This window comes from Sebastes fasciatus, chromosome 6 (assembly GCF_043250625.1).
Source record: "Sebastes fasciatus isolate fSebFas1 chromosome 6, fSebFas1.pri, whole genome shotgun sequence".
Lineage (NCBI taxonomy): Eukaryota > Metazoa > Chordata > Actinopteri > Perciformes > Sebastidae > Sebastes > Sebastes fasciatus.
In genome coordinates this window covers 16591276-16735454 of record NC_133800.1, presented here as the reverse complement: position 1 = coordinate 16735454, position 144179 = coordinate 16591276, and the positions used below count along the sequence as shown (strand labels likewise).

The 144179-nt window shown below is 40.6% G+C and overlaps 6 protein-coding genes across 12 annotated transcripts in view; 3 read left to right on the top strand and 3 right to left on the bottom strand.

The window, feature by feature from the left end:
* The first annotated feature begins 153 nt into the window (after window positions 1-153).
* sart3 (spliceosome associated factor 3, U4/U6 recycling protein) lies at window positions 154-9686 on the top strand. Its single transcript, XM_074637999.1, has 19 exons — window positions 154-451; window positions 2358-2484; window positions 2576-2680; window positions 2771-2955; window positions 3244-3349; window positions 3867-3991; window positions 4103-4258; window positions 5440-5578; window positions 5736-5843; window positions 5957-6034; window positions 6122-6180; window positions 6611-6720; window positions 6827-6939; window positions 7276-7352; window positions 7439-7610; window positions 7712-8169; window positions 8597-8749; window positions 8898-9079; window positions 9187-9686. Exons 1-19 carry the CDS (start codon window positions 182-184, stop codon window positions 9377-9379), a joined length of 2916 nt encoding a protein of 971 aa, XP_074494100.1. The 5' UTR covers window positions 154-181; the 3' UTR covers window positions 9380-9686.
* Window positions 9687-11462: 1776 nt separating this feature from the next.
* ficd (FIC domain protein adenylyltransferase) lies at window positions 11463-15376 on the bottom strand. Its single transcript, XM_074638000.1, has 2 exons — window positions 14879-15376; window positions 11463-13127 (listed from the first exon to the last, which is right to left on the bottom strand). The coding sequence occupies exons 1-2, from the start codon at window positions 15150-15152 to the stop codon at window positions 12046-12048; spliced, it is 1356 nt and encodes a 451-aa protein (XP_074494101.1). The 5' UTR covers window positions 15153-15376; the 3' UTR covers window positions 11463-12045.
* Window positions 15377-38768: 23392 nt separating this feature from the next.
* Window positions 38769-41208, top strand: cmklr1 (chemokine-like receptor 1). Of its 3 annotated transcripts, none has more exons than XM_074637994.1 (2): window positions 38769-38823; window positions 38960-41208. In XM_074637994.1, the coding sequence occupies exon 2, from the start codon at window positions 38962-38964 to the stop codon at window positions 40024-40026; it is 1065 nt and encodes a 354-aa protein (XP_074494095.1). In that variant the 5' UTR covers window positions 38769-38823; window positions 38960-38961; the 3' UTR covers window positions 40027-41208. The 3 variants fall into 3 exon arrangements, with proteins under 3 accessions (XP_074494095.1, XP_074494096.1, XP_074494094.1); XM_074637995.1 differs by having other exon boundaries at window positions 38774-38836; XM_074637993.1 differs by lacking the exon at window positions 38769-38823 and having other exon boundaries at window positions 38953-41208.
* Window positions 41209-42917: 1709 nt separating this feature from the next.
* On the bottom strand, window positions 42918-84977 carry wscd2 (WSC domain containing 2). The gene is made up of 9 exons (XM_074637992.1): window positions 84460-84977; window positions 61187-62109; window positions 56922-57036; window positions 53392-53576; window positions 50048-50169; window positions 49792-49966; window positions 48106-48270; window positions 47803-48003; window positions 42918-44714 (listed from the first exon to the last, which is right to left on the bottom strand). Exons 2-9 carry the CDS (start codon window positions 61575-61577, stop codon window positions 44362-44364), a joined length of 1707 nt encoding a protein of 568 aa, XP_074494093.1. The 5' UTR covers window positions 61578-62109; window positions 84460-84977; the 3' UTR covers window positions 42918-44361.
* A 14585-nt stretch (window positions 84978-99562) lies between these two features.
* LOC141769177 (sodium- and chloride-dependent GABA transporter ine) lies at window positions 99563-125683 on the bottom strand. Of its 3 annotated transcripts, none has more exons than XM_074637990.1 (13): window positions 125013-125683; window positions 122808-122942; window positions 118041-118251; window positions 116723-116855; window positions 115901-116035; window positions 114688-114791; window positions 113812-113936; window positions 110865-110977; window positions 109375-109515; window positions 109149-109248; window positions 108270-108370; window positions 108014-108181; window positions 99563-100730 (listed from the first exon to the last, which is right to left on the bottom strand). In XM_074637990.1, the coding sequence occupies exons 1-13, from the start codon at window positions 125212-125214 to the stop codon at window positions 100698-100700; spliced, it is 1701 nt and encodes a 566-aa protein (XP_074494091.1). In that variant the 5' UTR covers window positions 125215-125683; the 3' UTR covers window positions 99563-100697. The 3 variants fall into 3 exon arrangements, with proteins under 3 accessions (XP_074494091.1, XP_074494090.1, XP_074494092.1); XM_074637989.1 differs by lacking the exon at window positions 99563-100730 and adding an exon at window positions 103236-106635 and having other exon boundaries at window positions 125013-125681; XM_074637991.1 differs by lacking the exons at window positions 99563-100730; window positions 125013-125683 and adding exons at window positions 103236-106635; window positions 120447-120566 and having other exon boundaries at window positions 122808-122948.
* Window positions 125684-128432: 2749 nt separating this feature from the next.
* Window positions 128433-144179, top strand: part of limk2 (LIM domain kinase 2) — a 31125-nt gene continuing 15378 nt past the window's right edge. Inside the window, exons 1-3 of one of the 3 annotated variants that reach the window (XM_074637986.1) lie at window positions 128433-128662; window positions 138210-138356; window positions 138603-138702. In XM_074637986.1, the coding sequence (XP_074494087.1) occupies window positions 128626-128662; window positions 138210-138356; window positions 138603-138702 (284 nt within the window). In that variant the 5' untranslated portion in view covers window positions 128433-128625. Of the gene's footprint in view, window positions 128663-137719; window positions 138357-138602; window positions 138703-144179 lie in introns of those variants that run through there. The other 2 variants (XM_074637987.1, XM_074637988.1) reach the window with 2 other exon arrangements.

Below are 144179 nucleotides of genomic sequence, written 5' to 3'. Positions count from 1 at the left end.
GTGTAGTTTTTTTGGAGTCTTGTCTGAACAGCGTAGCCACACGCGAGCGCGCATATGCGAGGGCGCATGGGACACCGATCCGGTACATTTATATGTGTAAAAAGTTACAAACAGTCCCTTTAAGTAAAGGGAGAGAAAAAAACGAGCCGGCTCTTATCGTTCACCTAAAAGAGCCGGCTCAATGAACCGACTCGTTCGAACAGACACATCACTAGCTGTTACCAGGCAGACGAGCCTTTCCAACATGGCAGCGCCAAACAGCAACGCAGAGCAAACGCAGTTGCAAGAGATGGAGGAGGAAGATGCTGGGATGGAGGAGAGGGATATGGAATCGGACGAAGAACAAGAGGAGGAGGAGGGCATGAGAGTAGAAAACTCAGACGACGAAGAGGACGATTCGTCGGAGGACGAGAAGGAAAATGAAGCGGAGATCCAGCGACTGGAGGAGCAGGTAGAGAACCTCACTCACCAGCTAGCCGAGGAGCTAATGAGAATGAATGGAGGGGAAACACAGTCAGATACTACCAACTAGTAGCTTTAAAATCACGAGCAGCTCTGTCCTGTTTTTAATACAAACTACAAATATGCTAATGTCAGCTGCTGTTATCCAAAATCCAAAACAATTAACCTAAATAGGCGCGTTTGATACGACGTCACTCAGATAGCTGTCGTGATTAGCTCACATGCTAATCTGTGATGCTAATGGCTGTTGTCACACGCGCCTTTTTTTTTACTATACATGTCCGGGTGGACAGCTTCCAGTGTAGCTGAGGTAGAAAGTACATGTGCAAAGATAAAGTACATAAGTCCTAACTTTATTGTGTGCCTGGTGTCGCGCTTGAGGTGTTTAATCTGTTATATTGATAACATATCATAAATGAATCTGTTGCAGTGATACATGCTGTAGTCTGTGCTTCCACTATAACAGCAGAGAGAAACCAAGTTTATAACAATACTGCAGCATTAGCTACTTATGTTACACTCAATTTATGTGTATGTAGACTACTTACACACCACAAAAGTGACAATAACCTGATATTTTCAGGTGGAATTTCATTCATTCATTCTCACTGTGCAATATCATTTTCCACTTGTGCAATTTTCTTAATAGTCTGTTTATTGTCAATACTGTATATACTGCTCCTATTTTTATACTTCCTTCTATTTAAATTGTTCATATTTTGTTACACTTTGTTTAGCGCTTTTTTTGTTTTACTGCGTTAGCTGATGCATCTTGTTTTTTGCACTATCCCCTTTGCTGCATAACACTGCAAATTAACCCACTGGGGACTAATAAAGGATTATCTTATTTTATCTTTAATCTGTTGTATTGATAACGGTTTTCATAAGTGAATCTGTTGCAGTGATACAGTAAATGCTGTAGTCTGTGCTTCCTCTATAACACCCGAGAGAAACCAAGTTTATAACATTACTGCAGCATTAGCTACTTATGTTACACTCAATTTATTAGGTACACATGTCTAAAACTAATGCAGTACAACAGGCCCTGCAAGAAATACCACCTTCATGAAGGTTATACTTGTCTTAAATAGATGTTGATAACTTTATAGTCATTTTGGAGGCTGAAGTTTGTGGTGCTGTTGAATTATATTGTGTTATACTATTCTGAGAAGTGTCTACCCTCACTAGAATTAATATACTCAAAACACCTCAGTGTAATGCACACTATAACCTCCAAAATAATCATAAAGTTGAATCAACACCTTTCTGAAATGAAGTTAGAATTTATTAGATTGCATTAGATTTAGTGACAGCTAGGTACAGCTACCTGAGTGTCAACGTACTGTATATATTGTATCATCTTGTTTGAGTGGCATTGTGTAAATTATTAAACATGTTAGATAGAGTTGCAACGATTAATCGATCAGTTGTCAACTATTAAATTAATTGCCAACTATTTTGATAGTCGATTTATCGGTTTGAGTAATTTTTTAAGAAAGAAAAAGTCACATTTTCAGATTTCAGCTTCTTAAATCTGAATATTTTCTGGTTTCTTTAGTCCTCTATGACAGTAAACTAAACATCTTTGAGTTGTGGACAAAACAAGACATTTGAGTACGTCATCTTGGGCTTTGGGAAACACCGATTGACATTTTTCACCTATTTCTGGCATTTTATAGACCAAACAACTAATCGATTAATCGACAATGAAAATAATCGTTAGTTGCAGCCCTAATGTTAGATTGATAATGTCATGATTTAATCTGTGTGACATTAATGAGACGTTTTCTTTGGCAGTGGTACTAAATCAACTGCTATAAACTACAGAAGAAGCATGAGTTAATTAAGATGTGTTTAATTGTATTGTTCAACGTCTCATCTCTGTGATTTTTCAGCTGTCAATCAATGCTTTCGACTACAACTGCCATGTGGATCTCATCAAACTGCTGAAGCAGGAGGGAGAACTTTCCCGTCTGCGAAAGGCAAGGCAGAAGATGAGTGAGCTTTTCCCACTCACTGAAGGTTGGTGCATGTCTAATACAGTTTTGGTATCAGCTGACAGCAGCTCTGATCATTATTTGCAACTGAAACCACATTTTGTTGAACCCTGCAGAGATCTGGCTAGACTGGCTCAAGGATGAGATCCGTCTGTCTGAGGAGGAGCCAAACCGGGAGAAAGTATACGAACTTTTTGAGAAAGCTATAAACGACTATATCTGTGAGTGCATCCCACCCTTCTTAACTGCCTTTGATTTCACATTCAGTTATTTCATGATGTTAACATTTAATTCTGTGTCTTTATACTCAGGTCCAGATATCTGGCTTGAATATGCTCAGTATTCAATTGGAGGCATGGGCTCACCAGGTGGGATGGACAAGGTGAGATCCATCTTTGAGAGAGCGGTGACAGCTGTGGGGGTTCACATGACCAAGGGACAGACGGTGTGGGAGGCGTACAGAGAGTTTGAGAACGTTATTCTGTCCACAGTACAGGTTTGTGTTTGCATCACTACGATCTTATCAATGGTCAGACGTATGCTCCGATTTTGTTGCCATTTTCAAATTTGCTTTCAAATTTCAAACACACAGTGTAGTATAGTTGCAGGTGATATCAATCTGTCTCCGTCAGGTTAATATTGTGTGCTTTTGGATGATAATCCACTCATTTAACTCAGAATAAATGCATATACTTTAAATGCTCCGTTTTAATCCCTGTCATGTTCGACTAAATGGGCCTTTGCTAAATTTTGACTCCATTTTCTCCGCTGTGATTCGTCCCAGCCTCCCCCTGGCAGGATTCCCAGCCAAGAGGAGCAAGGGCTGCTGAATACTCAGCTTGAGCGTATCCATACACTGTTTCGCCGCCAGCTGGCCGTTCCCTTAATGGGTAAGCACGACGCCTCTTCTGTCCAGACGGGCTGCTGTAAAACGGGCAGGATTCGTGTTGTGAGGGCCGTATGTCCAAAAAATCTGAAAACTGTGAATTACCCCATTTAGAAAGATAAAGCTGCCTTGTGGGATAACTTAAGTGTTGCACGGTTTGGAAATGTCGTACAGAATTAGAAAGAACTCCTCTTCAGGCCCTGACCATGCTTTGCAGAAGTGGGCGAGAGATAGCCAGATGGTCTAGTATTGTGCTGTTTATTTCTGTCCCAGCTGAATGGAGACCAGAGGCATTTCTGTAATGTTTTAAACCTTTCTTATCTGAACATCTCACATGTTCCTATTCACTAAAGTATGAGACCGAGATTAAGCATTTTTGCAAATTGACACATTCCTGCAACACACAAACTTAAAACGTCTACTTCTCAATGTTACTCCTTTACATTTTGTAAATACTGTCTTTGGTGTATGTATCTTTATTGATAATGTTGAAAAAATGTCTTTAAACTGTTGTTTTGTAGACATGGAAGCCACCTATGCAGAGTATGAGGAGTGGTCTGAACATGGCGTGGCTGAGACGGTCATACATCTGTACAAAAAGGCTTTGCAGCAGCTGGCAAAGTGCAAACCTTTTGAAGAGTCACTGGTAACTGACTTGCTTTGATAATTCTGACAGTTACAGTTCTCCCTTTTATGTGTAAATAATGTGCATCATTTTTGCAATGCATAACATCTGCATGCTGTTGTGTTGCTGCAGATAGTAGCAGAGCCTCCTAAGCTTGCAGAGTATCAGTCCTACATCGACTTCGAACTAAAGGAGGGCGACCCGGCGCGGATCCAGATAACCTATGAGCGGACCCTGGCGGAGAACTGCCTGGTACCAGACATGTGGGCTAAATACGCCACCTATCTTGTGAGTGTTGGTCAGCTTTTGGAATGCTTCGTTAAGGGCTCCCAATGTTTACTGAGTAGGGTTTGGACTCTTTCACATGGCATTACTTCCCAGTCTGACTGCTCTTATTCAGCGCCTAAAACTTGCCAACTGCATCGTCTGCCAGCAAAGACTAAACAGCTATGATCAAATTATTGCACTGAGGTTATCTTGATAAATTACAGCCAGTGATTTTCTCCAACAGCTCTTCTTGAAATGGATTCATGGGTCTTTTAATTTTTGTAATGCAGTTTCTGACATTTTAAACTCTAAACTTGGACAATAACCAGTGATACATCAGGTTGATCATTATTTTTACTCATCTGAAAAGAGGTTCTCATCTTTATTCTTGTAGATTTGTTAAAGTAGCCATGTCTTGTATGGAGAAAGTTTTTTTCAAGGTAGTGGTTAAAGATTCCCATTTGATATTTAAATGTGATTCTGTATGACTCCTATTGCAGTGTTTATGGTGGGATGTCAAAATGTGGTTGCTTATAAAAGTGACTCTTTAAATCTTTCAGCTTGTTTAAGATTATCAGGGTTCCCACGAGTCCTGGAAAACAGTTGACCAATTTTCCAGTTTTGGAAAACACATGGAAAGATTAGAGAAAAATCCTGGAAGATTATTTCAACATTCTTCTATTTTCCGTTAGCTGAGAATGAACTACCAGGCTATCTATCAGAGCTCCTCAAAAACGGATAACATCGCATCTGAAAGGGCTAAGTTATGTTCAGGATCATCAAATCAAATGGTAGTTTATGGATGAGAGTGTGGCTACTCAAGTCGCATCACATGGCAGCATGACATGACATGACATGACATGACATGACATGACATGACATGACATGACATGACATGACATTACAACTTAAGTGGTCGAAAGTCCTTCAAATGTAAATATTAGTAACTGCTGGCTGATTTTTATTATTCTATTATTCTATGATTGATCTGTCAGAACTTCTAAGCACATAAGAGATGATTTCATAGAGAAGTTATAGTCATAGACTTTTAAATCAGACTTCCACAAAGAGGAATCTATTAGTGTATGGTGCGATCCCTGTCTGTCATACCAGCTATCATCACTGAAAATGATCTCTAGAGATAAAAAGGGGGAACCCTGATTTTTTTTAACCATTTAGTTGGTTCTCTCCGGACTCTGCAGGATCGTCAGCTGAAGATCAAAGACATGGTTCTCTCCTCTCACGAGCGTGCAGTCAGGAACTGCCCCTGGACTATGGGTCTGTGGAAGAGCTACCTGCTAGCTCTGGAGAGGCATGGAGCCGACCACCAGACTGTCTCAGGTAACATCTAGAGCGCAGCAAGGAGCTTTTCGGATGACGACTCTGTCGCTGTTTTCATGCAGTTGTGTGTTTCTTATGGGGAAATATCCCAGACCCTTATTCTGGTATATTGGAACTTGCTTGGCCATTTCATGTAGTGTGTTTCTCTTCCTCACAGATCTTTTTGAAAAGGCGCTGAATGCAGGTTTCATTCAAGCGACGGATTATGTGGAAATTTGGCAGGCATACCTCGACTACCTGAGGAGACGTGTGGATTTCAGCAAAGGTGAGAGCAGTTGTGTGTGACACAGAATTTGTCTTTGTGTTTGGAAACTATTGAGTTCACTCATTGTTCCCTTACTGATATTATTTCCTTTTTTTTTGTTTTTGTTTTTACAGAATCAAGTAAAGAGTTGGAGGAGCTACGAGGAGCTTTCTCTCGCTCTCTAGACTACATGAAACAGGATGTTGAAGAAAGTAGGTGGATTTTAGTCCGACTGAGATTTATTTTTGTGGCGTTCTTGGTTTGGTTTTCATATAATTCATTGTATTGTGTCTTTGTAGGATTTGGTGAAAGTGGAGATCCTTCTTGTATCATCATGCAGATCTGGGCAAGGATAGAGGTGAGCAGTGTTACCATGACAACCATTTTCAAGAGTTGAATTTCTGTGATGTTGAATTGTGTTTAATCTTTAATTTGTGTGTTATTTTGACCTATTTAATTTATGATTGTCTTGTCTATGGAATCAGAGGACAAAGGCCAAGAGTCTGCATTTTAAAACTAGTAATAGCTCAAGTGCGTACAACTACTCAATGATATACAAATGACCTTGAAGCATAATGAGGTTAAGGCCCATTGAGACACATGGTAAAGGACTACAGCTACTAAACTATGGCAGCACTTTTCTCAAAATGTGACAGTTTTATTTGAATCATACTATGAAATATAATCTTTATGTGAGTGTTTGAAGTTACCTCACTTTCACATGTATAATATTGAAACTGTCTACACAAATGAACATCTCATCATTTTTGTTTTTTCCTCCCCAACAGGCTCTCCACTGCAAGAACATCCAAAAAGCCAGAGAGCTGTGGGACAGTATCATGACAAAAGGGAACGCTAAATATGCCAACATGTGGCTGGAGTACTATAACCTTGAAAGGTGTGTTCATCAATGTCTGAGTGGGGAGAAGATGTTAATTGAAGAAGTGCTCATACCTTTTTAACCAAAACTTGTATATGATTTTTTTTTTCAACTTTATCCGTAGGTCTTATGGAGACCCTGTTCACTGTCGGAAAGCTCTCCACAGAGCAGTTCAGTGCACCTCAGACTACCCTGAGCATGTGAGTGAAGTCCTGCTCACATTTGAGAGGGTCGAAGGTGAGTCCCAATGTAAAAATCTAACATCAACGTCAATCGATTAAAATATTTAATCATGATTAATCACGTTGTCCATTTTTTACCTGTTCAAAATGTATCTTAAAGGGAGATTTGTCATGTGTTTAATACTCTTATCAACATGGTAGTGGACAAATATGCTGCTTTATGCAAACATATGTATATATTTATTATTGGAAATCAATTAACAACACAAAGCAATGACAAATATTGTCCAGAAACCCTCAGAGGTACTGCATGTAGCAAAAAAATATGCTCAAATCATAACATGTCAAACCCAAATTACAGCGTGTCTGTATTTTTCTTCCTCACCTCCAGGTTCTCTGGAGGACTGGGACGTGGCAGTGCAGAAGACAGAGACCCGACTGAACCGGATTAATGAGCAGCGAGCGAAGGCAGGAGCACATATCAGCATTGCACTGGACAGGTGTATCATTAAGCTGCTTTTGGCTAATGTTACCATGTTGTGCCCATCTGTTAGGTGGCTGTGAAAGAAGCCAACCTGGCTCGCCAAGAGGACGAGAGAGGTGATCAGCGGCGGAGGGCCAAGGTAGACAAGAAGGCTCAGAAGAAGGGCCAGAAGGGAACTCGAGCTGGGGAGAAGAGGAAAGCCAAGCAGGATGATTATCATGATGAGTGGAACGATAACTCCGGTAAATACAGATAATTAGTATGATAAACCTTTGTTTGTTTTGAAGCAAAACTATGCTTTAGAAATTCTGTGTTTATTCATATTTATTTCCCTCTGTAACAGAACAAGCTCCTAAAAGGCAAAGAGGAAACGGGGACCAAACTGCAGAGGAGTACATGGAGACCGAGACGGGACTGTTTGGGAGGAACGCTCCCCCTGGCTATAAGCCTGCTGCTCACGGCAATAAAAGAGCCCAGCACGGAGCAGCGGCCGCTGCCCAGAAGCAGAACGACGAAAAGCCAGAGCTTCGCAACGATAACAGCAGCGTATTCATCAGCAACCTGGCGTACACCCTGGAGGAGCCAGAGGCGAAGCTCAGGACGCTGTTTGAGACCTGTGGTCCCATCGAACAGGTTCGCCCCGTATTCAGCAACAAAGGGACCTTCAAAGGCTACTGCTATGTACAGTTTGAATCCACAGTGTCTGTCGCTGAAGCCCTGAAGCTGGACAGACGGGAGGTGGAGGGCAGGCCCATGTTTGTGTCACCTTGTGTAGACAAAAACAAAAATCCTGACTTTAAGGTAAATATGAACACAAGAAAACAAGTTTGTTTTTTATTATAACCAGAGTATCTGCAAGTCTTAAAAATCATTGGGGGAAAAAAAGGAGTTAAAATGTATTATATAATCTTAAAATATATTCTATGCTCTAAATAAATTAATGATTCTTAATTGGTTAATCCATCGATCCATTTTATGTCACTTATCCAGGTCCAGGTCGCATTAATGTAATTGGGAGATACTGAAAAAAATGTGATATAAATAATCAGTAATTCTAGGTCATACTGTCTCTACTGGTTTTCCATCACACTTTGGACCGCATGACTGTAAAATTGGTGTTAAATTGAATTCTGTGGTATTAAAAATGTATTAATTCTAACTTGGTGAACCTGCAGAAACCCTGATAACGTGCAGTGCAAGTGACCACTTCCCATCAATGTCCCCGTAGATATTTAAATACAACACAACCATTGAGAAACAGAAGATCTTCATCTCTGGGCTGCCGTTCTCGTGCAATAAAGAGCAACTGGAGGAAATCTGCAAAAGTCATGGCACCATCAAAGACATTCGTCTGGTCACGTATCGCTCAGGAAAACCCAAGGTGAGGCATAAAGAGGAGGATGGTGTCCAGATGTTTGGCTCAAAATAGTCCTCCTGATTAAGCTAATGATTACCACCTTTGACTGTACAGATGCTGAGCAAAGTCAGCTGTTGATGTATTAACCCTCTGTTGCTGTGTGGCTCTGCAGGGTCTGGCATATGTTGAGTTTGCAGATGAAGCCCAGGCTTCTCAGGCAGTTCTGAAATTGGACGGCATGGTTGTAGAGGACAACACAATCGCTGTTGCAATAAGTAACCCTCCTCGCAGAAATATGGATAAACCCGGTTCCAACAGGCTCATGGCAGACATGCCTCGCCAGGTGTTTGGATCGTAAGTTTGCTGATTTCTCTTTCATGCCAGCTGAAATGTTCTGAAAGTCTGCCATTCTCTGCTCTGTAACTGAACACAAACAAAACTGTTTTTTTTTATATTCCCAGGAGAGGAAGAGGACGCACTCAGCTCTCATTACTTCCTCGTTCCCTGCACCGACAGAGTGGGACCGTAAGCAAAGCCGAGAATGGAACAGCGGCTGAGCAGGTGCCAGCGACAGACAGCGCATCAGTGAACGCAGCCGGAGAGACGAAACCTTTGTCAAATTCAGACTTTGCCAGAATGCTTCTCAGCAAGTGAGAAGATGAGCGAGAGAATTACGACCGCCTTCACACTGAAAGCCATCTTGTGTCCTTAACAAGTTATTGTTGGTGATTTTCCTGTAATTGGTTACCCGGTTTCCCTTTAATCTCAGTCTTGTCATCATCCGTTCTGCGAGATTTGCCTTAACCGCCAAGCTCCTGCCCTCCATCGGAAAGCCTTTTCAACCAATACTTTTCACCAGTGTGACAGATCGTTTCGGTGTGTTTGAAGGTGGCTGGCCGGCTATTTTATAAAAGAGAAGTGTATCATATTTGTGTGTAAATATACTGTATCTAAAATTGTACGCCTCATGTTGCAAAGCGTCTTCTTTTGTTGTGTAATGTGAAGGGGATCTGAGAGAAACATATGGGAGAGTATTTTTTTTAAATATTCAAAACAGACAAACTTGTGAATGTTGTTTAAAAAGGTTATATGCAAAAGTTCAGACGTGGTGTAATATAGATGGTGTGTGTGTGTACAGAAGTTGGATGTGTTGCAGTGATGAAAAGATGTAGTCTCCAGATATTTTTAGGAAACCTTTTTGTTGTGTAACTTATTTTTACCTCTGCGGACTAAGTTAACAAGGATAGTAATTACTTTTTCTGACTGTATAGTACAATTAATTCATTATTTCTACATAATACCATCTGGGAGTTACCATCTGCTTCAAATCGCTATCATGATGCTATGGAGCCTACTGAGGGTCCGGTATTAGTTAACTGGCTTTATCTTGGCCTGAGGACATGTTATTACAATATGAAAACTGTCCTCATATCATGTCTGCTAATGCTTGATATCAGTTATAGTATTTAGTACAGAACTGCGCTAAGTTTACTTTCTGTTTTCATACATCACTGTTAATGTGAGCTGTCTGTTCAGGGTGAAAACATCCATCGTCATTTCTATTGTTTTTCAGTCTGATTTATTTGCTGCGGGCTGACTGAGAGAGTCGGAAGGAAATGAACCATATTCCCTTCACCTTGTGAAACTCAAAAATGATGCTGAAGAAATTTAGTGTCTGCTTGCGTCAGTCTATGCCGCAGCAATCGACTCTAATCTCTTTTGATAATTGTTCTAGTCGATTTCCAGTGTCTCAGATGTGAGAATTGTTTTCCTCCCTCCTTACATTTTGTTAAATAGAATATATTTGGGTTTTAGACTTTTGATAGGACAAAATACATTTGATGACTTCACCTTAGGCTCTAGGAAATTGTGATGGGCATTTTTCACAGTTTACTCAAGGTTTGTAGACTAAACAATTAAGAAATTAATTGGCAGATTAATCAATAATAAATAAGTTACTTGCAGACCTGCAAGAGTCCATTGATATAAGAGGAGATGTGAATTAGTCAAACGTGTTGAAAAGAGTTAAGATATAACCATAAATGCTAGAAAGTACTCTGTTGTGTGTACACTGTGAAAGTGAATCCTTAGAACGTTATAAACTGAACCGAAGTACAGTTTTATAAATGTGATTTGGACCTGGTTTTCTTTGTAATAGTTAATTTCACCCTCTCAATGAACTGAGCCACACTTGGCTGACAGCTCCTGAGGTAGAGTAAAGAGGCTCTTTCTGTCATCTACACATTATTTAGGTCTGCAGCTCCTTCGACACAAGAGAAGAGAATCTATGCAGTTTTTCCATTTCTGTTTTCCCGTGTAAGAAGTCAACCAGTTGTCTTGTTTGGATATTAACAATTATGTGTCTACATAATGTTCACTAATTTCAAAAAGGTCACCATAGTTTGTAACAAATATAAATAAGTTTTCAAAACAGATGGAATACAAGCTATATGGATTGCTCTCACCACAGTGGCCTAATCTAAAAAATATATATCTAAATATGTTGGTCTCTAAAGTCACCTTCTGTTTTATGTCCAATACTAAAAGGTGGTATGTGTGCATTGCTGTTGTTTTGTATAAGTTCTATAGTCACTGTTTTGAATTTGGTATAGAGGTAAATAATAAATGGCTTTTTTTTGGTGTTCAACCACAGTATTTATTTACCTGCTTGTTTCATTTTCTACCCTTGTGTTTTGGGGTCCTGTAAAACAAAACAGAAAAAGTCATGTCATGTATATTTTTTTCTGGTCTAAAACTTGTTTTAATAAAGTCATGTAAATCATCTTTGATCCCAGTATGACACTCAACGCTTTGTTCATTCTAAAACTAAGCTAATGAAAGTAAATAGAACACTTATTTTAAAACTAAAATAAATAATCAAATACACGAAAGTGCTTTAAAGTGTAATGAGACATCACCTTTATCCCAAAGTTAATTAACTAAATGTTCCCACACACGCTAAACATCCGCCGCACTAAAGCATCTCAAGTCAAATGACATGATGAGAAAGATTTCTTTCCTCCTCACATCATCAGTAGTCAATCTTCTGATTGTATTCTGATGGTAATAGAAATTAATTAACACTCCTATGGGGATATGGTTACAAACTAAAAGTGAGAAATGGGTTTCTTTTCATTGAAAGAAAAACCTAAACACCAAAATCTGATTTCAATTCAACATCCTGCACCAGTTTCAATGAATGCAGCCATTCTAGGACCCAAACTGAAGCATGGGGGGCTATGAGGTGGGATGAGGCAATTCAACACATTATATGATGGATTGTTATTTGAGAGCTTTTAGATTCTCCTCCCGTCTCCAACTCAGTTATGAATCGGGATGGTCTGTTTGCAGTCGAGGCAGACGTGGTCTTGGCTGGCTCCCGGCAGCCCCACGGCGTGCTCTGTTGTAGAAATCAACAATGTGTCCAATGTCATCTCTGTACATCTGGCTATGAAGCGAATGAAGGGCCGTACGTCGCCCTCGTTGGCCGTGTCTAGAGCTCCATAATACTCAGCCCTTTGTTCTTTGCGAATGGTGATCGGCGGGTATCGCGCTTGCATGAGCCCCAGGTTCATGAGCAGCCGTGATGTGCGTCCGTTACCGTCCACAAATGGGTGCACGTACACAAGTTTGTAGTGGGCGAGAGCGGCGTACTCCACAGGGTGCAACTGCAGGGCCTCCTCAGAGTTGAGCCACTGAACCAGCTCCTGCATGTGTCTCTGCAGGTCCTGAGGGTGCGGGGGGATGTGGTGGCCAACAAACACCTGGCTGGTGCGCAGCCTCCCGCCCTCCACGGGGTCCACGTAGCCGAGCACCCGCCGGTGAATCTCCAGGATGTCACTGACAGTCATGGTTCCCGTCCTGGACAACAGCGTGGTGTTGATGTACTTCATGGCCGCATCCACGCCGATGGCCTCGTTCTGCTCCTGCAGGCTCTTCCCAGCGACGGCGTAACGCGTCTCAATGATGTGACGGATCTCAGACAGGGTGAGCGTGCTGCCTTCAATGGCCACCGTGTGGTAGATGTGGTGGTAGTAGGTTTCCTCCATCACCCGGCGGAGTGCAGAGTTGCCTTTAGGGATGGACATGAGCCGGCGCACTTTACTGTCAATGATGCTGAAGTAACGCTGGTCAATCTCTTCCACCAGGGGAAGAGTTCGGTCCCGGCTGACCAGAGCTCTCTCATTACACGGCGATATGGCCAAGGCCTTGCAGTAGAGGTGGTCTGCCTGGACGACATCCTTCTCCTCCTCAAGAATTGTCCCCAGCTCCGTTAGGGCATCCACAAAGTCTGGATTCATGCTGAGTGCATGTACCAGCAGCTTGTGAGCCTTCTCCCTTTTCCCCAGTTTCCTCATCTCCACAGCCAGCTGCAGAGCTGCTTTGGCCTCCAGCACCATCTCTGCAATCAGAACACGAAGGACAGAGTCAACTCCAACACATGTGAAACAGTATAGAGGTTATAATACAGCAACTGAGCCGGGCACTATTGAAAATAAATATCATGATATCCAGGACCTCATTCCAGTAGTGATCATTATATATATATAAAAATCAACTGTATTTCACACTGAATAACAATTATTTTGGTCAATTCTCAAAGTCAAAATACTGGACATTAAGGGAAATCCTCATGCTGTACTAGACATCTAATCTTGTCTTAAACATATGGTATAGAGTTAAGATAAGATGAACCTTTATTAATCCCCCGGAGGGAGATTCAGGTGTTAAAGCAGCAACATCAGCAAACAGAGTGAAACACAGGAGAGGTAAAGGTATACACAAATTATAAAAACAATAATAGAGATAGAAAAGATAGAGTGAATGGGTGAATATAGTGTGTGCAGTCCGTCAATAAATAAATGTAGTATGTACATATGTGCAGTCTATAAAGTGGTATATAGGATGTATAGTGTAAAGTAAGTGTAAAGTGCGGCAGTGGTTAGAGTCCACGATGGTTGCAGATAGTGCAGCGTGTTTACAGTTCTTAAAGTCCTCATAGTTCTCATGTGGGGGTCAATTCTCAAAGTCAAAATACTGGACATTAAGGGAAATACTCATGCTGTACTAGACATCTAATCTTGTCTCTAACATATGGTTTACATTTAAGATAAGATAAGATAAGATGAACCTGTATTAATCCCCTGGAGGGAAATTCAGGTGTCAAAGCAGCAACATCAGTAAACAGAGTGAAACACAGGAGAGGTAAAAGGTATACAAAAACTATAAAAACAATAATAGAGATACAAAAGAAACACAGTGAATGGGTGAACAAAGTGTGTACAGTCCATCAATAAATAACCCTCCTGTTGTCTTCGGGTCAAATTTGAGACTTTTTCAAACTTCATTATATCATAAATATGAATGTCTTTCACCTAATTTCCCCCAAATTACATGGATGGTTCCCTTATGGTCTTTGGAAACTGTCATTAAACATTATTTTATATTATAATATTTGTAATATTCTGACTAAACGTTGACATTCACCGGTCTGATAATCCATCTACATTATTCCTCCAATTTTGAGTATAGTCTAAATAATTCATAATTTCTGCATTTTTTCCTAAAAAAATAGGTTTAATTTCGTTTAATTTCATATAAATGAGGTTTATTGACCATGAATTCCAAAAAAAATGTAAAACTTGTGGTAATGAGTTGGAATGAAGTTGGCCAAAAAGGTGTAATACAGAATTGGGTGATAATTTATAATGTATGCTTTAAAAACAGTCAAACCAGACCAAAAGTTGCATGGTCGACGGGAAGACAACAGGAGGGATAAATGTAGTATGTACATATGTGCAGTCTATAGTTGTATATAGGATGTATAGTGTAAAGTAAGTGTTAAGTGCACCAGTGGTTATAGAGTCCAAGATAGTGCATGTTTAAAGGTAGATAGTGCATGTTTAAAGGTAGATAGTGCATGTTTAAAGGTAGATAGTGCATGTTTAAAGGTAGATAGTGCATGTTTAAAGGTAGATAGTGCATGTTTAAAGGTAGATAGTGCATGTTTACAGTTCTTAAAGTCCTCATAGTTCTCCTATGGGGGTCAGCCTTGGTTGTGGAGCCTGATGGCCAGCATGAAGGACTGACCCAGGAGCTTTGTGTTGTGCCGAGTGAACTGTGACTGAGTACACCTGTACTTGTTGTTTGTACCTTTGCTGGGCTTGGACCTGAGAGGCAGCACATCCAGGGCGGTGAACGGGACCGTGAGGCTGGTGGACTGAACAGCTGGAGGCTGCTGGGAGCCCCCCCACAGCTGGCAGCGGAGCTGAGCGAAGCCCTTCAGGGTGGCGCAGCACCGGTCCTCCTCCAGCCCGACCAGAGGCAGCAGGACGGCCACGAGAGAGCCGAGCAGCACACACAGCAGCGGGCCCCATCCTCTGAGGAACCGGCCAGTGCTGTAACGACACACCGGCACCGCAGCCATGACGACGCCCGGTTAGAGCCTCCATCCTCCGGGGATCCGGGTCCCCATGTAGATCTCTATCCACCCGCAGCTAGGAGAGCAGCAGGCCGGCTGACAGGAGCGAGAACACGGACAACATGACGGCTTAGCAGGCTGAATCAACGAGGAGGCGAGGAGGGTCGCTTGTTGTCGGCGTCGTCATTACAGTTTGTGTACAAAATACACATCATCCACTTCCTTGGTTCTGGACGTGTGAACATCGAGGACTGTCATTGGTCAGAGTTATATTGAAGGGCGGCGCTGATTGGCTGAGAACGCAGCAATACAACAGTTGGTTCGTAGCGGTCTCTGATTGGGTGAATCTTAGCACGCACTTAGTGACGTAACAACGTAATGTGATAATGAAGAATGATATCTGGTGTTCAAATATGGAGCAACAAAATCACATGTTATCAAGAGCTCGTTATCCTTAGGACATTTTAAAAGGAAATTATCATCGCATTTAATTCATGATGTCTAATTATCTTTTGATGTTTAGATATATATTTCCTTTTCTTCTGTACTGTTTTTTGTATGTATTTCATTGTTTTTATTTGATTGTTTTCCACTGTTTGGTTAGGGTTTTTCTGCACATTTTGTGTACTTCTTGTTGTTGTTTAACTTTTGTTGTATTTTTTAAATTATGTTAGTTTAGATCTTCCTTTTTTTGTTATTGTTTTTCTCTCCTGGGGTTGGGGGGAGGTCCTTTGTATAAGCCTGTAAGGCTTCTTGACCTCTCCTGACACATTTCTTGTTTTTTTTCATGAATGGATTTTGTGCAGTTCTATATATGTGCAAATAAATAAATAAATAAATAAAATAAAAAAATGTGTACGTACAATGTAATGTGTACGTACAACTGATAGATATTTTTTTGTCATTAAGTTGAGTTTCCATGTTTGTAATGCAATTATACAGCTTGCAATACTTTTTAATTAATTTTCAATTCACTTACCCTATTTATTTCTGTTTCTATGTAATTATTAAAGGGAATGTTTGTAACTTCTTACACGTATAAATCAATCCGGGTCGCTGTTCCAATGCTCGCTCGCGTGTGGCTACGCTGGTCAGACTCAGACTCCAATGCAAACAACACGGAAGCACCAAAACCACAAGGTTATATCTAGTGAAGCCCGTATTGCAAAACACTGTTGGCGGCAGCCGGAGGACGCGGGAGAGTCTCCAAGGCCGCAGTCTCTGCTGTACTCTGCTCCTCTGCTCCTCTGCCTGCTTGCCTTCACTCACAGCTCGCTCCACCTCACGTGCATGTGCACACACTACACACTGCAGAAGAGATAGTAGCTCTGAGAATATCTAGTAAATGTACAGTAGACGTTTGTGCAGAAATAAATGCTGCAGACCAACAGAGGTTTTCCGTGTCTTATGAAGTGACGGGGCTCCTCAGCGAGAAACGTTATCGTCTCCGACCGGGTGCCGGTGTCTTCCCTGTTCCCTCCGGCCGCGGTCGGGAGGCTGAAACAGGAAACGCCAACACTAGGATCAGCACTGATTCATGGAGAGACCTTCGTCTGGTCAGCTAACATTACTGCCAAGCAGGTGAAATATAGAGTGATATTGTGGTTTTAGCTGACGTGTGTCGCCTCACTGTTTTGACTGATGCTCGCTCACATTCACGTAGCGCGTGCACACGGGCAAGCGCGAGCAATAGGACACTGACTTTCGTTGACTTAACGGCCACAGGTGTTGCTGTTGCAACCAATTTCTGATTCTTACAAACAGTTGCTTTAATATTTTTTATTTTCAATTTTCAGTTGACATTTTCTTTAAGTATCCCTACACTGTACATTCATTTTTGTGTTTTTGTTTTGTGATCTGTTTCAATATAGCTTGTTCTTTACCAATCCAATGGTTATGTTTGGGTTATTTGTTTCAGATTGGGCATGTGCCTGAGGTTGTGTTAGTTGCCTTTCAGAGGGAGGTGAGTAATAGTTAATAAGAAGGATTACCGGACAGGTTTTACTCTACCTTACACAGCTGCAACACTTGAGAGCTGGAACAGACTGCTCCAAATTTGTGTCTCTTAGTTTATAATGACTAAATATGTCAGGTTCACAGCTCACTATGTTGGGTTGCTCTCACGATAAACAGACATTTCCAGCACAATTAATATGGAATAAGTGGTGCAAATATGTAGACGGCCTAGTCTGATATTTTGGGGTTAATGGCTAATATTTTCTTTAACCCAGTGGTGGAAGATGTACTCAGAACTTTTACTTAAGTAAACGTGGTAATACCACAGTGTAAAAATACTCTGTTACAAGCAAAAGTCCTGCATTCAAAATCTTACTTGAGTAAAAGTACAAAAGTATTAGAATGAAAATATACTGGTTTTGCCATTTCAAAATCTACCAATCTGAAACTTCTTACAATTCACTGGTCATCACAGGAAGCCTCCCACAATCCCACCTCCCATGACATACAAACAGGGATTCATTGGCTATAGAAAATAAATAGATCTGATTTTATTTGGCCAATCACAATTTTCTTGTCTTTCATTATTAAAGGAAAGGATGAAATCCATATAAGAATAGCGTTATTGTGCCTTCCTGGGAGTGGGAAGTTAAAAAAACAAAGAGTGTTTGATCTACTTTTACACAATTTGCATTAATGAACTGAATGCAAAGTTGTTTTTGCCATGGAATGTTTAATTACTCTATATTCTTATATGATGCTGCTCCAGTTTATAATACAACTGTCCTAACAAACAGAAGAGGGCAGCATTGCTCTGTCACTCCAAACACCACAGCCATAGTACAGCATATACTGTATATCCTCTGAAGACTGCAGCACTCTTGGCCTCAAAATCACTTTCATCAAGATTTCTTCTTATGCAATCCAGTTTGTGAATGCAATAAAAAGGAATCTATGTGTTTATGAAGATGAATGTCTTCCTCCTCAGCCTCATGTGCTACATCTTTCTATTCATATTTTGTAATCTTTCAGTTCTATTTATATTCGTCCTTCATGTCATTGGTAATCAGGTTTGTTAGGTTTCATGTATTTTTATTAAAACTTTTATATGCATCATCTATTTATAGTGGAATTGCCTTTATGGCCATTTCCACCAGCTGGGAACAGCCTGTGGTGATGAGGATTGATTCCTGGCTCGGTGCCAGAGCCAACACTGTTAGACTATCTTCAGCAGATGGCAGGCTATGGCTCCAACTAGCTGATATTCACACAAACAGCCTGGAACGCTGCAGCAACACGCTGCATGTCGCCACACACAAAGTTATGAATGAACAACCATGTAGATGATTTTGTGTGGAGTTAGAGATTTAGTAGGTCTGTCTGAAATTTGGGGTTTTGAATTTGTCAAGTCATGTTGCACACTGTAGCTGCTCCCAGTGAGCCGTGGAGCTGTGGAGCCGCACACTAACCTCATTTAGCACCACAGAGTCCCTCTGTGCTGCTCTGACCCATAGCTATTTCACCTTGGAGGATAATGGAGCAGCCACGCTCCAGCTGCATTATTCCTTTACTGTTATTCATGTGCTCTATCACACACCTCTCAAAGCAAAGAGGAGACTGTTGCAGGTTATAGTGGCCAAGAGTATGTCTGCAAGAAAGAAAGAAAGAAAGAAACCTCGTGGGACTATTTAATCAACTTGCTGCCAATGATTAACTGAAGAGGATTGCTGCCTGTGGGATATGGGCTCTGAAATTTTGTGTATCTGTGGCTCAAATCAGACTCAGTGCTGTATAATTTTGCCACTGCACCAAGACACTTTTATTATTACTCTTTGGCTTGGAAGAAGCTTTCAATCCATAATGCATGAAACCAGCAGCTGGTAGCAATGAGGGGAAAAAAATAAAGAAAACAAAGTCTTCACAGGTTTGAATTTCCACTTTTTTTCCCCTATTACAAAAAGGATGAATAGAAAACCAAAAAGTCTTCTAGATCTTCCACTTCCTGAAGACTCCCTTATAAATAAGATTAAACGCTATGTTTATGGTTTAATAACACAAACAAAACCATATGTAGGGCATCAATATATGAGTATGTAGACATGTACATGTATTACTAGTTATTTTAATGATCTAAAACTACAGATAAAGAAAAAGTAATTAAGACACCGCAGAGAGGAGGACACAAACAGTGGACAAGTGCACAAAATGATATAACCTATTAGTATATGAGAACACACCTCATGTCAAAAGACTAATTCAGTCGGACTATTTCAGGTGGACTTTAAACTCTGGCCTCCAGAACCTCACAGAAAGGGTTAGATCATGTATCTTAGATCAGGTATCTTGGGAGCCTACGAAGGCTTCTGGCTTTACTTGGTGTTCAGTGTGGATGTGAGTTTCAGCTTCTTATATTATAGTATCATGCAGAAAATGTGTTTACTAAATTGCCTCATATTACCTGAAGGTAAAATGCAGAAACAGTCATCGGATCTGCCAAAAAACATTAAACCAAATTTAAGTGTTGGCAACAGCCGCCGTGTGTGGAGGTATTTCACCAAAACAGAATCTGCTCAGATGCAAGAAAACAGATGAAAGTTGACTCTTGCATCTGTTTTACTCTCCACAGCTCAGGGCTGCAGGTTTTATGCCTCTTCACATTGTGTGTCGACCTTGAATACAAGCTATACCAGAAGTGCTCTGTGAAGGGGTCAGTAACAGCCGACGTGCAAGGTGTCAGATTACTTGCCGTGAAGCGCCTGTGAAAACAGCCTTATGATGTTTTCTGTGGCTCTGGAGGAGCTTTGTCAAATCTGAGAAGATTACCCTGATGATGTCATGGTGATGTCATCGGGGTTATGTCAGCTTGGGTTTGAAGACTTAAAATTTATAACAGAAAACCTGAGTTACAACTGGCAGTGTAGAGTCTGAAAGACATGGGTGTTTACCAGGCAGGGAGGGACTAATGAGAAGGTGCCCTCTGTTGCATTATGGGAAATGTAGGAGTGTTGTTGGAGTTTAGCCCATAACTACTACTAACTAAAAGTCAGAATATCTTGGCCTCTTCTGCTTCGATTTTGACTATTTATTTGTAGCTCTTAAAGCAGCAGTGGGTAGAAATGCAACAAATATATATTTTTATACAATGGTCATTATATCCTGACAGTAGTGCATGAGACAGATAATCTGAAAATAATCATGTTCCTCTGTGTCCTCCGGTGCTCCTAATGGCATTTGCAAGATTTCACAGACCGGAGGAAAACAACCAATGCGAGGAGGAAATGAATAAAGATCTGTTTTCCTTAAATTGAGGGTTAACAGAATAAATGGACGCTGAACTAGTATGAGACATCAATTCTGTTATCTGTCTGCAGTCCAATTGCTTACACCACAGACGGGCATAAAGGCAATGATATCTTTGCCACTTTTCAGTATGAGGCTGCAGAACAATTGAGTTTCGACTCGGCAAGGACAAATATGACAGAATGGGCGACTGATGAAGGAGAAATGAACTGGCATGAAATGAACGGCCCTCGGGTCATTTTGTGGACTAATTCTATGCCCATCTGGCATATGCTCATATGAGCTAAAACCCCCTCGGCTGTGGAAACAGATAAAACTGAGTCTGCAGTGAAAATCATTGATGAGCGCTAATTCTGTTTTTTGCTGTGTTTATGCAATTAAATGCCTCATGTCACTTTGGGATTATTATCAGAATGGAACAGTGTCATGAAAAGTTAGGCGTCTGTTATCTGTAATGCATTCCTGCGGTATGCTTTTATCTCCCATATCAGTGTTGTTAAGTGACCGTGATGCATGGAACATGAATTACAGGTTTTCTTATTAAACTGTGAAGGGAAAAAAAGTGAATATTTTGCAGAGTATGTAAAGGAATGGGTTGCTAAATGCATCAGCATGATCCTCACACCCGCTGACACGTTAACTTGAAGCACACTCCAGAGATGACCTGTCGCAGACTATTAAAATAACACCCTGTCTTTTCACTACTTGCTGGAACTGTGCTTCAAGAGGAAGAAAATCCATCTGCCCACCTGGAAAAAAAAGCGACCTGTCAGGGCAGGAAATAAATCCCTCTGGCACAGGCTCCTCGCCTCCTCCCCTACCGGCTCCTGCTCCTCTCTCTAGCCTCTGTGGAGCCATCAGCCTGCTCGCCTTTCTGTCTGTGAAGAGGCTTTGTTCTGGGTGACAGAGCTGGGTGTCAGAGATAGAGGATCTTGTTAGACAGTCAGAGGGAGAGGGATGGTGGCTCTCTCTCCACCCTCTGAGTATGGATGGCTCAGAAAGCAGGGATGAGGGGGCCGTTAAAATGGATGGCAGAGTGAAGGAGAGCTGCACTGGGAGCAACAACTGTCCTCGACTGTCAGCATCCAAAACACCTATCTAAAAGGAGGGCTTGCTCCAAAATGCGAGAACCAAACACTCATTGGCAGACTGACAAGAGCTGTTACAAGACGATTTGAGAGGTCAGGACGTCTTTTTTTCTCTGACAGAGGACAGCCTGTCCAGGAGCTCCTCCAGGAAATCAGAAAGAATAAAACACCTGCAACAAAACAACCAGTGTACAGGCTCTAAACTTCCCTGTTTCACAACAACAGTAATCTGATATTTCCTCCATCTCCCTCTTTCCTCCAGTGCATGCTGAGACTCCCCTCTGCTGTCGTCAGAGTAGGTCAGAGGAAAACAAAGAGATGTGGCTGCCTCCCCAGGTGTCAAACGGGTAATGATGTGGCTGCCTCCCCAGGTGTCAAACGGGTAATTACTGGAGCTCTGTCCTTACAAACTGCCACAGTCCACGACACTGTAACAGTGGGACGCCAAAGTTTCCTCTGTCGGCTCTTGAGAAGGGCATGAAACAAATTATGGCCCTTTTAAAAACTTTGCTGTTAATTGGTTTTATTGTTTAATGTTAAATAATCCACATTTGTTGTTACCATGGCTACAGCTACTGTTCTGGGGGTCAATATTAAAATAATCAGTTTTTTTTAACAAGTCTTTGTTTAGCTACAACAATTAATTGATTAATCGATTAATTATTAACTATTAAATTAATTGCCAACTATTGTGATAATTGATTAATCGGTTTGAGTAATTTTTTAAGAAAAAAAAAATCTAAATTCTCTGATTCTAGCTTCTTAAATGTGAATATTTATATGTATATATGTAATATCTTTGATTTGTGGACAAAACAAGACATTTGAGGACGTCATCTTGGGCTTTGGGAAACACTGATTGACATTTTCACCATTTTCTGACATTTTATAGACAAAACAACTATTGATTAATTGAGAAAATAATCGATAGATTAGTCGACAATGAAAATAATCGTTAGGTGCAGCCCTAAATGTTTGCCTTTGCTACACACAGTAAATTAAACTGTTACTTAATAATATCCCCTCTACGCCCTACCCAATAAAATTACAAAACAATTGAGTAAAATATAGATATAATAACAAATGTAATTATTTTGCAATCAACAATGCAACAAAGTTAAATAATACTAATATAGCTTATTTATTTTGTAAAAATAACTTTTGTTGTTAGATTCTTACTTTTCTTTGCATTGGTCATTGGTTGAGGTAGGTGTAACGTCTATTGCTGTCAAAATGTGACACTTTATCAGACTGAATCATCCATATTAGGTAGAATTATGTATTTTGGCATTTTAACTTACAATTAAATCATACATATTTAAATTCTGGAAATAAAAACACTTTGTGTATATTCAGATTTCTTTCTATTATTTTGTTTTCTATACGTGCTTTGCAGATATCTGCAGCCTCTTCCATAAAAAAGACTTGACTAGAATATTAAGTCGACTTCACTTTGCAAGTCAAATCACTGGAATGCAAACTGATAAAAAAAATAATGTCTTGTTCACGCATAATGTTTTTATATAATGTGGCTATTTTTGCATGAGGCTAGTGTGAAAACTGTGTTTTCTGGGTTGCATCTGTCTGTCCTTGACCTTTGGTTCGTAATACATCAATGTCTACTATGACTACTCCAGTGGGGTTTGAGAGTCTCTTACTGGCAACACCATACAGTATATCCAACACAGCCTTCACAATAAGGTTGTCTATTTAAGCTGTTAGTTCTCCGCCCCCGCTCTTCTGCTCACTTCCTTTGTGAACTCTGCTGCAAAACACTTGCTGCTACCGCTCGTGTGTTTCATCTGGGATTTCCTAAAGAAGCTGTCCTAAAGTCTGTCATGTCCGCGAGCTTCATGAAGACTTTGTGCAGGAATATACCCGAGGTAGCTGACTGAATTTACATCTTACAGAGAGTCCATAAAATGCAGCGATACATAAACCAGGAGGATCATGGATAATTAATTTTACTGAATGATTGTGCAGAAGGTAGTGTGGATGGTTTTTCCTCATGACTTCTTGCCTAAAGCCTGGAGATGATTTATTCAGTCCATGCTTCTAGCTGCCTGTCCTCTATCTCATTGTCACAAGGCCCCAAAGGGAGCCATTTCACATAGAAACACCCTTTATGAATGACTGAACAAAAACGATTCGTGTTTGTTTTGGGGGCAATAGAATAGACAGGCAGTTTTTTCTATCTGATCTTTGGTCACGGTGATAGACATGATGTGTTCAACATTTGTCATTGTTGCTTGTTTGTCAGTTGTAGCATACACCTTCAGATTAGAGACCCTGTCTCAATCAGGTCCTTCGGGCTGGTCACCTGCTCGAAGGCCACAGCAGGGCCAACAGATGAGAACATGATCTGTTGGAAAGACAGGAGACAGAAATAATTAGGTCTCCACTGAGGGGCAGTCATTACCAGGGACCTCCCTCAGGCGCTTCTTGCTGTTTCTCCTATTATCTCACTTCCACACTGGCCTGTGCCATTCAGAGAAGGGGGTGTGCAAGCCGCCGGCTTTGTCAAATGTACCAATTCCAGCACTAACGGGCATATTTTACAGCACCCAGCGATGACTCAGCAACTGTGGGCGGCTCATTATTTTCTTCACCCACCAAGAGATGACTGGCTTGTGACTTTGTTTAGTTTCCTTGGTAACATACAGGGGGGAGTACAAAATAAAATTATAGCTCCTTATAACACGATTAAATATAACACAATACTACCGGATGACAATGTTTGCTTATGTGTGCTCGCCGTTAGCTGTTTTGTAACTTGTTTACGAGACTTTTCAAATGCAGGCGGATGATTTTGTGGCAGGGGAAACTAATCACACTGCTCTCACAGCCCCAGTTTGGATTGCTGTTTAATGTGCCTGTCTGCAGCCAACTGTCAGACACACAATACTATAATAATCAGTCATAATGTCTGCATCAAATGTCTGCTGCCACAAATCAATCAGCAATTCTTTCATTGTGCTTTATGGAGTATGATACCAATCAATTGGTCAGTGACATCTAAGTGAACTGTATAATGCTGATTTAATTATGGCAGATGCTATTAGCCCCCAGGTGTCAGTAGCCAACAATACTATTTGCACCCGACCCGGGCACACATTAGATACTGTATGTGTATATGTACTGTGTGTATATTTTTCCTAAACCTAAGTAGTTTTGTTGCCTAAACTTAACCAAACTGAATACTGAAAATAGTAATAATAAAAAACAGAAACTAATAAGTCAACTAAGTGTAAGAAATAAGGTTCTCATGCTACTGAAATCCTAGGCTTCTGGGTCAAATTCCTGAGTTTGACCCATTCATCCAACACAACCTACTCCCTGCATGGCTTTCTGGCAGAAAACCGTTCGACTAGCTTACTACTGTTAAATTAATAGCATATTCAACATGGCAAAAATAAATAATTAATATATTTCAGATAATTACACAGTGGAAGGCAGCATATTGCACAGCATTACAGTCCATTCAGTTCAGGTGTACTGTGTGTCAATAATGGTATGGAGGTGAGGTGAGGTGTGGGGTATTTGTGTCCCTCTTTAACGTCCTTTGCCACCAGTCTTATTGTAGCTGGGAGGAAGCTGTTTTGAAAGCATGTAGTGCTCTGTGAGTGGAGATGCTCTCTGGCCTGTGGTGCCTCTGGTTGTGTCCTGATTCCCTCCACTTGAACAGAGAATGAGCTGGGTGGTGTCTGTCCCTCAAGATGTCTCTCATCTTTATGGTGCCCACAGGAGGATTTCTAAAGATCTTGGCGACCCCCCACTTTTCTTCCAGTGCCACCAGCAGGCTGGAAGTCAGATTTGTTCAGTACACTGGTTTATGACCAGATATCTGCAAAACTAATAACATTCCCATCAGCTTAAGCTTTGTATTTAGTGCGTGTTAGCATTCTAAACTAAGATGGTGAACGAGGTAAACATTATACTGCTAAACATGAACTAACATGAGCATTTAGCTCAAAAGAAGGATTTTAAATTAAACATACTAGTAATCCTGTTATTAATCTGATGTATGTGATGCCACAGATGAACGGATAATCACCATCTAACTAATATACAAGTTGTGACACAAGTGATTACAAGCAGAAATCCCATGATGATGAGCCTGCGTTACTTTGAGGATTACTCTTTCAGTGCCATAGGATCTGTTGTGATCACTTTAACAGGATTTAGATGGTTAAAAGCAGCACAGATGATCACATAAAACCATAGATCCAGAGCCATATTGGATTAACTGCATCATTTATGACATTTCTGCTCTATATCCCATTAGTTCAATTTCCCTGATCTAAAAGCTAGTTTTCAAACAGATGGTTTAATGTAGAATATGTGTGCTCAAAATGATAAAATATATGGTATTATGGTTCAAACACATTTATCCAAACAGATGCCAAGATATCTCTCAGCTATTTTGTTATGCCTGCTTTCAATTTGTGTGAGTGTGTGTTTTGTTTTACGTGTTTTAAATGTTTGTGTGTGTCTCATTTGAAACACTATTGCTACTCTCTTGGCCAGAACTCCCTTGGATAAGATATTCTCTAATCAATGGGACTTACTTGGTTAAATAAAGGTTTAATAAATAATATATATTAATAGAACGATGAGACAAGCTACGGTAGATGCTGCACTTGGTAATATGATATAAGATATAAAACATCCTGATATATTGTTTCCCTTTATCAGAGAGCAAAGGGAGGGTTGATAATTAACAAGCCACTTTATTAGTTAATAAAAGAAAAGTGATGCAGCAATGTCATTCAGTCACTGTTTTCCTGATAGAGTAAGGATAAAAAACATCCGACAAGAAAGAAGTGAAAAGAGGGATGAAAGAAAGGAAGTGAAAAAGGGAGAACAAACATTTAGATTTTCATTATAATAGAAACACTATATATTATTTTAATATTGTTTCAGCTTTGTTGTAGCTGTGCGGGCTCAACCTCAACCACCATGTTTTGCACTTCACTTTCCTTCAAGCTGTAAGGTCCATCAGCGGTCACTACTGACCTGTCGTTTGGCATCAGCTCTGCTTTATTAAAGTTGTATTCTTCTTTGAGAGCAAAGAGGTCAAAGGTCAGCGAAGCAGCTCTTTTCCAGCCTTTCAAGCTCTCAAGTTTTCTCTTAAGTGTTTTCTCCTCGGCTACTTCTGTGTCACGTGACCTCCACTCCTGCAGCGGTGCTCACAGGCTGTTGATCTCTGTCAGCGTCTTGTAGCTCATAAATATTTCTAGTTTGTCACAATGACAGAACAGCAAGACTTGCAATGTGGAAAAAAACAGCAAGTAGTTCTCATTTTTACAGGAAGCTACAGTAAGTGCATGTGGAGTTTTGCATACTAGCAGAAGGGAGGATGACCTGCGTTGCCTGCTTTTATATATGCAGGAACTTTTTTATCGTTATGTAGGATGAAAATGTTTTTGTTATCATATTGGGGGGAAATATTGTCAGGGATGATAAAGTAGTCCTACTTTCTCATGTATGAATGAGAAGCAGAACTCTATCAGATCTCTAGATGAACTCTTCTCCTCCCACTGTGGTCTGGAAGGATTAAATCCTGTTAATGTAAAGATTTAACATTGAGCCATGTTGGTCCATCTGTGCAAACAGTCAGCTCTAATCCTCCTGAGTGTGTGCGTGTGTGTGTGTGTGTACACTCACATATGTCAATGCATGTGTGTGTCCTCTTCTGTCTCTCTTTTCCCCTCGCCTCCCTCTCTATACAAAATCACAAGACAAATAAACATTCATGACTGGAGCCTATTTTGATCTCAGCTCAATTGTCTGAAAGTATATCATTTCCTCCATGATTAGTGTGGATTTATAATACATAAATCAATAAAGCATCATGGGATTTACCAGGATTCCCCACATCACTTTGAATAATAAAGAAACAACTAACAATGTACTGTACAGCTTCTACTGAGCATATGTCAAGTATTGCTAAACTGATTTTTAAATACTATCTTTCTTCACTCTCACGCAGTGTCACGCAGAACTCAATGTGATTTAATATATTAATATAATTTTACTGTATAGTAATATTCTTCTATATTGATAATAAGAGGAGGAGGAAGAGGAGGAGGAGGAGGAAGAAGAAGAAGAAGAAGAAGAAGAAGAAGAAGAAGAAGAGGAAGATGAAGAAGGGGGGAGAGGAGAAGAAGATGATGATGATGATGATGTAGATAAATAGGAAAAGAAGATGAATAGGAAGAGGAAGAGGAAGAGGAAGATGAAGAAGGAGGAGGAGGAGGAGGAGGAGAAAGAGGAAGAAGAAGAAGAAGAAGATTGCTTCACATAAAAGCAAATAATCATAAACATTTACTGTAACAAAAAAGTTCAAACAATAGAGGCCTAATAGGATACATTTGAATGAAAGAAAAGATAAAGATAAAATGATTATTAGATTTTAAACATAGTTTAAGGGCATATCAAACCTTTTCTCGTTACTGTAACAAACTGTGTGCACTTTTGTGTGACTTCTTAAAAAGTCATTATGTTTTTTATCAAGTCGCATTCGCCACTTCATGCGCGTGCGCAGTATGACCGGTAGAGGGCGTTATCCGGCGTCTATGCGCATGCGCGGTATGTCCGGCAGGTGTCGTTCTCTAATTGGTGTTAATGAGCGCAGTCTGGTGATTTAGCAACAACCGCGAATAGTTGCGCGCGGTGTTTGACTAACATGGTAAAATGGTAACGTGGTAAAAGGCCCATGGTGGGTCTTCCAGGTGACGTCTGCGTTCACTGAAGAACTTTGACATTGTGAGAGGCCTTTTCTTCTGTTTGTGACTGAAGTGACTGCAGAGCCTCATTCAGCTCAAAAAATGTCTGTAAACTTTGAGGAGCTTAGTGGAACTGAGTGGACTATTTTCTGCATTGAGGATGGACGAACAGAGAGATGTTGAACCTAGAGCAGGCTGTGGAGGATTTAAGCCTCAAGGCTGCTGAGACCTTCAGACAGGTGAGTACAACAAACTCACTGTGATGATTGTAAGTTTGTAACTTCTCCAACAGGTAAGGTGTGAGTGCACTGCAGGCTGTGCCATGCATGCAGCTCCTTGTTTTGCTTTAATATAGGGTTTGTGGCTGCTGCCGCTGTGGAGTTTATATTGTTTATACAGCTTTGTGTTGTGTCTGCTTTGTGTTCTGCTGTTGACTCTATAAGAAGGGTGTTATTTAAACCTGCAATAGGCAGAATATTTTTGGCATCATGGGACAAAAATTCCACAATAACCTTTCAGCATATTGTAATTCAAGTGCTCTGAGAGATAACTAGACTTCTGCACCTCCTCATGGCTCTGTTATCAGGCTTTGAAAAATCTAGAGATTTGGGAGATTTTGACCAATCACAGGTCATTTCAGAGAGAGCGTCTCTATTAAAGCTGAAGTAGGCGAGATTGGAGCAAATATGATTTAAAAAAAGTCCTTTTTAACCTGAAAAAAATCATGTGCCTCTGTGTCCTCCGGTGCTCCTAACGGCATCTGCAAGATTTCACAGACCGGAGGAAAACAAGCAGTAGAGCTGATCTGAGGTCCACTGTCCATCTGCTGTCTCTGAGAGCCGGCTGTCAATCACTCGTGAACTCCGACCAAACGGTCAAACTAGGGAGCGCTGATCAAATATGAATCAATATTATGTTACATTAATGCCTATTTCTCGCCTCATATGTTTTCAGAATCATCTTGTAGTGTACGGTTTAGATGTAAAATGAGAAAGTTTGTGACGCCGCCGCCATTGTGAAATCTGGTGAAGGCACGCCAAGTACCGTTCACATGACCGGAGCACAGCCAATAGGAGAACGCGCTCTCTCTGAAATGACCTGTGATTGGTCAAAGTCTCCAGTCACGGGCTAGATTTTTTAAAGCCTGAAAACAGAGCCATGAGGAGGAGCAGAAGTCTAGTTATCTCTCAGAACACTTGAATTACAATATGCTGAAAGGTTATTAGGGTATTTTTGCCTTTTAAGCGTTCCTATTGGCTGTGCTCCGGCTGGTGGGCGGTGCTTGGTATTTCCTCAACAGATCTCAACATGGCTGCCGGGTCACAAACTTTCTCATTTTACAGCTAAACAGTACACTACAAGATGATTCTGAAAACATTTTATATGAGAGAAATAGGCATTGCAGTAACAGAATATTGATTCATATTTGATCAGCGCTGCCTAGTTTGAAGTTGCTGTTATAAACTTTGCATTAGCAAGACGTGGTTCATGAAGACTCCATAATGTTGTTATTATCCACCCCTGATCTGTCTGAATGGGTCCCCTCCATCATATAACATGAGCCTGCAGACCAGTCTACAACTGCAGGGCGGGGCGGGATATAGGCTATATTTGAGGTGCTGAGAGTGCTGCCTGTTGTAGATTATCCTTCTAAATAAATATATAAATGTTATGCATGCCAGATGACCTTCATTGATTTTTTTTGTGGTGTATCACTTGTCTGTATGCTCCTTTATATGTTTTAGTGTTAGGCCCTAACTGGGAAAGTGAGATTCCTTACATGAACATAAAAACTACTATTGTTTTTTTTAGGCTTTGATTTTAATCAATATTAGAGGTGGCTTAAATGTATTGTTTATGTATTGTTTATTTGGTAGGGACAGATACAAAATACGTTGACAAAGTAAACAGCTATGCGATGCATTATAGCAAATGCTAATTTGCAACACCCGTCCCTAGAAGGGCTTTTCTTATTTGTGGTTAAGAGCGTTGTATTTTATAAATGTGCCTGCTGTTGCTTGTGTACCTGCTCTGTAAATCCTGTGTTGTTGAGATACAGGTGAATTTATTTCTAGTTATTGTGCTGTTGGCTTTGAGTGTTCCTGTGCTGTAAATCCTGTTGAGATGCAGGTGAATGCTTAATAGGCTGTTGGAGTTAATTGTGTATGTCTGTATGTGTGCTGTAAAATGTAGTTATTGTGCTGTTGGCTGCAGCGTACATGGCCTGCCGGGAGAAGGGGGGGGGGTGTTCTCATAATCCGCCTATAGGGTTGACAGTCAGACATGAGTGCAATAATACATGTATGCAAATAAATCTTGACATTTGTTTATACCTGCTTGGCGTAGCAGAAAGGTGGTGAAGGCTTCACCACATCACAGAAATTCAGATATCGTCAACCACAAAAAAATACTTTCCTGTGAGTCTCTTAATTCTCTGTCACATTCTCCGTGTAATGACGAGCCTAAATGTCTGCTGTGCAAAAGGTCTATTTCAGCCCGACTGCTGTACACATTTAAATATGCACCATGTAGCTTCGCCTCACACGGAAATACTGCAAAATCATTGTGTTTCTAATAATAACTGGCGTACGAGTTCAGCGATTACTATCTATTTCTGAAACTCAAAGACTCAGTCCACTTTAATCGGCATTGTGGAGGTGGATTTTAGGTAAGCAGATTTATGCTGTTGACTGGTGCATCTGTGCTACAATCTAATCTATATGATGGGTTTCAAGCAGAGGACACTAATGTAGTGATCATGCTCAAGTTACTTTAAAATACGATTCAAATGGCATGCTGGCTGGCAGGAGTGGAAACTGATACGGTACCCTCATTCAAACTGTAGGGGAGGATGGGGAGACCAGTCCTAATTGCAGGAATAAATAGAAGTGTTTACTGGCTTGTTGCAGGGTTTCAAAGCTTGAAAAACACAGCAGCTGATTGGTATCCAGAGGTATTTCACACAGGAAAGTTACATAATTCAGGATACATCTATGCTGATATTCTTGTGGCTGTCATGATCGAGCTTGAGGAAAAACAATTTTAAAGCATAAGATCAGCCTATAAATGAGTAATGCATCAGTGGAGCTATTGGATTAGTATTGTGACCACAGGGACGCCATGGAAACCGCAGATTTAAAGTCATGATGTCAGAGGTTATAAAAATAAAAATACTCGCTTTCATTTCCTGAAAATGTTTAAACCCAAGTTTCATCATTTGACCCTCAAAATCAGGAAAGACTGAACTAGAAAAAACGATCACACACCAGCAGGTAGAACCATATGGAACCAAGGTTCTGTATTAACTAGATTGACAGGATTATTGATCAACTCACTTTGTTTCAGTTACATATCATGGAAGAAATTTCCAGTCATGGCTCAATGTTGAGAATAGTCATCAGCGGTTTGTTCCCACATATGTACGTATGTCCTGTCAAAGTGTCAGTGAGTAAGGCAGTGATTGCTCAATGAAAGCATCATCAGCTGAATGCCTGAGAACAAACACTCAAAGATGATTTTTTGAAAAAGTCGTGCATGTATTTCACAAAACATGAGAGGCATTAAGCACAGTGTACAGTTATTTTAAACATGCAACTAATGCAATTCCTTTATCACAAGATTTGTACACAGCACAAAGTGACAATTCTTAGTACCATTAGTATCTTTAGGGGCAAGTAGAGAAATCTGAAGGTAGTATGAAGGAGAGAAATTGAAGGGATTTTGTTGTTTTGTTTTTAACTGGAGAGACAGTAGACTTTGCAAAAGAGTGCCATCAAAAGAAAAGGTAAAAATTAGACATATCCGACTATAAATAACAGTTTTGTTTAAGTTTTTTTTACAGTACTGTAAATGTTGTTCAAATAGGAGAAAAAATATACAATGTACTGTACAGTGCTGTTACATACTTGCTCTGTTTTTCAACATTTACTGTATAAATACACAAAATACTACATGTATAAGACACCCTGAACTTGACCTTTGGATGTTACATTATTGGATTCTCTCAAGATACACATTTGATAGCTCACTCAACAAGACTCCTCTCGGAGAAAGGAATCAAATATATATTCTTTCTGCATTGTGAATCTTCCAGTACATTGTGGCCCAGCGTGACACTGAATAGCTTATTCCTGTACCCTGCTTTCTCCAACTTTACCCTAAAACTCTGCAGGAATACTGAAAATAAATTAAAGATAATATTTATCCTCATCGGGGAGTTCTCGTCTCAGCATCCCTCCTCTAATGAGAAGTCAGAGTGCAGCGCAGCTTGAGTTTCTCAAAGGATGCTTGAACTGATGTCATCTGTTGAAGGATGGCCTCCTTATTTCATTTTATTTTTTGAAGATTACTTTTTGGGGGCATTTTTTCACTTTTATTTGACAGATGACAGTTTAGAAATAGCGGGGAGAGAGAGGTTTGACATGCAACAAAGGTCCCAAGGCCGGAACTGAACGCAGCCATGCATTCAGTTTAGGTACACTGGACAAAAAGCTCTCTGTGTTTATGTAATAATGCAGAATGGTCCAAGGATACAAGTGAATTTATTGCAAGTATGGATTGCTCTACACTCCACTAAACCTCAAGAATCATATTTTTTAAACCAACAACATGTGTAGTGTTGTAAATTCTCCTTAAATCACTCAACCGTATCTAAATGACCGCTTAACTGTATATTGTGTAGAAATATGAAGCATGAAATCTACATTTGCTCAGTAAGGCTTGCAGTGCATTTCCTAGAGAAAGACTATACCAGGTTATTGTGTGTGTTTGATTATTTATAACCTCAGCCTTCATCAGGAAATCTAATCTGCAGGGCACCAGCAGGTCTGTGTGTCCTCTCAGCAGTGAAAGTGATTTTGCTGAAATGCATCTAAATAGGTCAGGTGGGCATGCTGTATGCAATTAAATATTTCATAATTTACCAGAGAGCTGCACGTGGCTCTGGATTTACACTCATAAGCTCGTTTCCAGAACATGTGAAATGTGTGTGTTCATTACAATAATCAAGAGAACATGAAGGACACATGCGGAAACACAAAAGTAATGTTTTCAATTTTTCTCTACCGAACATGAAGCTGAGGTGCCGCGTTAGCTCAACAAAGAATAATTTTTTCCTTTTAACATTTGAAAATGAATTACTGTAGAATCTAATTGGGAAAAAAGTAATTTATTTTTAGAACAAGGTTATACACTTCATAGAGGAGTAAACATGTAAGTATCCTGCTAATTTCAACAAAGTAAACTGCCATACAACAGTTGTCAATGTCAAATAAATTGTTAATAAATAGGTTTTCGCCGTTTCGCGCTGATTAGACCTCAGGTTGAAAGTGGGCGACGCAATGCTGGAAATTATGTGAGATCACCAGGCTCCAAGGTGTCCCCACCTATCAGTAGTGATGGCGAGATGAAGCCTCATGAAGCTTTGAAGCTTTCCAGCAAATTGGTTCGGAAAAGGGTTCATTGCTCGAGGCTTCATGTGCACACGAAACCACCTGGTGGTCAAAGAGTGTAAAACAGGCAGATATGATCTTAACCACCTGATCTGTGATATACTGTATTTTGAGCCAGTAAAGGCTGTTGGAAATGACTATAAACAATACAAAAAAATCCATTACCATGTAATCCATTTATATCTATATAATAATTAATATAATTTATATGTTCTAGTAAGTATATTATGAGTGTATAACATACATGTATAATAAACTTTAATTGTTTTGTGACTAATGAATCTTATGTGTTTAAACCAATCCTTTGGTCAATAATTGTATTGTAGTATAATATAATGGCAGGAGGGGTAATATTAGTGTTCTGTGTTACTTCTGGAAAGTGGCATTGGTTTAACCAGGCAGAGGACAGTGAATGTGATTGTGTAACTAGACTTTATTCATTTTTATTTAGAAACAGAAGCTTCTCAACCGTGTTCGGGCTGAGGCGATTTCTTTTTTTCGATACAACTTCTCCCGCCTTTGAGAAGACTCTTTCCCATGGTACTGATGAGGCTGGGGTGCACAGAAATACAACAGCAAGTTTATATAAATTTGGGTAGATAAATTTTTGTCCTTCCCAGTACAAGAGAGGGTCCTCCATTCGTCCAATGTTTGGTTCCGACAGGAACCGCTGGACCTCCACAGTGGCATCTGCCGTCACATTCTGGACTCTCCTGGCATGCATGACGCTCTCATCCAAGTGACGCCACAGTTTGTTACCTGAGAAGTACACACAGACCATGTTAGTGAGTGTAATAAATATTGACCTCAAAACCAAATAAAAACTACCTCGGGCTGCAGGTTGAGCATCCTGTGATGTTGATGGCTGATCTGACTCTGGGGTTTGAGCAGACCTAATAACGGCTGCACACTCAGATGTTAGCCTTTTTATAGCCTCTGTGGCTTTGGTTGAGCTGAAAAACCCTATTACCTTAAACCTTGGGTCCAGTAAGGTTGCCAGTGACATGATGCTCATAGATTGAAATGTGTGTAGCCTCTCCCTCAGCTGCCTTATGAGGTGGTCTCCCATTTCCCTCGCCACTGCAGCTGCCGTGTTTGAAATGTCTTCCTGGGCGGCTGTGGCTCAGAGGGTAGAGCAGGTTGTCCACAATACAAGGAAGGTCGGTGGTTCGATCCCCGGCTGCTCCGGGTCACATGTCGATGTGTCCTTGAGCAAGACACTTAACCCCAAATTGCTCCCGGAGGCATAGCCATCGGTGTGTGAATGAGTATTTAGATTAAATCCTGATGGGCAAAGTTGGCACCTTAGTAGCCTCTGCCATCAGTGTATGAATGTGTGTGTGAATGGGTGAATACTGACATGTAGTGTAAAGCGCTTTGAGTGGTCGGAAGACTAGGAAAGCGCTATATAAGTCCAAGTCCATTTACCATTTACCATTCCTGCAGCATCTGCTCCAACATTTTCAGCAGTGGAACCACCTTCGATCCGGAAACATTTTCCTCTGCTGACAACTCCACAGTGGCATCATTAAATGATGACAGCAATGACAGGCACCCACTGACAGTGTTGTACTCCTCTGAGGTCAGTGAGGGGATGTCGGTTTGTAGACCTAAAGCCGCCTCCACTGGCTCTCTGAGGTCCACCAGACGGTGCAGCATGTGGAAGGTGCTGTTCCATCGGGTTTCAACTTCTTGCAGAAGCTTCAGTTTTGGTCTCCCCATATCGTGTTGCACCTGTGCAAGCTTCTCCTTTTAAAAAAATACAGATTAGCAATTAATTCCGTCACAGCAGCGGTAACACAAACAAAATATTAGCATTATCAAAAATTGTAATAAAGTCAAAGAACATACCTTAGCAGTGGTGCTACTTCTGAAGTATCCAACCAGCTTCCTCGCCTTGGTCCGGATGTCAGAGAGCACGAGGGTCAGTTCAAGAGCCTTTTTTACTATCAGGTTCAGTGTGTGAGCTATGCAGATAGTGTGGCGGCGCCTCAGTTCCCTGCCACAGGCAATCATGTTAGCTGCACCATCAGTAACTAGGCATGTTACCTTATTCGTGATTCCCCATTCCTCCATGAGGGAGGCTTTCACACACGCTAAATTTTCAGCAGTGTGTGTGAGAGGGAATTTAAGTACACCTAACAATACTGAACGCAGACGGGTGTTTTCGTCTACAAAATGTCAGGTAACTGCCAGGTACGCATCCATGTTAATGGATGTCCACATATCAGAAGTTAGGCTCACTGCAGCCACCTTCTGCACTATAGCTTTGGCCTTCTCCTTTGCTGAGGTGTATTTCACATCCACCATGGCCTTTAGAGCCTAAAGGAAAGAAAAAAACAGTGCTTAATTGTCAGATGTAATATCAAAATACGTTTTGCTTTATCCATGCACCCGTACACACCTGCCTTGTGGGGAGAACATAGGTAGGGTCTAATTTAGACACTAAGTCCCTAAATCCTACATCCTCCACAATACTGAAGGGCTGTGTATCCTTCACTATCATGGAGACCAAGGCTTCATCCAGCTCTTGTTTTCTGGTGGCTGGAAAAAAGAGAATCTATGTAACTACAGTGTCTGTTACCTTTCTTTTATTTGCATGATTAGCAAAAGTCAACCTAGTAAAATTGAGACAGTATATTTGTAATATTTGTAATGACCTACCTTGGCTGGGTTCACCTCCAGTTGCCTCCCTGTTCTCATGCAAGGCACGGTAATGCCTTAGCATGGATGACGTGTTATTATTGTAACCCAACTCCTTTGAGCACAATAAACACTTCACCTTTGAATGAAAGACAGATAGTGAAAAATTAAGTTTTTGATAAGCAAACTTAATGCACCTGTAATAATGTTATATGACGCCTACCTTATTGGGAGAAATCAGAGCTTGGGATTTAGTTTCAAACAAGTCAGACTGCTGCTTTAAATATTTGGCACTCTCCCATCCATATTATCATACAGCTTGACTGTATGCAAAGGTGTGGGAATGACAAGGCAAAAGCGTGCAGTAAGAATGTTGTTCTTGCTTTTGGCGTGTCATATGTACGCCATGTCATATGTACGCCATGTCATATGTACGCCATGTCATATGTACTGACTGCAATGTAAATACATCCGTGTAAATATGCTACGCTCAGAGCTAGTGACGTAGAATAAAAAGTAAGAAAGACTCCTTATGGTGGGCGGGAGGGGAGGTGGGGAGTTCAACAAACACAGGACTGTCAACAAGGAGACCTGTGTTTTGTTTTGTATGTTATATAAGTGACGTTTGTGATGTGTTTTTATTGACATAGTGTGATGTGTTTACCGTAGTGATGTTACGTTGTTTCCGTACGTATTGTACTTAATTTACGTACTTATTTTAAAGCCAACCATGACGTGTTTCTTAAACCTAACTAAGTGGTTTTGTTGCCCCCTTCTCGTACTACACCTTCATGTGACACTGACATGCTGTCCTCAGGTGGACAGGCGGGTCTATAACATGCTTTGGCGTGATATCAGGTTGTATCATCTCTACGCAAAGCTAAGGTGGGGGGATGGTGGGACATCGAATTGTTAAAAAAAGATTGCATCTCAATCTAAAACTTAATATACTCTAAATAATCCACAAATGAATTCTCTTTTTCTTTTTTCCAAGTCTTTTTTCAATCTCTTTCCATATCTTAGATATTTTTCCATGTCAATGCCATATAGAATAAAAACTCTAACTACTAAGTGAAACCTACACAAATTCCCCTCAAATCATACAATGAAATAGAAAGTGAAGGTAAACAACAAAACCACAAAAACTAGCTTTCTTCAGTTTCACCATGAAGGTTCAAACTAATTCTTCATTTCTGGATTTTTTTTATTATATATATATATATATATATATATAAACTGGAAAAAGAATTGGCAGAGCATTTTGGCAAATTTTTCTTGGGCGCTACCCACATAATCAGCTGTGCTGCTCATCCCACAAATGCATGATCCTTACAAGTTGGACATCATTGTGAAGGTAAATAAACAGGCTTTCCAACGATGTAAAATACAATGCCAATTAGCATTGTAACAGAGAAATAATCGACCAAACACAAGTTTCCGAACTTTTTTCCCCCAGTATATATATATACATAATTTCTGTCACTGATTGCGACTCTTCATCCCACTAAACCTAATCAGTTTATTATCTTCTAGAAATGTGAGAGTTTCAGATGAAATCAGGACTCAAGTGTTCTGTTTGAGAGCGTTTCTGTCCTCCCCACTCATTATAACATCTTTTAAATTGAGTAACTTTGCCATCTGCGGTTCTTCTCCTTGCTGCTGCTTTGGATGCATCTGCCTCGATGATCATGACTCCGTGAAGCAGGACGAGAGCTGACTCAGACACTAACTGGCAGCGATGCTCTGTGGCCTGTATTTACAACAGCTGTTGCTTTTTGTGTTATGTTATTAGAAACATCTGCATCAAAAGCTGGGGCTGAAATATCAAATTAAAATCAGTGTGTTCATTGCCTGAGAATGCTTTATGGTTTAATGAATACTGTAGCCTTATATGCCTTCCTGCTCAGACTGCTTTGAACAGTTGCATCTGGCCCATTACATGCATCTGGCAGAGAAAAGGGAAACATCAGAGCCATATCATAAAACTCTGACAGAGGGGAGTATAATATGTATAATATGTTAAGATATTTCTCTTTTTCACAGGCCAGAGGAAGAACCTGAAGGTACATTAATATCATTTACTTGTAAACCAACAACAGTACGGGAAATAATATGTATAAAATGTTAAGATACTTCTGTTTTTCATAGGCTAGAGGAAGAACATGAAGGTACATTAATATAATGTACTTGTAAACCAACAACAGTATGGGAAATGAATACTTTTTATAATCCAATTCTTTTTTTGTGCATTATCGTTGAATAAAGAGTTTAATATGTATTTGAAATAAAGCTTGAGTTTGTTTTTTTAAGGAGCTTTCTCAGTTACAAAACAAATGTTCACACCACAAAATGGAGTACTGAAACTATTCAGGGGATGGAAGTGTTGAGAAACATCCTGTCAGCTGATTGCTAAGTGGGGTTGTGCGGCATTTAAGTCCAAAGAAAAGCAGCTCTGTTGACACTCAGCTCTAGACACCATCAGGTCAACAGCAGTGGAAGGTCTGTGCTGCAGGTACGAATCATTTGTTGTTGTCATAAAGAAGTTAAATTAGACTCAAAAACATTTTTATTTAGGAAGCTTTGTTGGAAAATTGTTAAATATGATAAAATGCTGGTCATTTTAAATGCTTTTCTTTTCTTTTCTACAGAAATGGAATTGGAAATGGAATTTCCATATGATTATTCCGATGATTATTTTTCCGACTATAACTACACTGAAGGAGGCAACGACACTCCACGCGAGGAGTCCACAGTTTTTCAGCACCAATCAACGTGTTTAAAGGAAGTTGTGTGTGTGTCGTTAATCGTGGTCAGCGTGGTAATTTTTTTGCTGGGCTTCTGCGGAAACGCTCTGGTCATCTGGATTTCTGGCTTCAAGATGAAGAAGACGGTCAACACCACCTGGTACCTGAGCCTTGCCATCTCCGACTTCGTCTTCTGCGCCTTCCTGCCGTTCAGCATCACCAACATGGCGATGGAGGAGTGGATCTTTGGCCGCTTCATGTGCAAATTCACCTCCTCTGTTATGTTCCTCAACATGTTCAGCAGCATCTTCCTCCTGGTCGTCATCAGCGTCGACCGCTGCGTGTCGGTCACGTTTCCAGTTTGGGCACAGAACCATCGCACTGTTAAAAAGGCGTCCGTTGTCGTTTTAATGTCCTGGCTTCTCGCCATCGTGCTGAGCTTTCCCTCCATCATCTTTCGGGAAGTTAGCACTCACATGGGTAGGACCATTTGTTACAACAATTACACATTATACCAACACAGTCACAAGATAGTTGCAGTGAGCCGCTTCCTTGCAGGGTTCATTATCCCCTTCGCCGTCATCATCATCAGCTACTCCATCATCATCCTCAGACTTCGAACCAACAGGATGGCCAAATCCTCCAAACCTTTGAAAGTAATGTCTGCACTCGTCGCTGCTTTCTTCATCTGCTGGCTGCCCTACCACGTCTTCGTCCTACTTGAGCTCAACCATCAAAACTACGACCAAAGCATTTTAATTGCCGGACTCAAAGTAGGCACTTCATTGGCGGCGGCGAACAGCTTCCTCAACCCCGTGTTGTATGTTTTCATGGGCAACGATTTCAAGAAGACGTTCAAGAGCTCCGTGCTCTCAAAGATGGAGAACGCAATGGGGGAGGAGGGCCGCACCACCAGCAGATACCTGTCCAGGTCCAGCTCCATCGACGGCAGAGCTTCTACGCACATCTAGAGACGTTAATCCAAAACAGTTTCACGCCGGGCACTCATGTGACGACAAAAATACTGTTTTCAAATATGCAATTAATTACCACAAGATATGAAATATGTAGCCTATTGATTCACAGTGAGCATTTTTGTTGCACTTTTGTACTGCTGGCAGCATGGAGAAAGCTGTTGCCAATTCAAGCTCACAAACACATAATGTAGTTGAAGAATTTGCGAGCTTGAGCCGATATCTAAACATGCACTTTGCTCATTGTGCACCGCAGGGTGGGCGACATCAATCTCACCCAGCAGAAGGAATGTTTTCAGAGCAGTGTTTGTGGAAGGTTTTAACTGCAGCACGTAGAGGAATTTTAGTTGTAAAATACAAGGACTGTAAAATATGAGGTATATTTTCTGATAATAAACACAGTGAAAAATTTATTATCATTATGTCAAGCATTGTCTGAAATTATATTGAACAAATAGACACTGGAGGTGCTCCTTTTTACAGAAACAATTTGTGTATATTTGCGAACACAAATGGTGGCAATACATTGCAAATTGCAGATACATTTGCAAGACTTGCATTGCTCTTGCATGGATTGCAAGTATGGCATTTATTTTGATTAGTGAAACATATCAAAATGAGCAGGAAAGGAAATAATCTTGTATTGCAAATTTGGTTGGACTGGCTCCAGGCTTTTTGCAGGGAGTATTTGCTCATCAGTTTGTAGAATTGTTTTTTGTACAGTGTTCATTTGACCTCTGAACTAAAATGATAAGCACTAGGCCACAAAATTGGAAACAAACAGAAGATCATGAAGACCAATCACTGAAGGAAAAGAGCCAAGAATGTATTACTGGTATTTCTTTTTCCTGCACATAAAACCTCGGCTGTCCCAAAAGGGATGTTCTGGGGTTTTACTTACAGCACAGTACGCAACTATTTTTGCATCGCAGCATTTATGTAGGTTGTGTCAGACTGGCCCAAATACAAAGTGCAAATGAAAGTGTGGAGGACTGCTGATCAAGTTAGTTCTCATGAATATAAATACCACACACCCAGCTGTTTACCAGTTAACAAAAACAGCTTGTGTTGAATGAACCTGTGTTTTTGTTATTTCATGTATGAGAGCTGTACGGTGGATGTGATTTGTGCAATAAATGTTTATGTTTTCTGAAATAAAGTTGTGTTCTATCAAAATCAGCTTGTGTATCAGTTTCATTTCTCAATATTTAAGTAAAATGTATTAATTTATAATTCATCCGCGGTCATGACAGTATGATCATGTTCAGGAAAACTGTGGCACTTGGATTGGAAGAATTAGAATATTTTATATGCAGTCAAAAAGTGGCAACAAGCATCAGCACTTCATAGACAGCATCATTTATTTCATTGATACCTTACCTGCACTTGCAGTGATAAATGCAATGATATCCCCCCTATCATCACTGCTCACCAGCAGTAAGTAGAGTAGTGTGACCTCTTAGCATTTTTGCCAACACCTCTGAAACCATAAAGGCCAAAGGAGAAATATGAGCTCATCCTATGTTTTGACAAAAAAGTAAAGTGGTGCAACATCTCCAGGGTCAAAATGATTCTTCCCTTAGAGGGTGTAAAATGCACAAAAGGACATGATTAATGTGTATGCGCTGTGAACGGTGAACCCTTGAACAGAAGTAATCTCACTTCCTTCTCAGTAACAACATAAAAGGAATAACAATGACGAGAGTGCCTGGTGATTTTTTTTATGTTGAAACAGCGGAGGGCAGGGGGAAGACCCAGACTGCAGAGGTTACATGGCAGTGAATTACAATGAAACTGGGGCAGTTTACCTTTTTAAAGCTGTATTAATCAATGTTTTATTGTGACAACTGGAGCATGTGGATGGAGACAAAAATGAAGCTAAAATGAGAGTGAATATTGGACTTGCGTCCGTGAGGTGGTCAGAAACAAATACATGATAATGTTGCTCCGTATCTGCTGAATGTGTAAATAGGCAACTGCATGCTAACATGTTCGCCAAAGCTTGTTTTGCTGCCGTCTGTATTTGTCAGTTGCTAGAATTCTGCCCTGCATGGCTCTATGGATGGCAATGCAATTCAGTCTGTTGGTTGCTCCGTCAACCACTTTGGTCCAGACTGAAATATCTCAACAACTATTAGATGGATTGCCATGAAAGTTTGTACAGACATTCATGTCCCCCTCAGGTTGAACCATCTATCGCCACCACCAGTAATGACATTCCCATGATCCTCAGCTGTATGGTGGACATGGTAGACATATATCATATTTAGGGCTGCACAACTAATTGAAATTGTATCAAGATCGCAATATGGCTTTCATCAATTTTTTAAATCGCAGGATGAAGAGGAAATATTTGTTAAATTAAATATTGTGGTGTTACAGAGATGTCCTGGCCTACCCATCATATTCTACAGACTTATGAAAACATCTGTGTTTGGTAAAGATCCCTGCAAAAATCACACCATTATCATTTTAATATGTTCATTACTGAAAATGAGAATAATGATGTAAAAATTACCATTCCCTCGAATATCACAAATCAATTGCGATTAGATATTTTTTTCAAAATCCTGCCGCCCTAATCATATTCCATTAAATATGAAGCTTGATCTCCTGGCTGCCTGACCTTATCTGTGTTATACAGGAAGAATTTGCGCACAGGACCATAAACCCAGTGTGTGTAGTAGTAACTTTTACTCATATATTTACATATGCTGGGTTATATTAAGTATGCTAAGTACTACTGAATAATGGAGGAGCCTGGAGAGACCGCAGTAGTGAGATCCATTTATAATACATTTTCTTTGAACTTCAAAAACACACAATCACCTTTTTTACTAGTCATGTAAATTCCAACGTTTCTTCAGAAATTAGTCGACCATATCACATGATTTTATGTACTCATTTATTGGGCCTTATCACATTACATTCGTTCCATAGAAAATACATTCATATGTGACACCTACGTTCAGAAAGTGCCGGCTTGTCAATGAGAGCGAGAGCCAATAAAGTTTAAAGCATGTGTTAAAAATAGAAACAACTTCTCCCGTTTTGCTCGTTGCAATAGAAATATTGTCGATGCGTCAGCGCACTCTAAAAAAATATATTTATATCATTCTGAAAATGGAAGTCAGTTCATGTTTTCTGGCTCTCAATTACCAGAGTTTTATTTATTTATATACTCATGTATCTATTAATATATTTGTTTATTTTTAAGCATATGGCATAGCACATTGAGTACCGTTATAAGACGTGCTGCTTACAGAATCTGAGCAGAATTTTTCACACTTTTGTAGAGATTCTTTTTAAATTATAAGGAGTAAAATGATTTAACTGCTTCATAGCTCTTCTTACAACAAAACGACAAAACAAAAAACTGTTTTCAATCAATATGAATAACTGTCATAAAATCAACCTATAACGATCACTACTGCTAAAGGTAACCTCCGATCTATAACACGAGTGTAACGCCTAATTCCTCAGTGATCTTTGGGGCAAGTGTTGCACAGCAAAGTGCTTTTTGGATTTCTGCATCGGGTCCAGTGTTAAAAAAACATATTCACAACCAAATTAGTCGACATGTGCACTGCACACCAGAGATAAATAAATGCTGTCGAGATAAATCCTCTTCTCTCCTTGAGTCAGTGCCTTCAAGAGGGATCATTCATCTTCTTGAATACGAGGAGCTGAGTTCTTTACCTCTTCATCATTGAAAACAAGAATCCTCTAAGCTGAATAACTTACAAAAACTTGGAAACACACAGTATCATCATCAGGTAGTTATAGCCTGCATATTGCATTTTTTCCCTCTGACAAAGGGCTAAATGTTTTAAAGTTTTTATGTATAAAATAGTATTTTTCTGTAACTGTGATAGCAGCAGAAGATTCATACATTTTAATGTTTTGATTTCTCATATTTCTCTTTAGCACAAAATAAGCTCATACAACACACTTTGCAGTATTGTATAATATGTTTTGGGTCACTGGCAACTGGTCACCCAGCGCAGTCAGATGAGCCTCTCTGTAGTCACAGCTATTGTACCTTCCTCTTGTTAAGGCATGTGCACATGCCTACACAGCACATGTGCATAGAGCGGGATAAGAAGTGCTTTTCCTCCCCAGTTAAAACTGCCTCTTCTATTAATGCATGAAGCTGCTGAGGTTCAACAGAAAATGAAAGAACATGAATAGAAAATTAAAATAGGAGAGTAAAGAGACTATTATTTCTCACTACAGCTTCAACCTATGTTCATTCATGTAATCCTACAAAATATGGTGCAGAGTCTGTCCAATTAAAGGAGGAACAAAAATAAAATGAGGGGATCACATATATCATCTTGGCATATAGTCCTCTGGAACTCCGGACATGTTCCTTTTCCTCAAGGCAGCGTCTACTGTTCTGATCATTTCGTTGATGTTCGCTCGCATTTCAGGAGTATAGGGGTCATATTCAAGCTTTCGTAGCCCCGATCGCTTGAAGTTTCCATCCTTCTGGCCCTCGACGCAGAGAAGACGGTCCTCAGCAACCTTCAAACCCAGAAACTGGACCATCCCCTTCAGCTGGGAGAACAGGTCCCTCTTCACGTTCTCAAAGTGGACCACGTGGACAACCTTCCCATAATTCAGCCAGTCCAACGTGTGGGATGCCCACCAAGGGGAATAGTTCTTCACAAACTCGGGCCACTCTGCAGGACAAATGAGAGAACAGAAAATAAATCAATAAGGAAACACCATTATATTGTGCAAATTGAAACATGGGAGAAAGAAAAACTACTCGGCTCATTTTACCGAAGAAATGAGGGGCTGTATTTATCAAACCTTTAAGAAAAACACTTTAAAAAGAGCCAGTGAAAGGTTATTTGCTAAAACTGAAGAATAAGGCACATTTATCAAGCAACTTCCTCCTTATTACAGTGAAGTTTAGGAGTAATGTTTTAGAGTAGCTCTCAAGTAGACAGTTAATCACATGCATGTCCAGAACAGGAATAGCAGAATAGTTTGATAAATACAGGCCCCGATCTCATAAGAAAGCATCTACATAATACAAAAAAAAAGATAAAATTGGGGACTGAATAAAGGGAAAGTGAGAGTCATGATAGCCAAATACTGATGTCATTTAGTTTAAGTCTGGCGCAATTCACGGCAGGGTATATGAAGTCATTTCTGAAATAATTTTGACAGTAAAGTCACTCTTGGTTGTCAGTCAAACTGCAGAGGTACTGTAGGAAAATCCTTTGCTTGCAACTTTTACCCATTGATAATCTACTGGCCCATAAAAGCGGCTGCTGGCAGGAGCTGTGCTGCATTAGCACGCATCTTTACTGTTAAGAGAGGTCGTCGTTAAAGTTTAAAGCCTGCTGAGTTGGCAGTGCTGTCTCAGAAACCAATGAGAAAGGCACAGTGGACAGAATATTATATAGAAACACTGAGGAACTGCGTTTCTGACCACACAGGGTCAGTTCTTGTTATCTGGCTTTCAAAAGAATCCAGATCTCACAATAAGAAGGAACCAAAATAATTTCAGCTCTCCCGTGAACATCCTGTTCTGCTAACGTTTGACTGAATATCAGATGTAGTTAAGATACTTATGTTCTTATTAGCAGGGGGTTGACTTTAAAAAACCCAAATAAAGGGGTTTATGTAAGGGCCTTTAACTAAAGCCACCAGATAACAGAATAACAGACTTGTAAAATGACATGCCCTCCAAAATAAAGTTACACTTGCCCCTGAGTTGACTTTATGAGGCCACGCTGGAAGGCATCAGTGTCAGTAACATCATCTGAGCCCCACAGCCTCCCCCCACAGAGGTGAGTGCATCAGATCGTACATGTGGCGCCCCAAACACAATGTCACGCTGACTCTCAAACTGGATCCTCTCGCTGTATTCGAAGTGGCAGCTGTCAAAAAGCTTTTGTCTTTACGGATGTCAGTGCATCATTTCCCCACCAACATAAGGAATAAACATTCATTGGAAACGGCATGCCAAATGTGCTGATGTTTCCAAAAAAGAGAGGCAACTGCTGGGTCGGCAACTCTCCAGCCTCTGGAAAATCGATTAAACCTCACAGAAAGTGAGAGAGACGGTACGCGGACCAGACAAAACCAGTTGCTATGGTTACCAAGACACACTTTAGGAAAGTGAATGCTCTGAGAAAAGCGGAATATGCATTAAATATAGATATATCTCAACAAAGGGCATAATATTTTATAGACAAAGAGTTACTTGACCCAGACGGTTCATTTCTTTAATGATGCCATGAACAACGGCCTTTTTATAACCTTTTTTTAATCATCAAGTAGATCAAAGAGGAATTGACTAAATAGCGCTGACACATTATTAAGTGGTTGCACAATGCAGGATGACGCACTGGACGTAAGACAAAATGTCCAAATGGTCAAAAAGGGACAAATTAAGCATGTAACAATGCACTGTCTTAATATTATATATTATTAACAACATTATAAATCAAGTAGCTAGTGGAAGTTAATTGGATAGATTTACATGTTGTAACATAAAGGAGCTATGGACAAGGCTTAAACATGTTCTGTTCCCACATGCAAACAGCTTTATAAAAGGAATAGTTTGTTTTTTTGGTTAGATAAGAAGTTTGATATCACTCTCACATCTGTCCATTAAATATGGAGCTAAAGCCAGCAGCACATTGGCTTAGCTTAGCTCAACGACTACAAACAAGGGGAAACAGCTATCCTAGTCACCTACCAGGACCTCTAAAGCTCACTCATTAAAATGTTATATCTCGTGCATTTAATCCGTACAAACACGAGGAATAAATACATCACTTCGCCATTCTATGAGGGTTTATGTGGCGGTTTCTTGGCCGGGAGCAGTGACTTCCTGGATGCCTGGCAACTGCTCAGAGCCAAATAAGATATAACATGCTTATGAGTGAGTTTTTCGAGGTGCTAATTTTGTGTTAACTTTAGCTAGCTGTTTTCCCGTTTCCAGTCTTCCAGCTGTTGGCTGTAGCTTCATATTGAACAGACCAATGTGAGACTGGTATTAATCTTCTCATCTAACTCTCCCACAGAAAGCAAACAAACCTATTTCTCAAACTATTGCTCCAAGAGTCTAATCCTCACAACTGGTAAAATGTCAGTGAAGGATGTATACATTTTCTACACACAGTCCCGTCACATTTCCTAATTAAATGTAGCACGAGAGTCTGAGGAACAAGCAGATTTCACCTGGTGGCACAACTCATGATCTGACTCAGAGTGACTGAGGTTGTAATTGTTTCATTTCTCATTTTTAAAAACAGACAGAACATGCTTTATATCACGTTGGTTAAAATGGTTTTGGAACGTTTTCAAAACTTGCCACATCAGTTTATAAGGTCAAAACCACCGAAACAGTCCGAGATTTATTGCTCATTTCCTCCATTTCTTTACCATTATACGTCACCATAGACCATTTCCCAGTTCTTTGAATATTACCACATACTGTCAGAGAAGACAAATTTAGTTTTCCATTTCATTTAATCAGTAGGGCTGGTGGAAGTTTTTTAGAAACAACAGTGCAAGGAATGAGACTCTCATTTGTCCTTCAACAGGATAGAGTTTGGCCTTATGCTCACAGATTCTTACACTTTGCCTTGTAAACTTAAAAACATGTATTTCCTATCTTGACTATCTTGCAGTTAGTTACCAAAAATATGTTTTCACTTTACTCAAAGTCAGCCTAGTTTGAAAGTGTTTTTTTTGTTTGTGTATATCATTGTACAGGATGCATTATTACATACTGTAACCGCTCACCTTTTCCTTTCCAGTGGGCCTGGGAAGCAAATCCAATGTGGCCGCCATATTTTCTGTTAAATTCAGCCATGAGAGCTTTGTAGGGGTTTCGGATCATGAGGACGCTGGAGTCAAAGGATTCGATCTCCTTCTTGCCGCTCTCGTGCGTCTTAATGCAGATCGTCCTCCCACTCCGCCAGTGGTCCCGCTCCCCTTTAAACCCTGTGAAACAATGACGATCCCACCGTGGATATATTTAATCATATCACCGTATTTATTAATGAATGTGTTTGTGAATCATGTCAGGTAGATGTCGATGCATACCTTTATTGTAAAGGGAGCCATCAAAGTAATAGCTGCCGGTGTAGTAGCCTGTGGCGAGTTCTATGAGGTGGCGAGCCCAGGTGTTGCCGGCTCCGGGGAAACTGGCGAGGGCCACCAGCTGCTTGGCACGATTGGGGAGGAAGTGGCGGTCCATGCAGCGGTTATCTGACAAAACATGACAGACAAGCTACATTATGGATTTGTTGTATTATAGAATTACTGAATATTTCTACTGTGATAAACATGGGCATCATCTGTGACCTTGCCTACACATGTGGGGTGAACGATGTTGACAAAGTGAATTATGACGCTGCAAAATATTTGACAAGTTGCTCAACACAATCAAGCTTCAAATAGATACTGAAAGTTAGTCACTTCCTGCTTATCGACTTATGTTCTACTAACAGGGGCTAAAGACAAAGAAGTTGTGAAACATTGGAAGTTTGTGGCAAAGACATTTAACATCATTGGAGAAAAAGGTCATAAAAGGTCTAAATACAGGCATATAGACACATTCTGGTGTTATGTGTTGTTGTGCGTGGGTTAACTCGACTTTTTCCTCTTCATCATATATTGCCTAACAATGCCCACTTACTAATGTTAATGTGTTGCGTTTATACTGGAAAAACACTGAAGTAAAATAGACTATACGTGCAGATTTCGGAGTACAAGGTAAACAATACGTGCAGATTTCGGAGTACAACTTGTCCTGAATATTTACGTGAAGTTCACTTCCCGCTGCAGCTTGCTCTTGTTCTTGTTTTTTTTTTGCTGCACAGCATTAAACCTTCTTTTTGTTTACTGGGCTCTATGTTTCTGCTGATCCAAGCTACAGCTACCCGGTGCTTTGAGGAACACTGTCCACAAAAACGCATATGCTAGAGAAAGACTAATACTAGACTTTGGAAGCGGATAATGATATTTGGGAATAATTAAAAATTGTTAATCTGTTTTTATGTAGATGTTTTTATAAAGACACCTGAAATTTGGTTATCAAAGTGATACAGGTATGTGTGGGACAGATCATTTTACAGCTGAACTAAATAAACCTTCAGATGGTGGTGACAGCTGATAACACCGTAACCCCCTCAGGTTCACACTGTTTGCTCTGTCGGCACTGTTAGCACCGTTAGCTGCGAGCCGCCGCCATGCTGAGAGTCGTGCAGAAGCAATAGAAATGCTACCAATTTTTCAACTTCCTTCGGTTTAGGCAACAAAACAACATAGTTAAGCTTAAGAAAATATCAACTTGGTTAGGTTTAGGCAACAAATCTACTTAGTTAGGTTTAGGAAAAGTGGTTTGGCTTAAAATAACTCCGGAAGTGGCGTTAAGTTACGTGACAAATAAATCAACGTTGACTTCTGGTTAAAAAGGGACCTGAACGCCAGTCTCCTAGGCGAAAGTTCTGTATTTTTAGACCCACCCATCCATCTACCTCGACCTCCTCTCTATGCAGCGTTCGCCGCAATTTATATTATCTGGTTCACAATTACGTGAATTATACACAAATTGTTTTTGTGGGATATATACGAATTACAGTGCATTTCTTTTCGTAGGTATAGCTACGAACAGTGTATGGGGCAGCCTGATGTACTTCCTGCACGCAGGGTGTGACTGACACTTTCCTGACATGCCTCTGATTCTAATGTGCTCTTTATATACTGCTGTGAGCCACCAAACGTTACCTTGAACCTGCGTCTGGTACACCACAAAGTACTCGTCGTTCCCGCAGCTCTCAAACTCTTCCCCGTAGCAGCGGTGGAGACACATGCCCTCGTCCTCCGGCTCATGGAGGGAGAAGAGAGGAGTCGGGAAGCCGCAGTGACATTGATCTCCAGCCAGGACGGCCAGCGTTTTCTCCTGAAATATAGCTGCCATTAAACACGGAAGACAAACTCGTGTGTACAAATGTACGATGCTTGAATCAAAAACCTTCCTCACCCTCTCTGTGCACATGTCCACACATTTGTCCACAGACATGTTTTGGATGACCGCGCTGAAGGGAAGTGCCAGAGTGACATTGTCTGGCCTGTGGAAACACCCTTTGAAAATGGCACTGCCATCTGAAACAGACAGAACAAACCAAAATGTTTCCACCAACAGGAAGAAAAAAACACACACAAAATACTGCAGTTTTATGGTTACTGAGCACAGCTTTCATAAGCTTGGCCTCTATTCACTGACCCCTCATGAAGAGATCCCACTGGGACTCTCCCCCAGTCTATGAGGCCCTGACCGGCCAGGAGACTCAACCAATAGCAGCTCTAACATCCCTGCAGTGTGTTGATGACCTTTAATCTCAGATCCTCTCTCCGGTCTGATGGATAGTCCATAAATCACAACAGCAGAGAGGAGCTGCTGCTTTCTTTCACAGGGAGTTGTTAGTTTAGCTGTAAAATTCTATCTCATATGCTGTGTTGTTTTTTCCTCGATACTAGGGATGCACCGATACCGATCAGATAGCGGGCCGATACTGACTCAAATAGTTGGAACAGGTATTGGCGACAATGAGGCAGATCTATTCAATTCAATTTTATGTTTGTATACTATCTACATTATATACTGGAATTTTAATTCCTGTATAAGTTTTTACCAATTTGTTGCTTCATTAATAAGGTTTACACTTGAATTGCATTTATGTTAATTTCCAAGATCTTTTACCAATTGGCTGGTGTACGATTTATTATGATGTTGCCTTACACATAAAATAATGGTCACAGTCACTTCCACACAGCGAGGCATACACAGGGCTTAATTTGTGCTGGATCCTACCGGAACATGATCCTGGATCTCCCAGACTGGGGCCGGCCCCTATTTAATTGGATCCAGCACCTCCTCTGTCACTATCAAAATCTGTAAATACATTTTGTGTAATATTTAATGTCATCTGCTCTTTTATTTTACATTGAAGTTACTCGTAAATCGCCTGTTTGCCTATTTTGGATGCATCAGCATCTCTCAGCGCTCACTGTTTCTAAGGAAATGTGTTATGATGACTACGAGTTTTTACGCCTTGTGTTGATGGTGCACACACAACTCTGTCACAGCGCTCAGCGTCTCCTCATCTCTTTTTTGTGTGCGAGTGTAGACGTACCTCAGTGTTACGTTTGCGGGCTCTCTCCCCCTAAACTGCGGCATATTGAGGTCGATGTCTGTGCGCATTATGCACCGCCTTTCGTTTTTTTGGTTTAGTTAAAAGCATTATTTTTTTAAGATTCCTGTGTTAAATATTCAAGTCCAGCCTTAATATAGCTTACAGTATACTGTATATACTATATAACTATCAGCCCCACAGCTAGTGGTGAAATGAGCATGGTCAATTATGGTTCCTATCGTTGTGTGCGTAGTGTTTACTTGACTCTATTGTCATGTCAGAAGATGCAACAATATTTTCTATCGGTGCGCTGCTCATAGCGTTGTTTAGTTTCAGCACAGCAGCACCCTACTGCAGGTGCAGTCGGTGTGCCAGGCACTGTGGTTCATGCAGCTTATTAATTAAACACTGGTATTGGTATCAGCACAGGTATCGCTATCGGGACTGAAAAAGTCAGATTGGTGCATCCCTACTCAATATTTTCGATTTGCTACTCCTGCACACACATCTTAATTACAGAATGATTAGACCACTTTTTTCCAATGAAAAATCAAAACAAATCAAGCTGAAAACAGGAAGTGGTGTTAAATCAGGATTGAACTGTTTATCATATGCGGCCTGTGACAGGAAGGTCGAGAGCAGAATTGCTTCATTACAGGTTGAAAACCGCTGTTTTAAGTCGCCGCAGAAGAAAATCTAAACATCCATTTCACATTTATTTCAGGCTGTCAACGTGTCAGCCGTGCTGATGTACATATGAAGCTCTCTGCTGTCAACAGACTGTATAAGCATTTATAAAAGAGGAAGAAAACACACTAAAAGCTTTTCACAGTGACAGATACCGTGATGAAGAACGCCTGCTTGCTCAAACATTGCTGAATAAAATATGCGCATGGAGCTGTGCGTCTGCTGTATTTCTTCCTACTTAAGTTCATGCTACCAAAACCTGCTGAGCTGGTCTGAACTATCAGGGCTGTGAGGCTTTCAGGTAACACCCCCTTGCAAATTAGCTCCAGCCATGTGTGTGTATCTAATGTTTTATTTATTTTTGACCTTTTTCCCTGACTAAAAGTTGCATTTTTAATGCCATGTCCTTGCCCTCTTTATTTCTCTGCAGTATATCTTCACTGCATCCTCTTTCTGTTGCCCTCGCATGTGGCAGAGCTTTTTAAATACACCCGAGATGCTTTTTTTGTGCTCTGTTGACTAGCATCACACATATGCAGCATCCAAACATATATCTCAAACAAGGTCTTGACCAATAAGATCATTGACGCAAACGCACAGCTGAGTGAAATGTAGAACATAATCTGCTTTGCTTAATGATCGGCTGTATAACAACGAGGCAAAGGAAATAATACAGAATAATATCTTTGCAGGATTATCATAGCAGTAAACTTTTACTGAAATCACTCAACCATGTGACCATAATGTGGTGAAAGCCACAAAACAGCCACCTCGACACATTTCCTGCATTTCCTCTTTGATGTTCACATGACGGAGATTACGGTCAGAGGTGAAAACACAAACATGAAGAGCTTATTCAGCAGTCTGATGGCAAGCATTGAGGGGGAAAAAAGCAGAAATGAAAATAATAATAAACAAACAGAACTGAGCTGGATGAGGAAAGTAAGATCATTCAGGAGTTGCTTAAATATTCGCCGATAGGTGTGTATACTAACTCTCCTTTCACATTAGCAGACTATTTCTAAGAAGTAGGCAGATAAAGAAAGAGGAAGAGCACAGAGAAGAAGTAGAAGGTGTGGAAATTGACCTCACCCGGTGGCCGGGACTTTTTAAAAAAAAACATTTCAACAAACTATCTCAACACACAGATCTTTTTCACTTCTGCTAATCAGCCCTTCACTTCACTTCACTTTTCCAGCAGCAGGCAGCAGCGAGTGTTTAGGATGCAGACCATGGCTGGCTGGGCTACGTAGGTAGCACAGCTCTCCGGGGAAAGAGGTAAACACAACAGAGCAGCCTGCTGCCAACTCTGTGGCATTAACCCAAAATAAAACAAATATTTTCCCTCGAAACAGCCGGGCTTGTTAGATTTCTGTATCAAAATAGCATCTTTGTGCCTCAGTGGACACTGTTGGTACACTCAGGTCTGCTCATTCTCAGCACATGGACATCAAGCATCAGCCCGGGGGGAGTTTTTGTGGTTGTAGCAGAGTGTCAGACTCACAGCGGCGCGCCGACTCCTGGCTCAGCTCCAACCTGTAGATGGACAGTCGGTTGGCTCCTCCGCACAGGTTGCTCTTCTCTCCTTTACACTCCATATTGCATTCGCTGTCTGAAGAATTGGGTGCCTGGATCTTGTGACCGCAGTAGCACTCTGCTCCGAACTCCAGACCTGCGAACATGTACCCTCTGGAGGGGAGAGAAATGGGAGAAAACAATCGTTAGTAAAGGAAACACAGAGAGGTTTAAGGGATTGTTCTGTGCTTGTATGACGTGTCTTATTTTTTCACAGGCCAATGCAGATTATCATTCGGAGCAACTGGATAAGCAGTGATCAATAAAACCAAACAAATGGAGCACAGATGTTGAAGTAAAGATGACAACACATCCAGACGTTACTCTGGAATAACATCTCTCTCTTTGGTGAAGATGCTGTGAGGCTCTAAAGGCAATTATACTGAATCCATCACAGAAGCCTCTGTTGCTGCGTGGAGGATTTGACTCCCAAGAGGCCTTTCGGGTGCAATTAGACGTCTAACACGCCCCTCACACAGGACAAATCCCCTGGGCTGTCAATCAAACCCAAACCTCTGTGCTCTGCTATATGCTGCAGTTGCCCCTCATTTGTTTGTCTGTTCATATTAACCCGCTGCTTCGGGAGAGGAGGCGAGCAGGCTACGAGAAGCGAGAAGCGAGAAGAGGAAGGAGCTGAAAACGAGCGCCTCTCTCTGTTCCTATTCTCCGCTCTGTGAATCAGTGATGGGTGTAATTCAATGCATTCGATGGAGCCGTCCCTGGTATTCCATAGGGAGAGAAAAGAGGTGAAAGAAAGATGGCTGAGGTAGCACAGAGGGGGAGATGGGATGAGAGGAAACGGGAGACAAATGGAGGAGAGGAGCAGAGAGATAAATGCTTTCAAAACTGGAGCATACATAACTGTTTTTTTTAACCCCATACAAACATCCGGATTGGATTTTTGAAGTACATAAACATAAATTAAAATCAATAAATGAAATATGCAGTAGCTCCCTCCAATGTTGTTACAAACGTATAAGGGGGTCTTCTGAATGTATGTATGCGGACATCTTCACATTACACCCATATGGGACTGTTGAACGTGTCATTCCAAAATCATAATAATAATAGCATATAAGGAGTGGACGTAGTCACCATGACATCACCCATTGCTTTGTGGACTACGGCTTGAAGCTTCAATTTCGGTATTTTAGCCGTCGCTATCTTAGTTTTTTGCAACCAGAAGTGACGCGAGAGGGTGGAGCTAAGCACTACCAAATGCTGTATTAGACATTTGTAGGCGACCAAAATGTTTCAATTAACTTTCATGAACTGAAAACACACTGTGAATCACAAGGTATGCCTTAAAGCATACTCTGCTTTATGGTCTATTTCACTCTAAATGGGACCATAATTTACTAAATGAACATCATGCTGTATTGAAGAAGACTTGAAACTAGCGATTGAGACCATAAACTCATGTTAACAATGTTTACTGAGGTAATAAATCAAGTAAGAAGTAGGCTCATTTTCTCATAGACTTCTATACAATCTGACTTCTTTTTGCAACCAGAGGAGTCATCCTCTGCTGGCTATTAGAAAGAATGCAAGTTTAAGGCGCTTCAGCATTTGGCTTCACTTTTCAGACCCGGAGGTTGCCACCTGGTAATAATGTGCTGATATGAGAGCCTAATCTCTTCAAGGAAGGCCTTCCACAGGATGTTTTTAACCTGGCTGCAGGTATTTGCTCCCATTCAGCCAGAAGAACATAATGAGGTTGAGCATTGGTGTTGAAGGTCTGACTCACAGTCGGCTCTCCTATTCAATCATCAAAGGTGTTAGATGCGAGGCCGGACTATTAACCGGACAAAGCAGGCAGCTACACAGGCTCAAAGAATTGTAAAAGGGTTTGCGCTCCTGAATCCAAGCTTTTCAAAAGATTGGGTCAGGTGTGTGTGGCTAACATCAGCAGCCCCATTTCATAGAAAAATTGCCCACACACTGACAAAAAAAGCAGAAGAGGGTCTTGATTGATTCTATGTGCAAAGAGTGACACAATATATAAGAAAATGTGACAAAGTGTCACCATTGTGTCACCTTTTGCACAAGGAATACATCGATTCTTATTGCATCTCAAGAGCCTCTACTTATGTACTTACTTTGTCAGTGTGTGGGCAATTTTTCTATAAAATGGAACTACTGGAGGGTTTAATGAAAAATGATTTTGGGCCCGTCAAGTTCCTCCACACCAAACAAAACTATTTCTTGGCATTGTTATGTTGGAACAGGGAAAGGTCCTTCCCCAAACTGTTGACACAGAGTTGGAAACACATGTTGTCTAAAATAGGATTTTTCCCTTCATTAAGACAAAGGGGAAAAGCCCAAACCAACAGCCCCAGTCCAAGAGTACACAAAAAGGTCCACATACTTTTGGCCATAATAATAATAATAATAATAATAATAATAATAATAATAATAATAATACGCTTTTCATGAAACTCAAAGACACTTTACACAGTTTAAATTATCATTAATAAGAACATCATAATATATAAAACACACATCATTAATCACACATTAAAAGCAGTTCTAAAAAGGTGACTAGTGATTTGAATGTGGACAGGTTGGTGCAGTATCTGATGTGTTTTGGTGCTTGGTTCTGAGTGGTGGGGACAGGAGGTTTGCATCAGAGGAGCGGAGGGAGCAGGAAGGGGTGTGGTGGTGGAGCAGGTCGGTGAGGTAGGAGGGGGCCTGGTTATGGAGGGCTTTGTGGGTGAGGAGAAGGATTTTGAATTGGATCTGTTGGGGGACAGGGAGCCAGTGGAGGTTCTGGAGGACAGGGGTGATGTGGGAACGGGTGAGCAGATGGGCAGCAGAGCTCTGGATGTACTGGAGTTTATTGAGGATGAGTCATAAAGAATGCTGTTGCAATGGTCTGGATGTGATGAAGGCATGGATCAAAGTTTCGGCAGCAGAGAAGGAGAGTGACGGGTGGAGACGAGCAATGTTTTTAAGGTGTAAAAAGGCAGTCCTGGTGATTTGATTGATGTGGTATTTGAAGGAAAGTGTGGCTGTTGAAAATGACTCAGAGGTTGCAGATGTGAGGGGAGGGAGACAGAGTGGAGTTGTCGATGGTGAGGCAGAAGTTGTGAGTGGTTTTGGTGAGGGATTTGGGACCGATGATGATCACGTCGGGTACAGTGTATTTTAGTTGGAAAGTAATGTTATTCTTCAATGTAGTGTTTTCAACTATGAAAAAATGGTGATTAAACTTAAGGTAAATTTAATGGCTGTCCTGGAGCTTCATAAGCAGATGCATTCTGCCCAGTTGTCATGGTGATGTATACATAGATGCTCAAATTTCTATTTTTTTCAGGGTAATTTAAGTCTCTTTTAATCACTGTCAGGAGTTTTTAATGTCCATATCGGCTCTACTTTATTTATCAGCCTGCCAGTAGAAATAGGAAAGAGAGGATATCTAATGGATGAGTGATTTTTGTTGTTTGCTGCATGTCATACCTTTCTGCACAGTTGTCCTGGCAACGAAATACAGTCATTTTTTTGTAGTCGAAAAAGGAAACTCCTCTCAGCGCCCTTTTCTGTGTGTCATCGATGTAGCAGCCAAAATACTTTGCTAAAAAGAAAAGAGGAAAGAGGAAAGATATAGAAGTTAGTTACGTAGACACGTTTTCAAAATAAAATACATATATATACAGTATATGATGTTTACTTCAGCTAACACAGTCAAAATAATTTGTGAAACAGCCATAAAAGAGTCCAAAGTGAATACTGTCCGCCACAGTATCTTCCTCACATGACACAGTGTGGTAACAGAGCACAGCGTCCAAACTGGGGCAGAGTCTTTATTTATTTATAAAGATGCACATCCCCTTCTAGTGGCTTGAAACTGTAACTGTCATCTCTCTGCATTTTGTTCAGGAGTGTGTGGGGGTTGGGCTTCAGTGAACCTCTGCAGAGGGATACAGAAACCCTCCGACAGCTTCTTCCCTCTCATTTAAACACTGTTTCCCTGTGTAACTGAGCTGCACTGGCTCCACTATACCTTTAACAAACTAACCTCTCTCCAGCTGTGCTGTGCTGTGCAGTGCCATTACCCCTCTGAGCCTCTCATGATAGCATTACTTTAATTGTTATGGACTAAAGGCCTGCTGCATTCGTGCAGCATGTGGTGTGCTGCAGGACTCGGCTGTAATCTTCCTCCTAACTATTGTTGAGCTTGAAAATAATCTGCTTTATGATGAACGGAAATGCTGATTTAAATTAAGCTGGAACCTCGTTTTGAATGGTACATTTCTTCTTAGTATGACATGAGGGTAAAGGATGAAAGTGCACATGCAACTGATGATATTATCTGTTTTATACTTTCAATAGACAAACATTCCACAATACCTCCCTGTGTCTGGTGGATCGTTATGTAAACAGTGTATTACAGCTATATATTCTATCCCCAGTCCACCCCTGTTTTCCCTTCAGTACAGTCTGCTTCTGTGCCATTGCACCACACAGAGCAAATGTGTTTATGCGCTGCAGTCTGCATCCTATGCTCCAATATTCCCTCTAAATTAAATTCAGAGCCAGTGGGAATGAGCCCATTTGCAGTGAGAGGATAGGAAAGAAAAAAAAACTGCAGCGTAATGCTGGATGTATGAGAGCAAACGAAAGCTTTGAAGCTGCTAATTACTCCATCATCACTTTCAGTTGCAGTCCTGTGAGGTTAGTGTTTCAGGACGGGAGGGGGAGGAGCAGCACTGAGCCAGACTATCAGATAACCCAAAGCTTCAATATACATTGTAAACATGTTTGTTTTCCTGGCCTTGAATCTGGAAAAAAAAAAAATAGCTCAGCACTGGACTATAAAAACATTGTTCTTTAATACCCCACACTGTGCTGTGACTCATAGTTTTTGTAATAGAATCACTTATTTGTTTTCTCTTCAGGCTCAGAGAGGTTGGAGTCTGTGCCCAAGTAGAGGGAGATAAAAATCAGGAAAGCTGCCTCCACATTGTTTCCCAACGCTAACACACACACAGAGCAGCAGTCACTGACACTCGTGTTTCATATTTATGGGCAGTTTAGATTCTCTGCCTGCCTGTACTGCACTCTGGAGGGAAACCAGAACCCCACATAACCACAATGAAGTTATAGGGAAATTGATGGCGTTCTGGATATGAATAAACAGAAACACCCAAATAGAGCATGTTGAGTCGAATGGTATCTGTACCAGATGTTGTTTACAGCTGAGGAACTGAATGTTTCTTACTGGTGGAATAATTACCAGGAACATTTACTCAAGCACTGTACTTAAATACAATGTTGAGGTACTTATCCTTTACTTGAGTATATCCATTTCATGCTACTTTATATTTCTACTCCACTACATGAAATATTTTACATTATACTCCAATACATGTATTTGACGTTACAGTATCTTTAGATTTTTACATACAAAACATGTGATGCATTGTTATAGATTAAACTGCCAGACAGTACATCAAGTAGCTAAACTGCTAATACGTCTTTACTTTAGGTAGAATTATAATAATTTATGTGTAACATAGTAGTTTTACATTGTCGTATTGCTGCCTTTACTTAAAGGACCAGTGTGTAACAATGAGGGGGATCTATTGGCAAAAATGGAATATAATATTCATAACTATGTTTTCATTAGTGTATAATCACCTGAAACTAAGTATCGTTGTGTTTTTGTTCGTTTAGAATGAGCGAGACATTCATATCTACATAGAGGGTGGGTCTTCTTCACGGAGTCTGCCATGTTGCTCCGCCATGCACAGAACGGACAAACCAAACACTGTTAACTTTTCCTGCTTGGGCCGGAGTCCATAACGTTATTCGCTGCAGCCGCCGCCGCTCTCTCTCTCTAACAACTGGCTCTAGAGAGGGCCATTCAGGTTTTCGTGTTGGCGACCGTAGCTCTCCAACACGCTTGGCACACAGGAAAGGCTTCAGTTGCTTACAATCTGCAACCTCACCGCTAGATACCGCCAAATCCTACACACTGCTCCTTTAAGCAAAGTATCTGAATATTTATTCCACCACTAAGAGAGGAAAAGGTTTTTGCATCATGCAAAGCGTTATTTATTTCTGTTGGCGAACTGGAAATGATATGACATCTACGATACTGATACGACGTCTACGACATCTTTGGATTCCCATGATGGGAGTAATATACTTCAACTACAATGTTGAACTTTGGGTATATCCATTTTATGCTAAGTTATACTTTTATTTCACCACAATTCAGAGAAAATATTGTACTTTTTGCTCCACTACATTTGCCTGACAGCTATAGTTACTTTGAAGATCAAGATTTTACAATCAAAACACATGATCAACTTTGACCGCCCAATAAAATAGTTAAAATTAGCTCCAAATCAACCAGCTACAATATTAAAATGGTGCTTACATGTTAATGGATCAGTAATAATAATCCTATGATATATATAGTATTCTGCCTGACTGCTTTAAGTACATTTTGATGAGGATACTCCAGTGCTTTGAATGAAGGACATTTACCTGTAACACAGTATTACCACTTTTACTTAATTAAAGGATCTGAGTACTTCTTCCACAACTGTGTTTCTTTATGGAGAGAGGATTACAGGTCTGGCTCCCTACTATCACAGGAGGGCTTTCTTGAATACATGTTGGAGAAATCCACTGTTTGACTTTGTTTTTAATAATTTAGACTTTATCCAACAGTGCAGAGAGAGGTTGGCGGGGTAAGAAAAGCCGAGAGGAGGAAGAGAGAAGAGAGTCAGGAGAAAATGATATCCTCTAATCAGATCATTTAATCATGTTTCATTTGGAAAGGGATAAGTAAGCAGGATATTCGTGCCAAGGTCAGAGATGTCGGCTCAGGACAGACACTTCCTGTCCTTTCATTGGTGTTTTTAGAACATTTTGTGATTTGTGAAGATATCACATACCAGTCATGAGTTTACATGTAAACGGTTTCTCCCAGGATTAGGTAGTCGCATAGTTCTAAAAAGAGAGATAAAGCTGTGATGATTGAAGACATTCAGATGTTGTGATTGTGTTGTGGCTGAACGTGAGCCGAGCAGCACGAAGCGAAGCTGCAGCTGCAGCTCTGTGGGTGAGACCCTTGAAGGATTCACTCTGAGCCGAGACAGAGGACTTAATCATAATCATCATCTCACTCCACACTCAAGGGATTTCCTACATGACCAATTACAACTAGAAATTTTCAGTCATTAAGATGATGCGGTTTGTAATTAAGAGATTACTTTGGATCAATTTCATATTAACATCAAGTGCTGCCTGTGTGTTTGCCAGTGAATGTGTATTATAAATCAGTCTGTAGTAAAATGTCTTAAATTCCTTTAATTTGATGAATATTCTCATTAGCAACTATGATAAAAAACAACGGGTTATTATAATAACTGTTCTAATTGTTTCACACGAGAATCCAGTCGTAAACACTGAGAAGTCATTAGTGTTGCAACACTGTGATGGCTGGCACATATTGTGATTATTCCCTCATTTAAAATTAATTTATTGTTCCAGTAAATTCTATTTATGCTTTGCTGATCTGCTTAAGTGAGCACTGCATTGAATTATTGCATTTCTTTTTTTATGTGGTAGAAGCCAAGGGCAAATTTCAACCATCTTTTGATTTAATAATTTATCAACTCATTTTGAGATGTGGGAGATGATCTGTTGTTGAATTTGGAAAACTGTCAAGCTGAAAGCAATACCACTGCAGTAGTCTCGGTATAACCCACCTCTTCCATCGTCCACGTCTTTGGCACTGCGTCCTTTAAGTGCACGGTTCCAGTTGTTGGTGTAGTCTCCCCCCCTGCGCACCGTCTCATGGCCCTCCTGTCTGGCTTTTTTCATCCACGGAGGGCCGTACCTCCGTCCAGACCTGCGCGTCTCCTTAAACACTCTACTCATGATGCCAAGCCCCCGAGCATCTGACATTGAAGTCCGGCCCCCCATCTCTGCAGCTACCACAGAGTCTCGGCCCCCTCTGGCCCCGGGGCCGCTGTCCCCGACGAAGCCAGAGTGCAGGAAGACGAGGCTCCCAGCGGTCAGGTAGAGGAGGATGAGGGAAAAGAATCGGATGGGTTTCCTGCGGAAATAGCGCTGTATCTTCAGCAGAGGCTTGGCCATGCTGGCTCCCCCTGCCACTCAGATACGCTCTCCAAGTGATGAAAACTCATAAAGCAGAAGCATCAACACCAGCTGTCCCTGTTCCCACCACACAGCCCAAATGGGCCCCAACAAAGATGGAGAAAAAGTCAGTTAAAGTGTCTTAATCCTGTTGTTGGAAGGTCATCCAAACCATAGCATGACTTTTCCCCTCATGTATGCCTCTTCAGTCTCCTGAGGAAGATGCTTTACACCTGTGCTCTGTGCTGCTCTGAGTCCACGTGAGAGTCTCTCTGCGTTCCCGCTGACGGTCCAGCCCTGAGAGCCGGCTCCGGGGCCACGGCATGAAAGTTGAGTGCCTCAGAGTGAAAGATGATCCCTCAACGCTGCTTTCACTCCAGTTATCAGCCCACAGAGATGCCACCCCAGCACCACAGTGGCACTTTCTCCCACGCTGAGCAGAAGGAAGAGGGTTTTATTTACAGGCTGAGCTGAGATCCTTTCGCCTTTGTGAGGCCGGCTATTCAGCGAGAGAGAGGGCGTGACTCACCATCTGCAGTTAAGACACACACACACAAAAGGAAGAATAAGTACACACCTGAGTAAGCTTTATCGCACGTGGAAAGGGAGAAATAACATGAGCAGGTAACAAAAGGATGAAGTCAGTGCTTCACCTGCAAGGAAATACATCACAATGCTGTTGTTAAACTGTCCTCATTCTTTCATATTCTGTCAAACTCATATTAACGAGAACACAATTAGGAACAGAGATAAGCAAAGAAATAAAATGATTAAAGCAATCAAGTACATGGAAAACTTATCTCTGTTGTTAGTTTGTGAACAAAACAGTTGCTAAGGCGTCACTGCATCAAGCTCAGAGTTCTACATTATCTTTAATGAATTGGGTTAAGCTGAAAGGGTGAAAAACAGAAACAAAGCTCTACCCTGCAGCATTTTCACTGATGGCTTTGGGAACTAACGCATGCGGGGAATTGAAGAGAAATAAAAACATTATTCAAGATGATCTAAGGTGATGATAATTTGTGTGAATGTGTGACAGGAAAAGATGAAAAAAGGCTCACTTGATTTTCAAAGAATGGTTAAGGTTAAAATGTCTGCTCATCCATTAAATCTAGAGAGTACACTTCAATGGGTTTATTTTTTTATATCATAATACTGTTTAAAAGTGATATGTGGAAGATATGGACAGAATCTTTGTTTAAAACATAAAACAAAAATAACTACCTTGAAGGAGTTACAGTAACGTTATGTCAAAGATGCTATGCATTGTGTTGTGCCCATCCTGTCTTGTAATACCACTTGTACCTCAATAGTGAGTCAATGTAGCGTCCGGTCCAACATGAGAGGACGAAGAAGTAGAGCTGCACTGAGGGCTTGTCAGTCGCGTTGAAGGTTTGTGTACGTGTTAATAGTTTGTTTATTGGACTAAATCCAGAAGGTCTGCAAATAAGCTACTAGAAGTCCAACGAATATTGCATCGGTTGCACTTTATTTAAATGTAACAATGCCTACATGTATTGTCCCTGTCAAATAAATGAATAAATAAAAATGGCAGCTGTGGTTTGCGCTGGATGAATTTGAGTTGCTTGGTCCGAGCGGTCTCCCGTTGGAGGACGAAACGAAAATGCGATTCATTTTCTCATTTCTGACACTTTGAATTTAACAAACTATCCAAACGCACACGGATTGTACAGACCCCGGTTAGTAGCACAGTAAACACCAAAGATGGCCAATGTAAACTATAGACCGACGCCACACTTGAAGATAGCGGTCTTATTTTGACCGAGTTTCAGCAGATTTTACTGATAACTTTGTTTAAATGGGCTGAATCCCGACTTCCCAAATCCTCGGCAGCCTCTCTCAAAAGAGTCTCTGTTCTGGGACGAGGCCGGGAGGCTACAATTGGAAGGAGTAATGCAACACTCCTCAGGGTCAGGGAATTTTCCAGAACATTCAAGGGGACACTCGCCCTTTTGGCTCTCTGTCTGCCCCGGGACAAATCTGCAGAATACTTGTCACCTGAAACCTCAATGGCACAGCAGACCTCCCCTTGACTTTCCCTTCGGTAGTCTGGGAAGAGTCTGGGACCCTCAAGGAGAAATGGATCACATTCTGCTTATGTGCTTGCACCCACAGCATCCGGGCACAAAGACAATCCACATCCTGTCTGACTTCTCCAAACTTTGCCTCCATATCCTGTTCAGTAACTTCTCAATACCTGCAAGGACGGTTTTCATTACTGATGTACTTTGTCTGCATTTTAATTATTCATACTTTTGTTGGTTTTAGATCAAATCTCAAACACTAAATGTTCTGAGGTATAAATGAAGGGTGTTGCAGCTGATGAGTCAAAGTTAATAGAAAACAAAGTAAATCATATTAGTGGGGTTCACACTCAGGACATAAAAGAGTCTAATTTTTCCAGGCTTCAGTTTCAAAATAACACTGTCCTAGAAATAAATCTGTTATGGTGTGTAATTGCTGGGAGGCTATAGAGTTAAAGCACAGGCCTGCACAAATACATCTGCAATATTTTCTAAAGAATTGTTTGACATGTTAAGAAATACATTTATTCCCATTCTTGCCGAGAGTTAGATGAGAAGATTGACACCACTCTGATGCCTGTACGCTATTATATAAAGCTAGAGTCAGCAGTCAGGTAGCTAGATTAGCAGAAAGACTGTAAACACAGGGAAACAGTTAGCCTGGCTGCAGCAGCCTAAGTTAAGAAATACCTTTAAAGTTAACTTATTACCGCAACATGTTATATCTCGTATGTTTAATCCATGTGCAAATAGATATGTAAAAATTATAAACACAAGATCTAAAGTGGTGCCTTTGTGTCCTTTGCAGAGAAACTCACTTTTACAGATCTGTTGATTAAATCAACTAATCAATGAATCGACAAAGTCGTATGAGTGTTAGTTGACTAAGAATTGCTTTGGTCGAAGACAGCCGTATAAATTTCCCAAACTCTTCCTTTAAACATTTCTGTCTGAAACGTGATCTTTTCATTGCCGTGAACAGCCTCTATTTCGCAGGGATTCACATACAGTAAATGCGGTTACACAGTATAATTAGGGCCCGAGCACGAAAGTGCCAGGACCCCAACGGTGCCCTGGCACGAAGTGCGAGGAAACCTATTGTTTTTGTAAGGGTTATTATAATTTTTCTGCTGCGAGATCGCATTTTTGAGGTACTTAGGATGCATGAAAACTCAAGAAAACTGGAATACAACATCTTCCTGAGTCTCCTGTCAGCTTTCATTGCACCTGTTTGGGCATTCTTATCATTCTTGTTGGTAGATGGAGATTTGTGACCTCATGAATTCCACCTTCAACCTGAGCAGAGGTCTGATCAGCCAGAATAACTGAAAACACCTGTGTGGGTGTTCAGAGGACAAACAGGTTCAGCTTATACAGAATTTGAACACAGTGTTCAGATGTACAACAAATGAGTAAAGATCTTCCAGTCCCTTCGAGCTGGTACTAAATGTGATTACTACATTATGAAAATGCCCAGTGATAAGCAGTTTGGTTATAGCTATAACCAACTCTACCAACTCTAACTCTACTCAACTTTAGCCCTGAAAGGGGCCTGTAAATTGCGAAATTTAATCTGAGATCTGCAAAAACTCTTGTGAGACTCGCTGCCAGACGACCTATCCTAACCTCAACCATTCGAGGCATAACACATGACACAGGAGGCTGTTGTAACTTGAGTCTACATATTCCAATCTGCCCCAAATTTCACAAGCTGGATAAGAGTCCCGGCCTGAAGACATATTAGTTCCATTATTGAATTATGGTGATAGCGCCACCTACTGGCAACAAGAAATGGTTGTATACTGCCACCCACCCTCATAGAAGTGCCTTTTAAGGATGCCTCACAGGTTTTCATTGGGTCATTTGCAGTGTCACGCGCTCCACGCAGAAAATATCCTCTAACTGCTGTGTGCAGTGTCAGACTTTCACTGAAATGCACGGCAGCAGATACCCCCGACATGCGCAAAGGGGCAAGGGCCCGTTCAACGCTTTCTGCAGCTTTAATAATTATTTATATTCGTTGCTACAGCAATATAAACATTATTGAAAAGTGACTCCTACTCTCTCTCTGTAACCATGACAATTTTTCAGTCCTGTCTCAGTATTTTGTTCCTCATAAATGGAGAAATGATTCATATTTAAAGACGAACGACACAGTAACGCTCAAACAAGCTAGTCTTTGCTCATTTTGTTTTGCCTGGGAGAAATGTAATCATATCTCGGTTAGGTTTCCTACAGGGTTACAAGATTTAAATAGTAAAATAAAACTGCATGTCTCAACATGCTTCTTACTCTGCTAACTCACTGTGGAGGGAAACAGTATCCTGAACATGTGTAGTGGCCTCTTGGTGGGATTGAAGTCCTGTAAGCAGAGATGCACAGGAGAGCACTGTTTCAGGGTTATGTGTGAGCAGGCCATGTTATGGTGGCTGGAGCAAAAAAGCAGCGAGGAGCTCCTCTTCTGAAAGTAAAGTAAATATATTTATGAGGGTGAGCAGATGGAGAAAATGACATAAGGATCCCCACACTGCCTCTCACGTATGCAACAGGGCCACACACAGGTTAATTACTGGTGTTAATAATTCATCCCCCTAGTTACGAAAATGAAATTGAACTTGTGGCTAATTTGCAGGTTCAAATGACAGTAACAAGAGTGTGGGTGGACTACTGCAATTGTATAGATCCTTCATGTTGCATGAGGTAAAAAGAAACAAGACTTGAATCTACACTGTTACGCTAGCAGCTCTGTGCAGGCTGGTCTCATACACCGTTCGTAGCTATACCTACGAGAAGTAATGCACTGTAATTTATATACAGTATAATATGCACAAATTCAATTCATATGTAATCCACATAATCGTGAACCAGGATGTGTAAAGAGCAATAAACGCCGCGTAGGGAGGAGGTCGGAATGTATGGGTAGGTCAAAAAACACTGGACACTTTTGGATTTATTTTAACCCAAACAACGATCTTTTCCTGAACCTAACTAAGTATTTTTGTTGCCTAAACCTTACCAAGTTGTTTCCTGTGAAGACGGAGGTTTATTTTGAAAAGACTGTACGCATGTAACGAGGAGAAATTGACACGTGTTGCTGGACAAAAATGAGGAAATACTTTTCAAAAGTTGATAACTGAAGTTATTACAGTTCATCCTGAGGAGAACATGAATGTCATACAGAATTTCATGGTAATCCATCCAATAGTTGTTGAGACATTTCACTAGAAAATACAAATGTAAAGCTCATGGTGGTGCTGGAGGAAAAGTCATCTGGATTCACTGTCTTGGGACCATGAATGTGTTTCAAGTGTATGAGATTCTTCAATCTGGACCAAAGTGTTGCAAAGAGCAACTGACATACCAACGTTGTCATCCCTAGAGTCATGCTGCTAACGTGATTCCCAGAGTCAGGCCCTCACATTACAGCTTCACATACTGCAAGTTTTTGCTATTAAGAGCCACTATGGGTGAACTTCATTCACATCCACGGACTCGTGGATTAAAATCAGCTGCGACACTTGTAAACAGACAGGCGGACGAAGAGGAAATGCAACAGACAAGAGATAGGAGGTGCAGAGGTCTTTCCGCCAAATCATGGCAATTACTCAAGTGGAGCAGACATGAACTCACTGACTGACCATTAATTCACATTCATATTAAATGAGCCAGCAAATATTTAATCAGAGCGGATTTAGGGGAGGAAACGTCAAAGTTAATCTTTGGCGAGCGGGCCGACAGCCAGCTGAGCTTGTGCTGCAGGCAAATGGCTCCACAAGTCGGTCCATAAATATTCTTCATGTCTGTCCTGGGACTCATTGACCAGAGGGCAGGGTTGAGCAAGAGCTGTGGTCAACTCTGTGACACCTCTCGAGTTCAGAGACGACACTTTACTGTCAGCCAGCACGGATAAAACCATGTGCAGAACTGTGGTTCGACAGAGACAGTAAAGAGCAGTGTGATTATGCATTATTGTTTTGTGGTTTGAGGGAAAGAAACTGCCAAGAAAATATGTAAAAAAGGACAAAAAAATGCATGTTTCTGATATTCATTTTTATATACTCAAAAAGTGTAGACAAGATTTGAACTCTGAGGAGGTTGGATATTTAGGAGCTGGATAGCAGATAGCAGATTAGAAGCAGATAATTATTGTTACTTGGTTCTTGGCAGATGTAATCAATTTCCATCCTCCCCGTCTCTCGATTGCCAAAAAACATTCTTTTCACTCGAACGTGGGTGAGGTTTTTAACTGTTGGGCCTCAGAATCCCCAGTGCAAATCACACCAGCTGAAATAGATTAGTTCTCCCGTAGTTTAAAGTGGGTTTTGTTTGCTGTGTTTTCACAGTGGTAGAACAGTCAGCATTAACAGTGGCAGGAAGAAGAGGTTATCAGGTGTGCCAGCGTCAGTGGGAAAGGAAACCATTTGAGTCTCCTCTCATTGTACTTATTTTCCATCCCCCTGCTTGTATTACGTTAACACACACACACACTCAACTTAAAGTCCCATCCTGTAAAAGTACTGTACTGTAACATGTCGGATATCTTCGGTTCTTCGGCAGCAGAAGGGTTAACGGCGTTGGCTGCAGCAGCCCTGACCCTCCCCTAACCCTGGGGCCCGTCTTTCCGCTCTCCTGGTGTGTTTGGCCTGCCAGTGCGCATTAGCCGTGTTTGTCAAATCAAATCAAACTAAAGATCACATTCCACCCCCGGTGATAACGCTGGCCATGCTTGCGTTCAAGTTTACACAGATTGTTCCACGCCGTCCTACTTGCAACATGGCCTGACGCCTCATTACACATCCAAGAGAAAACTCCAGCAGAAAGCAGCACGGTTGTTGAGAGCATCTCTGAATGAGGAATTAATACATAATATGTCTTTAATGCATAAGAATAAAACAAAAGGAATGTATTATTGTAAATAGTGGTGCAGGTGAAAACGACCACAGTTCACGTGTAAAACTGAGAAAGCTCAAGTAAACCAGTTAGATGCCAAACTTTTGCTGCTCTGCAGAGCAGGTCAAGCGGCTCTCTCCGAGGAGTGTATGACCCTGAGAGCTGGAGTGTGAACATGGCTGCCTCCAATAACAACAGGATCTCAATGCCAAAGCAAGGTTTTTTTCTTAGTGTTTGGCAAAAGTTACTTCGGTGTGTGCTGCAGTTTTGGCTTCCCATTTTCATGCCAGCCATTTTAATTAAACCTGTGTTTGATCTCAGTGTGTGCCCGCATTAGTGATTGGCTTAATGCCCAATACACTTAATTACTGGTGGCCACTCAGAAGGAAGTTCATCAGCAAAGATGTTTGGAAGAATCTCTGCACAGTGACAAATTATTTGAAGCTAGGAAAGCAGTTTTAAAACTCCTGACAAGCTTTTTGCTACAAATTGTTCCTTATTATACTGATAAATATGAACCATTTACTGCAGCGGCATCCCCCTCCGCTTCAGTGTTGACACTTAAAAGTGCCACTTCACATACCCTGTGATAAAGTGTCTAAAAATAGTGTTTCACTATACGCATTGCACTGTATGTTATGTTACTAAAACCTCTGTCTGTAATGTGTTGGGAAGTCTTTAAATCAATGTTGGACAAAAGTAAACAAATTAGTGTTGTAATGAGTCGAGACAAGCTGCAGATCGGTGGTAAGATATCCAGTGACCCCACTCGCCCTTCATTAACCTCTCATTAACGACCTGCTGAGAGGTTAATGATACAGGATTTTAATAAAAATGTACTACTTTTCATTTTAGATTTATTACCTGTGTGGTTTCATTTTATGAAATGTATTATAGTAATATATTAAATGTACGTAATACAGCTAAACGGTAGTTTTTATGCGCATTAGCAAACAATGTGGCAGTTGTACTGTGAAGCTCGATTTTACCTGCGTTAGTATAAATCCTGCCAGTTCTGGTCTGGACAGAAAAGACTGTAAAAACAAAGCACACAGACACATTTTACATAACCGAAGGGTCTGAAAGTAGATATGTATTCGTAAATTGTGAAATACGGGGTTTTAAAGTTCAAAACCATCAAAGGTTTTCAGCACCTTTTTCCACTACACAGTCAGAACATTTGGTTGGCTTGTTCCTTTCCCATTGCCATTAGATGAGTATGCCTTCCTGTTGTTTTTCCTGGTGTGTCACATTCAACGTCACGGATGCACCGGCACCGGAAGCATGGTTACTAAAGAGTAAAAATGTTACTTAGTCTCTCTTTCAAACTCTCAAACCAGAGTCGGTGATTGTTGGAACAGTGGAACAACATTTATTCTGTTTCTGTCGAGTTTGAGTGTTTTACGACGATCAGCGAGGTAGAATTACTGTTGTTTGACTGGAGTATGGTGGCTTTGAGGAGCGTATGTTTTTATAAATTATAATAATTGTCCCTGTCCCCATTGATTTTATTTATTATATATTCATTTCAATGTGTGTCATATAGCATTGCACCGTAAAAGGGGGAAAATTAGCATGTCACCCATCACTGCCGATCGGAGCTGGAGCTGATAAATACTTGTGACTACTGCTGAGTCATTTGTCCCGCAAATGAATGCCGATTCTAACCTTTCTAACTGAAGGCAAAAGCCAGATGTTAGTGGGATTTTTTATGCAGTGGGAAAGGGGCCTTAGAGTCATTCTTTTTACATAATAATTTTAGAAACAGTCAACACACTGACAGATCTTGTGTGACAGAAATCATGAGATTTGTGTTGTGTGGTAGACCAGGTTTGCACAAAAATTAAACAGGCACTTACCGAAAAGATCTACTGCTGTCATGAAATGATTGCTGTGTTTAGCCCTGTTGGTTACCTTCCCAAAGCCTGGAGATAATTAGAAATACGAGTACATTTGGTATTGGAGAGGTTGAGCAGACCAATCACAGTTAGGGTTTTTAAGTACACCCTATGAAGCTTAAAAATGAAGCCCAGGATGGCAGGGAAAAGGCTCATTGTAATCCTGATAATACTCAATGGTCCATTAAGCTCAGTGGTGACCTTTTCCTCTGAAAGAGAAGAGGTAAATTAAAGGGTCTAAAAATAATGTAATCCTCTTCTTTGACTGGTGCACAGTAGCTTTAAACTGCAGCATTGTAATAGAGTGACTGGTGATCGTCATTTCCACCAGTACACGGTGATAAGCAACTGGCGCAGTCAAAAAGAAGATGGGGGAATGAAGGAATAATAGCTCCATTGTGATTGTGGACACAAAGCAGCAGAGTTCAATTAGGCATGAGCAGAGAGACAAAAACTCAGTCATTTGCACAAAATCTGGATTAGCACTAATTCTTCTACTTGTAGCCTCGTTTGGTCATGCAGAGTGTATGTCTCTCGCTTGTATATCTGAGGGAAAGAAAGAAATGAAAGGAGAGGGAACTTCTGCTATTCTGGGAAGAGAAGTACTAAGAAGAAAATCTTTGATGGCAACAGGAAAGACAGTCCTGACATTAATGAGCTCCTACCAGAGAGAGTTATCCCAGATTCCTCTTGTGAGTTCAGACCCTCCCTCAGTAGCCGCCACTCCCAGATCCCAGTTGGCCACACGGATGGACATTTGAGAAACAATCACTTGAATCGGTCCTCTCTAATGGCTTCATAAAAGAAGTAATTATTCTGCAGCGGGGAGGCGCTGTCAATGGGAGATCAAATGATGTCTTCCACTATCCAGCCTTAACAAAGCTCTTCATTCACGGCCCTTACAGAATATCTGCAGTTCAGTTTTTTTTCGAAGAGGAAAAGAGCTTTTCCCCCTTTCTTCTCCCACCTTCACTAAGCACAGAGGATCTCTCTGCTTTAATTAAAAGTGAATTCTCCCGGCTCAGTTCTGCTGCGAATCTCAGTCCTCTCTGCTTGAATAGACTTAAGAGGGGATTGCAGTGGGTTTCAGCAAATGTTTAGTTGGTTACGAGGAGGAAATGCCTCTGAATGGAATTTGAGGCAATTTTCAACAGCACATCATTAGTTAAAGTGTGAAAGCACAACTGAGGCAAACAACATGCAGCTAAGAAATACAGTTATTCATTAACTGAGAATAAAGCACTTTCTTTTTCCATGTTGGACGCTCAGTGTTCTCGGCAGCTCCAAAGAGTGGGTGTTTGGCTCGGTTATATTTGGAACCATTTGGTATTCAATATTTCTAATATTAATGTGACTCAGTATTTACTATTTCTGATCTTGAACAACTGTTCTGTTAAAGAAGAGGCCAGAAAAACATAACGCCAATCTGTCAATGTCAATATTAAAGGTGCTCTTTACGATATCCAGAGCATTAATATAGCAGCAAACAACTATCTGCTATGTAAAGATATAGAGGTCACTCTCCCTCTGTGTGTTGTAATCAGAGCTTCTCCTCGCTTCGTTGATATAGCTGCGCGTGCTTTTAGAGCATGCTCGTGCATGTGAGCGTGCCCCACTGAGAGCTACGCTAGCTGTTTCCCCACACCTCCAGTCTTTATGCTAAGATAAGCTAACCCCGTCTTGACTCTGTACTTAACACACAGATATGAGATTGATATTGATTTCCTCGTCTCACTCGCTGAACGAAAGTGGAAAAAACACAGTTACCAAAACATTGAATTATTCTGTTAAAACTGCGTTAACTGATTAAAGGTTCAGTAGAAACAATTATCATCTTTTTGTCGACTTGTTAGCAAACAGTTGCTTATTTACACATCCAGCAGTTACAGAGCAACATTAGCATTAATTTGGAGTCATGTTTCTGGTCGGCTGGTATATGTCTTTTAGCTTTGTTTTGGTCTCCACCAACTCCTGATGGAAATATCTGTCTTTTTAGCTGCTAAATGCTCCACTGTTTTCACCGGCTAGTCTCCATTTCATCATTCAACACCACTAGCGACCCTTCTCACAGTATTCGTAGTCATCTGATCCATTGGTGACATTAAATATTGATCAGAGCTTTAAATCCTGCTGCCACAAAAATATTTACTCAAGTTTTTTGGCCAACACCAAAATAAAAAAACAGCAGTATTCTCCAGTGGTATAATAATCATGTTGCTGGGGGAAGTTCTTCACAGAGGAAGATGTTGACACAACTGTCCTTCTGTATCACAGAGCTTCTTCTGCTCTGTTGAGCGGAGTAAGAAGAGAAAAACAGCCGAGTGCTCGGCGGAGCGGTGAGAGGGGAGACAGACCCTCTACACATTCAAGCTGCTGTGTCAACGAGCAGCCACTCTGCTGAAGTGTCCTTAAGCAACAAGCTGAATCCTCCAGCACTGTTGTTCTGCTGCTAAGCCTTCACTGTGAGGGAGAAATGAAAAGAGCATTTGGAGTTTATTTTTAAAGAAATATAATGAAGGACGGTTCAGTCTGAAATTATTTTGCCAAAGGCACCAACTATTAGAGTAAACGTGTGCTTCAGAAGCACTGAAGACAGTCGGGGTGAAATGAGATGGGTGAGGCTGGGTGCGTTTGAAGTTAACAGTATTGACTAAATCTCAGTTCCTCTTTACTACAGTCCTCTCTGTGGTCTCACAGACTAATCCTGAAAAGCTGAATCCCTTTTCAACTAGAAAAATCATTGCACATGCCACCTGCCTTGTTGATTCGCTGCGTTTTCCAGCTCACTGTCAACAAATTTAACATTTAAGATTTTGACCAACGTACATCCTTGAGAGCTAGATATTAAGTCTGCAAAGACGGGATTAGAGAAGAGGTCACTTCAGATAATAAAAGATCCTGAAACTGCATGTTGCTGTCTCAGCATGAAGCACAGTTAACAGTAAGTATCCAGCAAAACGGTCAAGTGTTTTGTATCCTGTTGATACTGTCACAGTTTGTGACTTTTGTGTGAAAGAAATCTACTTTTCATGGTCTTTAAAGAGAATAAAAAATACAGTGTCGCCCTAGTGGCCCTGTAGTTAAAGACACCTACCATATAGCTACAACATCCCTCTTTTGATTTTATTTTACATTCTGTTGTATGTAGTTTAATCTATAAAAATGCACTATACTGTATTTCTTGATTATGCTGTATGTTTTGTGTGGAAACTCTGAAACGGCAAAGTAACTGATAGGTTGTCAGGTAAATGTAGTAGAATTAAAAGGTACAATATTTCCTTCTGAAATGTAGTGGAGTAGAAGTATAAACTAGAGGTTGACCGATTAATCGGTTTGGTCGAATGGCGCCGATAGGACATTTTACAAACTATCATTATCGACAGAACTGGGCTCCGATAGTCGTCGATGGCTGCGCAGCCGGCACCAGTCATGCAGGGATGTAAATCATCATCGACCTCTAGTATAAAGTACCATAAAATGGAAATATTCAAGTTAAGTACAGGTACCTCAAAACTGTTTGTAAGTACAGTAGGACTGCCCCCTCTTAGTCGATTCGTCGACTAATCGGTCGTTTTGGTCTCAGTTGACTTATATTTCTTTAGTCAATTAGTCATTGTTTTTAATTGATTAGTCATTGTTTTATGCTTTATTCGTGCTGAATGACTTATTTCCAAGACATTTATGAGCACATCTCTGGTAAACACAAGATTTAAAGTGGTGCTTTTGTGTGATTCTTTGTGGAGAAACTCAGTTTTCCAGATTTGTTGATTAAATCAACTAATCGATTAGTCAACACAATCGTATGAGTGTTAGTCGATTAATACGTTCTTTGGTCAAGGACAGCTCTAAAGTACTGTACTTGAATGAACATACTTACAATTGCACTGGATGACCCAACTGGAATCTATATCACGAAAGGATATGTTTTATAAACACTTATTGCACATGTCAAGTGCATCTGTTTCTTTTTAGGTTCAGTGATGTTTGGAAATAATTGTAAAAGTACAGAATTTAATAACAAACATTTGAGTTTGCTCACCAGATTGTTATAATAGTTGACAGTTAAATGAGGAGAAATCAACCACAAAAACAAGAGGTTTCAACTTTTTTACCACATTATACTCCCACAGAGTATAATGCAGCACATGTTTTGAGTCATTACACAGATCTTGTTTTGTTCTCCACTGGAAAAATATACCCTTGCAAGTATAAGTATGCAGCTCCATATTGCTTTCACTACACCACCTACACATACAACCCACAGCAGAATCGAAAGCATTTGCTGCTTGGTGTTCAAAGTCTGTCTAAGAAATTAACACTAAGTGAAGTGAAGGAAGATGAGATGATGGAGGAAAGTAGGTACAACAGAGAGAACTTTATCACAAAGGAGCCTCTGAATTGCATTGAACATCATCACAGACTGATACTTGATTTTCCTTTAATAAAGGGAGAATGAAAGGATGGCATGAGAGCAGTCAGCTCCTCTGCCACTCCGAGTGTTGTTGTACACAAGCTACTTCGCGGTTTCTGATGATCGCTTCAATGTGCACAGTCACGCAGGGTAGCAAGCTGTGTGCAGTGGTCTGGATGCATCCATCTGAAGAACATGAAGTGTGTATGTAGAAGGGTGCTCTGTAAGCATGCCTTGCAAAATGTGTAGTGAACCATGGGCCTCATCAGCATCACGCAAATCAGCCTGTAAAGGTCGAGCAACACCAGAGGCCTGCTGTCAACAAATCCTCTCCAATTAAATATGAACACCATTAGAGTCCTTGTTGCTCATACATCCTATTTTTAGTCAACTGCTGTTGTTGACAAGTTGTCAGTAATGCCCTAATTGTTGGTCCCATCAGCTCCACATGAAATTAAATTCCATTACTCAGTAAATTAGCATGTTAAACTCACATGTAAGTCTGGACTAAAACTAGGTGGGTTTAGATCTTGAAGTAATGAGAGTACAACTTTTGTCTGAGAACAGCTTGAGTCTCCTGGGGGAATTAAAATCTATACAGATTGAAGTCTACAAATGAGGTTATGAATGTATTAGTGCAGGGGTCTCCAACCTTTTTCCCTCTGAGAGCTAATTTGACTAAATGAAAGTGGCAGAGAGCTACTCACAGCACCAAGTTTACATCGCCAATAACAGGCATAATTTCTGTCTTACTTTTATGGTCCTTTAATAATGTTTCAGCCACCGCAGTCATCGCCTCGATTACAATCCCGCCACAGGCGAAGGGGTTTTTGTGTTTTGTTAGGATGTGCGCCACTAAACGAAGCCTGTGTTGCTGCGTTGGCCTTCTTCGTTGGTTTGGTAAACAGAGACTGTTGTCTTTTAAGCATTGTTTTCAGTTCCTTCTCTGTTCGTAGTTTGCTACCAGTCGGTAAGTCCCATGAAAAGTTGCCGTGGACTTTGGTGAAGTGGTGCTCGACATCTTACATCTTTTACCAACTGACACGCTCGCACCGCAAATGAGATGCATACATTTGTCATTCACATTCGTGAAAAAACGAAGCATTCCTCATGAAAATAATATATTGTAGCTTTTTATTGGCCTTGTTATTGTCTACGGTCATTGTTGAATGGTGTGCGCTTGCTAGCTTGCTAACATCGCCTAATGTTACGGCGTCACTGATGTAACCAGACTCGTTTAACTGACAGCTGATTGGCAAATCATTTTGTGTCAGAAGGGGGCGATATGTTTGAGTTTGATTGGAAATAAATTTAAACAAGTGATATATTCACTGTTATTCCTTCTTTAACTTACGATTTTTGGTCTGTTTTTAAGCCATGTAAGACAGCCAAATGTTAAACAATGTGTCAGACCTAACTAAAGGTCAAAATCTAGTATCAGTGGACATTGTGAATACTATTGTTGATAATGTACTCACTGCAGGGTTCCAGATAGAGGCTTTGTTTTGTAATACTTTTTTACTGTAATAGACATGTATTTCAGAATCTGAAACTTGTCATCAGTTACCTCATGGAGCTAAAATCTAAAGGAAATTGAGAAAGGGTCTCTTCTGCAATGATGGAAAGATTACATGTATGTGTGTACACAGGGGAGCACTGTAGTATGGCTTTAAATGGGCCTATATTATATGTGTACGTGTGTATGTAGAAGTAGAAATGGGCAAAGTGTCTGGGGATTCAGGCTTTCTGGCAGCTGCCTGCTTTGGGCTCGCAGGAAGGAGCGAGCCTCAGTGCTGCAACGGCTCCTAAGATGAATAAAATATGACGAGCATGCAGCAGTGTTGCTCTGATGCAACATGGACAACATCACGAAAGCAATGGAAGAAAGACCGAGTGTTTATGACTGTGTGTGTGTGAGATACAGAAACATAAATCTCAGAAATAACAGAGCGAGGTGATGACGAGCGAGATGCTCAATTATTTTCATAAGAGAATACCTAGACTTCAGTCCAATATGGACGTGGTTGCATTCACCTAAAGGGTCAGTTCACTCATACATATATTCTCACTTCCCTATAATGGCATCTTGCCATGCAGATAGTTTTGGTTTTTATGTGCGCAGGTTTTGCCCCTGAAACGTAAAGAGACTCTTTCTTCAGTAGAAATCAGTTCCAAAGAAAACGTTTCTCAGTGAGGCCTGTGGATTTTCCTGAGTAACTGAGACATTTCTGGACAGACATTTTTCAATGCTGCGTCAATGCTTTCAGTCTCAGAGGCAGATATCTCAAAACTTCAGCAAATTAGACTGAAACTACCTGCATGGATTGATTTCACAGTATTTGTAAGTGGCTGAACTGACCATTTAAGCTTCAGTTAGCAAAGAATTCACAAAATACAAAGAGTTTTGCTCCCCTGATGATGAACGTAAGTATAGTTAATGTCACAATTAGCAGGAACCTTCCAGCTATGACAGTCAGTTGTAACATTCGCAAACTGCTACGACTTAGCTAATAAGCAGAAGAGCCGAAATGATAATAAATAATGAATAAATAGTTGAAGTGTCCAACTTCTGCTTCTCAAAATGGACAAGCCGGAAGGTGTATAACTAGCACAACATTACAAGGACATGCCGTGTGTCATGAGGACGCATTTAGGACGCGCTTGGTGGATACTGTTGGGTCTCTAAACTATGGTGTACGGTCTAAGACCTGCTCTATAGATAAAGCGTCTTGAGATAACTTCTGTTGTGATTTGACGCTATACAAAAATAAATTGAATTGAAAAATTGAATTGAATTTAGGCTTTTCGTGTGTCATTCGTACCCCACGCAACAAAACCACGGGAACATCCGCAGTTACTATGGGTTTAGGCAACAAAACCACTCACTTATGTTTATAAAAAATGTCATGGTTGGGCTTAAAAAAGTACGTAAAATATGTATGAAAACAATGCAACATAAGTACGGAGAACACGTCAGAAATGTCACCAAAAAACGTGATAAAACAACGGTCTCATGGTTAAATGTCATGTGTTTGTTGCATCCATCCACCTCCTCACCCTTCCGTCATAAGCAGTCTTTCTCACTTTTTATTCTACATCATTAACTCTGAGCATAGCATATTTACGCGGATGTGTTTACATTACATTCAGTACAGACTACATAGCGTACGCCAAAAGAAAGAAAGGCTTTCCTATCGCATTATTGTTAATTTATACGCCTTTTCGTGCGAAAGGGCTGAAATGGAAGTGGTATGAATGCAAACTTGACAGAAAAAAACTGAGAGAAGGAGATAGTGAGCTTAATCATCAACAGTTCCAGTAAAATCCGTCTTTTACCGATCCACAGCAGCCTCTCTGTGTTTTCTTTGTGGTGAATTATTATCGAACAGTTCCATGAAGCCATTCCCCTCTTGAGCCCATCTCATAGTGCTGCGGTGGTGCGTGAGACAAAAAAAGGTTGGGAACCACAACATTAGAGGGTCTAACACAGCAAATGATGCAGCCTGTGTTTTGGCCTCAGTCTAACGGTTCAGCCAGACCGTATTTGAGTTGCCACGGTTGACAGAGGAGAGGGCTGAACCCGGAGTCAGCGAGGCGCTGAGAGGGAGCTCGAGCTGAGTCATCCCACCCTCGAGCAACCTGGGAAAGACATCTGCACAGTCACAGAGAGAGCGGAGGTGATGAGGGTTGACAAGGCGTGGCAAAACGGGCTTGTGGCTGACCGGGCGTGCTTCATTTACTGCATGTGATAGCTCCTAACATCACGGCCAACCTGGGCAGCTCTACTGACAGATGGAGAACATTAGCGCTGCAGACAAGAGGAGCTCATGTGTGCACTCTGCTTAGTGCTAGATTCAGAAAAGTAGCTGATAAGGGGATAGACTTAGGCGCTCATCCCGCTCGCTGCTGGAAATTAATGGAACAACATGTAAGGCTGAGTGTAAAAATAATAAGCCCTTACTTATAAGGTGTGTATAAATAGACAAGGCTTGCTTACCGTTGTACATCTTTCACACAAAATCCCTGCAGGTGCAATTACCGAGCACAAAACTATCATGAGAACGTGCTGCTATTTGCCCTTTAATGACATATTCCCAACAGGAAATAAGCAAAAGTAGTTTATCTGTTTTAAAAGCTCCTGTTACTCCATGATAATCACAGCGGTGGAGGGGTTGGAACAGGGGGATGCACATCTTGATTTGGCCAAGTACCTCATTTCACAGCAACCTGACAAATTTCTCTGGCAAGTGTGAGAGCCCAATTAGGTCCCGGCACGCTGAAAGGAGATCTGAAGCCGCTGCTGACACTGACTGCACAGGCTGACAGACCCGGAGGGGGCTCCACCCCTTCTGATTCTTTAGCACATCGGGGCTCCCGCTGCTGTATATCGCAGCATTGTTAGGACAGGGCTTATCAAAATCTCCTGACATCCTCTTCTAAGCAAAACGCCTGTCTAAATCTTCACAGTGCAATCTGGATTTGGATGGATGTGTTTTCACGGATCGACTAACACTGCTTGAAGTGATGTTCTGAAAGCTGAGAAAACACCACAGGGCTGGATATAATATCTACTTTATCGACCTAACAGAGCTTTAACAACACTTCTTTATATGTTTGCTGTCGTGTCAAATGCGTTTCCAGCCAACATCCTTAAAATTAGGATTTGTTATATTTATTCAGGCTGTTCTACACCGTTCATAGCTATACCTATGAAAAGTAATGCTCTGTAATTCGTATATATTCCGCAAAATCAATTCATATATAATCCACGTAATAGTGAACCAGGAAGTATGAAGATCGTCAAACATCGCGTACGGAGGAGGTAAGGATGGATGGGTGTGTCAAAAACACTGGACCTTTGCCCAGGAGACTGGTGTTCGTTCCCCGTGTGATACCAGATACCCACGTTGAATTATTTGTCACGTAACTTCCGTACTTAAGTTAAGGGCTGTCCTAAATACCTCTTTTTGAGGCTTCGGTGCCTCGGTGAGTAATATTCAAAGGTATTTGAAGCTTCGCTGCACGGCGCAGCAGGCCGGGATTTTCTTCCGTCTGTCTCCATCTCCCCTGTTTCAGTGCCCAGGACAGCACCACAGACACAGTACTGTACACACACACCTCTACACACAATGAACAGAGATATCCGTCTGAGAATAACTAATAATAATTAATGTTGAACATGAATTGTGGGATTATTCCTTATTTCATGGAGTATCACGGAAATTGACATGTGCGTCACATGTTGTTGGACATTCGTAGGAAAACGCATGAAACATTAGGATTAACTTTTCATAAGATATTATACGAACCGTTGTATGAGGATAAACTGATTTATTCCTACATTAGTCCGTTTTTCTTTGGCCTATTAGGATATAAATAACTTTTAATGTGGGAACTCCTTTAGTTTAGAGTATAAATGGTGCTTTAGTTTGAGGTCCAGCATTAAACCAAAGACAAAAGCCCCCTCAGACTAACACAAGGCTCGGCTGTTGCCAGGTTGGAGCTCTGTTGGTGCAGCAGGTACAGAAAACAGAGCCCAGCGCTTTAATGCCAACAAAAGCCTTTTTGTGAGGCAGGGATCGAGTTGAAGAAAGGACAAGGGGGTCTGCTACTCGAGGTGAGCAATTACAGTGGTGATGTGCTAATCTCGCCCACTGGCACCATCTCAAGGTCGACCGTGGACCACAGAGAATGTGGATTTTATATATCCACTGTTCTCTCCTTATCTTCTACTCCTCGTCTCTCTTTTCTTTTTTTCATTTTCTCCACAGCTTTCACACTCTCTTCCCCTCTCCTCGCTCTTCAAGCCCGACTACCTCCCCTGAGCGGTTTAGTGATGGACGTTCACACAGTTGTGAGTCAGTCTTGGCGGTGTGGAGGGCAAACAGAGTTTGGGTCAGACTGAGAGGAGCCAGAGTTGATGCCACTGGCATCTGGGAGTCCAACTGACCTCCTGATGAACGGCAAATGTTGTAATAATCCACGTTCGGGGGCAAAGTTTTGGAAGACGAGAGAGGTTTTTTTCTACATCGAATTACTACACTGTAAATGATATAACTTTGAACAGACATGCTGCTGTTTGAGCACAGTATATGGACTACTAAAAGTTCTCAAACTGGCGGGGTGGGGATATAGAACAAACCTAGTAGTTAAAGGAAACTGATTAATGAAGGAACAATAAACAAAGTCTCATGCACTATCCGTGAACTATCAAGACTCAGGCTAGATTCACTACCCAATGTAGAAAAGTAACATGATGCAATGATGATCTTATGTAATGACTCCGTCTCCAAGGACAACACACTCGGGACGGCCTTCATTTGCTTCCCAGCATGTTCAGAGATGGACAAGTACACAACCTTGCACCCTGACTCTACCACACACACACACAGACACACAGACACACACAGACACACACACCATTTCCCGCCTCATATTAGCCTTGGTTGGATTAAACCACAGTCATGTCCTCAGCAGGGTGCCTGTCTCTGTCTGAGAGAAAAGCCTGAACAGCAGGTCAAAAACATAATTGGCTATTTAGCTTTTCTTCAGTCGTTGCTAACGGCATTAGCAGTTAGGATGGAAAACAAAGCTTAATACGTAGCATTTGGTTTAGACAGTAGATGGACCTTAATACGATCTATTTTGTTGGCTGTGTTGTCTAAATTCAAGGTTTGAGTCTGAGTTTGTAATGTACCTGAAATAAATGCACATCTATCAACAAATCCCAAAGACTTATGTTAAAGTTAACGTTTTGGTTCTGATGTCACCACCCAGTATTTTCCTGAGTCCTGTCTAGGCGGTGATTATCTGGATACGTCTTACAGAAGAGGTCCGGTGTCGCGATAAAATCCTCCTATAAGCTGAAAATCTGGCTGAGATGCACATGCAGCGAGGCTGACCTACTCCTCTGATCTGTGTAACCATAACACGGTTTTAAAGATGATCCTCTTTCAGGATTCATCTTTTCTTTCGAGGAAGAGCAAAATAAGTTATTCCAAACTATAATACATTAAGACATACCCTTTGTGTTTTTGAATTCACACCAATAAAAATAGAATTCGAAGCCACCGAGCACGAAACTACCGTCCCGCTTTTGAACGTCAGACACTATCACAGTCTGAAACTTTCAGCACGTCTTTGGCGAGGACAGCAGAGTATTTAACACCAAGCTATTTTTGTAGGCGCTCTAATGAGGATCTTGACATCCTTTCTTGATGCTGATATATCAGGAGCGTGTAACCGCCCCCCAGCCTACACACAGCTCGCACCACACCACTGTTATTTCACTGTAATGGCTATAGCGCAAGCATGCAAACTGTAATTCCTGTCAGTTCTTGGCGATCTTCAAAGGCCGCGGGATATGATCCATGGCACGTCCCTCAGAGGTCGCCAAGTGGATGAAGAGATAAGCTCTGGAGGAATTCAAAGCCTTCTCACTCTGTGGCCGGCCACCCCGCCGCTACACGAGGGATTTCATATCTGAGCCTCTTTCTGAAATTCAACATCAAATTTACAAAAACTTCCATCTGGATTCAATCTTTTAAGTGCAGTCGGTATGGTTGATACTCATACTTTGACCCCTGATTGTTCACTAAAGCAACAGCAGCAGTGGGAACGGCACTCTCTCATATGTACAAATATGTTTTTTGAATATTCCTCTGACGTCCGTTCACTTCTGCCTCAGGGAGGCCTGAGCTCTCAGGACAGCACAGCCGCCGTTAGCAAAAATAAAATCTACGTGACTTTATTTTTTAAATGAGCGTCCATAGTTTTCTGCCAGCTGAAACCGCATTACTATATGATGTGATAGAGACTGCCATTACCAGAGGGTTAAATTAGAACTAGGAGGAAAGGGAGCTTTGATTTTTATTTCACAGTGACATTCATAATATTGATCAGTTCTGCTTTGGTCTACATTCAGCGCTGCCATAACTAGAGGTCTGTCATGCTCTGTGCTTTTTATTTACTGTCATGCAAGTGCTGAAATAGCAGCAGAATGAGCAATTAGTGCCATTCATGAATTGATTTTCACAGCATTGTGATCAATCTTAACAACCATTATGTTCTTCTTCTGCACTTCACACTGAGCGATTGGTTCAATAGAGTGATCTACAGCACACCGAGGTCATCGGAAACAATGAGCGGGAGAGCTGGATTTGCATAATTTCCTTAAAATCATGAGGAGTTACCCTGCATATTTTGATCTCGATTAATTTTTCTATAACGTGTCAGAAAATGATGTCCTTTATAATTTCTCAGAAACCATGGTGACATATTCAGATATCTTATCCTGAAGCAATATGAATCCTAAATGCTTCAACAACTGTACAAACAAGCATGCGCTTTAATAATTGTATTTATTGTATGGTTACAGTATTGTTAATGTGGCAGTATGATTTTGTTGTGTGTGTTATGTTATTATATGTTTTGTTGTTAAGCGCACCTAAACAAATTCCTAATCAACTGTTGATGTGGCAATAAATTATTGAATTTTGATCTTGTTTTGTCCAAAAAAATCCCAAAACATATTCAATTTACAATGATAGAAAAACAGAGAAAAAGCAGCAAATCCTCCCATCTGAAAAGCTGGAACCAGATACTTGCTTAAAAAAACAAAAGACAAACACAGTCAGACTATTTATTTTTTCCCAACTTTTACGTAGACATAAATATATTCATATATAGTTTTTTTTTTCTTCTCCCACAATAGCTCTGTTTTGTCTTTTCATATAAATAAACGTCTTCATTGGGAAACCGGGTGTCCATAATAACCTCTGATGTCTCTTTTCAGCTGAACTTTTCAGCTGAACTCTTGTTCTAAAACATTCATAAATAAATGGTTCACAGCACAAAAAAGTGAAGCTCTGCACACACTGATAACACTAAAATCTACAAAGTAAAGGAACAAATGAGGGATGGAAATGCAGGCTTCCTGCCTGTTTCTGATTTGCAGCTCTGGTTAAAAATTAGCAGGAGTGCTCTAATGAAAGTCAGCGACTTCACACTTTGGGTAAAAGGATGAGGGCGTTCAGCCTGCGGGCCACCAGGCAACCAGGCTCCTGGTTAGACACTAATGCATTTTTACTGCCCACTGAATGTGATAATGGAGAGAGCACCTCCATGTCTGTCACACCGCAGCATACAAACAAATAGGAACATATTACAGAAAAATAATAAGACAAACCTCTCAATTGGATTAGCCAACTAGTCCAATAAACAGAATAATACACTTGGGTTTCCATGTGTGGTGTATAGACACAGAGAGAGCAGATTGGACCTCTAGGTACTAGTTCCCTCAGGTATTTTTATCACCTGAGGCTCTAAACAAAGCATATGGCCTTTGAATAGACACTGCAGTATATTGTTCAGTCTGTGCTTTAACAAGTGACAGCTTCCTTATTCAAATGCAAATGCCAGTGATCATTTAAAACAATACTAAAACACATCCTGGAAAGCTGATTTCTGGGTTTTGTGGGTTCTTTATTCATATACCAGAGAGTCCATACAGACTTCTCACTAACACCACAAATGAAACCAACCGATGCAGGCACACACATTTTACAGGACTCATTGTGAGCTGCTACATTAAAGCTTCACCTTCTTATCAAATCAAATTCAATATGACTTCCTCTTACCTCGAGTCAAGAGGAGCAGGCTTCAGCAGATGCTTTGATGCAGTTCACACAGGACGCAACTCAGATGAGGATCTCTCCGGCTCTGACATGTTTCATCTCCACCATCGCTCTGCCAAATAATGCGCTCTGATCAGCAGATTTCATCCGCAGATAACTACCGTTAGTTTGTCAATCTCATACGTTCAATAACCTACTGTAGGTACCGCAGATAAACCGCTCTACTTCCAGCCTCCAGTCGGAGAGGAGAGAGAGGGAGTATAGTTGATGTAAATGGCCCTGCAGGCTCAGCAGTGCGCATCAGAAGGTCCACTCTTCGCTCCAGTCAGCTGGTCAAAGCGTGGATGTGGATGTGGATGTGATGCGGGCGGTGGGCCGACCTGTCTTTTCTGTCGCCTGTCCGATGTGAAGAAGGGAGGCTTGTTTTGTCGCTGCGGAGAGGCAGCGCCGCACCGTGCGCTCTGCATGCGCTCCCAACACGGACCAACAGCACTGCCTGCTGTATTGAGAGAGACACAGCAGGAAGGAGGACAAGCCGAGAGGCGCAGTGAGGCCGCCGCGACGCTCTCTGCCGCTCTCTGCCGCTGTGCCGCGACGCGCTCTGCCGCTCTGCCGCTCGGCTTCAGCGCGACACGCGTCAGGTTTGGCGCGGTGACCCTCTCTGATAGAAAGGTATGGAAAGCCGTTTGAGCATTTATTCCATATCCTTGATATCAGACGTCAGTGTCCTCCACTAGTTTGGTCTTTGTCAGCACTAGTTGGACATTTGATCGCACTAGTTGGCCATTTTGTCTCACTAGTTGAACAAAAACTCTTACTAGTCACTGTTTTTCAGCAACTAGTGGCACTTTTATCCAACTAGTTCCAACAGAAGCCTTACTAGTGAGACTGTGCACCACACTAGTAGGACCAAAGTCCAACTAGTCAGCTTTTTGACGCACTAGTGGACCTCTGGACCCAACTAGAAACGCTGACAGTCTCACTAGTTAACTAGTAAGGTCAAAAACACCACGTCTAGTGTTACTAGTGGCTCTTTTTGGCCCACAGTAGTTAACTAGTAAGGTTAAAAAGGCTTTCAGTAGTTAACTAGTGGACATTTTGGCCTTCACCAGTTAACTAGTTCAAGAAATTGTAGGTCACTTGTTAACCAGTGAGGTGAATATGTCCTTTACTAGTTAACATGTCAAAGCTTTTGCAGCTTACTAGTTAACTAGTGAGACTGTCAGCGTTACTAGTTGGGTCCAGAGGTCCATTAGTGCGTCAAAAAGCTGACTAGTTGGACTTTGGTCCTACTAGTGTGGTGCACAGTCTCACTAGTAAGGCTTCTGTTGGAACTAGTTGGATCAAAGTGCCACTAGTTGCTGAAAAACAGTGACTAGTAAGAGTTTTTGTTCAACTAGTGAGAGAAAATGGCCAACTAGTGGACATAAATAGATTATAGATTTGAGTTTGATTTGAGGATTTCAGTCAGAAATCCAGATCAGATGTATAGTGGTCCAGGTCAGTTTTGCGCATGCTAACATTTTGCCTTGGTTGATTGCCACCATGCAAGGCAAGGCAGCTTTATTTGTAGAGCACATTTCAGCAACAGGGCAATTCAAAGTGTTTTACATAAACATTCAAGAACATTGCGACAAAGTGCAAAAGAACATTAAGACATAATTAAAACAGCTACAAAAACATTAAAAATTAGAAAATAAAAACAAGCGAAAAATAAAAGCTAGGATAGAAGCTAAAATAGAATATAACACACAAGAGTAAAAGCTATAGTGCAGTATAAGATCATTATCTGGTTTAATAAAAGGCAGCAGCAGCAAACAGGAAAGTTTGAAGCTTTGATTTAAAAGAACTCAGAGTTGGAGTTGGTCCTGCAGGTTTCTAGGAGCTTGTTCCAAATATTTGGTGCATAAAAACTGAACGCTGCTTCTGAATGTTTAGTTGTGACTCTGCCGGACACTAAGCAGACCTGATCCAGATGCTGGGCAGCTTCCATATAGCTCTCTATATATACTACTAATCAGCACAAATGTTTTTAAAGCACTCACATACTGTTGATTTGAAAAGGAAAGTTGAACCAATATGAAGTCTTATCTCTCTGTTGGAAGCTGCTGATTGCAGTGACAGCAATGGAAAGTGATAATAAAAACAAGTATACTGCAGCCATAATAGTGATATTAATAGCAGTAGGCTCAGGGTCAGTTTAGGGTGCAGATGGACTCTGGTTAACTTCACTAGGATATGTGGAAAATGTTTTGTTTTGTTTGTATGAAGAAAAGACATGCTGTCAGTGCAGCAGCACCTTGTCATACCAATACAGGACAATATACAGTAGACTTGCAGTAACCATATTAGTATGGTCTTAGTTTTTAATTTTAGTTAAATTTCTAATATCTTATTTATTGATGTCTTTATAGTTTCATATATCTCTTTTGAGGGTCTTTACATACTAATAGAGAAAACAACATGATGCAATATAGCAGTGATCTGCAATTGGAAGCCCGCGGGCCCATCTGGCCCGCCAAAGCTTCCCATCCGGCCTGCAGAATATTAATGAATTCACCGCAACCGGTACAGCAGGTGCAGCCTGTTGAGCTCTCAGGATAGTCTATTTATGTCTGCTACTCGCACCTGCGTAACAAACAAAAATTCTGGAATGTAAGTTTTACCCATTTTGGCAGCGCACCAGTTATTGTCTATCAGCTGCAAGTCGTCTTAGCCTGGTGAGCCAGGTTTGTCAAGCTCAACTTAGAACAATTGGTGTCAAAGTTCTTCAACTGAAGTCGGGTATATCTGTGGATACACTTCAAACATTTAATTTATGACGGCGTCAAACGAATGTTTCGATTAGCGGAACAAAACAAAAACCAGACTGGACGGAGAGTACGTCTCTCCACATCGTTCAGGCAGCCTCCCACTGCAGATTCACAACATGCCAAAGTCATAACTACTGCTATAAGAGTGTTTATCGCTGCGTACATGCAACCACACTCAATTAGACAATACTAAATTTAAACTTATGGTAACCACAACAATGTGCCTTCACATGGGCATTTTAGTCAGTCTGGTGTGCGTGCCCTGTAGGAGCGCAAGCTGCATTTCAGGAATTATAGGATTGCATTCTGCAATTACGTTTCCGTAATTACAGATTTTAACCATCACTCCTCAGGGTACTAGCTCCTTGGTGGAGGTCTGAGAGCATCTATCATTATGGATTTCCCATGCTCTTAGGCGTCTGTTCACACGGATACAGGCCAATAAAAACAACATTAATTTTGTAAGAAAGTGAAAATATTAAACAAGGATTATCCCTAAATACATGTTCTTTTTTATTATTTGATTGTCCGGCCCCCACACTGTTAGAAAGATTCTGGCCCTTGGAGAAATGTAGTTGCACCACTGCTAAAAATCATTACATTGATAATACAACACTGGGTTAACTTTTCCCAGCACGTAGAAAACCATTTAAGAGAAAATGGATTGTTTTGACCCAAATCAGGTACATTTATGACAGTGAATTTGATCTATCTGTCTATTATGTGCGTGAGATATGTGTGTAAATAGTATCTATAAATTTCAGCCAAACATTGGTGTACCACACACCACTGTCACGTTTTGATTAACACTGAGAGGTTTATTTTGTTGCTTGCTCTGCGTTCTGATTTTAATCCTGATATCTGCTCTCAAACCCACCTCCAGATGTTCAACCGCTGTGTGTTTCCCTGCTGCACGCAGGATTTCTAGCGTCAGATCGGGGCGATCATCCATTCTGTTTAACTGCAAATCTCCTTGTGTGTAAACTGGGTGCTTCAATCAGTTTTAGCGTTCTGTCCCTGACAGTCACGGCTGTTAAATCAATGGCTTAGAGCAGCTGCATTACACAGATCTTTAAAGGGCATGTACACAAATAGTCATTCACATGCAAGCAGGATGCACATCAGAACGCAGTTAGAGAGCATACAGGGAGTTTAGAGCCTCCAGTGCACCTGGCTGGTGTGGAGTTTTTTTGGAAAATGGGTCTAACAAAGAGATTAAGTTTTAATGAAAGAGTATTATGGGCTTGTCTCACCTGTGAGGTAGCCTACTTCTTAGTCCCTTCTAGCTCCAACACCTGCAGTTTGAATAAGCCACTCAGTGATTACAAGCTTAGCTCTGGTCTGTCCTTAAGGGATGGTGTGCTGACACAACAGAGGAGGATGACTCTGCATATTTCAGCAGCATCAATTCATGGGTTGGTTGCTGTCTGTCGCCAGTAGCGCTGTCATCTACAATTACTCTCCTCTACATGGTGACTCAGCAACGGACTCCAACTTAGAGGAACACTCTTGAAATCACCAGTGTGCAGCAGCGGTGATATTACTTACGCTGAATCAGGCGGACAGGACGGGACAGCGGCCAAACAATCCTAAAACTCTCAGGATGATGTCAAACTAGTCAAACTACACTGCAGAGTGTTGCAGATAACATCTCTCCTGTTTTTTTATGTCTTTTTCAAGGATGTACACTCACATGCTTGCATTGTTAGAGGTCAGGAGTGGGGGGTAAATCATGTGGTGCAAGAGGTAAAACTCCAGGCCAGTCAACCCTCATCCATCTGCACCACAAGCCAACAGCCGCACCACTGTTTGCATTGTGCGTTGGCCTGTGTGTGACCACCACTGGTTTATCTCTGTCAGATGCAGAAGACAGAAGTAAATAGACGATAATGGGGCTCATTGTGTAAAATCTCTGCTCTCTCATGGGGTATACGTAGGCGGCGGTATGAAAGAGGGACAAAATGTTCTTTCATTTTCAGATTGTGACCGATTAAATGGTTCTTCTGGCGTTCCTGTTTCATGTCATCATCTGACTAATGGGTGTTGTGCACACAACCCAAAAAATAACCCATTTGAAATCATGCTGTTGGGTTTCTCTCTCTTTCAGATTTGCACATTTTTCAAGCACAAAGCATGAGACCAAAGTCTATCAGACATAATTTTATGCATAATCCCACACATCACACATGTTTGCCTTCAAAGGGAGGTTTCACCCGAGAGACCAATCAAGCTTTTGTGCTGTAAACAGAGCCTCATGAGAAATCTATGGGAACAACAAGTTTTATAAGAGAAATAGGGTCGCTACTTATTCATCACGTTTTTGTAATGTGACAGGGACGAGACAAGACCTTCAAACTCTTACGTGATGCTATTTCATAACAACACACAACGTAAAACACAATTGTTTCGATTTTTGCTCCTGTTTTGAGGTGCTAAGACTCATATTATTTGTCACAGGAGATCAGGATCAGGTGAAAATGCACTAGAGAATGGTCATTGTGTCGCCTTTAGCACATCGAGACCTCCATTTGTAAACACATCTCTGTTTTTTATTTTTTATTTTCGGGTGTATCTAAAAATCATTTTCCAATGTGTGTGTGTGTGCAGTCTTTTTATTATCTGGCTGAATTAGATTTTTAGTCCATAGTTCAGTTTATAGCTTTATGATTTAAGATTGTATGTGTGTAATGTGTAGGTACAGTATGTTCAGTATGTTCAGTATAGTTAAATTATACATTCTAAAGTAACTAATGTTTCTCGTTCAGTGTAATGTAGCCAACCAAAATAACCATCACTTTGTGCACACTTTGTAGGCCTGTATCAACACAGTCAGAGCTAACTGTTGCCACAAACAACCCACACAATTGATTTAGTTTTCCTTTTCTCATTTTCCATTGGGATATTACAGCTCATGTCAATCAGCTGATAATCACGTGTCATGTTTATCGATCTGCGTAGTGATTTATTATCTACCTGGTGGCCGTACACCCATGGGACCGATCAGTGATTCTCGATGGGATCAACAGTGAAACCTGCCGAGTCTGACACTTTTTAAATAAAAAAAAAACAAACACATCTCTCCACTCTGAGTTTTGTTTTTTTCTACTCTGTGATAATCATTTCTCACTGAGGAGAAACCTTACAGTTCCTTCCTGGAATAGTTCTCATCGATTTGACACAGGAATAACACGATCGATAAATGTAGTTGCTGTGCACTCTGTTTGACCTTTAAACCGATAAACGCTTGCTTCCCACTCCGCAGGAAGCTTTTTGGCAACAGTTGCAAATTACATAAGCGAGTTTTACAGCTTTGTGTTGTGAGTAATACTTTTGTTTGAGTGTTGTCAACATGGTGCATAAATTCAAGGACATTCAAGGACATTGGTCTTGTATAGCACTGGAAGAACTTTAAAGGACCAGTGTGTAACAATTAGGGGGATCGATTGGTAGAAATGGAATATGATATTAATAAGTATGTTTTCTTTAATGTATAATCACCTAAAAATATGAATCGCTGTGTTTTCGTTAACTTAGAATGAGCTGTTTATATCTACATAGGGAGCGGGTCCTCTTCACGGAATCCACCATGTTTCTACAGTAGCCCTGAACATTAAAAACCAAACGCTGTTAACTTTTCCTGCTCGGGCCGAAGTCGATAACGTTACTCCCTCCCGCCGTCGCCGCCCTCTCTCTCTCTTGCTTCATCACTCACTTCCCACGTAAACACACACTCTTACACTCAAGCTCTTACTACTCAGAAAACACCTGAAATGCTGAATTCCTCTTTAACAATTTCCACACACACACACACACATGCACATGCACGCACGCACGCACGCGCGCGCACACACACACACACACACACACACACACAGCTCATTCAAGTAGCCCAAACAATGTGAAATCTTGCATTGTGAAACTAAAAAAAACTTCCTCCTGACAACAAGGAAGCTGTATGTCTGCAGTTCTTCATTGTTCATACCTTGGTGTTGAGAGCATAGAACCATAAAACGCTGAATGTTTTCCATGACGACCATAAAGTGACATTATCACTGCAAAGCAATTCTACTCATCAACCTCATGATGAGTGAGCGACATTACTGCTGCTGCTTTATGTCTGTTCTCTTATGACTGTCGCCTGTTAACAGTGACAGCCTCATTGTCATCTGAAGAGATGGCTTTCACATACACATACACATCCTCTAGCTTCCTGTATGTCATTACTGTGGTCGGCCTGCACCTACAAAGACCCAGAAACGGTTTAAGTCAGCAAATATTTGTCACATAGTGAAGTGCGATTTTATCTATCTGCACTATACATCACTGTCATTCCATATTCTGTGTGTAGATGGTGACAGTCTGGGTAAACTGTAATGATGTGACTGACTGGAAGTCGTACATCAAGTACCGATGACAGATTCGCTCAAAGTGTGCCCTTCAGAGAAGCTGTGTGGGCCGGGGCTGGACTGATAAGCTTCCCTTGGCTCCATTAACACACACAAAAGTCCTTGTGTTTGTTGCATTAAGATTTTATCAAGCTAAGTCATGGCGGTCTGAATGTGAGTATGTTCTGTGTAGGTGGATGTGAACCGTCCTTTCTGTTGAAAGATGTTTGTTTTCAACACTTCATATAACATATGCAGCACTGAAAGAAAGTGATTAGGGCTCTCTGAGACAGCAGCAGCATGGCATATTATAACAAATGGTGATGAAATGCCCTCAGACACGGATAACATAGTAGACGTGAAAAAGAAGGCAGGTTCTCACTGGTTGGTGTCTCGTAAAGGTCGAGGGGAAGGAGCAGGTGTAGCAGGATTTACTGAGGTGGTAGTCCTCCATTAGACCAGTGGTGAAGGCTGCTGGCATTAATAATTCAGAAATCTCTCTGAAACTACTACAAAAAAATAGATCTTGCATTATTTAAAGGGCACACTGAATTAATTAGAAATATGAATTAATGATGAGATTATCCTTAGCATTCAACTTAAATCCCTGGCAGTGGCACTCCAGCAATCAAGGACGAATCACTTTTTCACTGTAGATCTTACACACCAAAAAAAATAAAAATGTTCTGCTCGGAAGACCGAGGCTGTGAAATCAGCCAAGCGCTGTAATTGCTATTCAGGGAGCGTCTCAATGTCGTCGCTGCAGCCCGGGGTAGTTTTACCGGAGACCTACATCCTTCAGTCACCATAAAAAAATAATGATTCTTTCGCTGAGTTTCATTTGATCCCTTTGACTCTGTTGCCTGTCGTATCTCATTGGACACATCTGACACAGTCTGGGATGTTTTGGTCAGTCGTCTCGCTTCCTGTGCTATCGGTGTGACACACACACTGCTTCAGCTTCAACGCAATCCCGCTATTGGTACAGATGTGCTTGTTTTATTAAAGGCTCTAATTTCACATTCTCTGTACTCAGGGTATGCAGATGTTAATATTATCCGAGCTACTTTCACCAGCTAGTATAATAAGATACTTCCTTCTGTTCAAAGACCAAAAGCAACATTGTGGAAGAACTGCAGACATTGATGAATGATTAAGATGTGACACATGCTTTCAAGTGGCTCTGTTGCAGTCCCTCATATCTGCCAAACTGTCTGAAAGCTCCACCTCCTCTCTTTTGTCTGCACCGACTCCTGCCTTGTATTATTAATGACTGCAGTCTGCATGATAGGTGACAACACAAAGAAAAGTTGTAGAGTGTGTGTGTGTGTGTGTGTATGTGTGTGTGTGTGTGTGTGTGTGTGTGTGTGTGTGTGTGTGTGTGTGACTGATAGCAGGGGATATTATATTCAGTGTATCTCTTTTAGAAATATTACAGCTATAAAACTGGAGAATTATCGAAAGTTTCAAGTAGCAAATGTTACTACAAATCGAGCGTAGCGTTAGTTCAGGCAGGCCATGAAGTCAAGCGCTGCTCATGTGACAGCTGTCGGCTGATGGCGGCCGATCTTAGGCCGGCCAATCAGCTGACGCATCATCTGACAGATCAGCTGATTCCCTTCTAGGCATTCATTGGCAAATTTCATACAGGGCGCCTTATTTAAGCTCCTTCAACCTGGCCACCTGTGCTGCTTCTTCTACAAAGCCGCTCGCAACCCACCTCCACCCCACCACCTCCTTTAATAATGTGTGTGACTAAACCAATATCATTCTGTGTTATTGATGCTGGCTCTGTTCTGCACCCGGGGGGGTCTTTGCTGCTGCTCTCCCTGCCTTTGGCTTTCCATGTGTGCACATGGAAGGGCAAGGAGGAGTGCTCTCCTTGTCTCATGCTACCACATAGGCTCGTGGATCCACGTATGCGCGTGGATGGGCAGGGAGATCCCAGAGCAGAGCCATACCGCCAAATATAAATGTATATATTACTGCATGTAAATAAAGTTCTTTGACTAAAGTGGTCCTGACTGAACTACGATATGTTTGGATTCCCATGCTTCTTTCCACCTTTATTTATTCAGAGGGAGTTTCACTGAGAACCATGCTTGCTCTCTTTTTCAGGAATGCCCTGATCACATTCACACAGTTACACATATACACCTGGAAGCTGTCCAGTACAACCACAGTCTGATCTGCTGGCCACGGAGCAGCTCCACTGGAGCAGTTGGGGTTAAGAGCCTCGCTCAAGGGCACCTCAGTGGTGGTAATGAGGGAGGCGCTGCTTAAAACAGACTGTGGCAGATGTGGCTAAAACTAAGAATATGTTTGGATTCCCATGCTTTAATTATTTATTAAGGGGGGGATTTCACAGAGAGAAATGGAACGCCCTTATCACATTCACACAGTTTCACATTCACTAATCTCTATAAACAGATTGTGCATTCACATGTAGAATCTGTAGGCAACAAGATTTTGATTTCGTTCTGGTTTCTGTTTGCAGTCCGACTATTGACTAATCACGTTCGAGCAGGCTTTGGTTGAATGCAGGTAAACAGTTTGTGTGGAGAGCAAAATAGGCAGAACACATTCGCCGAAATGCAATCTCAGAAACCGGCGGCTATCATCTGATGATGTTTTAGCTTTTTGTCGGTTAAAAATTTGCTTCTAACTCGGCTACTTGTGAAACATTCCGGTCGTACACGTTGTCTCTCAACTCCAACTCCAGTCTCGCATCGCAAGTTGCTAATCGGACTGTAAACAATGAGGAGCGCACAGAAAAGGAAGTCTTGGCCCGGATATCCGCTGGCTACACCGGAACCCCAGAAATATAGCCCCTTTCCCCCAGACGCTTACCTGTCATCAGACCGATAGCGGATGGGTTCAGAGATTGCTGGCCACTGAGCAGCTCCACTGTAGCAGTTGGGATTAATTAATCAGTGATGGTAATAAGCTAGCTTCTTTAACCTTTAGGTCATCTTTGTATTTTAGGAATATATCTGACACCGTTTGATATCACTGGATAAAATCCAGTGTTAAATTATTTTCCTATTTGCCTCTGGGGATAGCAACTAAAAATAAACTGCCTCAAATACCAATTCAAATATGTTGCTTTCTGACCTTCTGTGAAAATACTTTGCAACTTCCTGATAATTCAAAATATCTTCCTAAATTGAGCAATAGTGTCAAAGCCACTTAAGTAAACACACTGCTGCAACATTATCCCCTGCGTGACAACAAAAATGAGGCTGGAACATTTTAATGACTCCATGTGTTGTGAAAACTAATTGCGATGTTGCTTCCCGATCCAAAACCAATTTATTGACTTTAACACATTTGCCAATCCCTGACCTCGGTGCATTAATCTACTTTACAGAGAAGGATTTTCTCTCTGGGTTCATTGAGGCGTTTGTTTGTTTATGGATGCTGTGTAACAAAAACTCATTCTGGTAATTGGGGTTTGTGTCTCTTCAGGAAATTGCAGGGTGTCAAATTGTGTAGTCAGGCTCTGAACGCCAGCCCTTTACTGATAATTATACATCACCAAGAGTCGTTCACACACCCACATACAGACAGGCTCAACCGCATGGCAGTCATAGTAAAAGTCAGTGGTTTTGTTTTGAGCACTCACAGTTTGTACGGAGGTCTGTTGTTTACTAAGACTAAATGAAAAAAATATATAGATTTCGAAGCAGCTGTCAAACGGCAGCTCAGTTGTGTCGCCATCTTCCATTCTGAGCATGCCCACGAGAGTTGACCCACTTCATGGTGCAATTCGTCTCCGTGACATCCTCCTTCACTTCTTCACGTCTTTTCCTGCCACTGTCACCATAAATGAGTTCAGATGACCTCAAAAGGGAAGGGGAAGTTACCCTCTGTGTTTTTTCTGTCCATGTCGACACTGTAACACAGTCAAAAATCAATAAGGATCGATGGGAATCCACACTGCTGTTTGTTTGACACAGGTCATAGCATAACCCTGGCTGGTGGTCTATTTTAAAGTCCAACTGAAATTATATATGCTTTTTGTGTCTGCTACAGCATACATGTCTGCTCTGTAAACCACAAAATGTATATTTCATATTTTAAGGTTTCATGATGCATTAAATTGATTCAATACTGGGACCTTATTTTGATATAGCCAATCAAATCTTGCTTAAAGCAGTGACGTCAACATTCCCATCCCAACTCGTCACATACCGCCACTTTGTCACACCTCTTGGCCTTGGCGTCACACCCCTTGGCGTCACTTTAGGTTTAGGCAACAAAACCACTCAGTTAGGTTTAGGAAAGAACCACATGGCTGGGCTTAAAACAACTACATTTGTAAAGTGAAAATGAAACTGAATGTCGTGAACACAAACAGCAGTCTCCTGGATAAAAGGGCCCATCCACCTCGCTTTGCAGCCAGCCCTGTGTCTGTCTTTTCCCTCTTTAAACTACGTCACCTCACTTTTGGCGCACTTTCCCTAAGCGATTACTGCAGCCACGGATGGGTTTACGTTGTAGTTAATGGAAAGCCTGGTGCATCTCATACCAGCGCAAACAGGTGCTTTGTGAAGCGGTATTGAACGACGACGGCCGTGACAAAGCGTCTGTACTTTATGTCCTGGGAATGAGAACGGGCTGGCTGAGCAGACGGTCGCACTGCACCTGAGCCTGTTGAATAAAATGAGACCGCTAACATCAGTTTGAAGGCTAGATAGCTAATTAGCTGCTCAGCCGCAGCACTTAAAACGGCATTTAATTGTACCTGCAAAATAAACTGGGCACATTGTTTAGTTATCCTAGAGGCTTCAGTAATTGGATCTTTTCTTGAGGTGTCCCCCAGGGAGCAATGTTTGGACCCTCACTGCTTTTACTTTTTCTGTTACCCTGATTTAAGAGTTATGTGAGATGCTGCAACAATATAAAGCAGGCTTGATTTATAAAGGCCCATTTAGACCAGCCATCTGCATGGGGCCTTTAACAAGCCCTGTGGTGTGTGAGGATAAGATTACCAGTAGCAGATGACCGTGTCGTGTTCACAATGAGTGCAGGCGGAGCAACTTGAGTGTGGGTATCCGTGTGGGATTAGCTGTCCTTGTGTATCACGAGTTAGGAGGATAATCTCCATTAAATGAAACAAAAGATAATCTTAGTCACAAGTATAATGCTGATATCCACTTATATTTATATTAGTCATCCAATACAAGCATATCTCTGACAGCGAAAAACGACTGTAATGTCATTATGATGGCAGAGGCTGCCATGCAAGGATCAGGATCTGATCTAAATACTCATTCACACATCGATGGCTCAGCCTTCGGGAGCAATTTGGGGTTAAGTATCTTGCCCAAGGACACTTCGACATGTGGACTGGAGGAGCCGGGGTCTGACCTTTCGATTGGTGGATGACCTGTTCTACCTCTGAGCCACAGCCGCCCCACACAACAACATCATCAAGTCGAAAGGGGTGCAAATGTGGAAAGGCATACAGAAGCTCCATCAACCCCAGAATCAAATTCAATTCCCTGCCAGCTTTATGAAAGCCGACTAGACATATTGAAATTTCTGTGCAGCCTCATTAGGTTAGCACGGAAAAAGCAGTCTATTCCTGCATCCAGAGAGACAAAAAGAAAAGATGGTCTTTATTGTGGTGATACACAGAAAGCACATCAGACATGTTGGGAGATAAAAGACAGACTTTCATTATACGTACGCCAACACATACAACATCTATTCCAGCCTCATCCTAAAGCCAATGAAATTATTCATGGGAAGTTCCTTTGAATGAGTAGCAGCACAGCTGCTTTTTTTATGCTGTCCTGCAGGATGCCCAAAGCAAGAGTCCCTCACTATACAGAGGTTATTATATGGAGAGCTATCAGCTCTGGGCTGTGGAGTCCAGGCATATTCAGTGAGATCTGCACATGACTCCAAACTCATTCACATTCAGCTTCAAGCTCAATCATGGGACTTTTTGACGACATACTCCATCTATTATGTCAGATGTATATGAATAGGCCATTTCATTAACTCAAAAGGGATATGGCAAAACAACATCTGCAAAAAGTTAAACATTATGAAAGGAAGAACTTGGCTCAGAATATTCCCATATCTAAAATACATGTTCACAATTCAGTAGTTTTGCTGATCTAGTTAGTTTGGTGAGTGTTTAGACTCAGTGGAAACCGTTGGATAATGAAAATAAATTTCCAGAAAGTGATATGAACACTGTTCCTTCAAAAGAAAACTGAATAAGCGTAAAACAGCAGTTCATTTTTAGGAGAAAGGCCAACTAATGCTGTGAGCTGTGTCCTCATTACCAGCAGGAGGTGAGCTCTATTTAGGGACAGACTTGTTATGTATGCACATCCCTAACAGACTGAAAGAAAGCTCCTGTAAAAAAAATCCTCATTAAACAAAGGCAACTATGCAGCAGGGGCCGGCACACTGTAGCATCCGAGCCTCAAAAGCTCTCATCTGCATATGAATAGTTGGCGAGATACACTGATTAGCATTCTAATGGGTTGAAATGGAAAACATACATAAACAAATATGCTTATTCAGACAAATCCTGTATGCATTAAATGTAAAGACTGCAATGTTAAACCTTTAAACAGGCTGAGCATATGATTCAAGCCACCAGCAGTTTACGTCCTCAATGCAAATACAAACAGTTGAACCCTTGTTTTGCATGTATTTATATGCTGACTGCATCGCCTCATTAAAGGGTAACTACTGTACCACAGACTGCCCAGATGTGTTGGTTCTGCCTGGAGACTGTGCAGCTAAATGCATATAAAACAAACCGCAAAACAGAGCAAATCTATAATGAGCATTGCAGGTGCAGCGACGCAGAATGAAAATGTGCTTCATGCAAGTCAGCACCCACAAAGAAACTACAGTATAGATAAGAGTGTGTTCATGCTTCAGAGAAGTGAAATCCTACAGTACTGCACAAACACATGGAGTGAATCCAGAGGCCTTTTCTCAGTTTCCCAGTTTGTACATCCTCGATTCCTTTCCTTACCTCCTCTCCTCGCGTCTTAGTCCGATGCAAGTGGAGGAGGCGAGGAAGAGCCGTGAGGAGAGATGAGTCGAGGTAACAGGCATTTAACAAAATGAGACATCCTTGCCTCGGAGCCCTCATTTTAAAGCAAAGTCAATTAAATATGACGTGTGGCAACATGACAACAACAACAACAACAACATAAAACACAGCAAATTAGTGCTGAATGCAAGAGAGTGTTCTTATTGATATAATAATTTGCTGTCAGCAGCTGTTTGCACTTGTAAACATCATGTTATGATTATGGTTGAATTGTGTCTAGCCTACATTCAAGGCAAAAACATCAGTAATATCAAGGTGAAATGTCATGAAGGAATGTGGTTAGAAGAGCGCCTTACAAGGCGCTACACAAACAGTGAAGGGCAGAAAGTTTGATCATGTTAAATAACTATTTATGAATACAAAAGGAACAGTTCGATTTGTAGAGTCCTGCCGTGGTTGAGATTATTCCAGCTGTGTGTCACGCCTTTTTTGTACGTTGTGGGTGCTGAAAACACAAAGGATAAACCGATGTATCCTCGCTTATAGCTCTTCCAGCAAGCCTCATTGCTCCTCGAGATGCATTTCAGGAATTGGGACGTCCTTCAAGATGGAGCGCTGAGATCGATTTCCGGGTCACAAGCCGGAGGAGCGAGGAGACGAGGAGGCACAGAATCGGGATATGAGAATGATCTGATCAGATCTGACTGTGTTTCATGAGTCTGAAGTTTTTAATGGAGGAAGAATATAGCTGATGCTCGACTTGCTCATGTCGACTGACACCAAGTTCGCCTACAGTAGATATCTGATCCGTTATAAGTTGATTCCACAGATTCTATGCAGTGGTGTACATATGAGAGTACAAAACATGGGTCTTCAAATCTCAATTTTTTATAGTTTATTGAACATTAATTAGATTCACTGACTATATCCATGCTGGGTTCGTAAACCCCAAATGAATCATGTTTTAACTGATATAGGTGCTATAGTGAGTTTGATCAAATAATAAAAAACAATAATACTTGTAATGCAGTAGGAAAAAACTAAATACAGAAAAAAAGAAGAAAAATAACGGTGTTCTTAATACAGTGAAGCCCAAAAAGCATTTACAGTAATGCATCAGGAACAACAGGAGAGATATATGTGTACTTATACATACATACTTATACTGGATACACATACACATCTGTGTGAGCCTGCATGTCTAAACATATCATCACATGAATGCACATCCAGCCATCTACATGTACCTGTATGTTTGTATTTCTTACAATATTTAAAAGCTTATTGAGATGGCACCCGTATTATATGTACTTTTTAGATTTGGTTTATTCATACTTTAATTTTGATATAAAAATGTAATTTGTTTGACAGCATGCTTGACCATCACGCGTGAATCATCTTCCAAAGTTTTCCTCCAGGTTTTTTGTGGGAGGTTTTAGTTTCTAATAATGTGGCCTTTGTGAAGTTCTTTGAGACTTTTACTGTGAGGCTATAACAATACGATTAATTCAAGTTCACTTCAAAGTTCAATACATACACCCACACACGCACAAAGGTTTTGAAGAGCATCTAACTGGCCACTAAAAATACTGAAATTGTGAATACAGAAATGTTGAAATGTTTTATACATTACTGCAAACTTTGTTGCATGTATTAGTATGTGAAAATATGTGTGTGCTGTCTTTACTGCAACTGCCCATTATCTCTGTATTTCAGTACTTTTTACCTCCGCCAAGGCCGAAGGCCAAGGACGGAGGTTATATTTTCACTGGCATTGGTTTGTTGGTTTGTTTGTTTGTTGGTTTGTCCGTTTGGAGGATTACTCCGAAAGTCCGCTATGGATTTGAATGAAATCTTTTGGAAGGGTGGGGTGCGGCACAATGAACAATCCATAAGATTTTGGTGGTGATCCGGATCATGATCCGGCTTTGGGAATTTGTTTTAATAACTCCGCTCAGCCTGTGCATTAACACCACAGGCTTTAAGACATGCGCAGTGTAACTGATGACGTGTTCATGACGCTTCACCCTGCCTCTTTCCTTCTGCCTGCAGAGAGAGGAACAGAGAGTGAGCGGGGGGGGGGGGAGGGTGGGACAACTGTAGAATCGGCGTTTTTTTCACATTAAACTCGGTGAAATTACAGTTGAGTTCGATCACCAAGCACACTTGGTGATTGTTGGAAAGAGTAAAGACGATCTGTTTTCGGGGTCTGTGAAATCTTGCCGATACCATTAGGATCACCAGAGGACACAGAGGCACATGATTTTTGTCAGGTTACCTGTTCCATGTCCTATTGTCACGATATAGAGACCGTTTTATAAAAATAACTTTTTTAATCATATTCGCTCCAATCTCGCCTACTTCAGCTTTAAGCACTGCAGCTCCAGATATTTACATTTCTAACAGAACCTATCTTGACCCATGACCTTTTAAAGCTGGTGGATCTATAATCATCAGCTATAATCGTCAGCTATAATATACACGAGACACTAGAGTTTTCATTATACCTTCCTGGTCCTAATCCTCCTCACGAGCATATTTATGACCTCAAAGAGCTTGAAGAAATCATAAAGCAGCTGCTGTGATGTTTCCTCAGATGAAGCTGTATTATCATATATGTGAGAGGAGTGGTAAATGATGAGAGAAAACTCCCCTCTTTGGATGTGGTCTGTGTGTGACCAGTAGCAGCATGTAATCAACCTTTATCTCTGCTTCCTTTACTTTAGCATCGTCTCTCTCTCACACATACACACACACACACACACACACACACACACACACACACACACACACACACACACACACACACACACACACACACACACACACACACACACACACACACACATTTGCACGCTCACTCACATTAAAACAGATGGGATCCTCTTCCCTTCACACAGTACACTGCAAGTAAACATCAAAAACAAGAGTGTAGAGTAACAGAGGAACAGCAGGGGAGAGGGAGTAAAAGAATCATTAAGTTGTCACAAGGGAGTTAAATATTTTCCTTTTCAAGTTTATTCATTGTTAGCGTTTTTCAAGCACAGTTGTTATTATGCACTCATGATGCTGTATGTATGTGGAGCAGTGATGATATCCTGGACCACAGCTGCTGGTTTAACTCTTTGCCTGGCACAGATAAACGTCTTCACACCCCACAACAGGAGTTAGACAGTGACCCATCTCCCCCTCCATCGGCCCATTCAGGCTCACCAATACTTCCCCTCTGCCATGTATAACCATTAATTTACTGCCCCTTGAGCTGTACTGTCTATGGCTATTGATCAACCAGCGCTCCCGGTGCTAATTTAGTGCCCATGATCCGCTGTGTCCTGGGGGAAGCAGGAAGAGGGTATTGATTAACGTACAGCTCTGCTAAGGGCGCTGCTGCAGCACCACTCCACGTCAAGGGGTCTAATTAACTTCCCGAGCTCTTAGAGCACTGCGTTCACATTTGTCCTGCAGGCTGTGCTCTTTTACACTCACAGTGTCTCTGCAGCTCAGTGTGTTGACCACACCGAGACAGTAGATGTGATTCAGTTCCCAGTGCGGTCATCAATTCTGAAAATATATGTGCTGATGGTGCTGCTAGGCAGTTTAAGCATCAACCCAGTTCCATATATACTCCTTTAGTGCATTAAAATGTCTTACTGCACCATTGCCAATAGCATTTATTAACATCTAATAGTAGGAAAAATGACAGCAGCAAATCACACTGTAGTATTAAGTGTTTTTTTTCCATTTTTTTTTAGTATAGCATGTATGGAGACACCAATATGCTCATAGGGAATGCTGTGCTACATTCTTGCTTTCTGCTATATATATATATTCCAATATATATTTGCATAATCATCCTACCCTTTTGTTAGCTATATTTAAAGTTAAATGTTTCAATCTGGGGCACTTTGAGAGCAAAATTAGCAACATTAAGAGCCAAATAAACAATGGTATGCTCAATTAAATCATAAACACAAAAGTGAAGCCAAAACGTCTCGATCACCAGCTGGTGGCTAGCTGTTAGTTTAGGAAGCGCTTGATTTGATATGCTGCACAATTTTCTATGAACAGAACGCGCGTTATAAAGGTCAATATTGCAGGCGATCGTGTTCAATTAAATGCGGGAAGCCAAAATCGTGATCTCGATTGATATTCAATTAATTGTGTAGCCCTATTAAGAGGAATGTTGTTTTCAACAGTCATTCTGAAAAGTTGTATTCAGTGTTTTATGCATTAAAATAGAAATACAAAACAAAGGACCTCCAGAGTTAAAATTGTAGGAATAAAGGAATAGAGCATCTTTTTTTTCTTCTTTTTATTGCTTTCAAACTGCAAACACGTGTGTTGCTTGAATTTCCCCCATGCCGAAATATTTTTGTGACCAAGTCATTGAAAGCTCTGCAACAAAATAATTGATTTCAGATATTTATGAGGCACAACAGTACAACAAATCTAGCAGTGTGAGTGCATTTCATTTTTTGCTGCTATGCTGCCACCCAGTGACTCTCTGAGGTAGTGATCCAGATGGTATTTGCAGTTATTCAGACACCAGAGCAAGAATGAAGGCTTTTTATTTAACAACATGTTAAGACACCACAAATCAACACAGCAACACAATAAAAATATGATAAAAATAGTAAGAAAAATTAAACATAGTCACCGATATGAAAAAAATCAACATTAAATTCAGTAAAGAGATTTGTAGGATTTTGTTTGACAAACATAAAACACGAGAAAACACATGTTTGTGTCTTCAATTTTTTTTTAAAAACAATCCATCTTACAAATATATAGTTGTTTTGCATAAAGGCTGATCAGCATGTTCACCGTTACAGTGTGTGAACGGGAGAACTATGAGAGCAACATCATGAAACCAAAACAAATAACATAACAGCATTGAGTCACAAATTTAAATGTGCTTGTGTATAATGAGAGGATATTTGAAATGAGGGATGAGCAGTCTTGTTTCGTGGAGCAAAGAGAGTTTTCATTCAGCCACAAACTGCAGCAGCAGCTGACTTCACTGATCGAGAGGATCACCTGAAACTTATCCGTGAAATCAGCAGGTGTGTTTGGTTGAGACGAAAACCGACATTGTCAGCACATCATCGGTTGCGTAACTCCCTTTTTTTTCAAATAACCCAGACTTAATTGTGTTAATAGCCCATTATATTACTGTATTTAGTTCATATTAAAAGTCCAATTACTAAAAAGTGTAAACAGTGACTTATTATGTTGTACGGTGCTTCTAAATCATCTATTACATTTTAACAGTTGATTCACTTCATGACATAAAGTAAAATAATGCAGCTTTCAACAACAACATATACGGTTTAAATAAAAGTTTTGGTTGTCAAATTCAATATAAATCATTAAAAACAAAACTTTTTCACAAAAGGCACTTGAGGCAGGTAACATTAAGTTTCATGAGGCTTCTCTTTATACGTTTTTAAGCCTCACATTACTTATTGTTTTTCTTGCACAAATATGAAAACAATTACAAAACTGGAGTGACAGCATTTCTTTTAGGTGTAAAATGCACATATCATTGTTGAGAAAAGTACTAAATTGTTCCTTGCATCATTTTAAAATCATATTCAGGTGTTTTTATCATATATAAGCTACCTAGTGAGATAGAAAAGCCCAATAACTCAATATCGGGCGCAACATTTTAGACAATCTTGCAAGAAAGTGTGACTTTCTCAGTTACGCATAATCTCCTCCGGTCATTTCCAGTCGAGGTAGTTCGTCTACATAATATATCAACCCAAAGCTTACACTTCAACTTACAGTCCAACACTGACTGAGACAGAATTTGGATCTGGTACAATCTCTCTTTATACTAAGCGTTGACGTCAAGACAAGAGGTCAATCATTAAAAAAAAACATTACTTAACACTAGTGAACAATCTCAAAGTTAAAGCTTGAGTTAAAATAAATAAGGCTTCCACCAAAGTTAACTTTTTGGCTTCCTTCTCTTAAGAAGTGTGAGATAAGACAGTCAGTATTTAACTGCAGGTTTTGGGTCAATAAAATATGGAACACTGAATGGGGAGTCGCCAGACAAGTGTTGCCCTCCTCAAGATAATCTACCCTCATTATCGACCCTCATTAGCCCAATTCAGCTTTATGGAAGCAGATCAAAGGCACCATTTATAATCTCCAAAACTCTTGTGAGTCGCCTGCTCCAAGATAGTTCAAAATAATGTCAAATGCATTGCTTAAAAGAATATTAACTCGTTCCTCAGCCTGTAGAGATTATACGAAATCCCAGCACTGATTATTTGAGCTCAGTACACATCGGTACAACATTAACCCGCTGCCTGGATCACATCACTCACAAGTGAGTCTCTCTGAAGCACTGCAGCAAATGCATTGGGAAAAAAAACAACAATCATAACACAATGCATTTAAGAGGACTTCACAATTAAAATGCATGTAAAACATGTAATTTGAACTAAAATGGTATTTGTCTGGTTCTGTTATGCTTTTAGTTTGTATTTGATCACTTCTGCTCATGTGTGTTCATGTGAAGGCTGTTCAGGCACTGGGAAGTTAAAATATCTCCAAACACTCAGTGTCTACATCTCCCCTCTATTCAGGCTGAGACTCAAGCTGCGTCCCAGTTCAGAGGCTGGATCCTCTGAAGGACCACCTGAACCTGCAGCCACTCAGGTCAAAACTAATGATGCATTCAGGCGCTCCACGTCAATCATCAAGTCAAACATTTTTAACTTTGTACAGGCAGCTGCCCCCAAATGGGGAATGACGTGTAAAAGACGGTGACACACTAGAACAAGTTTCGTAACACTTGAGTTTAGAAAGTTTCACAAGACCGACAACTAGCAAACAGTGTTAAAGGGTAACGGTAAATATATCCATTGAACTTTTTGAACTTTTCCTGTTATGTCTTGGGATTAACAATACAGCCAGGCTGCTATCAAGAACAAACAGTGAGAGGTTATGTCTAGCTTATACTACAGTATCTACACAATGCAGTGCTTCTTATTGCTGACCGCCAAAGCAAATACTCAAATTTCTCAACTTTACATGTAGATGAGGATTGCCTGAACGCTACATTAATCAACAGAACAGCACAATGTTTTACAGGTTTAAAGGCCACAAAGATAACTCTGGTTGTGGACGCCAACATTTAGGCCAAAGAAGGCTGCATTTCCCTGCTGTGTTTGGAGGAGACTTTCAGATGGGACTCTTCAGCCCCTTTATGACATATTTGATTAAGAAAAGTGGCCTCTAGGGGTTCACTCTATAGATATTATTAAGCTAAGTTTATTAAGTATTAAGCTAAAAAGTTAATAAGCCTCTGAATGTCTCAAATGTAGATACATAATACACTCTTATTTACACGTTGCAAGAGAAAACATCATTACATACACTAGATATTTGTACTGATTAATCAACCAAAGGGGAGGAGATAATCATTTAAATGTCTCTTGTTGTCTTTGGTTGGAATGAGCACCGGCATAGTCAAGACAGGGGAACATAATCACTCATCATATCTTAATTAAATTAAATTAACCTTTAGTAGATGGACAAAATCTCAGATTTTCATTATACACTTTGTACAAAGTACAAAGGATGTTTTCATACTGTTGAAGTCAACTGTAGCTTGAGTTTTTAAAGTACTACAAATGTACAGTGGGCGTAAGATACAGTAACGAATCCATCCTTTGGTAGAGCAAATAGGATAAAATTATAATTTTATGATAGAAACTTAAAGAATGTGTATCCATCACTAAACAGTACCCTTGATTAAAAACCCCTATCACAGGGTTTGGTATGTAGAGACGCACAGACGTGGCCATGGCAGTATTCCTGGTCATGCCACTGAAGTAAACAAGGTTTCAGACGCTGGGTTGTCTAGGTTTTGTTTTTCCGGCAGGGGATCCTCAGCATCCAGGTCTATTTTGGAAATTATCGATGTTTTAAGTCGCTGAGGGTTAGAGAAGGCAATATTTTAGACACAAACCTTTTACAAAACTTTGTTTAAGCACATCTGGTCAGCTCAGGCACAAAGAGAGAAAAGGACAAAAGAGTTACACTTATTTCTCGTCCACAAGTATTAGCTATAGCCCCAGCTCTGCACATAACACTCTAATATCCCCTGTTAGACGTTTCAGCCACATTAGTGTTGTGACTGTACACAATGTTGGTCTGTTGGTCCACTACTTTGATCCAGACTAAAATATCTTATCAACTATTGGATGGATTGCCACGACAGTTTGAACAGACATCCATGGACCACAGAGGATGAAGACTATTGACTTTAATGTTTTCATTCAGTACTTTGGTTTGTGACCAAACACCTGCAAAACTATGACATTCACAGATATACAGGACATATTAGGGCTGTCCCGAATACCATTTTTTGGGCTTTGGTGGGAAATATTCAAAGGTATTCGAAGCTTTGCGGCGCGACGAAGCAGGCTGACATGTTCTTCTGTCTGTCAGTCTGTCTCCATCTCCCCTGTTTCAGTGTCCGGGACAGACTGCCGCACTACTGCACACACACGCACACCTCTACACACCACAAACAGCGATATCCGTCTGAGAATAACTAATAATATTTAATGTTGAATATAAGTAATGAATAATGTTGTGGGATTATTCCTTATTTCATGGGCTACTTGGGGATTTATACATTATGATTACATACTACAAAAAAAAGCATTAGAACTGAATTAGAGGTCGACTACCATAGCAACAGTCAAAGCTTCATAAAGATTCGGCTAAGCCCTAATATATACTTTGTATTTTGTGCTAATTAACAAATATTGCATGCTGACACTTGAAACTAAGATGGTAAACTTTATGCCTGCTATTCATCAGTACGTCAGCATTGTAATTGTGAGCAGATTAGCATTGCTGATGTTAGCATTTAACTCAAAGAACTGCTGTGCCTATAAGTACAGCCTCACAGAGCCACTAGCATGGCTTCAACCATTTAGTCTTATTTAAAAGTGCAGTGTGTAGGATTTGGTGGTATCTAACGGTGAGGTTGCAGATTGCAACCAACTGAAACATCTTTCATGTGCCAAGCGTGTAGGAGAACTACGGTGGCCGACGTGAAAAAGTGAATGGCCCTATCTAGAGCCAGTGTTTGGTTTGTCCATTCTGGGCTACTGTAGAAACATAGCAGCCGGCTCTATACACTAAAAATAACATACTTATTAATATTATATTAAATTTCTGCCAATAGATCCCCCTAAATGTTCCACACTGTTCCTTTAACCTATCATGGTAGAGAAGCACCTGAAGAACGATACACATGCTTCATTCATTTATGTCTGAATAATGACTCTTGTACTCACCTGAAGAAGTGAGCCTTTGTTGCTATAGATCTCTTGAATCGCTCCAAGTGGGATCCACACTATGGAGACCAGTGAGACGCCCCAGCCCACACCTTCAGCCCATCCTGGGTATGAGTACTTCCCATAGTGAGCAGGAGTGTACTGGACGATGCTGGACATCAGTATACACTATGAAGGGAAAAGGATAGTCTTAAAACCATATTAAATAACCATCATTATTCATATTACTGTACAGACACTCCTCTTTAAACCTCACCAGCACCAATAGAGGACAGAGCAGCAGCCAACAGACACGAAAGTAAATGAATGGAGTTTTTCCTTGCATCCTCTTGATCATGGTGCAGATACCTGGGACACCTGATGGAAAAAGACAAGAGCTGATTGAACACTTGAGATAACCACTAATTTAGATGTTTAGAATTCTGTTTAATAATTAACCAGCCACAGCAAATCCTGGTAGCTTAGAAGCCTAAAACCATAAACAGGACATCTAGGTTTGAATCAGTGGGCTACCTCCGGGTCTGAAAAGTGAAGCCAATGCTGAAGTGCCTTAAACTTGCATTCTTTCTAACAGCCAGCAGGGGGCGACTCCTCTGGTTGCAAAAAGAAGTCTGATTGTATAGAAGTCTATGAGAAAATGACCCTACTTCTCACTTGATTTATTACCTCAGTAAACATTGTAAACATGAGTTTATGGTCTCAATCGCTAGTTTCAAGTCTTATTCATTACAGCATGATGTTCATTTAGTGAATTATGGTCCCATTTGGAGTGAAATAGACCATAAAGCAGGGTATGCTTTAGGGCGTGGCTACCTTGTGATTGACAGGTCGCTACCACGGCGTTGTCCAGTCTGGGAGTTGTCAGTGTTTTTGTCTTACAAATATAACCCTTTCACAGTGTGTTCTCAGTTCATGAAAGTTAATTGTAATATTTTGGTCACCTAAAATGTCTTATTCAGTGTTTGGTTGTACTTAGCTCCGCCCTCTCGCGTCACTTCTGGTTGCAAAAAAACAAGATGGCGACGGCCAAAATGCTGAACTTGAGATTTCAAAAACTGTAGTCCACAAACCAATGGGTGACGTCACGGTGACTACAGTCTATGGTTTGAACTTATGAATGTTATATGGATCTTACCAAAGATCCAGCAGACAGCGACAACTTCAAAGAAAGCCAGGAACATGAGGGAGACCACAGCGGTGTAGTGGTCCATCAGCTGGAACACATAGATACCTCCCTGTGCAGGAAGGAGAAGAGAGAGAGGCCAAAATGGTAAAACCGTCACTAGTGATACAACTGTTGCCCCATGTAGGCTACCAGGTTTATCTGAGAAGAAAAAGAGTTTTGCTGTTACATACTGTACCTTGGTTACATGAGGAATCCCCAGGATAAAGCCAATGATGCACACGACCAGGGTCAGCAGCTCTTCTCTCTTTAGAAAAGCCAGAACTTGGGGGCCAAACTCGTCTTTTATGAATGTAATAGCCACTTCAACATTGGCGAACTGTGGCATACAGAGAACACATGCTGCGTTTTAAAATGTATGTTTAGCAAATGTTAGCATGCTAACACGCTGAACTAAGATGGTGAACATTATACCTGCTTGTTATAATGTTCACCATCTTAGTTCAGCGTGTTAGCATAGACTGTATATAAAGATGGACGACATGACAGCTCCCCAAAAGTGAAGCCAAAACATCTTGATCGCCCCCTGGTGGCTGGCTGCAGTAAAGGTCATAAAGCCTGCCTCCTCCATGTTAGTTGATGGGACATGGGCCAAAATAAAGTCAAAGTACACGTCAAATTAATTTTCCCAAAGACAGTTTCTGTCATTTTATGTAGTTCTTATCACGCTGATGTATGTTAAAGTGTTAATTTTTCTGATAAGTTTGGTTTTAATGAGTCATTTGATGCTATAAAAAGGGGGTGAGACGTCATGATTGACAGCTGTGAGTCTCTCTCGCTAACAAACTGCGGCCGTGCTCAGCTCGCAATTAGTTCAGGCGGGTGTGTGATCAGGACTTCAATACTACAGATCCACCGCCTAATGACAACTGCGCAGACTCTGGCTCCAAATGACGTCAAAATCTCAAGATGGAACTCCCTTATCTTGGATATTTTGGCTTCACGTCTGTACAGTGGGAGGAAGTGGAGACGTGTCGTCCATCTTTATATACAGTCTAAACATCAGCACTTAAGCACTGTCATTGTGAGCATGTTAGCATGTTAGGTAGCATTCAGCTCAAAGCACCACTGTACATACATACAGGCTCACAGAGGCGTTGGCATGGCTGTAGACTCTTGTTATTTGATCTGGTTGGATGGCCTGTTCATCTTTTAGCAAAGGGCAAAATGAATGAGATATCGATCACCTGAACTCACGCAGATTGTACTATAATTTTTCTATACTTGTACCAATATATAGCCTGACCATTTTAAATACACATAAACTTCTGGGAAAGGAGTAAAGTAGTTAAATGTACCAGTAAAAATACAGGAGAAAAATAATCACATAATAATCACAATCATTCTAATGGATATTTGTACATTTATGCTAGTTAGAGTCTGACAGTCAGTTAGGTCTATTTTGACCACACACGCCTCCTAAATTGTAAGTGAGTAATCATGTTCATGGCCAAAAGCTGGACACAGTTAGGTAAACAGTAACAGAGATGTGGTCAGCCTGGATGTGCACAGTTGTGAAAAGCGGGAATAAATCTTGTGTAATTTTTTGGACTACATTAGTTGAGTAAGGAAAACATCCGTTTTGGTTCTATATCTCCATGAGCATGCCGTCCTCCTGACAAACTACAGTCAAGTCACTGTGTTTATATGAGTGTTAGAGATGTTTACCTGGCTGTCCAGGCCCAGACACAGCAGCATAAAGAAGAACAGAGGGGCCCACAGCTGATAGGCAGGCATGGTGGAGAGGACTTCAGGGTACACAACAAACACCAAACCAGGACCTGAAACATGATACAGTAAAAGTAGTTTTAGTACTATAAGATGCAAATGTACACAAATATACACAAATTCAGCTGGTAGCTGCCAAGAATTACACTTCAGTTTGTGTACAGACTAAACAGATATTATATGTTTATGAGATGTGCTAATAAACGGTCTTTGTTACCTTTGGACAGAGCCAGGCCAGCTACCCCCAGTTTACAATCTCTTCAGCTTGTGTTAACCACACACCCTATTTCAGGCATCCAACTAAAAACCTATTTAAAGAACCCACTGACTTCTAAATGAGGTAACCAGAAGTGCAAAATTGCTAACTCATTTTCGGGTTTTAGGACTCATTCCTGCAGCACTCTATTGCAGCAGTGGTTTTTTTATCTTAAACCGGGTATTGTTTTGTAGAAACAAACTAAAAAAAAAATGTCGCCAGAAGTCACTATGTGGAGTTTAACTAAAGATTGTATAAAACAATGTATTTCGCAAAGTGATGATCATGACCTTTTGCTGAGGGAAATGAGAAAACTAAATCTACACCACCATAATATGACATAAATCACCTGTTGGCCTGATCTCATAGTACATTCATCTGCAGCTCACCGAAGCCAAACGTGTACCAGTTGGGCTGAACCTTTTCTAAACAGCTAAATTGGCAAAATACTAAATAACTAACATAATTACAGTCCCATTTAGTTTCTTCACAACCACTTGTTTTTTCAGTTACTGGTTGAGGAGGCTACTGGGATATGTTGTAGGACCAGTTAATTTCGTCTTGGCGCCAGACATGAGATGTTAAAGAGCACCAAGGGATACTATTTCATGGCGAGACCAAACAATACTTTATTGAGCTCTAAGGTTAATAAAGAATGAATGATGGCGTGAGTTACGGCTACTGGAGTTAGATTAATTAGTGTTACCTTGTAAATTATGTATCCAGAGAATTTCATCTTAACAGTCTTTGCTTCAAAATATATATTACAGCACAGCGATAAACCTGATTAGTGTGTTTATTGTTAGTTTGGCATTTAAACATAATGCAATGCTAATGTGTAGTGTGATTGTAGCAATCCCATTAATTCCCCGCCTGCAGTGTCGGGGTTACTGTCCTGAAACTCAAACACTGAAAGGATTTCGAAGTATTTCTTTTCAAAAGAAAATACAGTGATTGGCCAACAGCAAATGTAACCATGATCAGGAAGGTCAATTGAGGTAGTCGCCATTTGATGGATTGGTCAGAGCTGGCACGGGTATAGCGTTTTATCACCTCACAGGATCCTTATCTGAACCAGTGGTGGAACACAAGTTGTCTCTGTTTTTAATAATGCATTGCCTTAACTGACAAACCTCCTGCTCCGATGTTATTTGAGCATTCGGTTACTGAAGCCAAAACTCCCTCCGTTTTTTTTGTTATTGTTTTTTTCATTCAGGTAACCTAAAACCCTCTTATCTCAACTCACTGCTGATCCAGACGTCTCGCATCTTTGGTTAAGGGATTCACATGTCACTACACACACACACAATAAAGTTGTGCTCATGTTGCAGCTACATATGGCGGTAATTCATAACAGCTGCACAACACATGCAAACTGCACGTGATTATCATAAAGTGGGCATGTCTGTAAAGGGGAGACTCGTGGGTACCCATAGAACCCATTTTCACCACTTTGAAAAAGGCCATGGCAGGTTTTCCTCGCCAAAATGTAGCCAAAGTTTGGAGCGTTATTTAACCTCTGTAATGGCAATTTTCATATCTGCAGTTTAACACTGTACCTTTAGACAATCTCAGGGCCTCACATGTTCAACTTTGTCACCATCGGACAGTGACCTGGCATTTTAGTTCTCTGTAACTGCAAACAACAGATTGCTGAAATACTTGTTATGTCTTGTGATGCTCTGTTATCTGCTGTGTGCTGACGCATTGATACACTTTCTATCCTTCTCTTCTTTTCTTCTTTGCACTTATCTTCGTGTTATGCTTTAAATGTATAAATACTGACTACTCTTTGTATTCGGGGCTCTCTTGCCACAATCCACAACAGGTGGCTGTGCTCGTGAGTCCATCTGCAGATGCTTTACTTATTAATGTATGCTTTTTTATTAAATTCACTGAAAGACAAGTTGTTACCTTGGTTTGTGTCTTGTTTTAACAGAAACTGCCACCACACCTCTTTCGTGACAAGTTGTATGACATGGTTGGTACCAATGGAAACCTTAAGTTTCATATGATGCCAGTATCTTCACTCTAGCTTTAAAACTGCGCCCGCTACAACCGCCGAAATACCGATTGCAATAATACGTTAAAGAAATGAGTGGCGTTATTATCGCGTTAACTTTGACAGCCCTATATATATACAGTATACAGTATATATTTCTCGTATGGGTCAAGCTCCAAAAATACTGGATTCTACAATTCCCATAATGCAACTCAATAACGTCTTTCAATAGACCTTCCCTGCCTCCTAAATGTCCACTTCTTTCAAACCCCACACATCCAGTTAGTAATGCAGGCTTTACCCTAATGGCACCATCAGACTTAATTTTGTTTAAACTTACAAAGCTTCTCCACAGTCACAGAAGACATTATACATTATACAGGCTGAGTAGTACTCCTCAAGATGAGTAAACTGAACTTCACGTGTAAAATCAGTGGAGTGTCGCTTTAAGAAACTGCACACGTCAAATATTCAAAGCAGATGTGCACATATGGAAATCTGTGTCTTGTTTTGCCATGGAACGAAGAAAATGTCCATCTCTATTTCTGTAACATGACATCCCTTTTGTATATCACATCAAGGCAACAATAAAACAAAGCAATGAGATTGTGGTGCGGCTTGATGCTTACCATCTGTAGCTATGTTGTCCACTGGAAGGTTATGTATAAAAGCCATGTAGCCGATAGCTGAGAAGATCACAAAGCCAGCCAGGATACTAGTGAATGTGTTGGCTAATGATACAATTAAAGCATCCCTGGGAGAGAGGGAAGATGAAATAAACAATGTTACTACAGTTGCAGTGTCCAAGAAACTTAGGGAAACAAAGGTAGATTATGAAGCAGACATTTGATTGTCAAGACAGCTGTTTTAAGCTTTTGTGCTGGAGCAACAAGCTCTCAGTTTTTCAGAAATGATTGTAAAAATTTTAATAAAAAGTGTCTCTGGCAGGTACATATTGTAGGGAATTTAAGGTTTTCTGGTATGGTGTGCTGAGGCCCTTCTTGTTCTACAATGAAACTAGTAATTTCCTTTCAAACTTTCTCAGTCTCTCGCTGGTCGACCGGTGTTGAGTCTAGCAGACAGGGTTCATTTCATTTCTCTGTAACCTTTCTAGAGAGGAGCTGAAGCTTATACCCACACAGGAATCACAAGAAATGTAGAAAGAGAAGACCAAATTTGAAGCTTCTCCCATAAACAATGTGTCCTCTTTGTTTGTCTGCTGCTGCAGGCAAAACGGCCGTATGGAAACACAGACAGCTGAGAGCACTGCTGTTCAACTCGCAGCACATTTTCAAGTTTATAGTGGAAGGTCTTGGAGTAATTTGTGGTAAAGGGTAAATATTTATTGTATTTTTAGACGAGCGAATCAGTTGTATTTTTGGAAGTATGTGATGATGCCCTAATATGTACACTGAGGGAACCAATGAGAAACCAACACAGTTGTTATTGATAAGATGTTCATAGTCAAGCATACAGCTTTTCCAAACAGAGTATTAAATCCTTACCTGAGAATGTTGTTGTTGAACTTGTTGTAACTGGCCATCGAAATCATTGAGCCAAATGCTATTCCAAGGGAGTTAAACACCTGGGCGGCTGCATTAACCCAAACCTATGAAGGAGATAAAGGAGAGCAGAGGATTAACTTCCGTGTAGTTTCATTTAATTGAGTTTTTAAGGCCCTTTTTACTCTGAGTGATGTGGTCTTCCAAGAGCAAAACATTTTTCGAGTGTGTTTGAGTGTTTTAGCAGGTTTTTCTTCTCAACTTCAACGTTTTAATTTTTTTTTATAGTAAATTTAGGCTTTTCTGTCATCCAACGTCCATCAGTAAATACTATGCAGCAGTACATTTCGTTGCAGTAAGATAAAAAGGTTTCTTTTTTTTCAACTTGTGTTCTAGATAAAACAGGCAGGCACACTGAACAACAGAGTGTGTTTACCCCTGCGACCGCTAGCAGCCCTCGTCCCATGTCATGTTGCTTTTTCATACGTCAGCAGACTAATTCGCCTGATCTTTGCGGGTCTTTAGACTGCTATGGAAACGCAAACAACAATGGGCAGAAGGAGCCTTTTAGTTCCTTGAAAAGTAGTCCCGAGGCTAAAACTACCAGGAACTTCTTGGTGGAAAACCGGCTTATGTGTTATTTTTCAATGCGCAGGATCACTGCAGTTAACATTTACAGTACTATACCTACATTTAGCAAGTATCCAGCTTTCTTGTTGTTGCACTACTGAAGGGTCAAGAAAGACTCAGCTGTAGCCGGTCCAGACTATTCAGAGAGATTTGAAGCTCCTGCTCAGGATCTAGTTTAGTTTTCTGTCCTGAAATTTTATTCTGGCAGCTGTCCCTAAAATCTTCAAAGCCAAATTCTTCATTTTCTAAGATGTCCTGCGTTCACCATAAGCTGTTTATTGAGTGCAATGACCTCTGCCCCTCTTGCAGTTCTGGCTTTTGCTGAGTTTGAAGCTTAAGCAAACACAAGACAAGAGCCTACTCTCTGAAAACAGAGGCTTCCATCTAAGATGATGAATGATATTTGCATTAAATCCCCAGCTCTCTGACATATAGAGACAAGTTAAATATAAATTTGATACCGTATGAGATAATAATTAATTTGATTTAAACAACTAAAAGTTGGTTTCAACTATCTGATGCCAATGTGTAACCAAAGTCTCACAGGTTAGCCTACTTTTTCACCCATTCATTAACAGAGTCTCACCTTCACTTCAAACAGTTTGCCCCAGACAGGTGTCACAAAGTAGAGGATACCATTCATGGCTCCAGGAAGCTGCACATTATTGATGAGCAGGGCAAACAGGATGAAGTACGGAAATATAGCAGTGAAATACACAACCTGTGTGACACAAAGAAGCAGAAATTGATTAATGTGTGGGTTTGTTGTGTAAATGAGGTTGCAACAGTTGAGCTACTGTGGCCTGTTTTCAGTGATTCCTGTGAGGATGATTTGTGTTTTCCATTCAAGGAAATAGCTCAAGGTTTTTTTTATCAAGTCAGATAAAACTTTCCAGTTGATGAATTACTGCACAGTATAGCACATAAAATTGTAAAAGGATTGCAATTGCTGGTAGACACCCAATTTCAAAGCTTGTCTCTGGCCGAGCAAACATGCTTGTTTTGCATCTGAAGCTTGAGTGTTATACATGAAACTATATTTATCTGCTTCATGAGTAAGCAACAAAAGTATCAACCCAATCTCACGGGTAGGCGTATAAATAGCACGACATTACAACGACATTCCTCGTGTCATGAGGACACATTTTAGGCTTTTCGCGTATCATTAGGTTAGTTAGGTTGAGGCAACAAAAGCATTCGCTTAGGTTTAGGAAAAAACGTCATGGTAAGTACATAAAATAAGTAAAATATGTACCGTAACAACATAAGTGCAGAAAACACATCACAAACTTCACTAAAAATACGTGACAAACGTCATTAATGTAATGTCAGAGGACAAAGAATTGCTCACACAAAGAATGGGACCAATTAAGCATAATTGCCACTATGCATAAACACATTTTCTGACCTTGCCAGTGGATTTGATTCCTTTAAATATGCATAAATACACGATGACCCAGGAAAAAATAAGATAGCCAAATAGTTCCCAGCGAATGCCACCAGATTCTTCAATGCCATTGGTTTTCTGCAGAAGCCTGTGACTGGAAAAAAGGAAAAAAAAGTGTGAAAATACAAATAGCAAGTGATTCCCATTACTGTATCCTTAAAGCCCCGGAAAACAAAGCTTAGCTAATCTGCTTCATCAGGACTGTTTGGGTGAGGTTTGGTCAGATTTAATTGAAAAACAACCCTACAATTGTCAACAGATTTCGTTGCTAAATCCTGATTGGTGTACAAAAGTACGTGACATCACGTTCAATGGGAAGAGCACAGACAAAAACACTACATAACCACACAATTTGACTGTTATCAGACCATTAAATAGGCGTTATCGGTCGCTATAAGTACCATAGATGCGAGTCACTAGGGGCCTACTATGCCTACTATGTTAAAAGCAACACGTTCTAACACGTAAAACTGAATGAAACGCCACGTTTTGAGCAGAAACAACAACTTCTTTAGGTTTAGGCAACAAAACCACTTAATTAAGTTTAGGATCAATTTCCCCCGACTTCCTCCCAATTTAGAGTTTCACGTTGTCTATACTAACGCCTGACTGCTGCTTCTGCTACTGTCATAATTACAACGGTCATTAGAGGTCGCTATCATCTCCTTTTATACCTTCTTTCTACCATCTACCATGTGAATAGATGATAAAACCTACTAGTAGGTGTAGTAGGCCCCTATTGACCCACATCTATGGTGCTTATAGCGACTGATAACGCCGGGGGGAGAAAATCTAATATCACGTTATTTTTAACTCTCGATATCAGTATTGCGACAATATTGACTATTGGTGCTTTTACAAAATATTTACACAATGAGATTATTGATAAATAATTATCAGTAATGAGGATATAATGACTAAGTGGGTAAAGGCAAATAATAGAACAGCTAGAACAGACTGGTAAGTTCAGAAAAGGGCATCACTTTACCGTAATGCAGAATTTAAAACCAGGAAAAGACAACACTTATGCCATATTAGGATATTACAATATCCAAAATCTAAGACGATATATCACGATATCGATATAATATCGATATAATATCGATATATTGCCCAGCCCTACTATTTAATGACTAAAAACAGTATAAGCGGCTGATAACTCTCTCATGTGAAATAACCAAAAATAGGTTTTCAAGACCTTTAAGAAAAACACCACATGATTTTAGTGAGGGCTGTTTCCTCCAACTATATAGGTGGAGTATATTTCTATTCTTCTCACTCAAAGAACTGTTGGCTGGCAGACTGCAGGTGGGTGGTGTTGCCGTGGAAACCGCTGGAGCAGTTTTCCACAACATTCCAGGTGTTGTTGCAGGAAGTCCACGGGAGGGTCGCTCCGAACGAGTTGAAGAGGTAGTAAAGTGCCCAGCTCATGAGCACATTGTAGTACGTGGAGAACACGAAGGAGATAACAACTGTGGCCAGACCAACACCTGCAGAGTGACAACAAGGGAGGGAGGACACAAAGTGAGGGACAACTCCACACAAATTACACCATCTGTGGGGAGGAAGTTGTACACTTTACTTCTTAAAACTGTTATAAAATGTCTCTCATGCTCCATATTCTGCAGTGAAGTGTCAATTATTTGGGTGTAGGATTATGAGTGTAGTCTACATCCTCACGTAAAGATAGACAACAGAGAGGAGCCAGTATCGCGGGTTAATCTGTGGTCAGTGGTGGCCAAGATGACCTCAAGCAAACTCGGCCACAGATAAAAGGCATTCCTGGAGCCATGGATTAGAAATTCCACTGTGTCGTTTTGGCCTGTGGATATAACCGGCTCTTGACCAAGCGGGTAAAGGCGAGATCAAAGTCCTCCAACAGATGTAAATTATTCAGTCTTTTAACACCTGTGGTTCTTAGCTTTGTATCAGATTAAGTTTGGGGTGTGTGTCTGCGTGTACCAAAGGTGTGTTTCTGTTTTTTACACCTGTCTCCTCCTCGGGGAGCATTCAGAGCAATGACTCAGCTAAAGGGCTTGGCCTCTAGAGTAGGTAGAGGTACATTATTTTGCTCAAAGACATATCAGTATGGTGTGGACAGGGAGGATTAAACCTAAACCATTTTAAATACAGGAAAGTATCCTCTATAAGACACGTTTGTTTCTTCTGTATAAACTGTAATTTTTGGAAAAACAGCACTATTTTTTGTACTATCTGAAACGACAAAAACAACACTTTTAAATTCTGATATCAATACTTATAGCAATAGTTAAACATTTTGGGAAATATGCTTATTCACTGACTTGCTGAGAGTTAGATGAGAAGATCAAGACTATCATATGTATGGTAAATGTGTAGCTGGAGTTAGCAGCAGGTTAGATTAGCTTGGCACAAAGACTGGAAAACGGGGAAACAATTAGCCTGGCTATGGCCAAAGAATCTGCCTACCAGCAGCTTAAAGCTGCAGTCGGAAACTTTGAGCAAAAATGATAAAAAGTTATTTTTATAAAACTGTCACTACATCCTGACAGTATTGCATGACACAGATAATCTATGGAAAAAAGCATGTTCCTCTGTGTGTGTGACAATTCGCCCTGTTTGCGAGGGTTATGTGCCAGATATTCAATTTCTGAACTAAATGTCCTGGAGTATCAGCTGTTTGCCAGGCAGCTTGTCCTGGCCAAGAAATAGTCAGGTACATACCTGTACATAACCCCCCTGTAATGGCGAAGGGTCATGTCATGTTTTGTACTGAGCCACGCTACCTGTTTCCCCTGTTTCCAGTCTTTATGCTAAGCTAAGCTAATTGGCTGCTAGCCCCAGCTATATATTTCCCATACTGGGGTAGAAAGGCATCAACCCACTCATCTAACTCTCAGTAAGAAAGTGCATTTCCAAAAAATGGATTCCCGTTCTTGATCTTTTGCATCATAGCCATCTTTGTCCTTTGAGAATGATAGAGAAATGTTTTCTCGCTGACGGCAACACCGTCTGTTTTTCAGTAGAATATAAAAACTTTGCCTGTTGAAAACATTTTGTTCTACTCGTCGTTGTAGACTGGAATGCCATGCTCTGCTGGATCCAGTGTTGCTATCTGGTAAAATGGCTGAAAAACAGCTATGTGTCATCATAATGACAGAACCAAAGGAAACTCACTCTGAGCTCCAGGATCAGCTAGAACCACTATGTATGGTCCACGTTAAGCGCTCCTTCCTTTGTCATTGCCTGTTTGCCTCTTTCACTGTACACATCTAGCTTACATGGCTGACTGCTCCACTGGTACACCAGACACACTCCAAGGGGTTAAGTCATTTTAAACTGCCAAAACATATCAGTCTGCCGGAGTCAAAAACAAGGCAGAGCTGACAACGATGGAGGGAATCTATAATAGAGCTATCCTCTTCTGTCTCTTCTTTATTAGTTTATTACCCTGTCACGCCCTCACCTGTCCACTAGGTGCCCTCGTTGGGACAAATGAGACAATCAACAATGTAGTGACAGAAAATTTAACCAATTCAAATCATAGATTTATGTGCTGTGATTAAGCATACTGCAGTGAATTAGACATGAGCATATTTGTTGATTTGGGATAGATATTTGTGGGCACAGATCACAGGTACATCACAGCAAACTGCACTGAGTTGCACAGGGAAATCATTCAAATGAACATACAGAAAAAAACTACCTGCTTTTGGCCCTTGTTTAGCACAGAGCATTAACCAGGAAGAAATGAGTGATAAATCAAGGGAAGGACCCATACGTTTTGACCGGGTAGATAATCTCTGTCTTTAAGGAGATAAGAAAACTATGGAGACAAATTTTAAGTTAGAACAAGACAGACAGCATTTTCAATTCACACTCATTAGTATTGATTGTTGATGGCTGGGCTCTTGTTTGATCTGCTGTCACATTTCACTTCATTCATACATTTGATTACAATTTTGCAAATACCTCCTGGCGTGTATAATTTTCTTCAACGGCACTGTAAGCCTTTAAACAAAACAACCCATTACACGGATCCAGATGATTTGCCTGATGTTTAGAATTTGTTTAAAGAACTGATGTAGACTTGATGCTTCATGTGCCACATTTGACTTGTTTATCATTCAGATAAATCAAATCTAAGGTTATTCAGTTCTCGGTTGATTTAATGATTTCTTTCTTACTGATATACATCTCAATGTTCATTCAATTCCAGAGGGATGTATGATTACAATTTCAAGATACAGAGGTGAAAAAAGACAGTGATTACAGCAGTGATTGAAATGTTCACTTGACAAGTTCCCATCCATCAACATGTGAAAACAATCCATTTATCAGACAGAAAAAGGGCAGATTTCATTTCAAAAAGGAAACAGAAAGCACTGATGTTTAGTCTGGATTTGGATCCAGATCTGCACCAAATCTACAGAGACAGATAAGCATGGGGTACCAGAAACTTTCATTTAATCAAGAGCAGTAGGTCATGAATAGTATAGGGTGTGAGGTCATGCCCTATATTATAATAAATATATAATATATTATTAATAAATTAATAAATTAAGAAAGTATTTAAAAAACATTCCTGGTTTTAAAAAAATAAAAAATCACTTGCTTCTTGACACATTGCCAAACTTTCACCAAATCTCAGTGACCACCAATCAGGACCAACAAATAAGCCCAGAATAACAGAACAGAAATACCACTTTACTTGAAAAATGTGTGTATTATGTGTACTGTAAATAAGATTTATGCTGTACATGACACAGTGACTTCAAACTCTACAAGGCTACTGAAGACTACACTACTACAGCTGAAGAGAAGGGCTTCGAGTATGATGATAAGGAGAATTTTAGAGGTTTTCCAGTTTGGCAGGACCCACTAGTTTGGCCTATTTTTCTTGTGTCTGTCACATGAACAAGTATCACCACTCCTGGGGCGATTAAGAAAGGGGTGTCTGCACCTATGCGAACAAGACTGTGCAAGATTACAATGCATTCCTGTCTTATAGATGGATCTAATACACTGATATAATGTACATAATGTACTGCTGTTTGTTTGATTTTTCTTTGTATACCTGTGAGTCACCACGTAGTTTCCTGCTGTTTGTTCTTACAACCACCTGTTGATGGGAGCAGCACTTGGGTTTTTGTAGTACTTGTACAACTACAAAATTGTGCACCAGTAACTAGCGCTAACTTTCACCTCATGTTTATTGCTTTAAATGTATTACATTTAATCAAGCCATCATTACTGCATGTAGAAACACCACTACAGTCTACTGCTTCTTTTCTTATTTCTTGTTTCCCAATCTATTTGGCTGTGCAAGTTCTTTCCCAAATATTTACATTACTGACTCACGCCCTAACAAACAATTGTTGTTGCATAGCTACAGTAATAACCTATTCTCTTCTTCTTTCTTTTATTTTCACTTTTTGCCGCAAATATTAAATACATAGAAATGTGTCCGCCTCTAATGAAATGTTTTGGATTAGTTGATAGGGCCACATTTATAAATCAGATGAATAGTTCAAAAAACATGGAGCTCTTTGTTTACATACTGTATCGATCAACTGGGATTTCAGGGACTGTTGGTTAATAATTCACTTTTTTGGGACCTAAATTTGGTCAACAATGGATTGTAGTATCATTTGTATGGTAACAACTATATAAAGAGATTAATATTACATGTTCAATCATTACAGTTACCACTCTCAAAATGTAGATAACCAAAAACAATGAACTCTCATTCCCTGACATACTTTTTCATGGTCTACTTTCTCTGTTTTTGCTTGATAAAATCAGAGTTGCAGGAACAATCTGATCTTATCTGAGTAAGTTTTCTAAAGTTAATAGGGGACTCTATACAATTGACATCAGCAAAACACTGATCATTTGTGCCTGATGCATGTATACATGCAGCTGCTGGGCATTGACTTTGTATACATACTTCAATAGCAATATTGTCTCTTTGCAAGACTGTCGCCAAAAATGTGAAAAAAGGGAAATTGATCAGATGGTCATCCTCATCACATGAGAGGAGCCTTTGGCCTGGAGAGTCACTCACCTTTCAACAAGGGACAGATTTTGGCGAGAGCATGCACTGGCCCTAAACGTGTGTACTGGCCAATAGAAAACTCCATGAAGAGCAGAGGAATGCCACACAGGAGCACCATGATGAGATAAGGGACCATGAAGGCACCTGAATCACAAGAACAGAAAAGAACAGTGGGTGGCTGATGCTACCAGTACCTCCTGGTTATGTAAAATATTGAGATATACAATAGCTGTTGTGTCATAAGATAAAGCATACTTACTGTATAACGAGTTTTCTAATGACCGTAATACTGGTTAAACAATTATTAGAGCTTAAAAAGCTGTTACTGCTCAACAAATTTTTATTTATAGATTGATGTATTTAATAAAAAAACAAAACATAGACTGTATATAAGAAGTGGGCGTAGTCACCGTGACGTCACCCATTGGTTTGTTGACTGACGTTTTTGCAACCACAAATTACACGAGACGGTAGAGTTTGGCACGACTGAACGCTGAATAAGAAATCTTCAGGCGACCAAAAAGGTTATAATTAACTTTCATGAGCAGAAAACACACTGAAAAGGTTTAAGTTCTAATGGTAGAGACCTGTCAATCACAAGGTAGCCACGCCCTAAAGCATCCCCTGCTTTATGGTCTATTTGACTCTAAATGGGACCATAATTTACTAAATGAACATCATGCTGTATTGAAGAAGACTCGAAACGAGCGATTGAGACCATAAACTTATGTTTACAATGTTTACTGAGGTAATAAATCAAGTGAGAAGTAGGGTCATTTTCTCATAGATAGAAGTCACTCCTTGCTGGCTGTTAGAAAGAATGCAAGTTTAAGGTTTAATCAAGTTTAATCAAGTGCTGGAGCTCAACAGCCACGTGTTTCACAGTGAATTGTGCTGAGTCATTCTTGTTCACAACACAGATTATGTTACATGAACGAGAGATTTACTTCTATAATGCCTCTGTAGAATGATGACGTTAATAAACATACAGTTACCACATCTCTAACATGCCAGCTGCCAGTGTGTGTTTGGACACGCATGCAGGTGAACAGGGGAGGGACTCTTTATATTACCAGAAGGTGTGAATTACCGTCTGTAATGTGTTAGCTCTATGTCAGACTTGGCAACCTGTGCAGGGTTACCTTGCCTCAGATTGTGCTGGGATAGACTCCAGCCACCTACAACCCTGAACAAGATAAGTGGTTTACAGAATGGATGGTTGGTTGGCAAAAAAAATTTAAAGAATGGAAGATAAACACTAATTGACACGTGCTTCAATTTTAATTTCACAATAAAAGCTTAATGGGGATTGTCATGCCTCACACTGGTTATGACTGAGACTATTCATTCTATGAAAAGGCATATTCATATTAGTCAGTTAATCCTGCATGTGACTGTTCTTCATGCTAAAGACTTGTGGGTTGTTTAAGGAACTTACTCACCCTAAAAAAGCTAAAACCTTTTGGCAGTCAGAATAGTAGGACATGGACATTAACTTAATGTTTGGCATATTATTGGTACATGGTCATTACTTGTGAATTACTGTATTTAATATACACTTTATTAGGCACAACAGTTTAATCTATTACAATATAATCTCAGCCAAAAACTTTTGTAATGTTCAGTTTTTGGTGTCAGAAAATAAATTCAACTACATGTTTATTACTGAGGTGATAGTTGAGAGTAGTGTTGTATATTATGTTGAGATTATATTTACATACATGAGGGGGCAAAATATGAAAACCACCTCTGAGTTGGAGCATATATACTGTACATTTGTATTCTGGAGGTATCGTTCCTATACAGAGGGTAGTTTAGTTTATTTATTGACTAAACTGTTTTATATTTTAATAATTTATTTATTTATTGTGTTGAGTTGAATGTGCTACTTATTTTGTACTGTAATTACCTTGTGCCTGTTTTACCTTTTTTCTTTTCTTAAAGCTGACTCGGTGTAAACTGCTCAGAATTACAATGTACTTATAGGTGCAAATTGCAAATAAAACTCTTGAATCTTGAGTTTTGGTGGCTATACAACAGCAACGCCCTCAAGTAGCCTTATGCAATATAAAGGGCTGTATATATTTGTATAACATTTGTATCTCTGACGAAGCTTTTCTCCCTTTTTTAATCCACTCTTGCAGCCAGTTCACGTGCAGATCAGGATCATTACAGCCCACTAATCCTTGACCTGTGAGCCTCAGACAGCCTTACCTCCACCGCTGCTGTAGCACAGGTATGGAAACCTCCAGACATTGCCCAGTCCCACCGCGTACCCCACCGTGGCCAGGATGAACTCCAGCCGGCCACTCCATGTGGGTCTCTGCCGCTCCGCACCCACAGTCTGCTCTGAGGGCTTCAGAGCACAATCCCTCTCACCAAGGGGGATCTTTTGATTTCCGGCATCGACCTCCATCGTGGTCTATTATGCGATTGGATTTTTTTTTTTTTTTCAATTAACGGTGCTGCTCTATAGGCTACACTGGATCATACATCCAAAAGATAGAAAATCCGGTTATATTTACACCGACCTGACTGCATCGATTCTGTTTCATAAGCCCGGACCAGTAAATTATCCTCAGGTAAAAAAAAAAAAGTCTCGATGGTGGTCTACTCAGACCATAAACTGAGACCGACAATAAACTTCCTGGACGTCTGGTTACCTACAATGATCCTCGGTTTTTCACTGAGAGCCTATAATAATAATAATGCATCCAAGGTCAGCCTCCTACAAACGCGATGACTGGAGACATGCACATGTGCAGCCCACCGCTTTTGTTCCTCATTCAGAAAATCCGGTTTGGTGTAATGTGACATAAGTGCAGATGTCCTTTTCCATCCTTGCTGCTCCTCCGGTCTGCTGTCAAGTCAGACAGTTTAAAGCACGCCTCTTTTCAAAATAAAAGCCTTGTTGTTGCAATAAAGCCCTGATGTGAACAGATGTGTCACGACGTAAGTATGTTAATTCTGGCCATGAGGTTGCACTTTTCACAGACTGTTTGGCACAGCACTTTGTTTGTGTGGAGTTGGCATGTTCATATGTGACTCTGCCTACATGATTTTATTTTATTTTATTATTATTGTGTCATGCATAAATAATTTGCCCCGGCCCAAAGGGGCTTACAAGACAGCATTATTTAGAAAAATAAAGAAAAGACACAAGCAGAAACCAGAGTAGCTGTATAAATTACAAATAATAGACAAATAAACCATCCTGATGTTTTTTTCCAAGCTTTAGAAAAAAAAGTAGCCGATTTATAAACATTAAAATTAAATAGCCATTCCATTTTGTCATCATCCGAGAACCAAAACATTTTGGGATTTTTAACAGACATTTAATTTATGATAGAAGTTCGTAACTCATCATAGTATGGACAATACAAAAGAAAATGTGATTCATTTTCCACTTCTCCTAACTCGCGTACTTTGCACAACAATAGTTTTCAGCTACGACATATTGTATCAAGTAAATGCCCCCAAAATGTGCTAATGTCAAGCCTGGATTAAAGTGGCAACTGGGAAAAACGGGCCAGTGGCCCGGGGACCCAGGCCCCCAGGGGTCCCTAGTGAGCTCCATGTCACTGTGTTTTGATTGGTTGTACATAATTTGATGATTTGCTAAATGATTTGCCCCGTGTCAAAATGTAGTTTAGATATGTGCACCATGAGCGAAATACAAACTGTAAATTGTGCTCAATCAAATCAGTACAAAGTAGGGCTTTCAAACAAATAAAATGTTTAATCACAATTAATCGCATGATAGTCCATAGTTAATCATGATTATTCGCAAATTAATCGCACATTTTTTATCTGTTCAAAATGTACCTTAAAGGGAGATTTGTCAAGTATTTAATACTCTTATCAACATGGGGTTGGACAAATATGCTGCTTTATGCAAATGTATATATTTATTATTGGAAATAAATTAACAACACAAAACAATGACAAATATTGTCCAGAAACCCTCACAGGTACTGCATTTAGCATAGAAAATATGCTCAAATCATAACATGGTAAACTGCAGCCCAACAGGCAACAACAGCTGTCAGTGTGTCAGAGAGTGACTCTGACTTGCCCTGAAACTGCATGTGATTATCATAAAGTGGGCATGTCTGTAAAGGGAAGACTTGTGGGTACCCAGCTTTAAAACTGAGTCCGCTACAACCTAAAAAGCGCAAGTTGCGTTAATGTGTTAAAGAAATTAGTGTCGTTACAACGAATTTGCATTAACGTGTTATCGTGTTAACTTTGACAGCCCTACTACAAAGTAACTGTCACACAAACAACCTGGGGCCCAGTAGTGGTACAGCATAGGAGTGACTACTGGTTGGTTTCTGGGTATTATGGGGCGTATAATGAGAGCGGGTACAGGGGCCCACAAACATTTTTTGCACAAGAAGTTGAATAGATTTTATGACGTGAAAAACATGAAAAAAATCTCTTTTTTTCACTATTTGTGTACAGAACAGCCCTGTATATTCCTCACCTTCATATTTCCAGCTTTGTTGTCCTTTTTCATAGCTGTTATTTCTATTTCTATGTAAGTACATTGAGAGAGATGCATGATAATACCAAAGTCAAATTAATCCAAATATAATTGCCAAATAAATCTGATTCTGATCTGATTTTGAAAAGACAAAAAAGAAAAACCTAAACACATCCTGTGTTGTACAGTGTGATTCTTATGAAGTGCAGATATATATATGTATTTCCTAAATGAATCAATATTCACATTTTGTGTTTTCACACATGTAGAGGACCCCCTGCCCACTGTCACAATCAATCAGAGTGTGCATTATGAAATTACATGTGTTCAGGTGCATCCTAGTACACCAATAATAGTACCAATAATGATTCGCAAAAGCGGTCTGAATTTAATGAAATAGTGGTGATAATACAGTAATCAACAGCTTTCACTGTGAGAAGGGGAAGATGGGAAGGCAAAACTAGAAACCATGAATTTGACTGTAGATATGTTGGTCAGGGTGACATATATGTATTACTGAAAATAAGTGAATGGTAAGGGTGTCAAAAAGTCTTACAGCAGTAAGTATGTGTAGTATGTGGACAGATAGGCAAAATGGGGTGCAGTTGACGAACTCTCAAAAGAGGAAACTGCATGTAATTGAAGAGAAGTGGCTCGACTCTGGTATATGTCAGGTCATGTTTAGAGTCATATAGAGAAGTCTCTTTCACTTATCAGGAACAGATTACATGTTAATACGTAATAACGTAATAATGCTTAAACTGCTGTAACAAAATGAAATCCTCACATAAAAAGCAAAATAAGTTTCTCTATCAACACAACACCTCAAACCATAAATTAACACCTAAAATTAACGGCATGGATGTATAAAGAGAGCTGGATACAGCGTTGGAGGCGGGCTCCTGTACATTCCTATGAAAGTTGCTCAGAGGCGCATGAAGCCTAAATGGCTCGACTTCCGAGTGGAAAAGTACCCGGGCGATCTTCTGTATCCCCAACGTGGTATGATGTCACTTAGCAACTGCTGCTGTGTCCTGCTGCCCAGTTGGATATACGTAGATCCATTTTCAACATGTTTACCATGACTAAGCAATATTTCTTGTTATCACGTGTTTGCATTCAAACTGGTCTGTCTGGTGGGGGTGCAGCCTGTTGTGTAGGATCGGTCTTCCTATGTTATTTGCAGAACAAGTCATGCAGCATTTACAATGTTTTACAAAAACTGTGAAGCCCTTGGTGTACCAGTGTTTGTTTACTGCAGCTGCCATCCCAATCTTGGCTACATGGTTTGTACCATGTACCAACCTTGCAAAGTAAGGGGAAAAAAACACTTGGGTAAACATGGCTTGTCATCAGGACCAAACCGAAGGCCATCTGAGTAAGTGCAACCTGCTTTCTTGCATCTTACTCTCTCATCAGGCTGTGCTCAGCACATCCTTCAAGCTAGCTGTAGGAGGAAGTTGATCATCATCAGAGTGAGAGAGAAGGTTTTTAGTTAGGGTTAGTGATGTCTCAGTGTAGGCCTTTACAGCCTCTGGGGTCCATGTGATGTTGTCATGTGCACAAAAGTTTTTTTTCTTACCATGGATTGTTGTTGAGAGAGCAAAATTAGGAATCAATCGTCTGCAATAGGATGTCATTCCTAGGAAACTCATTACCTGTTTCTTTGTGATTGGTTTAGGAACCTTTTGGATGGCTTCGATGTGCTTGGGAGAGAGAGATTTGCCCTCTGCTGTGATCACATGTCCCAGATAAGTCAACTGAGTTTGAACAATTGTTTGCAATGAGTTTGCAATTTCTGTAAAGTCGCATTTTGAACATTGTTCAGCCAAGTGTTTCAAGAGCTCAATTGCATATCTACATACTGCAGGAGGGCTGAACCTCCAGATAAGTCGTTGCAGGGGATAATTATGCCTTCGATGAGTGGCTACTGCGCTTGTTTAGGCCTGTAGTCTTTGTGGAGGCAATTTCTGTAAAGAAGGACTCCAAAATCAAGAGAAAGTCTTTTAAAGGTTTAATAAACACTTGCAAGTGGGCAAACAACCATCAACATAAATGTTCAAGGCTGAGAGCTCTGAAGCTCTCCGTTTCGTGACATTTATACCCTTGCGTGCAGGCTCACAGTCGTATATCTCACATTGTCTGTCTGACTGACACTTCTGTCCTTTTTAGGGTTACTTGTCCTCAAATAGGCGCTACAAGTTCGTTGACTAGGTGACCGACACCGAAACAGAAATAGGCCTTAAGGGCAATGAGAGTCAACTGTCATGATCTTAGGAATGTGCACATATTTGTATTTTTACAACACAATTCCTCCCTTTGAGCATTCAATGCTCACATAAAACAAAGAAAATTACAAACATACATATAGGTCAACGTCAACTCTAACACATACATATTAATCAAACAACAAGGAAAAATATAGATATATCAAATTCCTGCTAAATATGAATAAGTAAAACTAACATATAGAAAGATAAAGTCAAACAACCTCATCATTGTAATCTTATTTGGGCGTAATTGATTGCCATACTTGTGTTGGGCCCACAGTGAAGGTGGGATATCAGCCAATTCAGGACAATCAGGTGTGAGCTCACATTGTGTTTTTACACAGACCAGGTCAGGCTAGATTGATGTCGGCCGAGTGACACCCAACTCTGGAATTCTCTGTTTGTCTCGGAGTTGAGAACAACGATGAGTCCACAGACCCAAGTCCTTCCGCTGTACCTGTTCAGATGTGCAGATCAACTGTTTGAAGCTGAACTTTTTCGCATACCCACCGTTAAACTCCTCCCTGAGGGAGAGTATTTATTATAGTATATATATAGTTAGTTAGTATTAGTATATATTAGTATTTATGCATTTATTTCTTTGGCTTTCTTTGGATCAGCTTTTCATTTAGTCACCTCTTCCTTTGCCCCCTCTACCACCTTTACCTCTGCCTCCTCTCCTTTTTCCTCTGCCACCACGTCCTCTGTTCCTCATCTGGTGCTCATACATGGAAAGTTGAGCCATCTGCAGCTTGGCTTCAGTGGCTCCCTTCTTCTTTTGGGTTTTGTCATTGATGATGCTCTCTGCATGTTTAACATGGAGTGCAACAGTCTCAAGGCTGGCTGTCTGCCAGGCAACACAAGTGCATTTCATCAGAGTAATGAGTCATCACTTCTTTCATTTCAGTCATTATCTGAACACCGAAACCGGTCCACCATCAGGAAATGCCACTTCCATCATGGGCATGATGGTAGTGGCGCCTCCTCCAGTGTAAAGGACAGACCTGGTGGGTCACCCCATTAGTTGTTGACATTATTGGCTCTGCTTGGTTGTAGGCTGGAGGAGAGCCTCTGGTTGGGGTGGTTGAATCAGGCGACTGTGTCTGCCTCTGCACCACCAGCAGCTCATTGAGAGGATAGGGTGGTGGTGGTGATGGAAGCGGGGGCATTGTCGGGGCGGTTGGACTCACTGGGTCAGGGCCCCTGGGTTGGCCGTCTTCTCCTGCCGCCCCAGAGCCTCCTTGATGTTGGACTTAGGGTTGCTGCCGTCTTCGTGTCGAGAGTTGAGATCTGGGTCTAATTTGACACAATCAGAGACACATTTATCATTTCTGGTTATTTGTCATGTTTATCTCTGTTTTTGTTAGCCTTACACTTTCTTCCTTCCACATACTATATGCTTTCCAATTAACACTTTCTTCCCTTTCTTTCCCTTTTTCAACTTTTCCTCACGCTCTTTTTTCTCTAAGTTCACTTTTAATTGGTCTATTTGCCCTATGCTGAAACTTCATGTGCTTTGAAATCTCAGAATAGAGCCATGTAGTCTGGTCCATAATGTTCAAATATACATTTTATTATTGGAGTATTTGCCATTGGAGGATCATCGCCCTTTCTCCTTACTCTGTCATTTTCCCATTCTCCCTAATGAAGATCCGCCCTAGTCCCACAATTCAACCTTTTAACAGCGTTACCTACGGCCCCAAAATAATTGTAGCTGTAACTGTCAGATATTCTTCTAATTCTAGCGTCTTCTGTCTTAGTTACACGTCTGTAATACACTTCCTTGTGTAGGACTTCCCAGGATTTCCTCTGGTTCATTCTTTTACTCTTACTCAGTTTTAAATCTCAAAAGAAACAGTTCTTAACTCGCCCATAATTCTTTGGATGCCCACGGTGTTTCCCTCTATCCTTCGCTTGGAGTCACCTCTTCTGAGCCTATTTTTGGAGGGGAGGAATCGGTTCAGGGAGGTTTTGTCTTTCCCTGGCTGCCGGCAGGCTTTACTCAGTCCTTGGATTAGAGCGAAGTCACTCGTGGCATCCCATCCTCGTCGCCAAATTTGTGAGTGGAAATCTGCTACCTTAATAAGCATGCTGGCAAGAGAAGAAGAATAAATGTCTTTGAGAATTTTATTAAGCTCTTACGAATGGATATGGTCTGCTATCTGAGGGTCAGCGTGGCAGAGGGAAGAAGCAGAACACTTATCACTGCTTTCTTGGAATAGCCCAACGTGGTATGATGTCACTTAGCAATGCTTTAGCTGCTGCTTCCTGCTTCCCAGTTGTATAGGCTCCTACCCATTTACTCAACATGTTCATTATGACTAGGCAACATTTCTTGTTGTCACATGGGTTTGGTTCAATGGAATCCGTCATGACGTTTTCAAACCGGTCTGTCTGTTGGGTGTGCAGTTATGTGATGACAGTGATGGTGGGACAGAATCAGGTGTGAGCTCACATTGTGCTTTACACAGACTAGGTCAGGCTTGATTGATGTTGGCCAAGTTATTCTTTTAACAAGACATGTCACATGATAAGTAATTCTGTGTACATTAGCGGTTTTGCTGAACCCTAATCTGGGATTCTCTGTTTGACACCAGTCTTGGAGTTGAGAACAACGATGAGTCCACAGACCCAAGTCCTTTCGCTGATCTGTGAGTGACTTAGCAAGAGATATGTGAGAACAAACAAATTCCCATCCCAAAATACATAGTCAACATGCAATGTTTCCATGTCCTGACTTTCCTTAAACCATCTAGCTTCAAACTATGGAGGAAGGAACCTGCCACAAATAAATTAATAAATGGCTAGATAAATAAATGTCATTAAATGTAGCAAAAATGATATTAAAAATAAATGTAGCCATTATTAATTGATAAAATGTGACATAAATTGATATATCTGTTTTAATTTGTTTATTTATTTATTCATCTTTGTATTAATTCCCATATTTATTTACTCTTCTGTTTAATTCTCCGTTTTATTTATTTATTTATGTATTTATTTTTATTCATTTTAAATGTATTTATTTTTGCATTTATTTTTTAATTATTCATTTATTTTTGCATTTATTTTTTATTAATTTATTTATTTATGCGGGATTTTCTCTTTGCATTTCACACCTTATTTATTTCCCTAAACTTATTTATTTATGTATTCTTTTCTTTATACATGTCTTTACACATTTCTTTTTACATTTCTTTATGTATTTCTGCCTCATTATGCAAATGAGGGGGACGTCACTCAACATGTGTCATGGGGTCAGAGTGCGCACGGATGGACTATATGCTAGCCAGCTAGCTAGGTCGTTGATCCCAACTTTCGTAGTGGCCAAACGGCGGTACTACAACTTCTGTGTCCGTCACGTGATGCCATTGGGCCCAGAAATACTTTTTCCCATAGACTTACATTGGAAAAGAGACGTCTGTAACTCAGCGGATCATTTTTTTTTAGGTGAATCAACTCCCCTGTACGAGCACTCCAATAGCCCTTATTTAAATCATTAGGTCCTAAAAGTAGTAAATTGACTAATAGCCGAATCCAGTTATTTCCCTTCCTCCGTTCATGTAAATGAGACCCAGATCGTGACAACAGCGCAAGCCGTGACTAAGGCATGATGTTGGGACCCTGTGACCGAGTCATGTGACCGAGCGGACACTACTGTGCATGTCATATGGGTCCATTTGATGTGGAAGATCGCCAGAAGATCCTGGTACTTTTCCATTTTCAGTGATTCAGTAAGTTTTTTTATTTCATTCATGAGGATTATATCTGACAGATTAAAGCCCACTCAGTCTTTTTTACCCGCTGAAGTTCCTTTAAAGGGCCATTACAAGCCATAACATACAGTTTTCACCTGCCAAAAACTGATTGAAGCTCCTACCTTGTGACTGAAAGTTTTTTTTCTGTCTCAGATTGGCTTGATTTCATTCATGAGGATTATATCTGACAGATTATAGCCCACTCAGTCCTTTTTACCTGCTGTAATTCCTGTAAAGGGCCATTACAAGCTATAAAGTACAGTTTTCACCTGCCAAAAACTGATTGAAGCTCCTACCTTGTGACTGAAAGTTTTTTTCTGCCTCAAAATGACTTGATCTAAATTTTAATGACAAGACCTTGTTAATGAATATTTTCAGCCATCAAACCAATTTACTTACCTCATAGCAATAATGATACTGTGTGTCCCACCTTGTTTCAGTGTACATAGGCACAGGATCTCCCTACAGGTACATATAATATTTGAAAGTAGTTGTCATGCGTCATGTATAGACATATTTTTTATACAACATAGGATATTTCAATAAACACAGACTCAGAACAACACAATGATTAAAAACTATATAAAACTATATACAATATACTAGTATATCTGAATTTACACAGTGGGGTGAAAGAGACTTGCAAATAAACTGCCACTTTCGGTTTGTGCGGGGCCTCTTGGCGCAGCTCCTGTGGTACCACCGTGGGCAAAAGGCACAGAATGAGTTGTCATGAATCTGAATTAGACAAAAGAGGAAACCAAAAATGCTGGTAAAATAGTTATACAATAGTCATAGTAATGGTTGATGTGTTGGAAAAATACAAACATGTGCACATTCCTAAGGTCATGACAGGTGACACTCATTGCCCTTAAGGCCTATTTCTGTTTCGGTGTCGGTCACCTAGTCAACGAACTTGTAGCGCCTATTTGAGGACAAGTAACCCTAAAAAGGACAGAAGTGTCGGTCAGATAGACAATGTGAGATATACGACTGTGAGCCTGCACGCAAGGGTATAAATGTCATGAAAAAGGAGAGCCTCCTGGCTCTCAGCCTTGAACATTTATGTTGATGGTTGTTTGCCCACTTGCAAGTGTTTATTAAACCTTTAAAAGACCTTTTCTTGATTTTCAAGTCCTTCTTCACAGAAATTGCCTCCACAGTTGATAATTACTCAGTTTACAAACTAGGCCATCATGCCTTACAACTAAAATAATTATTGTTTAGTATGTTTATGTACTGCTTTTGATAATCATCCTTTTTAAGCCAAACCTGAGAAAGACATGTAAAACAAAAGCAGTTAACCAGTGAGTGTCACCATCCTGCTCCCCGCAAAGATGACACAGGTCAGTCAAGTCATCTACAAAAACAAGTGGAAAATAATTTCCTTTAATAATTATAAGCTATGCCTTTCTGAGTAAATAATAATATAATAATTGAATGGTTTGGTAAGTAAGTTTTGAAAATATGTACAGCAAAAACACGTTTCCATTCAGTCTAAAATGATATGTGGTTCTACATATGCTCCATTCTGACAGAAAAAAAAAATTCAGTCACAACGTAGGAGTTGCAATCAGTTTTTGGCAGGTGAAAACTCTATTTTATGGGTTGTAATGGCCCTTTAAAGGAATTTCAGCAGGTATAAAGGACTGAGTGAGCTATAGTCTATCAGATATAATCCTCATGAATGAAATCAAACCATTCTGAGACAGAAAACAACTTCCAGTCACAGCATTTTATGGTTTAAAGGTAGGTAAAATAATGAAGAGCCATAATTGCAAAAGAGACCTTTTCTTTATTTTATATATCATCCATCCGTAAATCCTGTTAATCACAGTCTAGTTTCAAAATAAAACTCATACATGCTCATACATGGCAAATTGAGCCATCCGCAGCTTGATTTCAGTGGCTCTCTTCTTTTGGGTTTTGTCATTGATGATGCTTTCTGCATGTTTAGCATTGAGTGCAGCAGTCTCAAGGCTGACTGTCTGCCAGGCAACACAAGTGCGTTTCAGCAGGTCACCAACACTTGGAGTGAGCCTTTGGACGAAAATAGGCTCACTTGTGGCATCCCATCCTCATAGCCAAGTTTGTGGTAGAAATCTGCTACACGCTGGCGAGAGAAGGAGCATTTTATTCCGCTTTTACAAATGGATCTGGTCTCCTCTCTGAGGGTCAGCGTGGCAGAAGGACAAGAGGCAGGGAGCTGCTCTCTGCTTTGTATCGTTCAAAACAAATGAGTTATTATTTTGTAGACGTTTGGGCAGCTTCCTCTTCATCACAGTTCAGATTATGGCACGGTCAGTTTGCACCAGATAAGTAACCGCCCTTGCACAAAATTTCCCATCACAATAAGTAACATTATCATAATATTATTATTAACTATTGAAAACATTATGAGACTTTTTGGTGTGTGGACAAAATGTCCTGGGTAGAGGAGCATTGTGATCACAAAGTCAGAATTTCTGAGTTTCTGACCATGGCTCTGCTCACTGTGTCACAGTGTTTCCGAGGACAGTCTTGAATACAATGACATATGGACAATAGGAAATGATTGTGCAGGGAAATGATTACCTCTACTAAGCAATACAAAAGTGTGGGTTTGCATATGGACAGTAGGGACATGTCCCTACCAATATTTGAATATTCAAGATTCAAGAGTTTTATTTGTCAAGTACTCATACATGACATCATATATATATTGGGATATGTTTTGAATTTGCATAAAGTTTTGAACTTCAGCAGAAATCTTGATGAACACATATGAGCTATTAAAGTCCACAGGTTTATAATTTACTTAAAATGCATTCATTTATCATAGAGGTGAATAGGTGCCACATGCTCATTTCAAGAGGTTATTTCCCCAAACAAAAGACACAAAAGAGGAGGGAAGAGTAAATCATGCCTACATGTGTGTTGACTCAGCAGAGATAACATTAAATGAGACAGAAGAATAAATATTTGAAAGCAATACAGAATGCCTGAAAACCTTACTGCATTATATTCCATTATATTTTGATATCTTGAATTGCCACCTGGGGCCTGAATTTTGTGTTTTCCTTTACATAAATAAGACATTTTCACCATAAATTGATGTAGAAAAGGCAGAAATTAGTGCATAAAAATTCACCAGAATGCAGAAAATGAAGTGTAACGTTCAGACCCCTGCTTAAAGGACCAATATGTAATATATTTACTGTAATAAATCATAAAATTACCATGATATGTCATCAGAGATTAAGGAAACATGCTAAATTGAAATACTGGCTTCTCCAACAACAATGTCACAGCCAGTATGTTCTCCTTTCCTTTAATTTCCATTCCGGTCTGGAACGTCTGTTTTTGTTTTGACTGGTTTGATCCCGTCCACGGCCCATTTCAACACCCCGTTGACACATAGGAAACAAATTGGCATGCAAACACATCCTTCTGCTGCCATGGAGGCAAGCAAACTGGATCAACAGAGATAACGTTAATGTTAGATTCTACCCGACCTGAAAAGCCTCGGCACATCTCTCTGTGGTCCGTGTGCAGCTGGGTTATCATATCATGTTATGGAGGTGATGAAAATGCATGTGAATTATATTCATATTCATACAGTTAAAGAAATGGAATAAATGTGTTATAACATGACAAAAAAAAAATTATTTAAAGGGACTGTTTGTAACTTCTTACACATATAAATCACCCGGGTCGGTGTCCCATGCGCGCTCGCATATGCTGCTCGCATATGCTGCGTGTGGCTACGCTGTTCAGACAAGACTCCAACACAAACTACACGGAAGCACCAAAACAGCGAAGTTATATCTAGTGAAGCCCGTCTTGCAAAACAGTGTTTGCTGCGGTCGGAGGACGCAGGGGAGACCGTAGCTTTGGTCTCCAGGGCCGGAGTCTCTGCTGTACTCTGCTCCTCTGCTCCTCTGCCTGCCTGCTTGCCTTCACTCAGCTCGCTCCACTCTTACGGTCAAACGCGCACACACACACACTGCAGAAGACTTCGTAGCTCTGAGAATATCTAGTGAATATACAGTGGACGCTTGTGCAGAAATAACTGCTGCAGCTCCTCCAGACCAACAGCGGTTTTCCGTGTCTTGTGAAGTGACGGGGCTCTGCAACGAGAAACGTTATCGTCTCCGACCGGGTGCCGGTGTCTCCCTCCGGCCGCGGTCGGGAGGCGGAAGCAGGAAAAGCCAACACTGGGATCAGCAGTGATTCATGTAGAGACCTTCGTCTGGTCAGCTAACATTATTGCCAAGCAGGTGAAATATAGAGTGATATTGTGGTCTTAGCTGACATGTGTCGCCCACTGTTTAGAGCGATGCTCGTTCATGTCCATGTTTCGTTGACTTAACGGCCACAGGTGTCGCTGTTAACAAGCATTTCTGATTCTTACAAACAGTCCCTTTAAAGCCTGAAAACAGAGCCATGAGGAGGTGCAGAAGTCTAGCTTTCTCTCAGAACACTTGAATTACAATATGCTGGAAGGTTATTATGGAAATTTTGCCCAATGATGCCAAAAACATTCTGCCTACTGCAGCTTTAAAAAGCATATACTTTCAACCATATAAGAGTTCAATGTGAGTTAGCCTGTATGCCATTGAAAATGAATGTCTAAATAAATGTAGTCTGGTGCAAAGCGGGTGCAGTGGGGTCATTCTGCCAATAGATGGCGCCACCGTTGTTCTCCTCCAGTTTTGGATCCAGACCTCCAGTTTTTCTCCTGATGCTTCCAGGTGCTGCAGCTGAGCCCTTCCGCTCTCCGTACAGGAATGTGAAGACTGCATTACGTCAGTTCTCCTGCCAGCGGCGAGAAAGCAGCCTCGTCCAGTGGGAGTCTGGTTACTTTTGTTACTTTTTCTGTGGAGAATTAAAGGGACTTTTTTTTCTCTCCCCTGAGGTATTCAGAGTTGGGAGTCCTCCTGTGTGAACGACGGAGAGGAATGCAACATTGTAGCGGCGCATCGCAGCTCTCTTCTGCTTCTTCACTATGAAAAGTTTGTAAACGGATTTCGACGACACTCAGAGCAGATGGAGGAAGCTCAAGGTGAGGAATATCTCTCAGGTTGTAACTTTACACGGAGGATAAAGATATAGATATATACATTGTTTCCGTTTAGCTAAATATTGTTTTCGAGTTGACACAATGTTGCAAGTTTAAAGCTTATTTTTGTGCAGTTTTCGGTGTTATGTCGAACACATACCTGTTGTTTACTCCCTTTCCTCCCAGTTGTACCTACTTTACTTACACTTTGAAGCATGCATTAAGTGAAGTCATGTTTTTTTTTTACAGGTACAGATGTTGGCTGTTACTGTGCGGGATGTGGAGGAGAAATTCAAGACTCGTTTCACATGAAAGTCCTCCAGGACACCTGGCACAACGCCTGCTTTCAGTAAGTGTTCCAGTTTGTGGTTTAAAAACACGCCTGCAAGTACTCCCTGTACTGTAATGAGCTCAGTTTAGTTAGTAATAGACTGATAAGTGCGTGCTTTGTTTTCATAGAAAGAAGAGAGGGGGGGGACAGTTTGTATTGACAATTGTTTTTCTGTTTTCTGTTTGGGTCTACTTGTGGATAATCCCAGAAGCTTCTGTCTTGTAGCCTCAACATGGGCCTCCTAGATCTGTTTTTTTTTTTTTTTTTAACAATTCACCATTGTGTTTGTGCCTCTCTGCACAAAATGCACCATGTAGGATGATCATTCCTGCTACTGTCAAACAGCTGACAAACCTCTGTTTGTGGACGGTGCAGGTTCTTGAATACAGATTTCATTTTCATTTCATTTCAAAATGTATTTCGAACATGTAGAATACAAAAAAATAAAATTTAAAATAAAGTGGACAGTCAGAAACAAATAGTATTTACATACAATGAAAAGCATAAGAAAAATAAATTGTCAAACACTTGATGCCTTGATTTACATATTCGAAAAGGAGTGAGAAGAAGTATAAACTTATTTAATCCCACCCCTTCTCCATAAGTCAATTATGAGTTATTAACCAGCTTCCTTATTGAGCCATACTTATACTCTAATTAAATTTGTCTAACTATAATTATTATTATTTATAATTATTCTAACTATAATTATTACCTTTAATCTGTGTCATACAGAAATATAGTCCTTGCCCTATGTGCCACCAGGCGCAACAAGGACTAAGTAAGTAAGTAATACAGAAATATAAATTGATTACTGATATAATCATCCTTATCAAAATATAAATTTGTTATCAATCCAGAATACCAATTCATTAGTTATAATATAACTTAATCACAATACCAATTAATTACTTACATATTTAACTGAATCATATTGACTATTTGTTATCTTTTCTTATATGCGCAAATTATTATTTATAATATAAAATCTATATCTCGATTGGTCAGTGAAATGATCCTAACTGTCCTGGAGGACTTTGCCCAGACTCTCTGCTCCTGCTTTGAGGCTTAATGATTGCCACACTGGAAGTGATGTGAGCTCTCTGGCTTTCACAGGTCACTGCCCCGTCGTGAGATATCTCTGTGTGGGGCAGTGAACCTGTGGCTGGTTGCCGACATACTGCACATGCCGACATGTAGGGTTTTCCCCTTTGGTTAACAGTATCATTCACTTGTTCTCATGTGAGATAAGATGGCTCAGATTCTTAAAAACTGATTTGAAATTAAACTGTTGCTGGGCAAAGCTGTTGTGAGGTTTGAGTTGACCGCAGCTGTATTTTTAAGGAAAAGTCACCGTGCCTATTAATTTGACACTAACATTATCAAACAGATGATTAAGAAGTAGGTTCCTGCATCTGTGAATGTAGCCGATTGGAGCGCAGCGCAGGCCACATGCTGTGTAGAGTATATCCAAAAATCGTTTGGTTTTTATGACTGGAGTCTGGCTCTGGAGGACTGTTTGCACGTCCAAAAAAGCTTTAAGAATAGAATAAATTTAATGCTGACTGTGTCGTCTGTTTCTGACAACTGAAATAGCTCTCTTTAAGTTTTGAGTCAGTATCCAGCAGCGCACTGTCCTCACATAACCGGGGATTTCACACTTTTTTGCCATCCTCCTTATCGCGGTATCTTTAAACGTCTTCAGTTACTCTTCTTAAAAACTTGCAGACATTAGATATTGTTGTGTGTGAGGAAAGTCAGACTGCAGTATTGTCTGTCATCTAAATGTGTTGAAGTTTGTCCCTCTGAGGTTTGGGTTTTTTCATTACAAGGTTTAAGATACAATATCTCCACACTGCAGTAATTAGACACTCTAATCACCGCTCACAATTATGCTTAAAGACCTGAACTTAAGAAAATTGTACATTAAAATAAAATGTCCTTGCCAAAGTGTTACCCCTGTGGTGTCCCTATTGTTTATTGTCGACATGCTGCCACTCGCCCCTCCACCATGTACCTCCACCTTGTGTAACATTCTTACAAGCTGACATCACTCTTGTTCCAGTAAACCTGGCCGTGTTATTGAGGCCTATAGGTAACAGCACGCTCCACTCTGCATTCTTAGACAGCGATTCAGAGATGTGAGTCCGCTGTCTCAGACACTGACTGTAGAATCATATTGAAATATCCACCTTTCTTTGGAAAAGAAAAATAATCTTATACTTCTCTGGAAGTGTGTAGAGCTGCAGATATTATCACCATGCTTGGCCACAAAAGGACTATTGTATTTCATACTTTTAATACAGGAGAGTGGGTGATATGTAATCCTCTTGATCTATCCTCAATTGCAAATACACAACAAGTGTGAACATGCAACCCACATTATACATTTTGAGAAACCTTTTTTTATTTCATTGTTACCTTACATTTCGGTGCCACCTCTTACGACATGTGTTTCCTTAAGTTATACGCAGAACGGACAATTTGATTATTATAAGTTGATTGAAATTATTAATAGGGCTGCCCTCTCAGTCGATAAGTCCACTAATCGGTCATTTTGGTCTTGGTCGACTAGGATTTCTTTAGTCGTTTAGTCATTTTTTTATGTTTTAGATTGAAAGTGGTGCTTTTGTGTGATTCTTTGTGGAGAAACTCAGTTTCACAGATCTTTCGATTAAATCCACCAATCGATTAGTTGACAAAATCGTATGAGTGTTAGTCCGCTAATAATTAAACTGCTGCTATTCTGATGAATTGTAAATTGGATCAAATTAATTAAACAAATAATTGAGAAAATAATCTGCAGATGAATCAATAATGAAAATAATTGCCATAATCATATGTTTGAGGATTGAAATCAGAGGTTACTATAACATGTAATCAAAGCCTAATGACATTAATAACACTCTGTCCTTGTGACATTAATGGAGAAACAACTTGTCCCTCTCCACTCCTTGGTAAGAGGTTGTTGTGGAGAACATTTGGAGCACTACAGTCACACACCCAACGATAAGGTCCCATTATAAGTGAAACACTCCCTCTTCAGGTCTTCAAGGCCACAAGGTCCCTCTCTTACTATCTCCACTTCATATTCCCACAAAGGAATACACTCCAGCAGGAATGTGGTTTTAAGGAAATGAGTAATGTTTACTTTGTAGTGTTTGTGCAGGCAGGACCGTTGCATTGTTCACTGAAGAACCACCTGAGCGTGCACGCCCCCCATTCACCAGCAGCCCGTATAGAGGGAAGTCAGGTGTTTTTATAAGCACCCTTACATCACTCTATATTGATGTATTAAAGGGACATAATGGGCAATAATTATAGTTTATCAGCTGGGTTTGTCTAGGAATGCTTTTTGTTCAGAGCAAGGTCAGGGTGGAAGGTTTTGTTTTTCCTGCCACACCTGGACAGATACTGAACGTCATACAGAACATACCAGTTTGAATGCTGCACTTTTCACACGGCTTCTCTTCTTTGTACACGTGTATCTTTTATCTGATTGAACCGAACGGTTGCATTGGTATCACCACCAGGCAGTACTAATACTGATACTGATCCTACCAGTACTGTTGTGTATGCAGTAGCTTCACCAATACTAGATTTTTTTTACCGATGCACATGGAATAACGACATATCGGCCAATATATACATATATACATATATACATATATATATATAATATATATATATATATATATATATATATATATATATATATATATATATATATATATATATATATATATATATATATATAAATTCTACAAAACAGTACATCCTAACCAAGAAATTGGTTTTGGATATTATCACAGATTAATTTGTATTGGTGTATATGTCTTGGGGCTGTGTATTGGCAAGAATCTGGCGATAAGATATATATATATATCTTGGCAAGAATCTGGCGATAAGATATATATATATATCTTATCGCCAGATTCTTGCCAATACACAGCCCCAAGACATATACACCAATACAAATTAATCTGTGATAATATCCAAAACCAATTTCTTGGTTAGGATGTACTGTTTTGTAGAATTTCACAAACCTTTATAAATACTTTAAATGATATAGGGTCCTATTTAAATAATTTGTGTAATTCTGCATCCAGAGTCTTTAACATCTTTCCAACACACACAAATCAGAGGAGTGGCCTTCAGAGCAGCTGTGGCCACAGCAGCACAGCTACCATTACTCATGCAGTGTTTACCTCAGCAAACCTTCAGCTCTGCTTCCCCTCATCATGTCACAGTGTGATGAATCAGACTGGAGTCATTATTATACTGATGTTGGGTTCGTTCTTAAAGAGTGCCTATTGTGTTTTTGTTCTTTTATCCTTTCCTTTAGTGTGTTATATAGTTTTTTGTGCATATAAAAGGTCTGCAAAGTTACAAAGTCCAAAGTCCAGGCCAAAGGGAGTTACTCTCCTCAACAGAAACACTGATCTGAACTGCCTTGCTTGAAGTTCTGCCTTTTCTTCTGTAACGTGTTGATGTCACCAAGTAACATATTTGCATAACGTCTAGTTTGGCACACCCTCATACAAAGCTAGTTAGAGTGGAGCTAGAGCGGAGTCCAAAGAGTTTGGTTCAGTTGACCATCACAACAGTGAGCCAGCTGACCAATCAGAGCAGACTGGGCTTTTCAGGAGAGGGGGATAGGAGCTCAAACAGAGCGTTTCAGGCAGAGAGTAGCCCCTTTCACACAGCCTGGTCAAGGTGGGAATGTTGGGCCATTATTCTGCCTCGCTGTTCTGTATGAAAGGCACGGAGGCGGAATGGGAGGATAGAGATGTTCCGCCGCTAAGCCGGCAGTGGAGGTAGTCAAAGAGCCGAGCCAACGTCTGCCTACATGGCGGGACTACACACACACACACACACACACACTAGACGCCGACGCTGTTATTAAACGCCACGCCCCTTTTGCTCCCGTGATGCCGCTGTGCTATCTAAAATCCCGCACCGGGGCGGCATTATGCCGCCGTTGTTTTGTTTAGAGTGAAAAAGCAAAGCCGACGTAACGGCAGGTCTTCTTTATGGCAGTATGGCAGAATCTCTGTGTGAAAGGGGCAGCACAGCCGGTACGAGAAAAGTAAAGTGTTTTTTGAACATTAAAGCATGTAATCATGTTCTAGTAGAAACCCCAAAATACAAGTATGCATCTGGGGAAAAAAAGCATAATAGGTTCTCTTAAATATTTGTTGCTTTCACCTCAGAAGGAAACAGACCGTTTGTTTGTTAAAAGGGCGTTAACATGGATGCCACTTGATGTAAAAAGACAACTTGTGCTATCTCCTCTTTTCTCTTGTGGTGGCAGTTTCTGTTAAAACAAGACACAAACCAACGTAACAACTTGTCTTTCAGTGAATTTAATAAAAAGGCATACATTAATAAGTAAAGCATCTGTAGATGGACTCACGAGCACAGCCACCTGTTGTGGACTGTGGCAAGTGAGCCCCGAATACAAAGAGTAGTCAGTATTTATACATTTAAAGCAT

What these genes read in the sequence shown, in the direction of transcription:
- ficd (XM_074638000.1), bottom strand. Translation starts at nt 15,152, where the DNA reads ATGGCTGCGGTGCCGGTGTGTCGTTACAGCACTGGCCGGTTCCTCAGA. An exon ending in CAGGTCCAAGCCCAGCAAAG is followed by an intron (nt 13,128 to 14,878) that starts GTACAAACAACA and finishes TTCTGATTGCAG; the next exon opens with AGATGGTGCTGGAGGCCAAA.
- wscd2 (XM_074637992.1), bottom strand. Translation starts at nt 61,577, where the DNA reads ATGGCCAAGCCTCTGCTGAAGATACAGCGCTATTTCCGCAGGAAACCC. An exon ending in CCAGGAGTCGGCGCGCCGCT is followed by an intron (nt 50,170 to 53,391) that starts GTGAGTCTGACA and finishes TGTCTGTTTCAG; the next exon opens with ATGGCAGTGCCATTTTCAAA. An exon ending in TGGCTCCCTTTACAATAAAG is followed by an intron (nt 48,004 to 48,105) that starts GTATGCATCGAC and finishes ATTGTTTCACAG; the next exon opens with GGTTTAAAGGGGAGCGGGAC.
- sart3 (XM_074637999.1), top strand. Translation starts at nt 182, where the DNA reads ATGAACCGACTCGTTCGAACAGACACATCACTAGCTGTTACCAGGCAG. An exon ending in GCTTTTCCCACTCACTGAAG is followed by an intron (nt 2,485 to 2,575) that starts GTTGGTGCATGT and finishes TGAACCCTGCAG; the next exon opens with AGATCTGGCTAGACTGGCTC. An exon ending in AGCTATAAACGACTATATCT is followed by an intron (nt 2,681 to 2,770) that starts GTGAGTGCATCC and finishes CTTTATACTCAG; the next exon opens with GTCCAGATATCTGGCTTGAA.
- LOC141769177 (XM_074637989.1), bottom strand. Translation starts at nt 125,214, where the DNA reads ATGGAGGTCGATGCCGGAAATCAAAAGATCCCCCTTGGTGAGAGGGAT. An exon ending in GCCAGCCAACAGTTCTTTGA is followed by an intron (nt 116,856 to 118,040) that starts GTGAGAAGAATA and finishes CCTTTTTTCCAG; the next exon opens with TCACAGGCTTCTGCAGAAAA. An exon ending in TTCAACAACAACATTCTCAG is followed by an intron (nt 113,937 to 114,687) that starts GTAAGGATTTAA and finishes CCTCTCTCCCAG; the next exon opens with GGATGCTTTAATTGTATCAT.
- cmklr1 (XM_074637994.1), top strand. Translation starts at nt 38,962, where the DNA reads ATGGAATTGGAAATGGAATTTCCATATGATTATTCCGATGATTATTTT.